At 42.6% G+C, this 144,179-nt stretch overlaps 4 protein-coding genes across 6 annotated transcripts in view; 1 reads left to right on the top strand and 3 right to left on the bottom strand.

The window, feature by feature from the left end:
- The window catches only part of snd1 (staphylococcal nuclease and tudor domain containing 1), a 143,941-nt gene extending 120,808 nt beyond the window's left edge, over window positions 1-23,133 (bottom strand). The window contains exons 1-10 of the mRNA XM_079184164.1: window positions 22,940-23,133; window positions 20,396-20,545; window positions 19,896-20,016; window positions 19,346-19,427; window positions 15,704-15,864; window positions 13,939-14,030; window positions 13,060-13,218; window positions 12,852-12,958; window positions 12,183-12,273; window positions 7,391-7,495 (exon numbers count right to left, since the gene is read on the bottom strand). Of these exons, the coding sequence (XP_079040290.1) occupies window positions 7,391-7,495; window positions 12,183-12,273; window positions 12,852-12,958; window positions 13,060-13,218; window positions 13,939-14,030; window positions 15,704-15,864; window positions 19,346-19,427; window positions 19,896-20,016; window positions 20,396-20,545; window positions 22,940-23,014 (1,143 nt within the window). The 5' untranslated portion in view covers window positions 23,015-23,133. The remainder of the gene's footprint in view (window positions 1-7,390; window positions 7,496-12,182; window positions 12,274-12,851; window positions 12,959-13,059; window positions 13,219-13,938; window positions 14,031-15,703; window positions 15,865-19,345; window positions 19,428-19,895; window positions 20,017-20,395; window positions 20,546-22,939) is intronic.
- A 5,068-nt stretch (window positions 23,134-28,201) lies between these two features.
- pax4 (paired box 4) lies at window positions 28,202-30,141 on the top strand (the record flags this gene model as incomplete). The annotated part of the gene is made up of 8 exons (XM_079183703.1): window positions 28,202-28,232; window positions 28,425-28,555; window positions 28,722-28,937; window positions 29,030-29,120; window positions 29,256-29,396; window positions 29,489-29,571; window positions 29,657-29,720; window positions 29,819-30,141. The coding sequence occupies 8 exons, from the start codon at window positions 28,202-28,204 to the stop codon at window positions 30,139-30,141; spliced, it is 1,080 nt and encodes a 359-aa protein (XP_079039829.1).
- Window positions 30,142-32,119: 1,978 nt separating this feature from the next.
- On the bottom strand, window positions 32,120-52,509 carry LOC306713794 (hepatocyte growth factor-like). 3 transcript variants are annotated; one of them, XM_079183623.1, is made up of 18 exons: window positions 52,282-52,509; window positions 48,094-48,253; window positions 47,839-47,951; window positions 47,066-47,180; window positions 43,553-43,695; window positions 43,328-43,448; window positions 43,031-43,149; window positions 40,866-41,037; window positions 40,531-40,682; window positions 39,519-39,612; window positions 38,197-38,336; window positions 36,932-36,964; window positions 36,579-36,687; window positions 36,412-36,486; window positions 35,561-35,698; window positions 35,233-35,339; window positions 34,982-35,115; window positions 32,120-34,804 (listed from the first exon to the last, which is right to left on the bottom strand). In XM_079183623.1, the coding sequence occupies exons 1-18, from the start codon at window positions 52,343-52,345 to the stop codon at window positions 34,628-34,630; spliced, it is 2,166 nt and encodes a 721-aa protein (XP_079039749.1). In that variant the 5' UTR covers window positions 52,346-52,509; the 3' UTR covers window positions 32,120-34,627. The 3 variants fall into 3 exon arrangements, with proteins under 3 accessions (XP_079039749.1, XP_079039750.1, XP_079039751.1); XM_079183624.1 differs by having other exon boundaries at window positions 40,531-40,664; XM_079183625.1 differs by having other exon boundaries at window positions 34,618-34,804; window positions 34,950-35,115.
- Window positions 52,510-65,368: 12,859 nt separating this feature from the next.
- LOC306713991 (voltage-dependent calcium channel subunit alpha-2/delta-1-like) lies at window positions 65,369-143,861 on the bottom strand. Its single transcript, XM_079183870.1, has 38 exons — window positions 143,668-143,861; window positions 129,144-129,225; window positions 127,253-127,369; window positions 112,751-112,810; window positions 108,659-108,694; window positions 107,774-107,909; window positions 100,391-100,522; window positions 99,654-99,723; window positions 98,886-98,936; window positions 97,106-97,205; window positions 93,296-93,454; window positions 92,631-92,735; window positions 92,459-92,537; window positions 92,123-92,172; window positions 91,854-91,943; window positions 91,191-91,253; window positions 90,382-90,465; window positions 90,183-90,257; window positions 89,424-89,495; window positions 89,262-89,333; window positions 89,101-89,162; window positions 88,507-88,583; window positions 84,590-84,650; window positions 84,311-84,417; window positions 82,531-82,615; window positions 82,224-82,286; window positions 80,795-80,904; window positions 80,621-80,701; window positions 80,108-80,175; window positions 79,972-80,010; window positions 79,803-79,874; window positions 77,845-77,997; window positions 76,668-76,720; window positions 76,300-76,355; window positions 75,599-75,725; window positions 74,793-74,905; window positions 74,100-74,182; window positions 65,369-71,276 (listed from the first exon to the last, which is right to left on the bottom strand). The coding sequence occupies exons 1-38, from the start codon at window positions 143,745-143,747 to the stop codon at window positions 71,154-71,156; spliced, it is 3,246 nt and encodes a 1,081-aa protein (XP_079039996.1). The 5' UTR covers window positions 143,748-143,861; the 3' UTR covers window positions 65,369-71,153.
- Between the last annotated feature and the right edge of the window lie 318 nt (window positions 143,862-144,179).

Raw genomic sequence — 144,179 nt, 5'->3', positions numbered from 1 at the left:
ACACACACACACACACCTTGTAGGGTCGGGAAGATGAAGAAAAAACATAATACAGCAAATGACAATGACACAGCGGGAAAATAAACGACAGGCGCCAACAGGAGGAGTAACGCTATGAATGACAATACCGGTGCGCTCGCCGTCCCGGCCCTTCCCACCCTCCTCCTTTGAATGCCATCATTATCCGTCATACAAACAGAAGGAACACTCTTCCGAATCAACACACAGGGTTGGATTAATTCCTCATTTCCTCTTCCCTTCAATGGTTTTCATTCATTTTTAATGCCTCTCAAGTTGTTCGGCGCTGCCAGGTGTGGCACACAGCTGGGCTGATGGATGTGGCGAGAACACATGGGGAGCGACGGGGGCTGCGAGCGTGCGTTTGTATGTTGGAGCGCGTGTGCTCGTGAGGACAAACCACCAGTAAAACGGAGAGATCTGCGCCATGTTTCAGTGACAATGCTTCTGCACAGAAGGCCGGTTGTATTGGCCCCGGTAGAGGAGCCAGCCAGCTCCTTTTAACCTTGGCAGAAATGTAATAACCTTTGAGTTTAATAGCTTGCCATCCTTCTTTTCTTACTCCCTCACTCGTGTCCTTCTCCTCTTTTCACTAGCGGAGTCAGCAGCCCCCACGTGGAACCTCAGAGGTGAGTTAATCTCACACATGGCCAGAGGAAATCCCCTTCCCCCTTTCTCCCCTCTCCCCCCACCACCCCCACAGGGCTCCGCCAAGAGCCGATGTCCTCCATTTTGTGTCAGTCGGGGCTTATTGTCGGGGTCTTTCATCCCTACAGAGTCAGTGGCGGTGGGATGATGACGGGGCCTTTAAGGAGCACTGCCAGCCAGGAATCCTGAGTTCTGTGCCTGAGCTGCGGGCTTAGCCGTCCACTGCTGCGGGATGAGGATAACTTTTACCGAGCTGGCGTCGCTCGGGTGAAATCCTTCTTTTGGACCAGACTTTTGTAATGTCATACATTAAGACAATTTCCCAGACACTGAATGACGGTGTTTGCATCCTGAAGGGCTATTACACACGGCAGCACTCAATTGTGGAGGCCTTTAGCATTGTGATAGAGTAAAGAATGAACCTAAGAGGAGAGGGAAAGACAAAGAATAGGGAGAAAAAAAATCATTTTTTAACTAATAAGCCGTTTCGCGGTAGAAATGGAGCCATGTCACTTAGGGCAACGAGTGTAAATGCCAGCACTCTATGCCAATTAGACACAAGGAGCGGAGAAGCAGACGACGAGGACAAAAGGGTACTTCATCTTTTAGAAGGTCTGCGAGGAAACTGAGCGAGGGCCGAGTCAAAGACAGCAAGGTGAAGGAGTCAGGAAACAAGAAAATGAGACAGAGAGAGGAAATGTTGGTCTCCTTTAAGCTCCAAAAGAGTCCACATTAGTCGCAGTCCTATTAAAAGAAAAAGGGACATTAAGCATTCCCCGCTATTCAAACTGTCGGAAAGAAATGTGCTGTTCCACCTTGATGAGCAGTGTGAAAACATGGATTGTGACAAGTCTAATTATTCGACAAAGGAGACGATTTCAACTGCAGTCTCTGGACCAAGACAAACTGACATTAGCGTCATTAAATACACTTCGTATTAGTACACTTCCTGAAGCAAAGAGCATGAAGGATGTCGCTGGTTGTGGTACTACGACACAAAATGCAATATATCTAATCTAATAACCATATATTCACAGCAGTATTGTCCATACGCCAGAATACAAAGAAGTGATTAAACTAAACTGACTTGAACTGATCCCCACACTCCACTCTAGAGAGACAACCTGGATTCCAGAATGAAATTACCTGCAGTACCGTAACAACTAACAGCCACTCAATTCATGATAAGCTGCTTCCAGGACGGGTGCAGGTGAATTTATTGGGACAGCTGTGACGGGTCGCAGCCCATGTTCCGATTGCACGGTCATAAATAAGGATGTCATACAATAAACAGCCAGCTGTAAGCAGCGAGAGAGAGGCGGCCGCACTATTCAACGTGTGCAGTGCTGTTCTGCTAAAAAAAAAAAAGACAAATATCCGATGTTGCTGAATATGTTCAACTGTCGAAAGCACTTAGCGGATTTTAATAGCTTTAGACTGGATAAGGTCGCACATATTCGCAAACACAAAGCCTCCCTTTGTAAACGGCCAATATCAAAACATAATTATATCCAAAAATGATTTGAGGTGGAACCTAAACTGTATCCCTCAAAAGCAACAGTCATATTATCCTACAATTGTAACCAACACAAACCAAGTGGCTTTATCAACAGTGTCAGATATCATCTTGTTGTATTACTGTAACGCAGTAGTTTGTTGTTTTTGCTTGGAATGGTGTCAGATGTATATTTGACAGCATTTGGATGATTTATTTATCTGCTGTCATTGTATTGGAGCATCATGCACTACAGTTGATCATTTTTTTATCTGCCATATTCTACCACATGTTTTTGACCTTGATGTCTTTGGCTGCAGTTGTAGCTGTGAAATAGAATTTAATAGCAAGTCACACACACGTAATAAAAACATAGCACTGTATGACAATTGTTCAAATAACAAAACGTGGGAAACAACAGCAGCCAGTGCGACGACAACAAACAAAAAAAAGATACGGAGTCGACACATTCCGATGCACTTCGTAGTTATGAAGATTGTCAAATCCTGCCCACAGACTATGCCAGACTTTTCAAACCTGCCGTATTCACAGAAATGCTAATAAGAGTGCGGCGTCGCGGTATAAAAATAAACCTAATAATGGGAACGTTAAAAAAAAAATAAGAAGGAGTCAGAAGAAGAGAGAGAGAGTGTGGGGGAAGAGAGGCAGAGAGACAGACAGGTGGTTTATGGGAGGCAGCGGCAGACAGGACTACAAAGTCAACACACACTGAAGGCGGACCGTAGAGAGCGTAGTCACTGTATTGGCTTATGCAAGGACAGGGAGTCGACCTCCCTCCCTATGTGCTCCATCAGCACCGTCCTTAACCCTACTTAAACCACGTAAGCACACAGATGCATTACAATGCATGAAGAGACACACAAACACTTGAGACATCGTCAAAGCAGATACACACACAGACACACAAACACGCCGATTGTGAGTGAGTGAGTGGGTGTAACAGTGAGTCACTGAGTGGCAGAGACATCTCTCCCCACTCTTGTTTACGCTGGGCTTGTCCTGCTGCACATGTGAGAGAAAAAGAGAAAGAGAGCACAAAAAAAAGAAAAGTCAGGGGAGAAGAGGAAAGAGGGAGGAGGAGAGAGAAGAAGAAGAAGAAAAAGCTGACTCCGACTCCTGAGCTCAAAATAACTCCCATCTGAAGATGTGCCACAGCAGTAACGCTGGGGAGGAGTGGAGTCAAACGAGAGGGAGAGCGAAAAAAAGTGAGGAAATTTGTGTCCTATGTTTCGCTGCAGCCAGACACCATTGGTCTACCCATCTGTCAGTCTGAGCACAATTAGTGCAGTCACGAGAGGGGGGAGGGGGGAGGGGAGGGGAGGGGGGGGGGGGGGGGGTGTTAGGCGACTAACGGGAACCAGAGGAGATTGGAGGAGGGGATGGGGATGGGGATGGCAGGAGCGGTCACAGTTCATCAGTCCACTGGTATGTCGCATCTGGCCTTGGTTCCCCTTGAACGGTACACACACCCGGACACACGCAGACATAAATGGCCTCGCTTGCAGAACGCACGGTCAAACAGTGCACAAACGCATCCGGACGGACAGGGATAGTAACGACAACTGGCACGAGAAAATCCCCACAGACCTCTAGAGAATGCAACACACACACACACACACACACACACAAAATTGTCAGAATACCAAATTCCTGAGTTTGTTTTTCTCTGGCGATGTCCTGGGTTCATAGATACTGCAATGGTAGCATGCACACATCTGGAGTGCCTCTATACACACACGCACCCATATATACGGCACATGTGTGTGTAATCCATGTTTGTGCACATGCTGACACCAATTTCCAAGATGTTTCCCGACATAGGCTAATGCAGCTTAACCAAGCATGTCACTGTGCGTTTGCGTGTGTCAGCCGCGCCGCAGAACCGTGACGGCGCCTTTGTGTCCGTCGGCCGCGTTGCGAGCAGGAAGCGAGCTCACTCGTGACGGTGTCGGCCGACAGCACGCGCGGAGCTGGAGGCTGAGAGATACCTGCTGTGACCTCGGAGGTAGCAGTGCTGCTTACGAGCTCGCAACAAAAAAAAATCTGTCACCGCATGTATGCTTCGTACATGCGCACTAACAGGATGTTTTTCTTTACGCATGATGGAGGGGGAATAAACAATCCTACCAACAGCTGTTAGTGACGGCTGGCAAGCGTCTCTCCTTTACAAATACTTTGGCAACTAGGGCCGGGCCATTCAGAGGAAATCTAATATCACAATATCGAGAGCTATAGATATATATATATATATAAAATACTATATCTGCATCTGTAGAGGAGTGTAGACAGGGCATGAAATTAAGTTCCCCTGCTCGCCTAAAGTAACGGCTCAATTGTTCTAATTTAGTGGTCAGACAGAAGCCCGGCCAGAAAATGAGAACGGACATAAAATGCTCCATTCCACGGATGAATGGGGCTGGAATGGTTCTGAAGCGTTAACTGTTAAGAACGATGGTCAATGAAACATTATTCAGCATTATTTTTGGTGTCCCTGCTGTACCGACTATCCCCAAAACTGAGGTCCAGACCGCATTCAGAGAACCGTTCCTCTGTCCGTCGTCTTGATTCTACCTCATGAGTCCGAGGGCTCTTCACAGCCTCAGCAAATCTATCACAACTCTGCATTGCTGCCATAGCGACAACACTCGGCTAGTTATTTCTGTCTGTGAGCTAAGGAGCTGCCCGTTTGTCCTGCTAACGAACAGCACCAGCAGCACCAGCAACAACCATTATCAAAACAACAAAAATGCAGTGTTTATGTAAGGCTAACCTCCAAAAAAAGACCGTCCTCCTGCAGTCAGTTCAAGATGATAAGATATAGAATCGTTAAAGGGCTCGTAACAGTCTATTTTTATCCAGGCTACCATACATTTCGCTCTACTAGCCCAGTGAGCTGGTACCCACAGACTGATTTTGGTAAGTTTGCAGGCTATTTACATGAAAAATTACAACCACACAGGCGCAATTAAATATGCATGAAGCGCAACACATAGCAATACAACACTGTGCCAATATAACACCAATCCAATACACACACAAACATTCACATCTGGGCTCCCTGTGACATACGATGGCGTAACAAAGCACAAAACACACAGTGATGAAGCATCTGGTGCAGGCAAAGACGGACAGAACAGACAGGCACTGAAAGACAGAAAGAGATGGAGGAGAGAGAGAGAGAGAGAGACATTAAGGATGAGGAACCTAGAGAAGGAAAGGAAGCAGCAGAAGTAGTAAAATCAATCAGGAACAGTAGCGTGGGAGAAGGAAAGAATCTCCAGAAGAACATGTAAGAAAAGAATAGAATATGGAACGCAAGGAACAGAAAAAAAAGGGCAGAGAGAGAAAATGGAGAGATGTTTTTTGCCCACGAGCTTATTACGACCACAGAGCGCTAAAGAGAATAAAACGCACACAAAGAGCAACGATGCAGGTCAACAATCTGATCACAGCGTGCACACCCGGAGGGGAAGGGAGAGGACAGGAGGAAGTGACTGTGGAGGAGAAGGAAGAGGAGGAGAGAACAGAGGGAGGGAGAGAGAGAGAGAGCAGTCTCTCAATGACGCAAGGCACTAACGACGCCGGAGAAGAGAAGGAGACGAGGATGGAGGGAGAGGATAAAAACTATAAAGTGGGGAAGATAAACCATAAAATGAAGGAGAGAGGAGTCAGTAAAACAAAAACAATCAAGACAGAAATAATAAAGGGCTGATGCAGACATTCCAACATATGACTTTTACAACTGCGTCCTAGACATGTCTCCTACCTCCTTGAACAGGGAAAATGAGACTCGCGACTCGCTCATAAACGGATGCTACGGTAAACAACGTGTTGGCTCGAGGAATGGTTGTCAGACATGTTAAATAAAGAGAGAGAAAGGTTTCGCTTCAAATAAGGAGCGCTCTTTGACAAAAAGAAGCATCTCTACCGTTGTGACACTAAAACTTTCTAATTAATGAGGGGGGGGGGGGGGGGGCATTTTCAGACATCTTGAGCCTGGTATTTAAAAAATGATAACATATAAGAGTCAGACACCAAGGATAATTGGGAAATGTAATTAGATCGGCTCTTTTTTCCATAAATAAAGACATGGCGTAGAAATGAAGTGTCTGGAGGCGATGCCGGTTTCAATTGTATAAGTGATGAAAAAGGCTTCATTACAACCACTAAATGTTTTTTTACAGACTGCATGTGTGGATGAATGCATGTCTCCGTCGGTGCGACTAGGTCTGTGGGTGTAAGCGTGTATCTGTGTATGTTTATGTTCTCACTTTATGTCTTGAAGTGGTTCTGGGGAAAAGAGGAAGGGGGAGAGTGTTGAGGGGAAAGAAAGAAAAAAAGAATCGATCTGCCTCCCTCTCTGCAGTGCTGCAACCACTGGGTGTGTGTGCAAGCGTCTCGCTGCGTTGGCATGTGCCCCAACTGCGGGGGCGCCACCAAGTGGTCAGAATTATTCCCACGGTCATTTAGAGAGAGAGAAAGAGAGCGAGAGCGAGAGGAGACTGATGCGTAAAGGGAAGAGGGCATGAGCGAGAGACAAGCACGGGGAGGTGGATCGATATTCAGGAATTTGTGGAGGGAGACGTAAACGGCTTGTGTTTGACTTTAAATGAAAACAAACAAACTCTGTCAAGACGCCGGAGACATCAGGGACACGAGTCGTCTCCGTGGAGCGTCTAATTAATTGGCCGACCACGCAAGGCCACAAGCCCTCCCACGTGAGACCACATTCAGTCACTTATTCATACACAAGCAGCCGTCTGTGCACTCTGTGCGAAGGCTGCGTACGCGTAGTAGAAATAGAACACGAGTAGAACTGACATTCCCATTTAAAATCAACATATAGCGGGATGGTCAGAGTGGTTTTCATTTTTATAGATGCTGTTGACGTCGCAAAGAAATCACGTGTAACACGTGTCTAGTGTGTGTGTGTGTGTTTGTGTGTAGTCCCGCCATGGTTGCCTCTTTTACACAGACGACGGCTGCGTCTCAATTCAGCGGCCCATTCGGCTCAGGGACTTCCTGCGCTGAAGGGCCTGGCGGCGGATCAACAGCATGTGTCACACTTTACGGCCCCTGTGACATGTGTTGTCACCATAAAAACTGACGACGGCGGCCAATTACTTTTGACGTAGTAAAACGACCGCGGTGAACTTCTATTCTATGGCAAACACACAGACGACAGCAGACGGACAGGTTTAGTTGTACCTCTCCCTCGATTCTAGGGGGCCGAATGCTGGACAGGTGGATGGTCTTGAGTTCTCCGGAGTTGAGCTTCACCACCATGGCGTCAGCGTTGACCACCTGCATCACCTAGGAGGGACAAGAGAAGAGAGGAATTGAGTCAAATAAATACAGAAGGACAAACATTGCTGGGTGAACAAAGCGCCAAAAGGAAGTCAAGAAACTAAATTGGAAATGAATCTAAGGGTACAAAAAACATGTAAATCCCTAAGAAAGAAAATCCCACCCCTGCAGGATGGAGGAGAGTGTGGCAGCGGAAAGACCGGCATTGCATTTTGGTGAGCGAGCGAGCGGATAGACTGAAAGAAAGATGGGAAGTGAAGGAGCAGGTAAAAGGATAAATGGAGGGGAAGAGATCTATTCAAAGGCGGAAGGAGAGTGACAGTGCAGATCGTGCGCTGTCACGAGTAGAAGGCACTGAGAGCGAGGTAAGAAAGAGTGATTCCTTGAGTGACTGAGTAAGTAAGCGAGCTAAGGCGTCCCAGCAGGCCCGGCAAGGTTTGGAGGACAGAGCGAGGACGCTTGGCTATCTGGGGGATTGGCACCGGGAGGAAGGGAGGGAGGGAGGGAGGGAAGGAGACAGAGTACAAGAGAAACAGCTTTAAAACACAAACATCCTGTTAAAGATAGACTGGTGGAGCATTAACGCAGCCCTCTGCCCAACAAAATGGCTGGCAGGCACTGTATTCTGGAGACCTTTACAAGTGTAACTAAAGCCACAGACTAATTTATGTTTGGCATTTAGATGTTATTTCTCTCCGTTCCCAAAAGGTAGCAACCTCAATTTATGGGTACGGGTGCAGAGGAATATGTGCGGATATTCAAAGCTACACCTGCAAAATTGCAGTTCACAGGAGTCTAGTATGAAGGAGAAAATGAAGAAAAGCTCCGGCGAATATTTGTAACTCAGCCCAATCTTGTGTGTCGCAGTCCTTCCAAGTACACTGACAGATTGGGGGTATAATGTGAGATGGAGGAGGCATCCAAACCCCAAGGCCTTTAAGTAGGCCGCTTGCGAGAGACTGAGAAATCAATCGCCCTACACATGTTGCCACCCACATGTGCATTAAATGGCCTCATCATCACTCCAGCCGTGGTTCATATGTAGGCTGTGCTCAAGCTGAAGTCCCCAAAGAGAGAGAGAGAGAGAGAGAGAGAGCTGTGTTTCAAGCACAATTTGGACTGTGTGGGTGTTTTGTGTGGCGGTTGTTTGTGTGGTGGAAAAACAAAATCACCAAAATAAAAAAAATCCTTTTGAGTTAGAGATAAAGTTGTTTTTTGAAAGTACGGCAGCCACAAATCCAGGTGTTTTAGGCTGTTAGGGGGACAAAAATCAGACTGACGTTGCATTTGTCACCAGAAAATAAATACAAAATAAATCAGACCGGCCCACGTGCTAAACAGGCTGCCCACCACAGCAGCCAAAATACATCATATACTAATCACCGAGCCGAGTGGGAGAGATACAGAGACATAGGGAGCGAGAGGGAGAGAGTAAGCGCGAGGGGGGTGGGGATGCATGCGCAAGGCGACGTGCACGCGGCCTCCACACGTTCGCACTGTAACAAGGTCATTTTGTGGCCTGCCCATGTAAATAAAGTGCAAGAGCGAGAGAGAGAGAGAGAGAGAGAGAATGTGGCAGGAGCAGAAGAAAACGGCTCGGCGTTTACCGGCTAATTATCTGCCGGAGGAGGCGAGATGTGAGAGGCGAAGGAAGGAAGGAAGGAGGACAGATCAACATGCCGAGACAGAGGCAACAGAAAAGATGGAGCGAGCCGGAGAGACGGAGTGTAATCTCTCGGCAAATATCACAAGAACAGAGGCGGAAGGAAAAAGATGGAGGAGAGATAGGGAAAATAGAGCTGAAAAAAAAGTCTTTGCAAAGTAGCTGCCACGAGGGTCGAGCGAGCAGGCAGAGAAGACAAATGGGCGGGCAGCGTGACTCACTGGGCTAATCCGACACTCCAGAGGTGGGGATCTACTGCCACCTTCTGCCCGCGGCCGACACCACATCTGCAGTGGCCAACATCAGTCACGGAGGAAAGGAGGATCTTGGCTACTGCCGGGGACTGTGTCGGGTTGTCAGTCCGATCCATTACGTTGGCTTTAACCACAGGGCCGGGACTTACTCATTACTCGTGTCAGAGCATCTCCCTCCAAAAAGAAAAAAAGGCAACACCTATGTGTCTTCCAGTGCTGCTGCCAGTGGAGATGATTTGTCACCCAAATTGCATGGTTTCAAGTTAACTACTGGTGTTTGTGATGCCGTCATTAACACCTTTAGCTGACATCTAGCCCCGGGGGGGCTGCTGATGAGCATGTAATACTTTGTGAGGACATTATCCGGGGACAGGTACCAGTAGAGACTTTCTGACCCGATCGCTTGGCTGATTTTTTAACTGGGGCACAAACCAATACACCCTTTTCTCATCATCTTCCCCCCAACGTGACTTTTTGATTTCTTAAAGAAGCCGTCTGACCTTGTAGCCATTCTGTCTGGCTTATCTTAAGTGGAGCATACAGTGTAGAGGCCCTTGTGCCATCTCTTTCCCTTTTAAAGTGTACTATTCTCTCTTCCCATCACAAATACACACTAGTGTTGCATTTTAACTTCCATATTCTTATGGATATGGACCGCCGAAGGCAACAGTGACCGTCTTCCTGACAAGCCGGTGATGAGCGGCTGGTAAAAAATGGGTTTTACACCACGTCACCTTTTATCCATCACCTCTCAGGTCGATGGCGACCCAGGGGAGAGGAGGGGAAGGGAAGAGGAGATGAGGGGAGAGGAAGCCTATTGGGGCATGGCCTACATCCACTTCACTGGTCCCAGCAGAGGTGGGAGGAGGGAGGGAGAGAGAGAGGGGCGAGACAGTCCAAAAAAAAAAAGAAAAAAGGGAAGATTCGTCAGCAGCATTGACTTGTGGGGATTGGACCCGCTCAGCCTCCTCCACTCTATCCATCACTCAGATAATAAGAAGTGAAAAGGAGAGTGGACGAGAAGAGGAGCGGAGTGCATGATGATGGGATTGATGGATAGATGTGTCCCTGGGAGAGTCGGAGCATTGCAGTATTAGGTGCCGACAAATGTCACAGGGACAGCATGGGAGGGGGGGGGGGGGTGCACTAAGAAACCTTAGCCTGTCCAATATGTACTCATCTTTGAAATGGCTCAAGCAGGGTCAGTGTGACGTTTTCCATCACGACTGTCTCACACTTTTAACAAAAAGTTTTGGGAGTGACATGGTCCTACCACAACTTTTTAAGCTACCTCAGATCATAAACGTGTTAAAAGGGGTCTAGATGTAATGTATGGTGCAGGAGCAAGACTCCTCTGTGGCTACTTTTGGGGGGAGCGCATGGGAAAGAGGATGGAGAAAATTCATCCAGAGACGTTTAAGGAGGGGGAGGGGGGAGGGCATCAGCTGTCTCATGTCTTTTCATCCTTCTTCCCTTAAGTCTCTCTAAACCTCTCCACCAAATAAAAAGAAGAAAAATCACACTTTCAATTTCTTCTTCAACCCTCTTCCTTTCAAAACACGTGCCGGACCTCCTCCTCCTCCCCCCACCCCCACATCCAAACCTCTTTCATTGGGGGGGGGTTCAGAGAGATCTGAAAGCAGCTCACACTGATAATATTAATGTTTTATCCTTTCTATAGCCTCTTCCTTCTGACTCAGGAAAAAATATATACATACACATAGTTTCTTTATTGCGCCTGCTTTATGGCGTGTGCAGTTTATCAGATTCATTCTGTAAGCAGATTTCCAAAGCAATACCTTTTATGTAACCCTCAGGCTACCCATGAATTTTTCAGGGTCTTAAAAGTTCAGGGTCTGGAGGGAGCAAACGCAGACAAAAGCCAAACTTTGGGAGGTATTAAAGTTTGGGGGTTTTTTCTCCCCCATTCCAAGAGAAAAAAAGAGATCAACTGAAGGGAAGGCTGCATGTCATCATCAACACACACACACAGAGAAGGGGAACAGAATTAAAGCGGATGTTTTAAGACCAGAGTTGCTTTACTATGTTAAAAGCCACAACTTGGACACTAGAATATGTCAGCTCGCGGTTAAACCGTGTTACCGTGATGTATCAAAGACTCCTGCTCACTTGATTTGAAGTAATGTGTGATGAAAACCGGGAGAGAGTGCACTCATGTGTACTTGATATTAAGGACACTTCTTTCCTCACGAGGCTCTGGCCAATAACCTCCGAAGCCAATATCTCTCTGTTCTCGGCTTTTGGGGATCGTTCGGCGCCTCTCCAGCGTACGCCAGCGATTTGGCCCTAATTTGACAGGGGAGTGCTTAAAGGTAGCTGTTAAGCATTCCTTCCTAGCGCCTTAAGTGAAGGATTTTTATTATTTTTATTCAGTGGGGTGGAGCAAATGTGACAGAGGTACACAATTTGTTGGAAGCATCAAAGTGGTTCTGCTTCTGCTGCAGCGCCCGGGAGAAAAGTGGAAACGCCGCAGCAGACTTCGAGTGGTGGGAGCGAGGGGAAACAAGCGGCTTCCCTCTTTTAGCTTTGAAGCTAAGTCTGATTCATGCTGGATAATGTCTGTGCGTCGTGCTGGAAGCGGTGTACCTGGCTTCCTCTGTGGTCCAAAAGATAAACGAGTGACTTTCAATGGAAAAGCAAGATGATCCAAATTGAAAATCATTACGTTAGAGGGGCCAAAGAAAAAGTGGCAATTAAGAGACGCACACCGTCACCTGGTGAGACGCAGCTTATAAAAGCCACTTCAGGACCTCACCTTGGCTACAAACTGCCTGTCCTTCAGGTCCAGGTTGGCTGTGGGTGCCACGTAGTCCTTCCAGATGCGGACCTTGCGCTCTTTGGCAGATCTGTCCAAAAACAAGGTCACACAATCATCATCAGTGTCAGTCCTCAACATCAGAACAGAAACACACAGGATATAAAAAAGGGCTGCTTCAAGTGAATAACAATTATTCATTTGGCTGGGGGGAAAAAAGCTCCAAAAGCTCATTATAGCGCAAACATTCCAAGATGATTGGCCCGTAGTCAGCGCTGCGGTGATTGATTGTAGGGAATGAATATCATTGCAGCGGAGAGAGTGAGCGTGTTCATCTCGAGGAGCGCTGGCACACATTTGCATAACGTTTAGCTCACGCAATTTATTTTATTATCTCAAGAATCTGCATGTAGTTTATTTATTTTGTCTTGTATCCAATCAGTGAATTTCCACAACCAATTATATTGTGCATTTTCAGCTGAATTTAATAATGTATGACATGACTTGTCTGTCATTGAATAAAATGCTTCGTGATGAGTTTATTTGGAATAAACTATTTAATAAGACTATTTAATAAAAACGCCCTAACTTTTCCAGCTCTTAGTATCTTCGAGACCTGAGCCCCATCGGACGGTTTTAAAACAGACGTAATGTGTAGTAGCGGCGTACCGTTCAGCAGCTCTGAGTTTCTCGGCTCCCTGGGTGTAGACAGCCATGGACCAGTCGACACAGCGGGCAAAGCCTTCCTTCAGCAGGAGTTCTGTTATGTTACCATTCTAAAAAGACAACGAGAAACGGGAACAGTCAAAAGAACGACTTAATGAGACAGAAAGCCTGAATCTTTTAACGGGCCACTTTCCACCGCCGGGTGCCTCACCGGGTGAAGGATGGTGCCCAGGATGATCTGGTTGGGGCAGCTCTCCAGGATGATCTGAACGTCTCTCTGCAGGAGACGGGACTCGGTGAAGAATTTGGCCTCTGCTGCGAACGCCTCGGGTGACTCTGTACCGTCCGCTTCTCGCTTGAACGTGGGACACTGGCGAGGAAGGAGAACACACACATCAAGACAATAATAATCACACCTCAATCAATAGGCATTGTGTGAGAAAGGTCCAATGCGATTAGATTGCATCGCTATTGGAAGAGAAGCCCGCATTGTGTCTGCTGAAATTCCCCAGCAGTCAACCGGCGCCTCTAGGAGTTTCATTTTATGTCCACATTCTGTTGATACAATCAGTTTTTTCCCTTTCTGTGAACGACTGTTATCCACTTTTAACCGGTGTCACCTTGCTGCACGCGCTATCTGTGTTCTCCTTAGAGCGTGGCAAAACACCAGATAAACAAAACACAACGGGAGCGACGGGCAGACAAGCCTTTGAACGACGAGACAAAGAGCACCTTGATACCGATGCAATATCTGTGAGTGTGAAAAAAAAGAATCGCTATCTCGAGTGGTCCATTTTCAATTCTGGGCTTTATGAAAGAGACTGATGGGGAAATTTAGGATAAGACACCGGTGGAACAAACACAGACAGACTTCTCTTGCTCATAATAAGACCGGTCTGTCTACCTTCAAACACTTTGGTAGTTCTTGTGACAGTGATGTGAAGAAAGAGGGTCTGTTTTTCAGCCATTTCTGCTGTTTGCCATTTATTAAGTTGCTTACTTGTAGTTATTTGGGAATGTAGTAGGTTAAGTCAGCTCTATAGTTACATTCCACCACATCGGTACGGTGCAGCAGGCGAGTGGCGGTTACCTTCACTCCAGAAAGCATGACCGTGACCAGGTAGTGGTCGGGGAGCAGCAAGGCACGAACAACGCTGCCGTCTCGCACGTGCTCGATGATGGCTGGAGGGAGGGAGGACGACAGAGTGTTAATGCGTTTGCCAAATTCAGGATTATTATGAATCAAAAACGAATACATTTGCGGTGAAAAATACCATCAGAAACTGAAACCAAAAAAGGAAGAAAAACAAAACAATATTCACTGGTTAAAAGAGTGTTTTTTTTTTAACTATGATGTATCACTACCAAAAAAGAAGAAGAGTGAATTTTCGTCTCTATATTTCATACTGAAAAATGTAGGGAGAGGGCTGAATCAGTTATTAGGCCTCCAGGGTGAAACCTAATATCTGATACTTCCATGTAAGCTGTCCCAAGGCTAGTCGGGCCAGACCAATACTTAAAAAAAGAAAAGAAAATAGAAATAGATTCATTAATATCAATCTTCCTTCACCCTGGGGAGACCGTCGAAGCATGTATTCTCTTTTTCCCCCGCAACCATGCCCTGCGTGACACTCGAACTCAAAACTCTAATACCTGTGATCTGCCCAAAATAACCCCCGTGTTTTACTGAGCAGCGGAATTGAGATGTCTCGCTGACGGATTGCTCTCCGGTACTTCTCAAAAAGGGGGGAGAAAGTTACGGCCTCCTTGGCAGACTGTGTGTGTGTGTGTGTGTGTGTGCACTTAAAAGCGATACTCCATCCAAGAGCTTCATGAAACACTCACCACTGCAGGTCTACAAAAGGTGGCTGGGGAAAAGAAAGCTCGACGGTCAGCTTGAATGAATTTGCATGACAGCTGGTGGAGTGTTCAGTATTTTCAAAACTATCATCCAGAAATATAGCCAACACACTCCTGGTCGGTTGCTATTGCGGTCAATACTCTGACAGCTGAGCTGTGTAAACTCAAGGTGACCACAGCCGAAGAAAACTACATATCTCTAGTACTTGTTTTTACAGCCACCGTTCGCGCCTACAGAGGGGAGTAAATACACACTTTTGGAGTATCACTTTAAAAGGTTTTACTGTGCTGTATGCAACATATCAAAGCTTCAATTTATTTGGAAAGCTTTTGAGGCATTACGTCGTATTTTTCGCCAAGATCATAACACTCAACTGTTGCTCCTGACCTCGGAGGTACTTTAAGAAATGGACAGGATGTGAGTGAAAGGCATTTCACGCATAAATGGTAGTCCAGTGATGGGTTCTCTCTCTACACACCTTCTTTCTGTGTATAGCTTGTGTGCTTGTATTCGTGTGTGTGTGTCCGCCTGAGACAGAAAGTGGTATTCCGTTTCACAGCAACTCGACGCACATTTAAAAGCGCTTCGGCTGAATTGTTGCTTCCAATTTAAAAAAAAAAACAACAACCCCGACAGCCTCTCATGAATAGTAAGAACTAGAAATGAAAGCTTTCCCCTGTTCATTTCACCATTCAATTAAAGTGTAGTGAAATGAGCTGAGTCGCCGCTAACGGCGGTCACCTGAAAATGAATGGAGTGGAACATTACACCTCCGGAAGGGTCAGAGAGGAGAGACGGGAGGAATGAGCCGGTGAAGGCTGATAAAGCGTTGTGCCATTAAATGCCCTGAAGCAGATATTAACAACAAAGAAGTCTTCAACCAAAACAACCCAACAAAAAAAAAAAAACATGGTTGATTTCTGACAAACACCTTTCTCCGAGTGTGTCAGTGTGGATGTTAGCATGCCCCCCCCCCCCACCCCGAACCCATTACCGTTGATAGGTTTCTGGTGCAAGGAGTCGACGAAGTTGCGTGGATTCTCTATGGTGTACTTGAGATCACGGATGGTGTGTGCGCCGCCGCCCTCGCTCCACATGCCCTTCTTGGAAGCTTTGGACTGGTCCTCCAAATCACAGAGTCTGGCCTGGTCTGGACTGCACACACACACACACACAAAAGGAAAGTTTAAGACACAATAAAAGGAACATCCGCAAAACACATCAAGCTCTGGGCGGCTGGTAAAGTGATAAAGTCAGTATGTTGCTTTACATGTAGTGTTAAAGTGTGTTCTCACAACATGATTGTTTGACTTTAATCACTGGCACTTTTAAAAATGACCTTCAGTGCGTAAAACCTAAATAAGATCTTTTATTAACTTTACTTCAATGGATTGGTTCAGTAGCATGAAACTTGGACTGCTCATGAAACTTGCAGCTGCGTGAAACAGATATTGAAACTCTCAGGTGGCTTCTCACCAGCTTTGAAAAATGAAAATGACGTTTCAGAACACTGCTGCTGCACCAACGCTTTGATAAGAGTTGCACTTCTCGCCATTACAAGAACTACAACGACTTGTAGCCAATGCAAAAGAATGCAAAACAATGTTTAGCTGCAACTAAACATTGGTTGTTAGCCTCAACATGTACAGGTGCACATTAAAGGCATAGGACTGCATGTGTCTGGTGAGGCGCCCGGAGAAAGTGCCGTTCCCGACAAGCTGCACTGCTGTTTTAGTGGCAACCAGCTGATGACCAGAACATAACCGCTCCAACAAAAAAATGGATCCAAGCATTTTGTGACGAGACAATAACAGTGTTTGACGGCTCCTTCAAATAGCGACCACGCAGCTGGCTACAAACGCCACAATTAATTCCACGCTGGCTCTCCAAATTGTGCAGCCTAATGCTTATTTTAGGGCCATTGTACAACTTTAATTATATTCATTACTTCAAATGGCCAACAGGGCTTTTGTTTAGAATCAAAGGACTGCCCGATTGATATGAGATAAGCACTGGTGACGAGAGCTTTTCTTTAAAAACTGATGTTTTCCCATCTTGCTGCCTAAAGACAATGTTCGCTTTGGAGAAGCAACCAAGTGGGTCACAATTAAAAAAACACCACACACAGCCCAAATAGCCCAAAATCACAAATTGGCCTCAGAGGGCTTCACAATCTGTACAACACACATGTAGCCTGATCTCTAGCTGCGTGTTCCTGATTGGGCTTTTGGACTCGTGCCCAAAAGCCGTCGTACAGTTCCCCTCGACATCGACCTCGACTTCGCCACAAACTTCAAAATTCAATCGAAACGGTTTCTTGCTGACTGAGCAACAATGGTGAAACTTTCTGTGAGGAGTCAATCGTGTTCAAGCTACTTAGAATTAAAGAGACTCAACGGGAACAGAGCGCTACAGAGATAGAGTGAGAAAAAGCAACAATGAAATCAAGGAGAGCAGATGTTGTTAAAGCCACGGAAATGAATGGAAAGCACAAAACAAGGTTAAGATATAGAAAGAACTGCCATGTGTGGAGGCAGACGATAGTGAACTGATCCTCGTCTCTGAATAAACCAAATTCTTTTTAGGTCAGCGACGCCTTCCAACCAATGCTTGAAATCAAAACGGATATTGATGGGTAAGAAAGTGCAACACTGAGCAAGGCTACTGGAGGAACGGCGGCCAAGAAAAATAAATAAAAAAAGAAACGTTTCAATTCCCTTATATTTGAACACACTGTAGGCCATGTCTTTCATCTCCATGTGGCTCCCTTGTGCAACCACAAATACTTTAAATAGATACAAAATGTTGAACTTAAGCGAGTGGTTTTACAGCTCCCTGTTGTCTCAGTGTTTGGAGAAGGTGTAGGATGTCTGGTTCCCTTGTGAACTGGACTGGAGGGGGTTCCAGTCCTTGTGAGCAGCGAGGCCCAAATGAGCACGGTTCATTCCCCTCAGACGGTTTACACCCGACAAACAGGCACTCCCACGGGGCTCCAGTTAACAAAAAAAAAAAAAAAAAAAGAGTAATGGAGGATTATAAAACATAGTTGATCTCCATGTTTATGTGGCAACCTTCTGCTCTGTCGGGTGGGCGTTAAATAAACCAATCAGTCAACCCCCCCCCCCCCCGCCTTCAGATGTCATTTTTCAAAAGGTAAGTGAGTGCCAAGGATTCTGACCAAATTTCCGGTTCTAGCCTCCTCCGTGAATGGATAAAGCATTTTTTTAAAAGAAAAGCAGTCTGACTGAGTGACTCAGACGGAGATGAAAGACTGAGCAGAGGAGATAGATGTGGCTCGCCAACCAAGGACAGCATCCATTTATGCCCTGATCAGGTTCAAGTGAAACTCCAGTCAGATGACGAAGCCTCCAACAGCAAACCAAAAACACAATCCATGTGATTTAAATGAACACATATCTGCCTGACACTGACAGACAGCACGAAGCTAAAGCTGACAGAGAAAAAACAACAACTGTGTGTGTGTGTGTGTGTGTGTGTCTGTGTGTGTCTGTGTGTGTCTGTGTGTGTGTGTGTGTGTCTGTGTGTGTGTGTGTTCTGGCGTGCTGCTGAGCACTCGCCCCAGCCCTTAAATATGAATCGGCCGACTGTTTTCCGAAGCCAAAGTCAACTTGTGAACACGTTTATCTGCAGTTATAATCACCTCCCCCCCCCCCATAATCATGATCACATCCTAGTTAGTGTGATCAACGTAGCCCGTCCCGACGGGTAATGGTATTGGAGGCCAGCGCACTGAGGGGAACAACAAAGGCCTTAAGTCCTCACTGAGTAATGGGCCTCCCCCCCTTTGGCCAAATGATGTCCGCTTACACTTAAAGCACCATATACATTAGCGCTCGTTCTGGGCCATTGCGCGGAGGGCTTGAAACGGGTCATTAGCGGCGGAATATTCACATCAACTCCGTTCATGTTGGAGGATACAAATGTAGCAGCATGAGTCAAATTGCTTGTAATGTGTGTAATGTGCAAATACTGCCACTGGGGGGGATACACAGTACTTTGTCATAGCGCTGGGTGTGCAAAGTTTATCTAGGGGATTACTGTGCGAGGGTTTCAGAGGGACATCGCTGTAGCAGCAGGGCAACACTGCCACCATCTGGGACACCACGGCTCCATCTCAATCCTCCACAGTCTGCTAGTTGACGACTTGTGCACAACTCCCCACAGATCTGCCCCGCGTTGCGCTGCTAAATGAAGCCATCGTGTGCCAAAAAAAGATTTACTTCTCATTCTGTGTGGAGTTGCAGACTGAAACCAGCTTTGAGGTCATTACTTCAGAACTACACCGAACGAGCAAACAGTTTTGGAGGGAAAGCATTTATGGGAGCAGTCTCTTGAATAAAGGCATCCTTTAGGTCAACATGATCACGGCATCACAGCAAATATAAGACACAGAATCTAATATGTAAGAATCAGATATGCTAAAGAGAAACTATGACATATGGCTTATATGACCACTGGACCACCTTTTTCAAATAGAAGTTTCAAAACAGTATTTAGCACTTGGAACCTTTCTCTGCGAGTGTCGTGCTATTCGGCCTGCATGTCAAACCATTCAAAACAAACAAACAAACAAACAAACAGGTAGCTACAGGTGGCGTAGAGGCAAACGTCTTACTTGTTCCCCCTGATTCCTTCCCTGCGGACTGTGGCCAGGCCCTCATTCACCAAAGTGTCAGCAAGGTTCTCGCCTGTCGTGTCTGAAATGAGAGGACAGAGAACAGAACTTGATTTGTTTTTAGCAGAGTGTTTGTTCGGAGACCGGTACAGCAGTTGGTTCCGGTCGGGTATTTCGTTTGGACCAGAGGCGATCGTGAGCGTTGACATTCAGGATAACGGGGACATTTAGCTTTACGAAATCGCTTTTTACAGCTGTGCCGATTAGATCGTACTTGCAGCTGATAAGCAAGCAGCAGGTACAACTTCCATTAGAAGTTTTGATAGCGCAATCATAACCCAGAATTTTGGGGAGATGCCCGAGTTGCAATTATAACTGTGTAACTGTTTGATTTCCACATCACATGTATGTCGAATGCACATGACTTTGTTTTATTCTTAAAAAAGTGAAGCTGCTTAAAAATAAAAAGAGAAAAGGAACATTTATGCAATGAGTATTTTTACTAATCTGGACATTGTTCAGACCAGTTTGTCCTTTTAGAACCACTCACCTCTCCCCAGGTAGACCATGCCGTACTCACGGCCCAAAGCCGTCTTGACTTCCACAGTGAAGCACACTTCTTTGCCGATTAGCTTCTTCCGCAGGAACTCTCTGGCTTGAAAGGACCACGGCTGCAACACAGACGGGAATGTTAAAGTACTCTTCCGCGGGGCGATCAAATCAAAAGTTAAATAAACAAAATTATGGCCTTTTCAAAAGGCGTGAAAAGGAAATTACACCAGTGGTATCTTTAAGTGTGATTGAGCATTGACATGTTGGCATCTCTCGGCTTCGTCGTCACTTACAATCAGGCCGATTCATACATAATTATAACCGCTCGATGGAAATGAGGAGAGCAAAGTCACGTGACGAATATTCCAAAGCAAAATCTTCTCCCCACAGTGAAAAACAAAGACCCCCAAATTGGAATATTATAGTGAGTGGTGCAGGACTGCCTTTGCCAAACACACAGATACATATAAACAAACACAGCGGGATAGGGCCGCTCACCTCATCGGGGGTGTCCTTGGATTCGGTCTGGCCCTGGGCGGCTCGACGGGCCATGGCCCCCGCTCGGATATTACTGAGATTAATCTGACGCTCCGGGGGAGGGCCACCTCGAGGCTGGCCCCGAACAATGATGGCGCAGCCTGACAAGACCTGGAGAGACAAAGAAATATATATTTATTTATTCGGCAAATGTAGATACCATCTTCAAATTCATCACAACTAAAAGACACAAACACCTGGAACAAATACCAGACCACAACACCTGTGTGGAAAGAAGAAACTAGTGGCAACTTTTAGTTTCTATTTCCTCTCAGACAAAATACACGCTCAGTAAACCCTTTTATTTGTATTTGCATTGTGTCAACCTAATAAGCCCTATGGACGGGTCATGAAGCATTCATTTGAAAACAGCGTAACATAAACGGGGTAGACAAATAAAGAAACCATACATTTTTGTGAATTAGATCTGGTTTCACATGTTCAGCACGCTGAGTGGATGTGCATCAATTTCCAATTCACAAATTCACAGTAGCTATAAAATAGCAAAAATCTTAAAAGACGTTGAAAGCTAATGTGGAGCTGGAAAGCAACGTCCCGTTGCACGTTGCCATGTAGACAGTCGGTCATTCAAGCGCAAGGGGAGATCACGGCATCTGATAACGTAGCTAAATACAAAAAAGATAACCTACTGTTGGGTTTGACAACCATGGCATGTACACGAATCTGAGCAAACACCTTTTATCTGTGGACTCTCCAGTGTGTCTGCAGGGAGCATCACTGGGGGCTGTTGATCTAAGATGTGGGTTAGATAAAGTCTTTCATCGAATCACCACCTTTCCCCACCGTCGGACCCGCTCGTTCCAAGTAAGAGGCGAAGCAGAAGAGGAGTTGTGATTGTTATACACTGACCAGGCATGGGGGGGAAAAAGGCACTACCCCCCCCCCCCCCCCGCCGCCCCCACCCTTCTGTTTACAAAAGGGACAAGTTCCACTTGGGATGCACCACACGGCTTTGCTCAACTCCTTGATGACTCCTTTCTCAAGACTGCATTAGATAAGGGCCATTCACGCAGGTCTTTCTATAAATGTAAATCATGTGCACCGCGTGCAAAAATAAATCAAAGACAGACCTGGTGGGAGTAAAAAATAGTTGAAATTCACTTCTAACCCATTTATATTAATCCAACCACTCAAGACTCTGGTGCACTAACAGACGGTTCACAAATCTCTCAATTCCTTTGGTAATAAACACACAAGAGTGTCACCGACTCACTCGTCCTTCTCAAGGGGAGTGCTTACTCGTTTACTGTAGTTACCACAGTTATAAAAAAAACGCCTGGAGACGAGTGCGTTAGTGTGTTGATTACGCTCTGTGATAAAGCAGCAGGACATGCAACTTCTCTTACTAATACTAACATCTAAAACTACAGACTGCAGCAGTCTGCTTCATGGCGGCCTACAGAAGACTGTGTGGGTCTGCTGGGCACCGACCTCAGACCTCAAACTACACAACTATGCAAGGCACTTATTAAAGAACATCTGTTAACTTTATCTACAAGGTTATCTTTTATCTGTTTGAAGATAGTGCCAACAAAAAAAAAAAATTAACGGTGAAGTAACACCAGACGAACAGAGATCATGCACGACCCGGATGAATGGGAGATTATAGGGGCAAAAAAGTTGTAGCTACGTGTCAGTTTCCAGTGGCTGGTTTGTTAACCAGCACACTGTGGAAATGCTCAGACTGTGACTTGAAGTGTCGCAACACATTAACCAGCGCGTGGAATCCTAGATTTCCTCACGTTAATAACGGGAACTTCAATCGCTGAAAGATGACTAATCAGCATTTAGGGGAAATGTTGTGAGGGACAATAGTGAGACGCTATTGGGGGGTTAGCTTACACGCTACTTGGCTAAGTACTATTTTACAAATGGGCAATAACATGAATGAACTCAACTCGCGTAAACGCTGTCAACAGCGTGGTCCAGTAGCAGTGCAGACCACCAACGTTGTTCATAAATCCACACTTGCTGGACAGTAAACGCTAATATCTAAAGGTTAGCTAGCCAATAGCTGGGAAGCTGAACATCTGTTAACGTGACAGATAATTTACAAAATGACAGATTTTTAAATGCAAGTTAAATCCACTTTGTCTCATTACAGTTGAGTTTTGACCACGCAATGTTTTGTCTATACACTTAACAATTCCACTTAAGTTGTTAAATGCAACTATAGCTAACTAGCAAGATAGCAAACATGTGCTAACGTCAGCTGGCTTCAGCTTATTAGCAGGCTAGCAAGTGGTGTAGCAAACCAGCTAATGTTAGCTGGCAGGCTGCCGCAGCTATGAGAGCTGGATGTTAGTGACAGTAGTCAGTGACACGTTGCCAACACTGGTATTTAACAGACGGTTGCATTTCTATCGTAAAAAAGTTAAATTTAAGTTGTATGGCAAGCGATAGTAAGTGACACATTAGCCATTGGCTCAGTTAGCACGCTAACTTAACTAGCTGTATTCCTAGGCTCACATATTCGCATCCTACCATTTTCACAATTCCTCTTTGCAGGGAAGCAGCCGGGGAAGGGGCTGACTGAGCTGGTGCCGAAACAGATGCCATGTCCACCGGTTAGAGATATAACGCCGTTAAAGGGGTGACCAGGTAAGGGAGCTGGGACTCTCAAGTGAGTGACTCTTCTACTGAAAGCCAAGAGAAAAAAGGCTGAACAACGATCAACACACACGTTATACCGGAAACACACTTTGCCATGCATACACACACGTCAAAATCGTTCCGGGTCTGAGGGGCACAATGAATGGGAGCGAATGGAGCCGCCTCTCGACCGCGTAGGCAAATTGAAATAAAGTCTTCCGGAGCAAGAGGTTCGACACGTCAGCATAGCGTTAACGCAGCTAATGCTGCCTTCGAGGTGCGTCGGACATTTGGGAATGGTTCGATCTCTACGAAATGACAAACGAAGCAGGCGACAGCTTAAATGTTGTAGCCCAACAGTTGTCAGAAAGAAACAGTCATTTGAGAGTAAAGAAGATATGTCAACAATCTCTGTTTAAAAAATGGTGTACTTTGCATGAAATGTTATTGTTTAATCTGTATTAAAAGAAACTGTTTTCACTCTTTGTTTAATTGTTTTTTGGTTTAATTTATTTCTGTTTTTGATAAATAGATTTACATCAAACTCCTGCATATCTTCTCTTCATTCTGGCCCCGCAGCTTTGTTCCACAAGATTTCAAGACTGAAATTAAATAAACCAAAAAAAGGTATTATAGTATAATAGTTATGCAATTCTTTTGATATCATTTCTGACTGAATTTAACGGGATGTCACACACACAAACACCAAACACACACATACGCTGGTATGCATGAGGTTTACAGGCCAAATATAATGAAATATTTAATTAAATAGAACAGGACAGTTCATTACCCTATGAACCCTTCTCACATCAGACATTTGGACTTTCACAGCAGGAAAAGCACAGGTAGAATTAATAACATTAACAGTTCCAGGGCCCTGATGTTGTGCATGCTCACTCATTGTTATGGTTTACTGGGACACTTAATTAATGGAATGGAGCCATTGTTAATGATAATGTTGTGGATTTTTTTTGGTCAATTTAACCTTTAAACTCTAATAAGGATTATTATGAAATAAGAATACATATGATTATGACAAAAAAAATGAGTAACGGATAGTGTCACCATCAATATTGTGGTGATATCATCACACTGGGGATAATCTTGCATTATATATATACATATATATTTTTTTTTTTTTTTCTGTTTTGCTGCAGCTCAGTTGTGCCAGGCAGCTCATAGATGTGATTGTGAGTAACTGTGAGTGGGAAGCAGAGCATTGCTGGAAAAGAACGTTACTACTCATGGGACCTACTCTAAATATTCACAGGCTAAATACCGTGAAATGTTTTAAAGATGCTTTTAATGCTCTGACATTAATTCCCAAAAGGAGTAACTTGTGACTATGAACTGTGTGTGACAGTGAGAGACAGACAGACAGAATGCTTCTTGGCATCGATTCTAACTCTCTCCAAAATATCTCTCGTTGGTGTTTAGATGGTTTTAGATTTAGAAAGTGTGAAGGCCACTGCATGCTTCACCTCAAGTTTCATATCCATCTATTTTTGTATACATCCAATCAATTGTTGTTGTTATAAATAGCCCCCTCTCCCCTTCCCCACTCAATTACCCCTGTCCATGCATATGTGTGCATACTGCAAATTATAGTGGCTTGTATACATTTACAATGAGTTGTAAGTAGTGTGTAAATGTGGCAATATGGCCTTATGAGTGTAGCATCACATGTCAACCGTGGCAGAGTTGTGTGACTTAGATATGGTGGCCATTTTGGCACAAGCATTTGTGATTATGCTTTTGAATGTCTGGATGTTCAGTCCAGTCAGTCAGTGGTAACGTTAAGTTGTTAACAACTGAACATTTTCAACCTAAAGTATTTTGATATTATCACAATTACCATGTTTGGGCAATTCAAGCCAGCGCATCTTCCATTTTTATTATTCAGTTTCCAGCCGACTCATATAAGTCATTTGTATTTCTATACATATAAAACATTCGTAATTTACATCAGTGTTTTATTTGCAACATACTTATTTCAGAAGCTGGCTTCATGATATTACCTGAGGAAAAAGAGGTGACACATGAAAAATGATGAATATACAAATACAGAATATAATGACATGTTTTTTATTTATTTAAAACATACTCACATTAGAAGTAATTGGGCACTGGTTCTCATATTTATAGATACATGTAGGAAAGGTTTACTCATAATGCAATATTAACATGAAGGATAGCAAACCATGAATATTGACATTAAAATGCATGCACCATACTAACCTCCATTGGATTGAGAGGGCCCACTGTGTTCCTGTTCAGATATCTGTCATTACTTTTGCGACTAAAAGCGTCTCTGCGTTATTGAACAGCAGGTAAAGATTAACTAGCTGCACATCTTTGGTGTAAGTTTTGCATACAACATTTACACTCTTTGGCTAATGCGCACTGAGAACCTCTTCATTGTAGGTTTAGAAAAAGCGTACTGGATGTTTTGTTTTCCAATGGGATGTTGTTATTCAGAAGACGCTTGTAGCCAACGGTTGGAGCGCATCGTTAATGTAGTTTATTCAAATAACATGCGGATTTTGTAATAGCGTGTTGCGCAAGGTTTGAAAAAAATAAATAAAAAATCTACACTTGACCAAATCTTCGTCACTAACAAATCTGACAATACTTTGTAAAAACAGGAATATTGCTGGTCTGTTTGGCATTTGATTTAATTTAGTTTGTCATCATATTTCTGCGTAACCGATTTGCACGACGCAACAAATACTATCCTCAAAGGAGTGACGCTAATTTTCAGTAAAAAAAAAAACAGCAACAACAGCAATGGTCTCCACCGTGGGCTTACTATTTCACCTGTTATATAAGGAGATTTGATGATGAATTATACGATTTTAAGACAATTTTACAATACAAAATAACGTATTTTCAATGTGTCTTCAAAAAAAAGATGTAATTAGTTCAAGGCAACGGTGGAAGATTTAGTAATGTGGAATATATAAAGTATTGTGAAGACAGGTTACATACAATGTATAACTAACACGGCATTTATCACATTTTGAGCCTTTAAATCTTTAGAAATAAAACAAGATTAAAATGTCTCCCAATAATCTTAAGGTCACATCATCCTGCTTGTTTAGAAAAGAAAGCATTTAAGACTCAGTTAAAATTGAATAGCATCTTACGATATATTTTTGTGTTGAAGCCTATACTGTTGAAAAACGGCACATTTGGCCACGGACATGGAACTTCATTAATAATGAAGGACTAAAACAAGCGTCTGCGTCCACAGGATGGAAAAAAAACATTCACCAAAGTAAGAATAAGAAAAACATGGAAAATACATAAAAGTAATAACAGGGTGAAGACAACTGCTGGACAAGCGACCAGGGAGGCAGCATCGTTGTGCACACGGCACCTTAGTGCGCTCTGGAGAGGTTTTGGTAACCTTTTTACGCAGATGAATAAACCACATTTCTCAACGCTTCAGGGCGCAGCAAAGCACCGATATAGATGTTTCATGCACTAGACAAACACCTGGGACGTGTTGGTAAAATGTATACGTATTTTGTGGCATGATTCAGACACTTAAACTCCCGCTCCCTTCTTTGGCGAGCCCAGATTAGAATTTACGCACCACGATTATGTGGCACTGTTTTAACAACACGACCTAAGTAGGCTACTTTAATCAACCTCGTTTGGCACACGCTGTACGTGCAATAAAGTACTATAAATCAATGACCACATCAAATCCCCGGTAATAAATAAAAAGGCTTGCCTTATTTGTCCTTTGTCTCCGTTGGCAAGGAGATGATGGTGTCCAAAAAAATGGCTGTCCTCTATCTAACCTGGCTGATTGTGCTAAGTATTATTGTCCTCTAACTCATGGTTAATGTATAATTTGGGCCATATGGCATTTTAAAATCTGAGCCTTTATTTCGGTGGCACTTCGATCTGTGTGGACCTAACTAATGATATTCAATTAGTCATTAAACAGGCCAAAAGACGAGCCTTGTGTGGGTTTTCACATAGGCTAATATTTGCTCGTCAAATATTTCCCTTTGAAACGTTTACAACGCATTTTTATCTGCTGGCTGCCCAACGAACATCTGTGAGGGTTATTTTAGCCTCCCTCTTCTGGATAAACGAGGTCCCCCAATTGGCCCTTTCCTTGCGCCCATATACGACTATATTTGTTCACGTTTCGAAAGAAAATGTAATAAAGAGAGACTGGGTGATGGATTTATGATTTATTAAAAGCACTTTACCATATGTTAGTCGTCATTGGCGTCAATGTTTGTTTTATGAAAAAAGACCAGAGATCCTTTTAATCTAGGCCACTTAAAAAGGATGCTCATGTCACGTGACTATATATCCTCCCCCCTGAAAGGATGGGAAACATGCCAGTGTTGATCGTTTAGCTTCTTTAAAAGATGGAATTTGTGCATTCATTTGTGTAGGATGACACGCACCGAAGCAGAAAGTTTAAAGACTAAATTGTGTTTCAGTGGAAAGTTGGTTTGTTTGATCGAGACTGTAGCAGCCACTGCGCAAAAGAAAAGCAGTCAAAAAGGCAGAAAATGTGTTCTTCACAGAGAATGAGCCGAGGCCAATGAGTCTGAGTAAAAAAAAATAAGTAATCGTATCATTTTTCTTTTGCTAAAAAATGAAAACGGGTCCCACAGACCCGAACACCATACAAGGGTTAAATAACAACTCGAAAGGCTCTTTGGAGGAATCTTCCTGAATCATGAATTTCTATGACTCAATCGCTCTACCTTCCTCTGCATATTGAATTAAATCAAACTACTGGACGGTTTTTTATTTTGGTAAAAAATACAAGTGGAATGAAAACCAGAATGTTGTGATATGTCACGTTTAAAGACCTACCAACCTAAAGCTCACTTCAAGCCCATAATGCCCACATTCACTTCCAGGCAATATTGACATTTCAGGTAACAGGCTCCACGTCATGTTGAGGTCAGCAGGCCTATAAATCTCTGCTGAAGGGCGTCATTCCCCTCATTGTCTTTCAGCAGAGATACGAGGAGTTACCCGGACAAGTTGATTTTCCTACAGGCGACGTGGTGTCGTTGCGCGTTTCATACCTTACGGTGTTTTTATTTCTGGGAACATTACGCATTTTGTTTGTGTGACCGGTTTCATCACTACGTCTGGGATCAAGCGGAGATGTGCGGAACAAACGATCTGCCGAATGAAGGTTCATTTTACAATTTTAATATACTGAAAAAAGGGGCTTTAATTCTATTCTAAGACATCTAAACACATGTTGAGAGTTTGCAGTACAACTAGGCATATAGTAAATGTGATATCAGATTGAATAAGCAATTTAAACCATTTAAATGCTATTCTAAAAGACAGATTTAAAAAGTACAGGCTGTGTTACAATAAGGTGGTGGAAGTGTCAACCAGCTGGGAGGGATGTTTCTCAACGGCAGACCTCTCCCAGAATCCAAGAGGAGGAAAATGATTGAACTGGCCACGGAGGGAGTCCGACCGAACCACATCTCCAGGATACTTCGGGTACGCAAAACAACAAGTTGCACAAATTACCACATTTAGTGGCTCAGATTTTGTTGAAAAGAAGTTGCGTATATTTTTCACACGCACAGGTCACGGTTAGGAAATGATGAGGAAGTTATGTACTATGTTCAGAATTGAAGAACGTTGAACCCTCTGCGTATTTCAGGTGTCCAGCGGGTGCGTCAGTAAGATCCTGAGTCGCTACCGCCGCACTGGTCTCCTGGAGCCCAAAACCATTGGAGGCAGCCGGCCTCGGCTTCTCACCCCCGGTGTCATCTCCACAATCATCCAGTGCAAAAGGGACAACCCAACCATTTTTGCTTGGGAAATCCGAAAGCGCCTAGCCGCAGCACGGATATGCAAAGCCTCCAAAGTTCCCAGCGTAAGTGAGCTTGAAATTATTTTTTAGTTTCACGAAACGTATAATGATCCACCATATGACATGGTGCCTTTTGGCACACTGTGTTCTACAAGGTGTCGTCCATAAATCGGATTCTCAGAAGGATTCACTTGGACCACGGGCCGATGTGCATGGAGATCAATGCGCACATCAGGACTGAGCAGGGTAGGTCACCTGTAACAGGTCACCAGAACAATGAAAACAGTCAGTGTGAGGATCACAGTCACTCGCAGTATACCCAACAAGGAGATATGGGTTATGATTTATAGCAAGCTGATGTAATATGTGTATATCCTGCAGATTTTGATTCTCTGATTCAAGAAGAAGTGAAAGAGAGAAGGATGCCTGAGACAGCATGTCGTATTGACCAGAAGCCTGAAGGCGTCCAGCACCGAAACCGCACCACCTTCACCCCGGAGCAGAGCACAGCACTCGAGCAAGGTGACTTAAGATCTTTAAATGTCCTCGCACGTCTCGAGCAATTTCCCCACTCAGAAGCTCAGTAGCATACACGTTTCTGTCTCCTGGATCAGAATTCTCTCACAGCCAGTATGCGGACATGTACACGAGGGAGAAACTGTCAGCTGAGATCAAACTTCCTGAGGACACCATCAAGGTAGAGTCGTCATTTTGAATCACCAGTGTGTCCATACTAGATCAAAAACCTCATATTTTCTTGTCTCTCTCTCTCTCTCTCTCAGGTCTGGTTTTCAAACAGAAGGGCTAAATTGAGGAGGGAAGCCAAACACAGGAGTGACACACAGAGTAAGTGTGTGTGATTTCACACACACCTGGTTTTGCAAAACCCCTTTGAAGTTTGAGAAAGTATTACAATTATTGATTTCCTTCGATGTGACATATAGGTATGAGCAGTTCTGCGAATCGGACATCCATCTCAGTCCAGCCCTCGTTCCTTCCTCATCAGCCTCATAACATGATGGCCCTGACCATGACAGACAGGAGTCCCCTGGATCACCACAGAGAAAGATTCACTTTCCCTTTGGTTCACCATCACACAGACGCGAGGACATCCCTCCCTCTGGCAACCGAGTCAATGAGAACAGAAGGCCCTGTGACTCAGTGCTGGAACCAGCAGGGGATTTCTTTTACCTGGGGCCAGCTTCAAACCGACAACAGGTTTGTATTTGCTCAGCAGCCCTGGGATGTGAATCCCTACCTGGACTAAACGTGTGGCCACGTTGCTAACATTTATGAGCACGTCTGTGTGATTAGAGTGCAGCTCAATTTCAGGACTGGAGGGACACAATCTAACCAGAAGGGGGCGACAGAGGACTGGAGCTCCAATCTTTTCCCTAATACTTTTCTTTTTTGTTTTTCAAACGCACTGCACATTCACTCATTACTTTTACTTCAATAAATAAGATCTAAACATAAAAATGATTATCTTAAGTATTATTCTAAATTCATTGGTTACGCCAGACAATCCGGACGGATCTTATTCCACTAAACTGACTTGTAAAGGAGACAAAGTTGAGACATGCAGTGCTGAATAAAGCTGGATAGAAAAGAGGGTGATGTTTCTTTTTAGAAGTGATGATTGGTTTCATTCATGCGAGTTTCCAGGAAATAAGGTAGGCTATCATAAGGAGGGATTAAGCCAATGCACACAGGTTCTGCTTGGAAGGGTGTGGATTTAAAAAGGGGTCCATTTACTGCTAATAGAGTATATCAAAACAGAAATGATATTTGGACATTTGAGCATAACCTTAACTGGATGCCCTACAGCGTTGTGACATAAATCATAACTCCATGGATCATTTAAGGTTAGCACTGGATAATGTGGATGTTATCTCTTTTATATAGTCTTGGGCTTGCTGTGTGTTTCTTTTGCAGGAGGAGGTAAAGGCTCTCATCCAAGATTTCCTTCCAGGGAAGGCCAGTGGGGAAAATCTATAAAAGCATAGCTTCAAAAAGTCTAAACATGACCTGATATCTGCTCCGCTCCGCATCAGCTTTTATGACTGCAACAGGGCAGAGGCATCGAGTTCCTTTCCTTTACTGCAGCAAAGAGACGGTGAGACTCTGAGTTCCTCCATAATTGGTCACCCGGGGAAAGGTTGAGATCAGAAGGCAAACAGCTTGGTCAGCAGCATGGAAGCGGCCTACTGGCAAAACACCGGCCCGTTGGATTTAACGCAATGAAGCCAGATAGGTAAATTACATCTCCACATGGCAGTGTGTGTTTGTATTGTGATTCAACACTGCAATGGTAAATTACCCACACGTCTTCTAAATAGATTTAGTTCAGCCATTGAAATGGAAACACGATTTTTCTATTTCAAACCCTCTAAAGTTGAGGCCAGTTTTAGTGTTGCCAACAATTTTCAGGTACTTTAGTATCGCTTCTCTGGATTTCTACTCCACAACCTTTCAGAGGCAAATATAGCATCATTTTTTACTTCACTACTACTTAACTGGACATCAACAGTTACTGCTTTATAGATTAAAATGTCACAACAAAAGAAATCATATGCTAAGATATTAACTTACTTATTTTGTGACCCTGAGTACAACCTGACTAAACTATAAAGTAACGAGTATCGACCAGCTCCAACAGCGAAACGCTGCTAAAGCATTGACGCACCAGTCTTCAAAATCTATTAGATGTTAATGTCAACACAGCAATGCCCATTGTATCCGCAGAAGAGCCCTTTTACTTTTGATACTTTAGTACAATTGCTTTTAATAGTTCTGTATTTAAGTTTCTTTAAATTCCGTAATATATCTGAGTTCCTCTTGAACCACAGTTTTAACCTCAATACAATATCTTGACACAAAGATTAATCTTACATTTCGAGCATTAACCATAATCTAATCTCACATTGAGCAACTCAAAGTTACAGAGCCGCTGAAAAGCTTATCCAAAAGTTCATTTGTATCTCACTGAAGTATGGGGCGTCCAAATGTGTAATCTCAACGTTCCTTCCGACACGTTATCATTCATCTCCTTCAGTGGCTGTATTGATGACCCTTGTTGCTTTCAGACACTTTGGAATATTTATCATGTGCTAGAATTTGCTGCTCTGAGGGATAGAGAGAGTAAACTGCCAAAACAGTAAGTGTGCGCTTCTGGCATATTCCTTTCAACGTATTGCACACGGGAGAAAGCCGAGAAGGGTACAGAATAAAGCGGAGAGTAATGTCAAGTCATTTATTAAAATAGTAATAATACAAAATGCTAGAAAATTCAGAAACGGTCATCGATATATAAAACAACTCACTAACACAAAATAGCAGCTGTTATATTTAAAGTTTACAGTATACAAACATATGAACAGAATGATCATGGAGTAAAAATAGTTAAGTATATCATTTACAAAAATTACAAAGTGTAATTTACAGAATGCACTGGGCTATTTACATTAAGGTAAATTAAATAACAGTTACAACGCCTGACAATCAATTTACAATACAATTATAAGATCCGTCGCATTGACCAAGAACATACATTTGGTTTCACTTATCTTAGTCCGTTGCCTTTAATCAAACGGTCTTCGTTTGAACTGGTACTTGATGGGCTTTCCCCTTGGTTTCAACCTGTGCAAGATGATTAAGGCCAGAGTTATAATTTAATTGTATACAGTTATGGTCTTTGAAACCAACAACGGCAAATGACTCAAAGGCTGATGGGAAAGCCCCTAATATTAATATGTGTTCCTTTATTGCTGTGTAACGTTTTCCATGTGATATTCAGAACATTCATCTTAGAGCTGACAATAATATACATTGTTGTTTTGTGTAGGAGCCACACAAACGTGAGTAAAATACACTGCTTTTAATACTAACTGAGCTGGCAATCATAGGGTCATTTGGGTTTAATTAAAGGGAATAAAGGACTACGGGCCAATCAGAAACGGTCATTGACGGAGACATTTTTTTTTGTCTCACTAACTAAACATCCCACGTATTAATATTAAGAAAGTTATAATGTACTCCTCTGCTATCACCTGCATTTATTCACTTAAATCGGCTTTATTTTGACGATGCTAATTGCAAGAAACTTCATGTAAGATCTTTGCGTTTTTTGTTTTGTATAAAACTTGCATTTCAATTTATTTTCTACATCTAATGCCTATAATCATTTGTGCATTAAACGTGGAACTACAACATTGTGCGATACGCATTGCGCACCGTGTATATAATGCACAGTAAATGCATGTTAAACTCTGGGCAGAACAATACAAATTTAGCCAACAAGCACCAATGAATTAAAATCTTTAACCAAATGAAGCACACAATGTAACCGAGCAAGTCATGTCATGTTTGTGTGGCTTCTACCTGTGAGTCAACAATGCCCCCGTTAGTCTGGGGGTCAGAATTACTCTCAGAACAAAGAAACTAATATCTCAACATCACACCAAAATCTGGATTCATTTCAAAAGATGACCTCTGCTTAGAAAAATAAATATACCTAAATACTACTTACAAGCTACCAGTCTCTTTAAATATCAAACACAATCAAAGGCAAGAAGAAGCCAATCTGACATTACTCAGTGAACCAATCATATTCCAGATCTATAAGACCTATAATATCTTACAGCACAGCAGAAAAACAGTAAATCTGCGCCTATGTACAACAACAACGACAAAATATAAGATATCCTACCACACACAGCCCACCAGGGGCCAAAGTTCCCTCCAAACCGGAGACCAAAGAGCCATGTTTTATTTGGCATGGCTCTTCGCTCTCTCATGCTACAAATATCAGCGCACGATTTTGGAGCAGTTCGCTCAGTCCTTCATAGACCCTCTCACAGGGAATCTAACAGTGACAGCTAACTGGGGGGGGGGGAAAGGTAGTCCAGCTACTGCACACAATTAGCGCTGCATGGTTTGCCAAGTGCTGCTGCAGTAAGCTTTTCAAGCAGCAATAGTGTATTTTACATACTTAACTACTGGGATACCTCAAGCCAGACGTTAACCTTTGCTGGACTTGGAGGCTTTTTTTCTTTGGGACTTTTACTGTACTACCTAACTTATAATATTATTTTCATGCTTATATTGTTCTCCCTTTTGGTATTACCATAGTATTTTGTTGGATTATTTCAGAAACCAAATATTTTTTCTGTGATATTATTAAGGAACACAACAATCCTCCACCACTCATTTGTGTTGGAAGTATTAAGATATGGTTTGCAGTCCAGCTTAACACATAAGAAAACAAGAAGTCCCCGTCACAGGAGGGTACTTCATGTGGTAACCTCCAGATAACGGGTCTTCTGTCCATATTCAAGTAAATTCCAGGTAGATAATATTAAGTCACGCGTGTCATTCTCATTGTCTTTGTTTGGGTCGCTTCAGAAAATCGGATTATGTTAAAGTACAATTAGTATGTCGTCCATGTGCTCGAGGCTTTGGTTGTAAGAAAGGATATTAATGCTAACAACCGGGATGTCTTGGAAGTGGAAGAACGGATGAAATTCCATTTCCTTCATCCGGTCTTCACTCACTAATCTGTCATCTCCGTAAAATGACAAATTCAGCCATTAAATCCCGAAATGACCACTTTTCCATAAGGTGTTCCCCTCCTCGTTTCTCCCCCGTGGTCCATGCTGGAGACGCCTTGGAGCTTATTGGCCCAAAGCCGCCCCTCCTCCTCTCACAGGCTGCGGTGAAGTCGTGCACGGGGGGTTGATTTTCACACCGCGCCATCAGTTCCTCTCCAGGCTGGGGTAAAGTTTGAACACCTTGTATATCCACTCAGAGTAGAAGGCGACGTTAACAAAAAGCGCAGGCTGTGACGAGGCACATTTTGTCCTTTGGATGCTCACGCCGACGATGACTTTGCGCTCGTGCTCCTGGCAAACCAACGGACCGCCGTTGTCTTTCTGCGAGAAACGGGAAGAGGACGACACTTCAGAGAGACAGCACGCTAACGAGGACACTATACAGCATTGTGTATATGTTCGATTCAGCTATCTAGACGTTGCCATGTTAATAAACTGAGATGACCATTTAAAAAAAAAAAAGTACTTTTCTTGCAATCTGGTTGTTTCTGTTCTTACATCACACACGCCCTCTCCTCTCTTGCCGCCGGCACATATTCTGCTTTCCCCGGCGTCCCCTTTGATTTGTGAGCACATGTCGTTGTTGACCATGGGCATGGTCAAAGCGTTCAGTGCCTCATCGTATCCGGTGTCTGAACAGAGAAAGACATGCAGCGTAATTGTTAAATGTTATGAAATGGCATTCGCTTTGTTTGAACGACGGTTAAAATGCAACGTGGCATGGAATATGGTTGGAAAGAAGGCAGTACTTTTGGTTTCCCCCCATCCATACATGGTGCAGTTGGTGCCCTCGGTGATGTGACACTCTTTCACTGGGAGATGAATAGTGGAGGCACCTTCAGACACGGGGGCGGGACTAGAACAAACACAGCAATAGTCATAAATCACGGTCAGAATAAAAACGCAACGTATGCACACAAATAAGAGGCATGTCTGGCAAATAAGTTATGTCATTTTGTTTTTAGATCAATAACAATCTATTCAGTAAAATTATGATACAAATAGATGAAATTGTTCAGTTGTGCTCAAACTTTAGGATCTTAAATTAGTGGAAGCCGTGAGTTGTTGAGGACTTACTCTTCTAGTTTCAGCATAACCAGGTTGGATCCTTCCGGGCCACAGATCAGGCGAGAGATGCGTAGTCTCGGGTGGCTTGAGGATTCATTGAGGTGGCGCAGACCAACCTGCACACTGTAATCCTTCAGATCTGGAACACTGATGACCACAAGGACCAGGATGTAAGTTGTAAACCTACGGCATTGTGACTCAAAGAGCCATTTCCACATCATTTTATATCATCTTGAATAGGTAAAGCAGCCATTTCAGGCTCCCTCGTGTGGCTTAAAGATGTACTGCAGATATAAATGGTGACTAAAAGACTAAAAGGAAGAAATTCGGCAATTTATTCGGCAACCCTAATAAAATCTCTGCTACCCACCTGTGGGTCCCAAGCCAGACTTTGGGAATGACTGCTTTACAGAAAAAATTACTTCTAATGTTAATTTTTGCAAAACGCGACAACATGACTAATATAATCAAGACAAAAACCAGAGTTTCAAAGCAGACCATGTTTTTCCACGACACACACGGGCCTCGATCAGCTGAAAGCTACTGCTGTACACCACATGCTATACGTACAGAACTGTACATAGCTACAGAGATAGGGACATTTTCTTTAAAGCCACTACTTCAGATGAAGAGATACTAGATGTACATGATTGGCTCCGACATAGACAACTGCAGGAGTTAAACAGATCTGCAGACCAAACCATTGCGTTCCATATCTCAGATCCAGCCTGTCTGGGAGCAACTGTCATCCTGCATCTACGCTTCAAACTATATTAAAAAGAAGGCAGCAAGAAAAGACGACTTCGAGAGACGGACTTGGTTAAAGCTTGTCAGACACAGATGAAAAGGTGGAGTATTACCAGGAGGTGAAGCACTGTTGGTCTGTCAAAATCCAATCCTCTCTGATCAACGAGCCCCCGCACAAATGAACCTTCCTGAGAAAGATTTAAGAAGAATATTTTCGCCATTACAAATGATAAACGGATTGATACATTTTGTAAAAACACACAGATGTAAAATGACTTACTCTCTTTGGATGCTGACGACCCAGCTGCCATCTGTGCCTCGCACTTGGTGTCCTCCTACAATTCTGGTGTTTATATGCACAAAGCAGGATATCTTGGGCCCAGTTAAAGCTAAAAGAGAAGACATGTTTTATGCTGCACGTTAGATGGCTGTATCATTTACATTTCAAAAATCGGAAAATGTTTTTTAAAACTTCAAAAAGGGAAACCATAAAATAGGATTTGTTTAGTCAGGCACATGACACAGACGGATTTGATATAAAGAGTAAAAAGGAAAAGGGACGAGATTAGAGATACGAGGAAGAGGAAGAGGACTAGACGGGGGAAAAGCCAGATAAGCCAAAGCGATACTCACTGTTCGGTTGAGGAGCCGCTGTAGCTGATTCACCTGATAGAGGTAAAGAAAAGCACAACAGTAAGGAGAGACCCCCACAGCAGCGGGAAATAATTCAGACCACTGACCACATATTGACACAAAAAGCATGAAACCTCATTGAAAAAGACACCCTTCTTTACTTTACAAAGACTTATCTCTGAATCGTTGTCGGAGGCTGTAACGGTCAGCGACGGCAGCAAAAGGAATTTGCTCAAGAACCTCAACAACTTCATGGAAGATATGTTTCACATTATGGAAATGATTCCGCAGCCAAGAGGCTCTTCGATGAGGCCATATTGAAACCAGGCCAAGAAAATGTTGTGTCCGGCCGCTTGAGTGCATGTTTTCTCCAATAAAAAGGATTGCAGCAGAGACCTGCATCTGTTTGATGTCTGTGCAACGTGTATTCACTGCCAATTTGAACAAAACCATGGCTAACAGATTGTGTAAACCACCAGCCAAGCTGTAGAAAAAGACAAGAAAGGCTGCAAAACTGAACCACTTGTGTGGAAACCCCCTTCATTGCAGTGCACCCATATAACAACACCGTCATCTTCCATATATCAAATGCCAATTAACACTCTTTCAGAAATACAGTCTGAAAGGCTCATGAGATACTCGTTTTTTGACAGGCTTTAGCCTCAAACCTTCTGCCATTGTGGTCGTCGTAGGTTCAGAGTCTGCTGCTGACCTTACCTCACATCTTAATATACTTCCCCCATTGCTCATGAGCTTCATGGCATGTTGCACACAAGTGGTCGTAATTTCTGAGGATGCACGCAAGAGACGGCACGCAGGACACGTGGTAGCCGTCATGTGCATACATATTTTAATAACAAGTATATCCCGAGCAAAGTGATGCTTTTAAATGAATGGATAGTGCTAGTTTTGGGAATTTCCAAATGCACTTGTACCAATACTTCCACTTTATCATTAACCTGCCTTTTCACTTTGACGTCAAGCTTCTAGCTCTAAATTCAAAAGGCAGCACTCTTTTTGCACAAGTCAACGACGCGACCATTTTTTTAGCTTAGCTTAGCACAGTGACTGGAAACAGGGGGGAAACAGCTAGCCTTGCTCCGTTCGAATGTAACACAGACATGAGATTGGTATTGATTTTCTTATCCAACTCTTGGTGAGAAAGTGAATCATATCAAACTCTATTAGGTGTCTGACATAACACAGATGTATCTACTGTTACAGAGACAGACTTTAGAAGCGACTGGGTTAATTATGTCACTCACAGTGCTTCATTTTGCAGTAGTCCCAGGCCAAACGGTTATTTGGATTGGTGTAACACCAGGGGCCATGTTTGTCCCGGTCCGGGTTCCGGCAGTAGTTCTTCTCCAGCCCTACATGGGACTCTGTAGAGTGAGAATCCCCACTGTAAAACAAACAAATAACAGATTCTCATATTCCATTTGTTATTACGCACACAGTGTATCAGAACTAACACTGGGCCTCATGAAGACTCATACGCACTCTCGCACTCTAAAAACACATGAGCACAAGCATGCATGGAGTAGCACACACACACACACACACACACACACCATCGTACACATACAGTACATTCACACTGTTGGTAACCATGTTATGCCAGGAAAGTTTGACTCTTTCATAGAGTGCAATGAATCCTCTGCATTTGCGCCACAGAGCCCGTAGAAGGAGACGCAGAGTTTTGTGAAGGGTACACATGGGAGTATGAAAGTATGCACTCTAAGCATTCGGCAGGGCTCAGACCAGCAGGAGCCGCGTCCTCTACGGAACGATTCATTCGGTCGTGCTCCCGATTTGTAGGAATTCACATTTAATTGCGAGTCTCTTTGCGACGTCCCACTTGGCTCTGAGAGAATTAAGCGTAATCTTCTCAGGAATCCCAACATATCACTAAAAAGTAATTACTCCGTAAGAATTTGGACACACGCACGCAGCAATAATACTAAGCGATGGGCGACAATTTGTCAGGAGGTGAAGATAATTCTACTTCCCAGGAGATTGTTAAACAAGCTGTGGCTTCTCAGCAGTTTTTCCTGGGACGACCCTTGACCTTGAGCGGGGCAGACTCGCTGGCTGCAGTCTATGTGAGGGAGCTGATTGGCTTTGATCTACTTTCCTCAGAAAGCACTTCCTGGGGTCAGGGGTCGCCTCTGGAACATGTCCATCTGTCTGTGCCGTTTTGGCTTTTAAAATTCCTGTAAATTAAGTAATTCCAACAGCCCTGACTTAAGCATGAAGCAACAACACACCGGAGTGGGCAACCTTTCCGTCAGGATGGGTCACTTGGAGAGCACCCCAGGGTTTCCTCTCGTCAGTTAGATGAATAATAATTGGGCCCGGTGTTGACCCCTGAGGAACCCCTGATTTCCTCTTGCCGTTTGTTTTCACTGCTGAGCTTCATTCATACGAGAGTGATTTTTCGTCATCAACAAATACTCATCAAGTGAGCTGAAAGGAATACCAGCCTCTCTAGGAAACATCTCCAATGTTTCCCCCACTACAGCTGGGAGTTAGAAGAAGGAGCAAAACAACACATTTACTAAAGCAGAATAAACAACTGTGTTACCTGTTAATGTGATGTGACCAGTCTGCACAGGGAATACCGGATCGAGTTACGGATAAAGTGCCCCGATATGTCTCTCCGTTGTCTTCAAAACACTCTGGAGGAAGAAACAGATATTATTGTTTCAGACCATCTTGTTAAATATTCCCAGGAGAGCATTGGATTACTCAGCCCAGCAGTTTCTCAAACACTTAAATGCAATCAGTGAGTGAGCAATACCCAAAGAACTACATATATGATTTGGGTGGTGGCTGACTTTCTCATTGATGCAAACATAACATAATTAAGTTCAGATTTTTTTACTTCTCTTTGTGGTTTCGATGAATTTAATGTCAATAGCCGCTGTTTTAGAAATCTTTAAACCTCACTGTGTCCTTTAGCAGAATCAAAAGAGGGGCTTTGGTAACTCAAAGACGAGCTGAAGTTTAACATGTGTGGCCATCTTTCTGTAAATGTAAAGCAGAGAAACATGGGAAAGGACAGAGAACACTATTGCCAAAGTTGGGCGTGTTTGTTCTGCCATGAAATGGAACTAATTGGGCAGCACGCTGCCAAGTGGCCCAGTCCTATGGGAGCAAGAGTCTGTGTAACTCCACTTTGCAAAAACATGATACGGCTTTAGAAGCATTTGTTGTTCTATGTGTCAATCATATTATTCGATATAATAATATTGATGTATAAGATCATTAGACTAGATATTTGCTATTCTTTCGATATCATCTTATATGAATAGTTTAACGTTTGGGGAAATTAGATGAAAAAAATCATTACCACTCTTATATCTGTATGGGAAATATGTTGCTACAGCCACCAGTTAGCTTAGCTTAGCATGAAGACCGGGAACAGGGGGTAACAGCTAGCCCAGTTCTGCCTAAAAGGTAACGTAATCTGTCAACCAGCACCTCTGAAGCTCATTAATGAACACGTTATATATTGTCAGGACAAAAATGGAAATAAAAAGATTTCCCCAGATGTTGAAGTGTTCCTTTAAAATTGAAATTGTACAGCAATTTACCTATTTTTTGTGTGGCCTCAGCATCACACCTGGGGATGTGGGTGCAGTTGGCTATCCTTTGATTAGGGTCTGTAGTGAAGCACCATGGGTAATCTGCACCGTCAGGGTTACGGCAGTAGTTCTCTCTGAGGTCTCTATAACACATACACAAACTACAATTTAAATGATGGTGCTGATGTATTTTTTTTACAGCAAAGCTATCATTTTACGTTTCATGCGCATTACTTTTTGGCATTTCAACAGTCAAATGCACAAAATGAACAAATAAACCTCCTTGACACAGCAGGGATAATTGAATGCAAGCTGCCAGGGGCCACGAGACACACTTTACTCACTTCCATTTGAAGTTCTGAGGAAGAAAGGAGTGGTTATGGGGCGACTGGGAGTCCCATCGCTGACATGTCACACCCTCTGGAGTGACGTTCATTATGCCTCGGTAATCCGTGCCCTTTCCCTGGACACAGGATGTTGTTACATTGACATCTGCGCCCTCACACGAGTCGGAATCTAGCAAAAGAAAGAAAAAGACGTAGAAATTGTAATCGTGAGTATTGGCACGAGAAAGACGTTCGCTAAAGTGAATGAGATTTAGGAGGGAGGGAAGGAGGGAGACATTAATCCCCAGAAGAATGTGTGATGTTTAACCTGGAGAAAGATGATCAAAAACAGTAGCACCCCCCCCCCCTTTGCCCTCAACTGCGATAGGAAACTTTCTGTGTATTCATAACACCGGTGCACCACATTCTTGCACGTAGGGACATCCACAATAATATGCAGTTATTTAACCTGCTGACGGCACACAATGTCACAGGTTGTTTTAATAAAAACCCGGACCCTTATGATACTAAGGAATACATCTTCGCCTAAACATAAACATAACAATTCTGTTCCTGTTTATTGCAGCCCAACCAAAGATATCACATCCAACCCGGTCTGGCCGGGGCAACTTTATCCACCCGAGAACTATTCCAAACATCTTCAGATGGAATTCTGCTTTTCAGCAGTGCAGGGATAGCGGCGCATGGGGAGCAACTTCTCCCCTCTGGATTTCTGTCTCTGTTTCTTTAGCCTTTGACAAATGAGATGGGAGAAACGGAGGAGGAAAGGGAATGTTTTGAGGCAGAAACGAGAAGGCGGATGGAAAAGAGAGATTCCTTGGCTTGATGTAATGCATGCCAGTGTCTGTGTGCACTGCGTCGTACAGGTCAGTGGTTTTTATCTTTCTGAGGGCAGGCATTGAGGGATGCGCACATCTGGACAAATGCAGATCCCCGCCCTCGCTGTAAATCTTAACATGTACTGTAGAGTACATGTGTGTATGTGTCTGACAGAGACAAAGAGAGACGCGCCGCGTGTTTATGCATGTGGGGATATTTCATTGTGCTTTCAAAGACAAATAATATTAATAAATTCTCCAATGGTGTAACCTCTTTTTGGCATCCATTCTTTATCTTTTCCCTCTGTCTTTTGACAGATGAAGGCAAAAGTTATCTAAACTACGACTCTGTCAAACTCTGCCAAATGTCATATGACTCAAGTGAGGTTATGCTGTTAATCTCTCCAACATATTTGTCTAAAAGGTTTTTACATACAGTACCATATCAAAAACAGGGGTGCAGTTAGTGATCTTTTTTTTACGATTAACCTTTAAGTTTTTCTTTTGTCTAAAACAGTGTGATTGGATTGAGGTCTGGCCTCAATATATGATTCACATCATTGTCAAAGGGTACTAATCAAACCATTCAGTGACCTTTAGTGTCCGGTATGACAGCATCTGTATCGTTCCTCCACTCCACTTTTCCTTTATTGTGTACAATTTTTGTATACATCCTGATTTGCATACCACTAAAACAACTATTAGGTCTTCTGATGGCCATGTGTTGCATCTCTGTATAAGAGCCTCTATTGTAACACTCCATTTTAGTGGCCCTTGTCATCTGTGAGTGGTCTCAGCAAAGCACGTCTGACTCTCTGAAGTCAGGCCCTCCTCTGTACAAACAACCTATTTACTCTTGCTTGTTGAGGTAAAAGGATTCGAAGCCAAGCACCACATGAAACACCTAGCCGGGTAAACAAAAAGCCTTATGATGCTCTGGGAGGGCAGAAAAGGAACTTTCGTGCTCTGTTCACCGCAACCACCAAAGTCCTGTATGCAACAACCCCCCCGGAGCCCTCAAACCACTACAGCTGGCAGTACCGAACCGGAGTCTGTCTGTCCAAAAACCCAAGCAAGAGACCCTGAAACCGTTACTGAGAAATGTCGTTCACGAGAATGGGACCTACGTGAGGTCACAGTGACCCTTGACCACCAAAATCTAATCCAGGTGGATGTTTGTGCCAAATTTAAAGAACCTCCCTGCAGCCGACTCTGCGGCCACGGCTGTCGCTGGAGCATTATAATCAGTAAAACAATAATTTAGTTTTAAGCTACTCTTCTGAAGACTTTGTCCACAAAACCCAAGCCCCAGACTAGGAGTCTGTACAGCACATAGACCCTTACCACACACGGTGATGTTGCAATACTCCCACGGAGTTGTGGGGTCCATGGTGAAGCACCAGGGACGAAGACGATTATCTAGGTTACGACAGTAGTTGTCCCTTAAATCTTTGTGCCGATACCTGAGAGAGGAGAGAGAGAGGAAAGAAAACATTTGAAGGGATGGAAGCAAGTCATAACAACCGGTTAGGTCTACCTCTCCTGAGTATTAGCGTTAGTTATCTAAGCATCTGTCATGGGTGTGTGCAGCATTGTCCGCGGGAAAGGTTAGCGCGTGATTATATCAGCTTCGCGGCTTACTTTTTGGGCTGGAAGTGGTGTTTGTTAGGCCTGGTTGAGTCCCACCTCTGGCACTCCTTGCCACTCTCCGTATGGTCAAGTTTGCCCCGGTAATCTTCCCCATTGCACGTCATACAGACTTCTGTCAACAAGAACACAGCATTCATCGAGAATTCTTTCCTCTAGTAATCAGAGCAAACCAAACGTACGACTTCAAGGAAACAAAGTGACGCTTGTTTGTCTTACCCTCTGAACACTGTGGTATGCCACACTCCTCGGCTCGTACATTGGGGTCTGTGGTGTAGCACCACGGACCACCAGGATCGTTGTTGGGATTCCGACAGAAGTTCTCCCTCAGGTCTTGCGTTGGGTACCTATCGGGAGAAAACCTACAGGGGAGCAGGCAGACATTATTAAAAGTGTGAACCGATACTGTAAGCTGTGTAAATACATTTTTAGGGAGTACTTGCACACTCGGCTGCTCCAGTGGCGTATACAGCACCGTGCCTACCTGCTAAGCGCTCTCGGGAACAAACCAAATAAAAGGCATTTACATTCTGTTCATTCTGAGAAATGCTAGTGCCGACAGTGTTGCCAGCTGGTATTTCAAATCCTTAAGTAACCCAGTCACCTAAATCACATGCAAAGTGAGTCATCAATATCTCTTCGGGTTTGCACCTTTTGCATGATCGCCTTACCGATTTCTACCTTATCCCAGCTCCCTCATGTGTGAAGCAGCCAGACGCTGTCACAGCACAGTAACCTCCAACAGCACAGAACAATGCTACGAACCACTTGGAGCAGCCCAAGCAGGTCTTTTGCTGGCAGCCTTTGTAACACGTTTAAACCTAATCCTTCTCTGTCATCTGCGACCTCACCTCGGTCTGAACAAGCGACTGTAAGTAAAAGAACCTGGCTAGTCCAAACATATGGGATGTAACAATGACGAGCGCCATGGGACCCCCGTACTAAATGAACAGTGTGTGAAATTCGTCTTCTGTCAGGGCAGGATGATGAAAAGCTGGCATGTCAGCACCCCCTGATCCATGCCGACCACATTCCCCCTCCCACCAAGAGAGACAGAGAGGGAAGACAGGAGGAAAAGTTGTGGTCGTAGGAGAAAGGTGAAAAGTACTTAATTAAAAAGGAAAAAGTGAGCAAAAAGTCGAGAGCTTGGTGGATAGTTGATGATGTAAAAACAAACATCATGTGCAGGTAGAGAAATAAAAAATAATAAAAAGACCAATCCACCCTCCCTTCAGCAGCTTGTCTGAACACACTACCCCAGACGATGACTCTTTTCTCGGGGGAGTCTGCTCTGCTCTCCCCTCCGTGCCCTGGGGCTCACGCAAGGCTTCTACACTAATGCACAACATCATTCAACCCAGAACTACAAGAAATTTCAGGCATGCAAAAGAAAAAAGGGAGAAAGAAGAGGAAGGTCCTAAGCTTCAGACGACAGTCCCAGCTAAATAAAAATATGACAGGGTTAAGTCCAACAGCGGCATTTCGCGTGTGCTTGTAACTTCAACAAAACACTTGTTCCCCTTTGTTGCAGCAGTCTGCCGAGAGCCAAATCTCACATCTGTTGCGTGTAACCCATAAACACAATATATTGCTATCATAATACAGTATTCTTAATTTATAAATGGGATTACAAGGACCCTCACTTCACAAGAAAAAAACAGTTTGCACCTGGTGAGAGTCCGTAAAAGCCACTGCATGGGAGCAAGTTAGCCATAATGATGTTGCACTAACAGATGTTAGCCAGTTATTCATCTCCTTGCCAAAGTCTGTTCCCATCGGAGCACAGACACACATGCTCTGCTCCCCGGGCCGCCTAAACTTGGCGAGATTTTGAATATCACTAAAGATGAAATCTAGACCCGAAGTAACTGCTGCAAATTGTCTCATGCAGCTGGAACAAAAGCAGTCATGCTTCAATGCAACAGCTTTTAAAAGGAACAAAGTGTTTAGAGATTAGAGCAAGCAAGCGTTTTTAAGACATAGATAATGATTTTGGAAGCAGGGTCCGTACGACAGCAGACATTTGACAACAATTAGAAATTTGGGGAAAGTCACTAATTCCCTTTCTTGCTTCGTGTCAGATCAGAAGGTCAGTAGCACTCTCATTTCGGTCTGTTAAATATGAAGCTACAGCCAGGAGACGGTTAGCCTAGCTTAGCTCAGCTCAGTGTAAAGACTGGAAACAGCTAGCCTGGCTCTGTCCAAAGGTTTGCACAAATCTGCTTACTTACTGCTCTCTAATTCACCAAGTTACCATCGGATGAGCAATGCCAGCTGTGTTTTCAGTCTCTCTGCTAAACTGAGCCAACGGGCCTTTGGTGGCCACATTCACCGTCGTCCACAGACACGAGAGTGGTTCGTCCAACTCTCGGCAAGAAGCTGTGTGTTTCTGTAGCTGAGCTTTCTGACTGCCCTCCCAGAGGAAACGTGTAGAAAAATAAAAGAAAGTCCCCCTGGGAATAAATAAAATGATTGCAATGTTATCCATTGTTATTAATATGAACAGGAATTTTCCATTCCATTCCTCTCTCCATGCATGGCTGGGCATCAATTCACACTTTTTTTTTTTCCAGAGCCTTGGTTCAAAAACTAAATATAGACAACAGGTGGAAGTCCCTTTCCTGGAAGGGAACCTCCTGAGAAATCACCCCTGGCCCACGGCGACCGGTCAAGCATGAAAATAATAGTTACCTGAAGCTCAAATGGTGCGTGGTTCATTACGGTGGTAATTCTCAAACAGCAGGACAGTCCCATGTTAGGTAACCCACAGTGGCACTAAATCTCCCTTAAGTAAAGCTCCCTTTGACCCTGTGAAAGTTAAAGGTTGCTGACAAGCCGGGGCGAGGTTACATTTGCCATCTGGGACGAGGACTGGAACCGTGTGTCAAATAAACAATGACAAAGGATTCCTAATGTGAAGAGCTGCTTCTGGAGAGGGAATGGAGGAGTAAAGGAGCGCATAGGGATCAACGCTGTAGTGTGTTTTAATTATGGGGGATCACTGAACTTTTATTTCTCTCAGAACGTCTGTGGCTTTGTGAGCTCAGCTGCACAACAGACAAAAACATGACTTCAGTCTATAAATCTCCGCGTTTCTTTCATTCTGCCTCCTTTGTGTCTACTTTTCACTCTGCCCTTTTTCAAACTCTTATTACCCTGTGTCTCCAAACCCCCTCCCTGCCGCAGTTAAAATATCTTGTGACTAATAAGCCCCGCTAACGAGATGCTGGCACAGAACCATCGTCAAAAAATTCACAGATCTCGCCTGGCTCGTAGCCGAGGGAAAACATCTTTGGGACACACCTGATGGCCTGCAGCGCAGTGGAAAAACAAGCTCGATGGAGTGGACATCCCTGCATGTGTTGAAAGAAATCCGACTTATTTCTGGCTAAACGTTCACCCGTCTCCGAGCCTCCGCCTTCCCTTAACCCCTGAGGTGCAAGGGGATGATCCGAGCATCTATAAATCAGCTGCAGAGGCCTGTTCAATATCAGACACAGAGAAATAGAGAAGGAGCATCCACGAAGGTTGCGGAAGCCTCAAGATTAGAGAAGCAGACTTTGAAGGGAGGGGAGGGGGGGGGATGATTAACACCTTCCACTTCTTGTCATCAAGCAAGGCATTGCAGCCTCTAGGTAACATGTCTGTGACCTCTCACGGGTAGCCCCAATTCCCAACAAAAATGTGCTTTTTCGTTCTCTTTCTTGGTGAAAAAAAAACGAGAGGACTTACGTGTGTTCATTGATGTTATTATCGGACCAAGCTTGGCAAGTGATGTTTGACTTCGTCCAAGACCTCCTCCCTCTGTAGTTGTCCTTGGTGCCGACGATACACTCCCTTATATAATCTAAGTAAGGGCAAAGGCATAAAAAAAAAAAAAAAAAAGCATTTGAAAGCATCCATTCATGTTCTCACTTCTACAAGTTGTCTTCTGTGTACCAGTTTATACACCGTTTAGTCAATTAAAGGTTGATTTGCATCCCCTGCCTTGACCACCTGGAATATATATTTCCCCATGTATGGTCAATTAGACCTTTTTACAGCGAGTGTTTTAGTACGTCCCAGCTTGTGTGTTATTCCCAAAACAGACAACTCCCTGAAGTTCATTAAATGTCACCGGGGGGGGGGTTTCCGTAAATTTTGCAGTAAATTCTAAAGTGCTAGATTCCACAGCCTGCACCGGAGAAAGCCTTTGCGTACCGACTGTAAACAATGAATTTTGTTGTTTACACTTCAGTCTGCTACATGTTTATGCGTGCGACTCTCCCCACTGGCGTGACTAAACAGCAGGGGGGGGTAAGGAAGGGTTGGCTGCTTTTATTGTGTCAACAAGAAAAAAAACCCAAAGACCTTATAACGACGGGGAGCCGACGCAAGAAGCACAACCTGCAATCAGCAGCAAACAATCCGCCTGTGTACATCAGTCTGCACCTGAATGTTCTCATGAGAAAAAACACCCGAGCGCGTACACGCTCGGCCTCGAGTGTAAATATGACGACGTTTACCTTTCTTTTCATACACGGTAAAGTTGACGTTGGCCTGCTTCTGCACACCGTGGGTGAAGCGGTCAAAGGGAAGCAAGTGGCATTTCCTGTTGTGCCGTTGAAAGTTGAAAGCCCTGTAGAAACACGCGGGAAGTAGTTGAGAGATGAACAGGCGATAAACAACAAAAATATGTAAATACTGTGTCAACACGAGAGGAGAGGAGGAGCGAGGAGGGAAAACGGCCACGTTTTGGCGAAATACAGAGAGTAACTGACCTGCAGTTGAAGTTTTTCTTGACCTTCTTGCACTTGCGGGCGCAGTGTTCCTGCGATCGGCTTTTCCCTACCAAAGGAGGCTGAGGGCAGTCTGTGCAAACCAGCATGTGACTTTCACTCTTTTCATACTTCTGTAACGACTGATGGGCCCTACAAAATCCTGCAAGAACACAAGGACACATGTTAAATGTGTGTTCTGGTGCAGTTATTAGATTGGCTGCACGGCTGGAAGGAGATAGGACCTGCTAATGCCAGGTCCATCTCATATGGGAGTAACTGCTTCTTATAAATTCCATTCACATGAACATCAACGTTGTGAGCATGGCTGGGAAACTCGGTAAATGGAATTGACTAGAACGGAACTGGCAAACAAAAATCGATGACCCAATTTTCATTCATGTGGTGATTTACTGTCAAGGAATTGATTTAATCCTTGATATGACCAGATTGTCAATGATACAACTATCTACAGTCGTGAAAAGACGTCTTTGGTTTCTACCCCGTCTCGAGCATTTCATCCCGTATGGTGTGAACGCTGCATAAGTGCTGCTACAAGGAGTGAGACAGCCAGTGGCCAGCTCTGTGAGCCGAGGACCACTAAAGGTACGTTTTTATATTCTCAGGATGCTTTTAAAAACAAGATCTTTTTTGCCCGCTAAATCAAATTGTTTACAGGATAATTCAACATTAGAAGGCATTTCTCCCTCTAAATATTTGACTTTTTTTCTTGAGCACGTGCACCTTTGAGTGTGCCCGTCTGCGTATAGACAAGTACAAACAAGGTTTAAGGTGGCATGACTCCAGTTCTCACTCCACCCAGAGAACAGGTTGTGAGTTATCACACGTCTCCATTGTACTTTGTATTTTCTGATTGATCTGCCCAGTTTTTCTTAATTATTTTCCTTACAGTTTACTCCTTCTCCTCCCTTGTTTACTGTGTGTATCTACATGCGTCAATGCAGCAAACATTACTCAAACACTGGGAGACATGGCCAAACATTTCCCTGCCGTCAAGGCGCCGGGGTGGAGGAGAAGAAGAACTTGTCAAAATGAGAGCATTTCCTTGAGTTGCTTCACGGTGGTTTGACTATATGAACAACAGGAGGCATGAACACCGGTTCCAGAGTCTTGGCATGGAAGAAGTGGAGCAAAGATGAAATGATTTCACCGTCATATATATTTCACTGGGCGGCCGGGAGTCCATGAAAGCGTCCTTCAACTACAGTTTGCTTACAGCCCCCATGCTTGTTATGAGCATCCGCCACTGCATCACACTGACACATCATTGTTCAACTCCTAAACCCGTGAAAACCTTTTCTTTAGAAGGTGCTTCAGCTGTGCTGGGCAAACCCGAGGTAGCGGACTAGTTCACGTGTCGGGGAAATTAGGAAAGAAGCGCGTCCAGGATAAAAAAAAAATAAAATCAGCTCCAAATGCTCCCAGGCACTCCTGCTTCAAACCGGGGCAGCTGCAGAATGAACTGTGAAGACACCCAAGAGAACCGGATGATGTCCATCCAACGAGCTGACGCGCTCCAGTGTCTCGTTTGGAGATTTAACACCCATGAAAGCATAGCTCACGTTTAACTGCTTTTAGAAACAGCCACACATCTCAAAACACGTGTTATGCTACAGTTTAAAAGGTAAATCAGGGCTGGGCAATATATTGATATAATATCGATATAGGGATATGAGACACAATATTGTCTGAGATTTGGATATCTTAATAATTATCCTCATGTGGCATAAGTGTTGTCTTTTCCTGGTTTTAAAGGCTGCATTACAGTAAAGCGGAAAAATTGCCTATCATGTCAATATTTAGCGAAACGGTCATCCCGTTGCAATATCGATATGGAGGCAAAAATAACATGATATATGAAAGTCTCATTAGGCCTCCTGCTGTTTAACGTAATGTGACATAATTAATTAATTTTGAGTAACAAAGGTGACGTTTAATTTATAGGCAATAAAACAGGATGCGGCCAGAAATCCCCTCTTCCCAGGAGAGCTCTGATGTCACGCACTAATTAAGTTTTATGTGTACATTTTGTCTCAGTTATTGGCATCAAACACGTACTAGACAGCTTACAGTATGTGGAGAAGTGGGAAACTGTCACAGTCGGATAAAGAACACAATGAATTATTTTTCATTTCTCTTATAGGCCTTTGTTGAGAGCCATTTCTTTGGGAAGAAGCACATTAAAAGAGAATTATATCACTGCAGAGACATGCACGTGGGTTCAAAAGCGGGACAAAACCATATTTTAAGTCCAAATCCTCTGCGATACAAATCATACACTTCTACCTATATTGGAAAAAGAGTCAAGAGCCCATCCTTCAGGAGAACGCAGCTCTACTGTAAATGCTGCTTCTCCGGGCCACAGCAGCATCGTTAAATGCATTATGTGTTTAGTTACAATAGTTTGCCGTTTATAATTTGGGGCAAGTGCGATATAAATCACAGAGGAAAATCTCATGCTACCGAGTTACAGCTACGTGCTCCTGTGCCAACATCCGTCACAAGGCGCTGTGTGTGTACTTAGGATATTGTAAACTGTGTAGCGTTTAGAGGCTCCTCGTGGCTGAAAATGGTTTTTTGGGGAGGACTTGTTATTAATGTTTGGGCTCCACTGGACCACATCTGGCACTCATCACAGTGTTGTTACAGCCCTGATGTCTGGCCAGGCTGCTCAATTAGATTTCACTTAGTCTCTTCCTCTGCTCGCGGTCGGACTCCTGCTATCTCCAGATCCCAAACATTTTGCAGAAGTCGGAGATTATAATAAAAAACGTGCTCAATGGGCGAGAGTGAGAGAGGCGAGATTTAATGAGAAGAGGCAGCCGTATAGCTTACAGGGACGAGTTTTGAGTCTCCAGTTTAGCTCGGAAAATGTAGATGGGAGAGGTGAATGACCGACACTCAGAAAACTTCCACTTAGGTGCCCTTGAGCAAAGAAAGCTGGATACGATTTTTAGTCATGATGTAAAAATATCAAGGCAGCGTTGACGAAAAACTCAATGACATGAACAACAGGAAAGTGGCAGGTTAAAGGTGTGCCTCTGTCTGGGAATTAAGCAGACATTACATCTGCTGCAGAACGCGCACAATGTGGAACTGGCTCAGCAGCCAGATGTTAACCCCCCCCTCCCACCCCTCACACCCTTACACACACCCCATGCACACACACCCCCTTTTCTATCTCTCTACAGTCAGGGGCGCGCAATTTACTTTCCCCAAACTGAACGGCGGTCAGAGGTCAGGGTTGGCACCCCTGGAGGTGGCAACTATGGATTCAGTGCTTTACTTCTAGAGACATGTCAACGGGGCGGATGTACACCGGGACAGCATCAGTCACCACCAGATAGTCTGCGCTCCACGAAAGGAGCGGCACTTTCGGACGCGTTTCATGCGTGCGCTCCGGGCTGTGACGCAATATCACACGAAGACATTGAGCGCCTATTAGCGCAATGGGCAGAGCCGATACTAAACGTTTAAGAACAAAGCAGTGACATCAGAAGATGTGCTTCAACCAAACGCTTTTTGGCATGGTCGTCCTTAATCTGGAGGAGGAAACGTTCTGATTACCAAATATGATTGCACTAAACAGTTTAAATGCATGGATGATAATGGACTTTAGATCGATTTGTAAATTAGACCCAATTGGAGAATTGAAGTAATGGGAGCTCAGAGGCAGCAATTGATTTATCAAAGGAGGAGCAGTTTGATAAGCTGCCAAATTGTTTCATTCAAAGTTTTGTTGTTGTTACATGTTTGGAGATATACTCAGTAAATGACAAGCCGGCGTAATTAATCAAAGGGCGTGTTGAATCAACAGTGCATGACGGGGCTTGTGATCAAGTTCAAGCAACGTCACTCAACTGTATTATCTATAATTAAAATAAATATGACACCGAAAGAACAACATGCAAATTTGAAAAAGACAAGTGCTGACTGGCAAACAAAGTACGACAATGACAAATGGCAGCCAAACTCTATTTTTGCAAACTTTTTTTCTTTTTAATCTATATATGTTTGACATTTTCTCATGTGCGTTTCTCATTTTGATGCATGGACAAAGTGCAGAAAATAAGGAATCAAATTATATTTTGGTATTGAGATCAAAATGAACTACAAGCAGACATTGCCCATGCATGCAATAATTCCGCAGCTCACAGGCACAGCTCTTACCTGTATTTAATATAGTGACCACAACACACACCACAGCTTGGTAAATCCATACGTTTGTCCTCATGGTTAGGAAGTTGAGAGCAGGTTAGAATCCGGATTTGTTCCGCGACAGACTCGGTGGCTGAATAAAGTCCAGAGAGGCTGAGGACCAGCACGAGACTTGCCTTCCTCACGCAGTTGCCACTTTTCCAAGAAACCGCACGTCCTCGGTTCAACCCCCTTATACTTGGGTTTGTGCTCCTCTCTATCAGCGTGTCTCCACACCAGTGTCAAATCCTGTAGAATAAATGGTACAACTTCCGGTTGTTATTTTCAAAGTAAAATCGGATCACAAGCCAAAGGTTCTGGGAGTTAAAGTTTTGATGATATTTCAAATTTTTCATATCGTTGTCAAAATACTCCCAGAAACGAAACCGATAAATATTGTCTGTGCAGCCCAAGATAGCCAATGTAGTTTATTAACTTACTTTAAGTCCAGCCCACATACATTCAGAATCAGTTGCCATAAATACTTACTGGGGCACTGAGGGTGTATTGTATAGTTCCCAACTGACTTTTTACTAAAAACTAGAGTCAATCTTTTTTTGACCCATTTTTAGAGCTTATAAGGAGCGCCAGCCTTATTATTTCATATTTAACGGTACTGAGAGATAATCTGTAGTCAACGAAAACACAAATTGGCTTTATTTTAAATTCTACCAGTTATCAAAAGCATTTTTAGCATACTTCTAACAGCATGCAGGATTAAGCGAGATTTCATTAATCAAACCAGTCAGCCAGAATAAGCCAACATCGATAGAATAATGGTTTGGTTGTTCTGTACAACCCCCCTGAATGTGTGCAGCTTTAAAATCATCTAAAATAATGAAGTGATTTGCTTTTATTTTGAAAGTAATAAGTCACACAGTTTTTTGTCTAAATAGACTGGACTGAAGAGGACTTTATATATACCACACATGGTACCACTTTCTAGTAAGGCATGCTTTATAAAATGTTGCAAATAATGGCTTATGAGAAGTAATAAGAACACACTATAGGTTGCCAGGTTTTGAAAACTCTCTCTGACTGGTGTTTATCCTCTTGAGTTATCTTTTCAGCTTTTAATTTGACCCCTCTGATGACCTATCTGGTTAACATTTATAATGAAATACTTGACAGCTTGTTGTGACCTGCACACTTTTGGTGTTGGCTTATTTGCACTTGTGAAACCTGTGACCACAACCATTAAGTTAATGACCTAACATTTAAAAACGGCATGTTTGATTGCTTATTAGAAACGCTTTACTAATGACTTGACTTTTAATGACTCCCTAGCCCGACACGTTTTCCACAACATGGCAACCCAAAAGTTGTTTTAATTAATGGTTTTCAACCTTTCAATGAAGCATTACATGATTTGATAATCATTAATGAGGTAATTAATTACAACTAATAGTCTCTTTCACACATTCACAGCACAAATAATAATTAACTGATGGGAAGAAGTGGTGGCGAAACAAATATTTGATGAACCTTGCGTTGGGGTTGGTGGTCATCAAACAGGATCTTTTTCACAAGACCCGTCTCTCCTCACTTACGTCACTTTGGCTCAACTGGAAAGGCAGATGGGATTCTTTACATGGTGCACCAAAAGAACACTGCACAAAGCAGTGATTGCGTCCCCCAAGGATTAGGCAGTTGCAAAATGTCTAATACTGTACCAGACAAAGTGCACAAGCATGACACAAACAGGGTGCCCTGGCAGCTCCCTCGATAGAGTCCATGCCGTGGCGGCCCGAGGGCCCTTTGCTGCATGTCATCCTCATGTCCTGCAGGTTTCTCTCTCTATCAAAACAAATCAGAAATTCCAACAAAAAAAAAAACTGTTTAAAAACATACGAAAGGGTCTACTGAGGTGTCCTTAGGCAATTCACTGACACGGCACTAAATCCTGTTCACATTGAACTCTGGCCAACTGGACCCACTGACATGACCAGGGTGTGAATAGTGCTTCATTCAATCAAACCTGTTGACTGAGCTGTATGCATGTCAGGACAACATTTGAATATTCTCAGAGTGTGTCACAACTTAAGCTGACACTTATGATGTGATCAATGAGCTCAATAAAGCCTCGAGACTGAATTGCACCCTGCCCGATGTCGTAAAGCAATGCCACATCATGAGACAGCATCACGAGGTCTGCTGTCCTCATGAGGGTCACATCATGACGAAGAAGAAATATATCTATCAGGGACTGAGAAAATATTTGTCCCGCCGTTCAAACAATTCCCTCAAGAGAAAGAGGTATGGGGGGGGGGGAAACACAGTTAAAGAGTCTATTCAAGGCTTAATCTAGTGCCACATTTAAGACTGACCTTGCTCTGCCCCCATAAAGAACGATTGTGTTTATATTATGAGGATACTAATGGACAGAGCACAGTACAGTAATCAACTTTATTATGTCTTATATCTTTATTACATTGATTATTGGGGTTTAAAAATACCATAGGTATTATCACAAGGTACAATAAGGTCACTATAAAGACAGAATTGAGCACCACAGACAGTTTAAATCCCTATAGGGACATTATAAGACATGACGTGTGTGTGTGTGAGTGTCTGTGTTTAGGTGAGGCAGCTGGAAGTAATCCCATTTAGGTACCAGCGTACAGGACTTTTGTTGGGCCCTAACCCTTATTTGACAGGAAATCCACACTTCAGCCGTTAACGGGCGGCGGACTTAAAGCCCTCCAGAGAGAGCAGCAGGGGGAAGAAATGGTTTGAGGTAAATGCCAGACGCCCGGCCCTCCCTCATTAAGACGCGTGCAGCTCATTTAATTTTTCTTTGGTCCCTTTTTCTCCCTTTGGTCTGTGTGTGTGTGTGTGCAGGAACGTACCAGCAGGTGTAGAGGTGTGTGTGTGTGCTCAGCGGTTCTAGGCTTTGGCAGCAGGCACGGAGGTGCACAGCGCACCCTACACACATCACACCCGCAACGTCAATCAGTGTCAGTGCAAAGAAGGAATCCAGACGCTCAGAAAATCTGTCTTGGAGCAAATTTTTGTACCCTTTGAACTACAGCTAGCCCCCTTGTGCCTCGCAAGCATCAGGTAAATAAGTTACGGCTTGACAGCTGATTATGCATCGGGGGAGAAGAGGTTGGAAGTGGGAGTGCTCTTTCATAACTGAACAAAGCAATGGGGATATTAACTTCCATGATTTATTTTTTCATTCAAAGCCCCAGGCGTATTCCTGAGGATTCCAAAAATATTATTAATAATTCCGCAGAATGACTGAGAGCATGGAAAGTATAGTGTAGATATAGATATATAGATATACAACACTTTATTTCACTAGCTTAAGACGCAGATGCAGAAGTGTCTTAAACGTATTCTTTCTAATGGCCAGCAGGGGGCGACTCTTTTGGTTGCAAAAAGAAGTCAGATTGTATAAAGTTATTTAAACATTTCAAACATGACTTTATGGTCTCACTTGCGAATTTATAGTCTTCAATCCAGCACGATGTTCAGTTCGTAAATGATGGTACCATTTAGAGTAAAAGAGACAATAAAGCTGGGTACACTTGAGCGTTGTCACTTTGTGATTGACAGGTCGCTACCATGGCATTGTTTGGTCTGGGAGTTGTGCACGTGTTTGTCGCAGAACTCCAAACACTTTTACATTGTGTTTTCAGTTCATAAATGTTAATTGTAACTTTAAAAAAACCAAGATGGAGGCAGCCGAAATGCCGAACTCAAGGTTTAGTCCAAAAGACAATGAGTGACGTCCCGTTGACTACCTCCACTTCCTACATACAGTCTATGTTTGGAAAGTGTGTCCATTTGGAGCGGCCAACGGAAGTGCTGTAAAGGTCCGCCGCGGACGACATGCTCCACTCCAATGAGCCCCGAAGACCCATTGATATTGAACAAGTAGCATGCCCAAACTGCAAAAACTTCGACGGTGCACGTCATATGATCTCAAGGAAAACTCTCGCCAAGAGTAAAGTAGAACGGATGAAAAGTTCTTGAGATATGCAAAGGACACACAGACACAGATTCTGTGCTCTACAGATAGATGCCCACATAAAAGCATACCTATTTCATGGCCTGCTGAGCTACATAAACAGGTGTGGACAGGGGAAGTGAGGAAGCAGAGGAGGGAGACCCAGATATGAGCAGTGTTCATCATAGGGGAGAGCTGGGAGGTTTTGGAGTGTGTCACCTCCCAAGGCCAGAACAGCACTATGCCAACATGTGTAATTCTAAGATGAACTCGTAGCATTCAAAGTTTGAGTTCTCTTCTTTTTTGGACAATTCTTGATTTTGAGAGATTTTATGGGTGTTACCTGGACTTACCTTATCAGGGTCCAGATGTCCATGCCTTGACCTGGGGCAATATCTCTAACAATGCCGGCCATCCCACGTGAATGATTTTTACCCCAATCTCTCTAATTACTTTACACCCCAGCTGCCCAACAAACACTCCCTGTCCCCGCTTCCCTCCATTCCTGCAGATGAAGGAGGCTAATCACCGGTGTGATCTCCCCCTTTTCACCTATGACCCCCCCGACACTAGAATAACAACCTCCATACCAGCCCCCCAAACCCTCGACGCCCCCCACCCCCCAATTAGGAGGGTGCTTTTTCCTTTGCAGATGACAGATGAGGGGTCAGAGGGTTGTCAGACCCCCTTGCTAGTTTCTCCTCGTGCCCGCCGAGGGATGAAACAGGAGGACATCCTTGCCTTGGGGAGTGACAAGGAAAAAAGGTTTAGCGATGGAAGTTGTATTGACATAGATGAATGACTGTCTGACAACTGGGCACAGGAGCATAAAGAGTGGGGAAGTTGGGGTGGGAAGCAGATGGGAAGTTAGACCTGTTGGACGGAGTTTAAGTTAAAGAAGAAAAAGGTATTCAAGGAAAAGAGAGGCCGTGAACAACTGCTGCGGCAAGACTGAAAAATGTGACATTAAAGTAAAAAGAATCAGAGGTCAGACAAAGAGAGTGTGAGTATATTGAAGGATTGAATGACCGGAGTAAAAACGAATGAAATTGAGAACAGGGGAGGAAAAAGACAGGGAGAGATAAGGCATCGCTTGCTGTGCTGAAACGCTACAGCGAGCCGCTGCAATAAAAGCAGAGCTGCAGTCCAATGAATCAAGGCGTCGGGGGCTTTCCTCTCTCTGTTGTGTGTTATGTCCACTGCTAATGGTCAGCAGATGTGGAGGTATTTCACAAGTGCGGCTTTGGAAAACATTCCCGCACATAAATCCAATTAGGTCGGACCCTGCACACGAGCTAGCTAGCCAGCAGTCGAGTGCGCTCGCGACCGCCCAAATGCTCCACAGACACAGTTGACTTAAATAATCTGATTTTTCACAGCAGGTAGAGAAAGATGTAGACTTAGTATTTCTTAAATAACTTTTTAAGTTTAAGTAAACCAATGTTCTAATTCGGGATTTTGGCTATTTAACTTTTGTCTGGTAGTGATTTTGTGGTGGGTGATCAGCTTTCTTTTTTTGTATAGGTGGTCCAACAAAACATATTGGAAAGAGGGGATTCTTGTGACAACGTCACAGATTGCATTTCAGGCCAAAGTTGTATCATCTATTGGAAATGCTCCTTGTCCTCAGATCACCCCTGGTATCAAAACACGCCGATTAAAAAACTGTGTACGAACTCTGTGCCAAGCTAATATACCTCCAGGCCGCAACAACATAATCATGGTTGCTCTGGGAGTCATCCAACGAAAAACATCCCTTTCTCTAAATCAGTTATTTGTTCCTGACAGTACAAAGCCTTCCTTTTCACAAGAGACTTGTATCCAGATGACCTCGCTTATATTTGTTGTTCCAATATGAATTTCATTTCATGGGGTGAGGTCATCAGGCCATCAGTATTCGACAAAATGATGAAATCACAGATGTGCTAACGTTACATGTTGGTCATTAAGTCCTCAAATTACAAAGCTGGTTCACAAATGTGGATCATTCACTGTGATATGTCAAGCATAAATAGCTTATTTGCATGGGACAGGGCAGGAAGTCACTGATCCATCAGAATGGACCTTTCCTATTGCCTGATTGAACAGGCCGTTGGCTCAGCCCATTGCGTTGGAAGCATCCCCCTGGTCATTCCTATGAAAGTTGAAAAGTGGCGCATTGCGCAAGAAAAGATAGATTTTCGAGTATAAAATTCAGATAAAATGGACCCCGTGGCATTATGTTACGGATCCAAGAAATTGTAATTCCACCGTTTGGCCTACATGTGAAATTTGCTTCAAAGCCTGGAGCTCTACCTTAAATACAATGCTTTATTTGCAAGCTTTGGAAGTTGAGTGTGCACAAAATTTTCTTTTTTTATCTTATCTTAAGGCATATTTTCCTTTACTGGACAAATAAAGAGTGTAGTAGCAGACAGGAAAGGGGGAGAGAGAGAGATTGGCATGATGTGCAACAAAGATCCCACGGTTGAAATCGAACCAGGGACGTTGTGGTTAAACGGCACTCCACACAAGCTTTTCTTATCTTATCCTTTCGACACCTGTCAATTAAAACAGCTTGCCAAGTAACCACACCATCCGCGGTTCGATTTCAACCACACAAGACAGCTTTTGACACAAAGCCTGCAAATAAAAGGAATACAAAAATAATCTGTTTGGCATGGCGAGCTTGGAACATTGCCTGAACTTCTCTATTTTCCTCAGGATGCGTTATGTGAAGTACAGTTATTATGCAAATGCAGTTTAGGCCGAGCCATAAAAGAGAGCTGACATGTTTTGTCCTCATTTGGGCTTGAACTAAATAAAACGGCAAACTGACCACAGTTAACAAAACCCGGACACTAACATCATCTAAGCAATTACAGCAGTACATATGATCTGACCTAGAGTCAGCGCTCAGCAGTGACTGCAGCCTACTGTGTCTGGATCATAAGCTATTGTTTCTCGTGTGGCAGCTGCTGCAGGCTTGTCTGGCACCTCATTCGCCGCTAACTGGCTCCACGTGTGTATAAGGACAGGTCCACATACATTTCACGTACATTCTGCACACACATGAGGTCCACACAGACAGGCGTAAATACACACCTCGCCACACGCCACAGACAGACACACGTGCACACACGCACGCTCACTAATCCCCTGGCTTTAGCGGCACAGCGGGTGTGTGGTGGTCTTGTGTGGCTTTATTAACTGGGGTGGGGCAGGGAGAGGTGAGATGGCAGAGCGAGGGATGGAAGGAGGGAGGGAGTGGGAGGACAGGATAGGGGGACGGGGGGGAGTCCCACCAGGTGCTAATAGATTTCCTGCAGCTTTGAAACATTTGCTTGCGCTGGTCTCCTGGAATGGAGTCGGGTTTCATCTGAGGCAAATTACCCAGACCGAGGATTGACCTCCCTTCAACACACACCCCAGACACACGCCAGCGACACACATCCTGACACACACTTACCAAGCGGGACAGACGTATGCACACACCCACAGTTATAGCCACATAGCACTAACATGCATCCTCGGTGGTGAAATGCCTTCACAAACTCACATCATATTTTCTGTCATGAAAGGAATAGTTCTGCATTTTTTTTGTTAACACGCTTGTTTTTGTTTTTGTTCTGAAAGTTAGATGTGAGTATTGATGTCCATCTCATGTCTGGAGCTGGGATTACAACTATTTAAGAATACAGACTGGAAGCAGGGAGAAACAGTTCAAATACACGCCCAACAACGTTGTATTTCTTTTGATTAAGTCGATCAAAAAGAGTTGTCGGGTCATTTTTTGTACTTTAGTTTCTGTGCTGTGCAAACAAGATGTAATGTATTCATTATATGTGAGTTTAGAGGTGTCGGTAGGTGAGTTTTGTTCCTTTCGGACAGAGATAGAGGAGCAATTTCTCAGCAAACAATTCCTGTTTCTATTCTTTATGCTAACCTAAGCTAATCCGATGCAGCTTCATACTGTATATCCTCCTAGACATTCGAATGGGGTGTCAACCTTCTTATATAGCCCTGGGCAAAAAAGTGAAGTTGATTAATTTCCAAACTGTCACACTGTTATGTTGGGAAACATGCCCTGACTACAAGCGATTGAGATTGATATTAACATTCTTAACTTTGAGAGAAAGAAAAAGGGCGTGTATCCCAAAGTGTTCTTTTAACTATCGTACATTTTTACAAGACATTTGCACTTATCCAGCATCTAATTCTCCCCGAGTGCCACACACATGCAGGTTTGCCACACGCCAGTTGCCTTTGATATACTTGTGGTGGGAGAGGTGCTGCACTTGTTTGCATGCTTGTAATTCCCACTTCTCTGCATGTGTGTGTGGGTATGTGTGTGTGTGTGTGTGTGTGCAGGTGCTGAATGTTTATACATTCGGCCTGAAAATTGAGGTGTGGATTTATGTAGCGGGGTGAGTGTATGTGTGGGGGTGTAATGGTTTACAAGTTTGTTTATCTGTTGTGTGGCCATGTTTTTGTATCCATATATGTGTGTGTGTGTGTGGCCTTGTAAGCATGTGCACATCTGCATCTTGCTCCAGTTGTTAGATGCAGCTGTAGGTTAATTTAGCCACAGTAAATGGGGCTTGGCGTGTCAGAGGATCTTTAAGAGAGTAGACTTTCCGTGTGGACCAGACGGTGCTTAATCACACACATTATTACTAAACAAGGTTGAAATGCTGACTTGCTGTCCTGATCAGACACCCGTGGCTCGCAGCAGAGGAAATAACTCACTCGACCAGAATAAAAGCTGCCTGACTTGTGCCTGTTATGTAATTGGCTTGGCTCTGATCTATCTGATCTGTCTCTGTAACATACATCATAGCTGTTTGCCTGGCGGTGTTAGTCATCGTTTGTGACTCTGAGCATGAATGCATGCGTTTGATCCTATGATCAGTCAAGCAGTCAGCCAATCAGTCAGTTAAAAATCTGTCTGCCAGAAGGAACAATGGTCATAGCAGGGGCCAGATGCTGGACAAATCTTTGACAATCTAATTTGCTTTTACCATTTTCTCAATTTGCATGAGTGATTCATTCCGTTTCACTGCTTTGTCAACAGATTACTGTTACCAATGTTCATTTCCTTTAAAGTGTCAGCTCACCCACTTTACTTTAGTGGGGTCTAACCATGCAGTTCTGGTGTTATTTGCCCTGGCTTTAAGATAATCACCATTGAGATACAGTATCTGCCCCTGTCCAAATGCAATAGAGGTGAATGGCATTTTGTCTGGGGTTTTAATAATCTTGATCTTAATCTTAATTTGCAACTTGTACAAGAAAGACAAGAAAACCTGAGCTATGTTGCGTGCCGTACTTGCCTCAAATTTTGGAATGTCCATGTAGATTGACTTCCTGGAGTCTTTGCTGATTACATGGCAATCATTCAGTGATGTCAAGACTTTACATCTCGCCGTTTTTGTTTGGATTAAACAAATGTGATATAAAATGTTAATTAGTGAGTGTTAGGGTGGTAGACAGCAAGAACGTGAATAAACTCCTTTCGCAAAATGTTGAACTACTCCTTTAAACTCTTGTGAAGACAGGTTTCCAAATTACATATTTGATTTGCAGAATCAATAAAAGTCACTCGTAAGATTCATGTAGCTGAATCTTTGCCATCACTTTCCATGGGTAGCTCAACATTTTTTCCCTTTCCTGTTCGGGACGCCATCGTTTGAAGACATCTTTTTTTTTACCTCGGGCCGGTCTGCAGATCTATGTAAGTGCTCCTCTGTTTTCTCTTTTCCTCTGCTCTCCTCTCCCTTGAGATAAGGACCACTCATATTTCCAGTCAAGGAGAGCTGATACAAAACCGTGGGTGATGTTGAGGATTCTAAAACAGCATCAAAACCTCCGGTACTGATCACTGCAGTGCTCTGGGTATTTTTCTGTATACCCACAGCTGGAGCCTCCACTTTCTCTGTGGCCAAAAAACATGAAAGGAACATGAAAAGCCAGACTGCAGCAATTACAAAAAAGTGAGTACACAAATGACCAGCAGATGAGTCACAAAGTCAGAGCTCCCAACAGGGATCCAAAGTGGTGCAGGGACCAGGGAGCAGGTGAAGGAAATTTAGAATTCAAGCTGTTTTGGAAGGAGGAGAAAAGGCTTTTACTTGGCCATTCCAATTGTATAAACGTTCGGTTTTCATCAAGCTTTTTTTCTGAGCTTTCGGGTGGTTGCTAAGGGCTGTGTAAATAACATCTTTTGAGACTTTAAGAATTGCATCATTGTTTGGACATGCTAGAATTATTCTGAATTTGTAATAATACACATCATCGATATGCCATCACTTTAATCATGCCAACCACATTTGTAGCACCGTTAGCTGCTAGCCCGCTGGCTCAACCGTCTCCATGTTGATAGTGGTGTGGAGGCAATACCTCAATCATCTCAGATATGCTCCGAATTCCATGTTGAGCACCTTACAATAATGATCAAGAATTCATAATACAGTTCCATGTGGTTATCATTGTGATGATAAAAGCACAACTGATAAACAGGGATTGGTGTTTGACATAAACTGCGCTGAGAGCAAAGATATTTTCATGTACAGATAAGTTTTCCTGAAACTACAGGCTACTTGGAGCTGCATACCGCCAGTATGCATGATGAAAGAATACCATACTTTTACTGTAATCGCCTTCATCGTAATCTAATATCTAAAACACTGCAATGTAAAGAGTTGCATGCAGTTGACTGCTGACCCTCAGGGTACAGACTCTCTGATCCATTCATCCACCCAAAAGCTATACCGGCTGGAGCCAATCCCTGATTACATTGGGTACACACTGGACAGGTCACTAGTCTGTACACATAGAGACAGACTACCAATTGCTAATTAACTGTGTGGTAGGAAAACAGAGCACTCGGAGAAAACCCAAGCAGACGGGGAGTACGAGCAAACGTCGCACAGAAAGGCCCTAGGGGTCCGGCCGGCAGGAGTACAATATGCTAAACACATCAATCTCAGCTTCCCTGAAATTAGATCCCATTGTGCCTTTTAGGTATCACAACATATCTATTACAGCAGTTGTGATTGGGTTTTGAGCCAGGGCCAAAAAACGCCTTTATGAGGTGTTTGAAATTTAAATGAAGGGGTACAAACTTCATTTGGGATTCGGGGTGGTTACAGATGTCCCCCCTGAGCACAAAGTCAAAGTAACGACCTTTAAAATTACACTAAAGAGACAGGAGATGTCTAGACAAACCAAAACTTCAACAATGCCTTGGTGGTCCTATTCTCACTCTTTGTTGTTGGTTGAGGTTCTGAACATTGTTTTCCCCAACCACAACCCTCAAAGTTGTTCTTTCTTCCCAATAAACATGTGCCTACTGAATCCTTTGTGGCCTGCATCTGTGCAAAACAAAAAGGTTCTCAGTGGTGGTCAGCTGGTTTTTGCTCGTGGGCATAATCGGGACAATTACTTCTCAGTAATCCAAAACTGTCCTTGCTGAAGGATCGCTTCCAACGGAATAGGAAGGGAGAATGCAGAAACCATATCTTCTTCATCTCACACGGTCAGGAATGCAAGCGCAAGCATTATCTGAGAGGAGGGGGAGAGGGGGTTTTGAGAGCAGAACACGCATATAAATGAAGTAGTGAGCTTTAGTGTGTAACCGTTCCTAGTCCAGCACATTGGATCCCATTTTATAAAGTACTTAAAGGTTACCTCTGGTGCACAAACGAAATGTGACACCATCTCCATACTCCTTGGAAAGCCCATTTTATAAAAACAAATCTGTCAGTGTAATGAGGGAACTGTTAATACTACCAAATGTAATGACTTATACCATAAACTTTTCATACTCACTCTAGAGGCCGAAGTATCGTTTACGGTACTTCAGGCCAGATATCAATCAGTGACAGAGGGACACAAGCACAGGGACTTAGGATAACAATCAAAAACACAACAAGAGTGACCTCTCAGTGTAAACCGACTGGGTCATCTTGTTGCCAGACGTGAAATCCAAGGCCCCTGGCAGGAAATCCAGCGTGTGCTGTTGACATCGCAACTCATCCGTGACGGACAAGGAATAACACTTGTGGAGAGGAAGAGTTTCAGGAAAAAAAAAAGAAAAGTGAAATCCAAGAGAGACAGGGTGCTGTCACTGGAAAACGTTTAGTTTGAGCATGACAATAAATCTTTCATACAAGGAAAGGTAATGCATTAAAAACAGATTACAGATAGTGAAAAATATGCTATGGTTACAAAATACAACAAAATCCAAGAGGGTTGAATAAATGTACTGTCACTACAATGTTGATAAATTACATTTTGAATTGGTATTCAGTTTCTTCACTGATTGCAGAGTCCCTCAAATCATACCTATTTAAAATGTCCCATAGTCTTAGTTGATGCTGTTGTAATCAATTTCTGTCACCTTTGTAAAATATGTAATTTCATATTATTGGTCTCTTTATAGTCATTCACCAGCTGTACTACCAACAATAAAGGCCATTTTTTACTAGAAATAAATAGTAAAGATATTGTAATTGGTCACAGTTAAAATGTCCCCAAGCACCTAAAGGATTATAGTTTTTCTAGCAGTGTACCATGCAGAACTAGGGTTGGTTTTTAACGTCCATTATAAAGAGTAAAATGAGCCTGTAGTTTGTCTTCGGGGGGCAGTGAGGAATAGCGGCTCAAAGAATCTGGGCTTGAGCACAGCTGGTTTCAGGTTCAAGTGTAAAGCGGACTGCGCTAACGACAAAGTCACTTACCATTTGATCAACGTGCAAAAGGGAAAACAGGAATTACTTTAAATTTATGACCAGAGAACATTACGGGTCGTTGTTAATGGACGTGTCCTTCAGCCAAATTCAATGTTGTAGAGAGATGTGGCTGAACCTACACCTCCAATCCTTTCTTTTCCAGGACATTGTTGATTTTGGCTGGACGTCAGTTTCTGATGTTGGCTAGACACTGGGAGAGCTGACTCAGGGTGCTTCCTTCTCATTTTCACACACATTTGGATGGGAAATGTGTGTTGGCAATGTGACAGAAGTTAGCAACAGAAATCTGATCCACTGTGGAAAACACTGAGATATTTTGAAAGAAAAAGGACACGATCCAGAACTCGAAACACAATGCAACAGATAGTAATCATAAACTTTTATTCTGAATGTACCTTATTTGCACATGAATAAACACGTTTTTTCCTCCCCATGATTATAAACATTGTTCTTTTTTCTTTTTGTTGAGAACAACATCAGTTTTGTACAAATGTTTACATGACCGATTCTGGAGAATCAAGTTCCACTAAAGTGTAACATGTTAAAGCACAATCAAGGGAGACTGACAAAGAGGCCCACCAAGACCCTCCCAAAGATTCTGGCGAGGGGGCGACTTGATGGACGCCTCCATCAAGAGCCTGCCTTAAAACCGAAGGCAGAGAAAGATTGACTGACAGGCCCGTCAATCGTCTGCCAAAGAGTGGCAGCAAGGTAACATACACAAAAAAACACACATTAAGCAATCCTCAAGATTCCAGAAATAAAAAGGCCAACCCACACAATCCATACAGACAGCACCAACAGAGAGTCAAAAACACTTCATATCACATCGAGAGTATATTATTCCTGAAGTGACAGCATCTGATTTTAGCACTTAAGAGAGTAGAATGAATCTGGACAACTATATGGAGCTCATGTTCATTCTCCAATGTTTTCTGTGCATCTCTAAAAGTAGCCAGTTGGGGCATTTTAGGTGGTGTGTATTATTTTGTGACTTAAAAGACCATACCAGTATTTTTGCAAGTTTAACCACGACACGTTACAATAGTCTTAACTACAATTAATGTATATTTAGCCTATTACTACTGACCATATCCACTTTTTTCCCACATTTGAAGGTATTTTCTTACATTTCAGGCAGACATTTGTTTCTATTAATTTCTGTACAGCTCTCTGTACAACTTTATTAAGGCTCTTAAAACTTGAATGAGAAGCTTCTAGCGTGAATGGAAGCGCATAAAATGTAGTAGGAAATAAACAAGACTAGAGCACCTATTTTGTGTGTAATCAGCTGATTGAATCGGCATTATCAATAGTTATCACAACCATTCTAATGCTTCATATGGCCAAACTGCACAGCAAGTTAACGATGTGAATTCACTCTTCACGGAGCCCACACCGTCACTAAATGCACTCCCTGAATATATATATGATGTAATTCTTGTAAAAACAAAAAAGCAGACTGAAGGGTCTACAGCAGGGGTGGCCAACCCGCGGCTCCCGAGCCGCATGCGGCTCTTTGCCCGGTTTCATGCGGCTCTTACGTTCATATCGAAGTTTGTATTTGTGTTTTTTTAATGTGCGTGTTCGCTTCGCTTGAGTTAAATACGGTATTTTCGTCAAACGCGCATGTGCGGCCACAGATTACGTTCCTCGTCGACCCATTTAACGCCGAGACGGACTGTTTGAAAGCCCCGCTAGTCACAGATGAGGATGCGGCTGAGTTAGAGATGATCGATCTTTGTGAGGAGTACCAACTCAAACCTGCTTTAAGGGAAGGGACCATTGAGTTCTGGAAAAGTGTGCCAATGAAAAAATACCCCAATGTCAAACGGGCTGCGCTTAAGATACTGTCAATGTTTGGGTCAACATACGTCTGCGAGTCTGTGTTTTCTACCCTGAAACACGTGAAATCAAAGCATCGATCTGTTCTGACTGACACCCATGTGAAAGAATTGCTTCGAGTGGCAACAACGGAATACAAGCCAGATTTGAAGAGGATTGTTCAAGGCAAGGAATGCCAGAAGTCCCACTAAGTAACATGCATAGTAAAAGAAAAACACTATTGTAAATTATTATATTTTTGTTTGTGGACTTGGTTGAACTGAGAGTTTGTCTGTGTGAGACAGTGCACACAATGTTCATTGTTGAAAATGACTGGCCTGTGGTCTTAGGAGTCAATTTCTGTCATTATCATGTTGGTGTGTAACATTTACAATAAATCTGGCTGAGCAAAGGTATGTGTGTGTGTGAGGAAGGGATAGGGTGATGTTCATGTGTGCCCATGTGTATGATGTGGCTCTTTGCGGTAACACAGTAAAAAATGTGGCTCTTGGTCTCTGACTGGTTGGCCACCCCTGGTCTACAGTATGTGTTTGAAGGAAAACAGGTTAAAAAGATAAAGATAGAAGCTAACAAAAGTCTATAGATCACCTGGCGATCAAGACGGAAGACGATGAACACTGTTCTTGTATAGCCGGGAAGGTCTTTATTCACTGTTGCACCATTAAAAAGCTAATTAGCATGTGTATACACTTAGTATACCTTCAGTAGCTTCAGTGCAACAGTAAGTTATTGATGTGCTGACTTAGCGAAGGGTCAATTGAAACAAAACATTTATAGGTTCAGACAAAACTGCTTGGTTAGGTCTAGGAAAATCATGATAACATTTACGGGTAACTAGAGTCTACACAGCCATGCTAGCAGCTGTGTTGGGCTAGTGGTGCTTGAGCTAAATGCTCATCGGCAGCACTAACATCTGCATATTTTCAGTAATGTTCACTTCTTTTTACTTTTATAGCACTAAACAGCTGAGGCTGATGGGAATGTCGTTGGTTTTTAAGGTATCAAATCAAATTATTGAACAATTTGAACTTTTGTCTTGATGATGGCGCGAGATTAAAAGTCCAGGGATCACAGTATTGATTACAATTCATACAAATTTAATGGCAATGAATCAAATAGCTGTTGAGACGTTTCGCTCAATGCCACAACCTGAGACGAGGTAATGGTGGCGATAAAGATTCATCCGGAATTGGTCAAACAAAGCGGTAGACCAACTAGAGCCGCACCGCTAGCTTAACTGAAAATCGGACACATTAGCAGACAGTATTCACGATTTGCAGTGATTGGTCTAAAACTTGCTAAACCACCGGTATGGTCCTGAAACAATAGTGATTCATAAATGGCCTGAACCAATCCGACAGATTGAGTAGTGCATTCAAACATCACGCTGGCCAATCGGATTCTCTTTCCCCAGCTGACTCAGAGCAGGGCGGAGCCAAATGCTGTCCCCCCAAGAGCAAGGCAGTAATTGTAGCTGATCATACTTCATCACATCATGAACAAATGCCTGACACGCAGAATATTATGCTTCCCAACATTACACACTAAAGCAGGAGCACACCGGATATGGTTTTTTTAATTAAACTGTAAGCCACTACCATGCAGCACAGGGAAACGATTTATGAGACTTACATGTTGCCTTGGTAAATTGCATAAATGTTATATTACGATAATAGGTTTCTCCACAAGAGAATAAGAGAGTCCCATATGGCACTTGATATTCTTGAGTATGTTAGTAAATGAAGAGCATTAATACCATAGTTAGTATAACCACATTGATTTTGTTGGATGGTTACAGTGTAAGATAGAGAAGAGGAGAAGAGTAAAAAGTGCACTCAGACCACTTTGAAGTTGAAAGTCTGAAAATGATGATGATGGTGGTGTTGGAGCTTTGCCATAAAAGAAAATGGACAAACCAGCACTCCTTGATCTGACTTGGAGGAATGCGTACACACACAGCTTAATTTATGGTTTTCACTAAATTAAGTAGTCTTTTACAAACATGCTCCAGTGTTAAACACTACACAAAGTTGCACTCCTTGGTTTTCTTTTAGTAGTATATGAGGCATTCCACAAATCCCCAAATTAGTTACTCTGTTGATGTTTTGATTCTGAAAAACAATTGAAATCGTTATTTTTTTTATGATATTTAGGGTGATTTTATGATTTGGGGTTGCTAGTAGGCAGTAAAACCATAAATTGTATCCTAACATATCTGATATCACTAAACAGGTGTACAAGTTTACTGTTGTAACCTGCGATTGTCAATTCTTACCTGGAACCAACAGACACCTAAACAACGATCGAATTGTGTGATTACTCATTGACAGCAGCGCCAAACAAACCATCGACTGCAGCTGGTTCAAGTAAAAATCACATTTTTATAGTCAGGATTTAAAGCTTGATGTCTACAACAATCCCATCTGCCTGATATATTGAATTAAACACAAAAATGCCTGTAATTTTCTACATATTGCAACATCAGCATGGATTTATATTTTCATCCTGCAATTAATGAAGTTATTTTCTCTTATCCTCTTTGACGTTATTTGTACTGCATTGGCGTTTAGCTGCTTTAAGATTCCTGATTTGGTCCTGTGAAATGATTTGATTTTTATTATTTTGTCAGATTTCCTTTGCTCTGCAGCAGTGGTTTGGCTGATTAATAAATCTAACTGCTCTCTGGCAAACAAGATGACACTATTTCAACAAAAGGATCTACAGTAAATCATCTGTAATTTCTCACTGTATGTTTTATATAAGTAACCAATGGAAAACAAGGCACACATAATGAAACAAGATGTCCCTATATTGGAGAAAACAAAACAAAATACAGCAGAAAATAGGACCACAAGCATGGACTGACTGCAGTGATTTCTCTGGGGTGATAGAACACCACAGTATAATAGGTTGCAAGAGGAAACCTCACTACTACATAGAGATAAAGGTTGTTCTCCAGTAAGGATCAAATTGTAAAGAGAAAATAACAGCTGCACTTTGAATTGCAGTGCAGATAGTAGTCATTTGATTTAAAAAGTGACAGCAGTGAATACAAACATACCTTTTTCCTTTTTTTGTTGTTGACCAAAATGTCAAATACAAACTCTCACATCCCCTTCATTCATCTTCTTTAGTGGTGGCAATAAAAGAAAAAGTAGCATGCTGTCCCGACGCTTCATTTAAATAAAAATTAAAACAAATAAATACTACCAGTCTTTTTTCCACTCAGTAGCCACAGTCGACAAAGCTGAAGGGATCATCTGAGTCACACAGTCCACATGGCACTAGAGATTTTGTCCACTGAGCATGCATAGGACACCAGCCAGGCTCACCCCGATTGGTTAATGCGCACTATGGCAACACATCGAATACCACCAAGGCGGCAAATCCAGATTCCAGTTTCCTACTCTCGATCAGGGCTGATGGACTAAATGCTCAGCTACAACGTTAAGATCCGTACACTTAGAAGCAGGCCCTGTGGCAGTTGAAGGGTTGGTTTCTGTGCATGAACATAACAATGAACAATGATATCCACACTGCAAATACAGTATCTACATGAAAGAACACGGAGGGGAAAGCAAAGACGATGCATCTTTCGATACCCTCAGGGACACTGTGAAAATGTTCTGCGTAGTCTATCTAAAAAAAAAATCAGTCGAAGACGACGTTATTTTCAGGGCACGAGGTTGTGATGTAAAGATTTGGCATCTCTTTCTGCAATTTGGCCGAATTCTCAATCACAAAACAATAAATACCTAATAACTAGTCACTGCAAATTGATTCAAAATAAATTACACGCTTGCAAAAAGCAGCGCTGATCCTGAACTGCTCAACATCTTTCAGAAACAGTCAGACCCCCCCCCCCCATCATGATTTAAAACCCTCTGATAATATAAGGCAGTCTGATTTCTATCATCAATGACATTAATCCAGAGAAAGTTCAGAAGTCGCCAATCAAAATGAATCTCTGGATTCCTCTAATCTCAGCTGGCGGGGACTATTGAAGACGGCCGGCAGAGGTTGAGGTCTTTCTTGTCTTTCAAAGTTATATCTTCCAATTAACATTTCTTTCAACACTGCACCTGGTGAAATCACTTTGAGAAACCCCTGAAAATGAAGGTATCAAAAGGAGGAACTGACAAGATGTGGGGCTCACAGGTTTTCGTTTGTTTGTCAGTGTTTGTAAGTGCTTCTCATCGGGTGTTCCTCATTTTGGTGGCAGCGTTGCATGCTGGTTGCCATTTTGGAGGTATCAGAGGGAGAGAGAGAGAGAGAGATAAAGAGAGGGGGGGTGTGATGAGGATTTTCAGAGGTCATGACGGGATGTTATGGGGTCTGGAGCCAGTCAAAACCCAGAGCAGAACCAGCTGAAGGGCCACCATCAGCCAAAGTGAGGGGCTCAGGCCGGACGCCCCGCCACAGTCAGGGTCCTGCTCCTGGAACCGAGCGGAGAGAAAAAGAAGTGAAGTTACTGATTGTTAAAGCCAACACACGAAAGAGTTTACAATTGACCGTTCACCAAACCCCTTCCCTCGAATGCAGATCGTCTATTCTTAGTTTAGCAACCGCAAGGCACGTCAATCAGTCAAGCTTTGGATTTCTTTGCATACAGTGGTGTGCATGGAGCTGTAATAAGAGCGATACTCTGCATTTAATACGTTTGGACAGTAGTGTCTTTTTTTCCTTTTCCTTTCAAAATGCCAAAACATTCGCTACATTAGATTGAGGGGTTAAAGGTCACATCAAAATAAGCCCCATTCATGACTAGCATCCATATACTATTGACTGTTCAGGATGAAGATCATCAAGTGGATATATACGTAAGACCCTTCTGCAGGATTTTAAAGGTTAGCTGGAAACATAAAAAAATTGACCAGTTGACCAGTTTTGACCAGTTCTTGGAGCTAAAGTCCTATAAAAGGTGCCAGTGCCAGTTGCGATTGCTGATTTTTCCGGCTAAAGATTGTTTGCATCTACTTCTGTCTGAAATCAAGGATCCATTGTTTAAAAAATGACTTGGATTATAATTTTGACAAGTTAATCTGCCACATTCATCATTGTAAACTGCATATGTGCCGGGAGACAACGGAAAGCCTGACAGGTGTAGCATTAATAAACTAATTAAGGGGGGGAGGGGGGGGGGGGGGGGGGGGGGGGGGGGTGAAGCTTTGCAAACGGTCAGAGGTCAGAAAATAACATAAAAGCTTTGAAATGTCTCTTTTGAACTTGACTGGAAAACTTTGAGCCATCATGTCTGACCAAAACTGATTGGAGACTCCCACTCTGTATGTTTAGCATCTGGTGAGGTACAAGGGAAAGAATGTCTTCCCTTGATATGTTTTTTTGGAGAGGAAAGGAGCTGAGAATCATTAAAGGAGACACACAAACGTCCGGATGCAAATGAGAAGTGAGTGGCCTGATTTAGCTAGCGTCTGGCAACATCAGCAATCGGATGTCAACAGATATAGACACAGGAGTCGATTGCCGGAGACTGACAATGATAGATGGGGAAAGATACAAAAAGCATGGCTTAAAGTTCAAAGTCAGGTGAGATGGAGAAAATGTTGGCGCGAGACAGAAAGAGACTGGGAGGTAAGTTTAGGGGGAGGTGAAGACAGATGGTGGTAGAACATAAGAGAGAGTGACAGGTGAGGAAGATAAGGGTGGGAAAACAATAGAAAAAGACACACAGACAAAGCAGAAACAGTCGGATATGTAAAAAAAAAAAAAAAGAGATATGGTGAAGAAAAAAAACTGAGAATAGAAACACCAGGAGAAAGAGTGTAAAAGTTAAGAGCCAAAGGCAGTTAGATTGCGTGTCAGATAATGATAAAAAAATAACAATGAAAGAGAAAGTTAGCAGTATGGGACTGACCCGAGCCAGCACATGATCAGTGGCAGCAGTAACATGAGCAGAGAGGAAGCCAATGGGGAGCCTGCGCTCCTTCGGCACAGGGCCTCATCCTAACCATCAACAGCCAATCACAGAACAGGAAACAGAGAAAACAGAGAGAGAGAGAATCATGCAGCAAAAAGGTCCACACAGTTAGCAAGAAGTTAGAAAGCAAACATGAGCAGAGAAGGCATGGAACTTAGTTTAGACAATAGTAGTACACGACATATATATTGTGGGTGTGGGGGGACGTTTTAGTGTGTATGTGAGTGAGCAAGACAGTGCAGGCATTAGAGTTAATTCACAGGGCTGACACATTTTGACACTGTAAAAAAAAGATAGAGTGAAAACAAACAAGCGCAGAGGTTTCACAAGCAGAGATTGTGTGCTGCTCATGAAAATGTTTGTTCAGCTTAGTTATTCAAAGTCGAGCAACAACCAACTGTTGTTGCAAATCTTCGCGTGGGAAATCTGCGCACAAACAGCTTTGGAGGGATTGCAACAAAACAAAAAAAGGAAACAACATGCACCCATGTAAAGATATTAGTGATGGAAAGGTGCCATGGGTAGAATTTCTTCGCTGAAATATTGTTTCCATATCAGGAGCGCAGCTTAGGGATTTAGGGCTCTGGGCCAGTGAGATTCAGAGCTTAGATTTTTTTTTTTTTTTTTTAAAAAGACTGGCTGAAATCCTTCCGTCCTCTTTTTATTGGTCCCTAATATATTGCGGTTTCTACCCCTTATCTTCAAGGTGAAATGTCCTCCCCCAGTAACTCTGGGCGTAGGGTTGGATGTTATAAACTAACACTTGTACTTAATACCTTGATTAAACATCGAATGTAATGATAACATTTGTTAATAATTCCGTTGGCTAATTTCCAATTGTTTGACCTGATTTTTTTTAGTCCGGCCAGTTAAATCTTAGCTGTCTTTCGTTGTTAAGTATATTCTCTTTTTAAAGCTGTTGTAATCAGTAGTGTAATCACTATGTATGATGTGAAAAGGGTCGAGCGAAGTGAGGAACCACAGAGAATAGTTTCATAGTTCTGTCTAGAAGTACTGACTGAAGCTCTGTCCTGTAAGCTGGAACCAAACCTAGATTTTTCTTGGCGATGAACTCAAATGATTTTAGCAGTGAAACCCAAAAACGGTAGCCTCGGGGCACACACATTAATTTTAAAGGCTTTTCCCATTTCAGGCTGGATTTCCTGCAAAACTTCTTTAATTCTTGGGAGACTAATAAAGCAGCAACAGTCTCACAGTTTAGCAGCTTGAAACCCTACACACACACGGAGCACAATTTGCAACTGTACCGTTCAAATTGGTCTCAACCAGAAGCCGTCCACGTCTGACGCAAGCAACTTACGTGTTCGTTGTTATCAAAACAGACTGCGGGCCCTTTCCTGTACCGAGGGTTCTGAGCCAGTTCACAGGGATCAGGACCATTAGCTGGATGAGTAACGTCAGGAACATAACCATCAGTCCTTTTTGTTTTCAGGAGACAATCGGATTACCCGACAGAAAATGATCATACATAAGATTTTGATCAATGTGGGAAATCACTAGGATATATCATATTACTGTCCGGATCAAACGGAACCAGTACAATTAAAATGAGTCCTTTTGGAACTCAAGAACATTGCTCAATACATCAGTGATGCAGTCATTTTGGAGCATTGTGTTTTCCAAGAAGCTTAATCTGTAATTGACCACAGCCCTGTGTGTTTGAGAGAGCATACTAGATTTGTTTGTAAGCTATGCAGCAGAAGCATCCCATCTGCTTGACAGACACAGCAGAGAGACACCCAGCGCATGCGCAGAGCCACATCTGTTGTTCCGGGAAACATTCTAAACATCAATTATTGGGGAAATGCTCATTATTACGGCTGTGGGATTTCGTGGACGCAGAGGAGGGTTGTAGTGAGTAGAGAGAATTACAGATGATCAGCGTCTATTCATGATTATCTTGTCTAAAACACAAACTTCTTCAAACATCTGTTCACTGCATCAAATGTCCATGTTCTCTGCCAGATGATGGCTGCGTTGGGTAAAAGGATACACTGCTGTTCATCCTGTATTAATGGCTTGGTGTCACAGGACGAGCAGGTGACTTTTGCATCAGCGATGATGAAGACCAGGTTCGTCTTGGGCAGCTTTTCAGCATGGTAGAGTCTAGAGAGGAGCAGACACATTGGCTTGAGTCCAGGAAAGATGGAGATAACATTTCGCTGTGCAACGTTTAACCAGAAAGTAATGAAAGGAAGACACTAATCTTGGACCTGCTGCTTTAAAGTAGACTTACTGACTAAGCAACACTCAAGAGACCATGTAATCTTTACCACAATGAAAAGCGCACTGTGGATCGCTCAATGAAGTCTCCAAACTGCTTTCATTCCTAAGGGAACACAGACCTGCTGTGCCACCCTGCCGTCCTCCAGGACCTTTACCGAAACCCACATGTCGCTGGTGCACAAATTATTTTCTCTGCTTTGTTTTTATGGCGGTCGTTAAAGAGAAACTTATGTGCGGCTAATGTGCAGGAACGCCGCGCGGCATGCGGGCAGGCACTCCATTAGTCGGCACGAGGGGGCCTTAAAAATGTGGTACATACACACACACACACACACACACACATGTACACAACCACACAGTGGAACATGACCAAGAAGGTGGTCCACACTAGTGACTTGACTTCACCTTCATGGCATGTGACTTTTTACAGCCCTTTCTTAGTGCCACCTCTGGGGACTTCATTTGTGTCTCATGGATGCAAACATATCAGTTTAGGGCAGGGAGTGTGTTTGGAGCTTAACTATACTCTCAGTGTGTAGATACACTCAGGTGTGTAGCTTTTTTTTTTTTTACCTGGTGCAGTTTTCACAGTCGATTGTGCCTCTGAAAGACAGGTTGTTGGTCTCAAAGTAATATTGAGTTTGCTCTGTGATGCAGACCTCTTTGAGCATGGCATCTGACACTTCATCATCCATCTCGGCTGTGGAGGTACACGCAAACACATTCATGTTCATTCATGTAAGCGGGGTCTTCACTCTGACACATAAAAACGTTAAAGTGGAATATTGTTGAAACATAACTTGCCGTAAAACAAAAACAAAAAGCTGAAAGACACTAAAACGCCCAGTGAAGCTGAGGGGAACGAACTATGACCCTGTGGTGCTTAAAAAACACATATTGCAAATCCATAAATCCAGAAAGTGCAATGGGAAATAACAAACAAACTGATGAACAAACCAATGAACATATTGCACACTTTAACTCCTCTGAGGAAAAATGAGTTTTCAAGTGTTCCTATGAACTATGTTGTCCTTAACTAGGCTACATATTCTTGGCATGTGTTGAGAATTTCACCAGAATTCAAGATGAAGAAAGAGTTTGAAAATAATGTGTTCAATATCTTTTAAGGCCTTGTCAAAGTGAAAATGAACACCCATTTCTTCATTTCCATAATGAGACCATTGAAGCGGGCCTAGAGCTTGCTCAATATTTAAAAAAAAAAGGAACAACCTCAAAGCTCAATTCTTTTCTGTGTCAAATTGACGAGAACTCACCTGCGTCCAGGAAATTGGGAAATGTGATGCTGACCAGTAACTGTTGCAGTATTGACCTATGAGCAAAAACCCAGGGATGAAAAATGTCTGGATTCATTGGAACATAATCCACAATAAATCATTGGTGTAAATGCAAATGCAACTATAAATCAAGGGAAGATGTTGTGGTATGCCGACTGTCCTGGGAACAATTCAGCTATTAAACAGATGCTATATGTCTATTGTGGAGAAACAAATCCTTTGCCTGCTTTCCATTAGGATCTGAGTTTAAATACTGGCTTTTATAGTGTATATTTTTGTTATCAATCATTTGGGGGAAAAATGGGCTGACACTAATGCCAACCACCGTAGAAAAGGTTCAGACTCACCAGGCTGCAGCTGTCGCAAACCATCCTAAATTCAAAATATCTGCAATTGTGGGCTGAGGGGGACAAAAAAAACGAGGATTAATGTCAGAAAAAAAAGACAAAATCAAGTCTATAATCTTGAGACAAATCATTTTTAAACTGGCTGAGGCAGTATGAACATCCTGCTTGTGTTTACAGTGACTGCACCGTCTAGTTTTGCCAGGCACAAAGACGAAAAGGCCAGGCAGACGTTCCATTTTCTTCCCTCTCCAGAGGAAATTAGACAACAATCCTCCTCAACAGATGAGAGCATAAATATGTAAACAAAAAGCTAGTGAGAAAACAAAGTAGCACACGCTTTGAATAAAAGGGCCAACATGCTGCTTTGATTAGTGTTAGCATGCAAGGGCCTTGAATGAGTGTTGCATCCTTTCTCTTGAAAGGTGATGGCGTGTTGAGTCATCAAGGAGTCCTAACCAACTATGTTGGAGGCATCGCCGGCTGCCGACGGTGTCTTTGATCAGCAAATAACTGCAACTTTCATCTCACTTTGGTCACATTAGCGTGTGTACACATTTGTGTTGCGAGTCGGGAAATCATATGGTTGCACTTGTTAGCAAGGGGAGTTCTTGCATCTGTAAATACCGAATACTTTAATGTCCCACTTAGGTATCAGCTTGTTACCACTATCTGGAATGGCCGTTCAGCATCTAAGAGAAATTCATCAGCACCACTGATGTCTGCAGACAGTTTGCATCATTTCATTGAAAGCTGTGCGATTTGTAAGTGATGAAAAACAGCGCCTCTTTCTACATCACTTGGTGTGTTAGCCAAGCACGCTAGACCACCTAATCCTGTTACTGTTCCTGCAAAACTCCCACTCTAACGCTTTCACCATACCCTCTGCTTCCCTTCTCATCGGCTCTATCCAGATTTATGGCTCCCTGGTGAGTAAACGTTTGTGTGTGTGTGTGTGTGTGTGTGTGTGTGTGTGTGTGAGATCATTTGGAAGTGAGTGAGCAGGCAGGTATGGCTACAAATGTCTGTATGTGTACTTGTAGGGTAACTGAGTAAATGTAAATGTGTGGCTATCAAAATGTGTGAACATGTAAAGTGTGGGTGTGCACACGTGGGTGGCTTTGTGTGTGTGTGTGTGTGTGTTTGTGTGTGTGAATGGTCTCTGGCTTATGTAACTCACCACGTAGACGGATCGCAGGCCTGCAGCCGCCTTGCTCTCTTTCTCAGGGTCACAGAGCGACTGGTAGTCGAAAGTCTTCTTAAAGGTGAACAGGGACGAGTTGACCAGGTTCACCATGAGGATCGGGTCGATACCACCAAAGAAACGCCCAATCTGAGAGACGGGGGAGGATAATCAAAATGTTTACTCGAAAGCAATTTTGTAGCATGGGTCATAGATTGAAGAAATGGATGAAAACATTTAAATAACACACCATATGCTGTACACATGGCTGCATTTTTGCTCTTGGTGCCCCAGGACTGCTGGGTCACTTTTAGCCCTCTTTTCTTGCACTGCACATTGATTCTGTACACTACTACTATATTTCTGTTTAGGAGTATGATGCATGCAAGTACAGCATCACCTAGAATAATGACGATCTGAGGCATTATGTCATTATAATGTTGAGCTCAAAATGTTAAAATATTGCTTCAAAGAAGAGATTCTTTAAATTCCAAAATGCCAAAAGCACTGTGATTTTTAGTCTCTATCTGAAACAATGCTCACAATTGGCTAGAAGTTCTGACCTAAAGTAATTAAAATAAAAAAGTAAACGGTATACTATATCTCTTATTCCTTAATACAGTCAAGTAGACACAGATACAGATACCAGACTTCATGAACAGATATTTATGTACACCAGCACTTTAACATTTAATGTACAAGACTATAGTGTGTAACTAACTTCACAATTTCACAGCGGAAATTGTTTCAGTAATAAAAGGTCAAAGAAACCTTTGAACCCTCTGTGTGTGAGTTTTCTTTTTTAAATGTTAATGACTGAGGTTTTCCTCAATACTTTAGATTTACAGAGCACTTAAACACGTTCATAGGTTCAACCCACGATATGTAAAACACATGCACAAAAACAATTAAGAATGTGAATACATGTGCAGACAATGTTCACAGTGAATTAACAGACACACGCACAAACTCAGTAAATCACATTCAAACCAGGATGATGGACTTCAGAATAATCTGATTAACACAATCCACCAGGCAGCCATAAATTTCCACGAAGAGGAAGTAGTTTGTCTCGGCACGTGTGACACGACCGTGTGCACGGGAGTGTTTAAGTACTTGTGTCCAGGAGGGAGTTTGTACAGTAAGTAGTACTCATCTACGTGTGTGTGTGTGTGTGTGTGTGCGCCGAAAGGCGTGCATGCGTGTGCGCATGAGGAAATGCAAACTATCCCTTTCCTTCCACTTTGTAAGGTCACCGTTAACAAGCCGTCCTCCACATATCCATTCCTCTTTAGTCTTAACAGCCAAAGGATATATAAATCTTCGAATCTATAAGGTAAAGGGAGCCTTCTCTCCTTTCCCTGTGCAGTAAAACAAATAACGAATTAACAGTCACAGCCCTGTTGGCTGCAGACTCCCCGAGGGTTTTCGGAGAAAGAAAAGGAACGAAAGACATAAAATGGGAGAGAAAAGCGGGAAGCTTACAGAGAGAGAAACTCCTGCTCCTGTAGGAAATATGATTGAGGGCACACAGCCTTCTCCAAACAAGGCCTCAGGTCCCTGCCTGGGTTTAAGTGCTGCTGCCAAACTTCAGAGGGCCACTGATTTATCCGGCGCACACCCAGGCCTGATTAAGAAGGAGCCGAGGCCGCATGAAAAAACATTCACTCAGACGACAGCAGGGACCCGCTATTAGCATTTAGCATAGGATCAGGTTAGCGGAGAAAAATGGTACGATTACTGTACGTGTGTTTGTGTCTGTAAAGATGACGATTATGAGCCTGAAAGGTCATTGTTAGTAATTGCAAAAACAACACAAAAAAAACGTGAATGTTGGCTTTATGAATCATTGATAAAACCCATTCGTAACCATTATCAACCCTTCATAAAGCACGCCTTATTTGAAAGTTTTTGCTCTTTAGTTTTGTGAGTGAGAGTAAAATGCCGAAGCCCACCTTATCAATATGTTCATCTCGATTGGACATCACCAGGAAGCCCCCATCATCCAGAATGACACAGTCTACATACTGGAATCACATAGAGATTAAACCAATGTTGCATGCTCAAAAAAAAAATCTAAAAACAATAGCTGGAAACTTGTAATATGCAATCAAACCCTCTTACCATATCATTACGCTGACAGCCACAGATCTCATCATTGCACTGAAAATACAGTAGAGCAGAAAAAGTAATAAGAAGTCTGATCGATAATCTGTTTGTATCCTTGTGCGGACGCGTCATGCAGACAGAGTCCACTCACATTGATCTTCTGTGTGGTGTTGATGAAGCTCGCCATCCAGGCACCGATGTCCAGCTTCACACCGACCACTGGGATCAAACACAAAAGCCAGACATCCTAGATCATGTTGGACCTCTGTGTCAACTTTACTCTCTGAACTTTTCGAAAATGCAAACTTGGCCAGGGATCACAGGAGACCAGACAATTTGATGTGGGGTTTTGTGTGTGTGTGTGTGTGTGTGTGTTTGTGTGTATATGACAGAGGGAGAGGGAGAATGGACAAATGAGGAATAGGGGTCTCTGTGTGTGTGTGTGTCAGAACATTTACAGTAAAAGGCATTATTAGGGTTGAGACTATAGGGTTGCAGATATAGGCGTGTAAATAAAGCATACAGCTGTAAGTGTGAATGTGTTTGTACATAGGTGGCAGAACGAGAGAGACAACTTGAGAAATGAGGAGGTATAAATGTGTAAATACACTTCTGTGTGTGTGTGTGTGTGTGTGTGTGTGTGTGTGTGTGTGTGTGTCCTTACCAGCGGGTTTCAGTATGATATCATCAATGTTAAGGTTTACTGCTCTGCTCACCAGAACTGAGTCCTCACTTTCCTCACTTGCTGTAAGATGAAGAATAACACTGTATATGTGTGCGTACACATTGAGTCCCAGGAAAACACACCTGACACACATTCATGTTGGCTTTTACTCACTGTTCGAGCGGTAGGGTGTTGGAGTGAAGATGTACAGATCATTGTCCAAACTTCTCTTATAAAAACTCGACTCGTAAGTCTCAGCTTGTTCGTCCCAGTACAGACCAGCACTGTCAAACACATTTATGTTGTTTGTTAGCTTGATGGATTGTAAATAGCAGAGGCTGTGACAGCGTAAGTAGTTGGTAAACATACAATAATATCAGGGTGGGATTTTTATGTAGATAGTGGAAGGAAGCTTCAAGATCCGGATTAGAGCCAAAAACTGCATACTCTACCATGTTTGCCGTCAAAACCGTCATTATGTTTATGCAAACCCTCTCTCTTTGTACTGATATGCGTTGGTATTTGCGTATTAGACAGCGATTGGCTTTCACACTTGTGACATGCCAAATCTAACTTTCCCCGGGTACGTTTGAATCTCAGATTTTAGGGAAGGGCACAAGTTGCACAATCTGGTGATTGCTGTCCTACATTACTCCTCATAGTCCAGATTGATCCGTGCATTGCCTTCAAAACCACAGACCACGATATCCTTTCGGATCACCTAGAAACTAAATTTGCATCTGCATTAATGTATTGCTGTGGTTCAAGTCATCTTCACGTCATAGAATACAGTGAGTAATGTTCAATAATAGCAACTTTGACTGTCATTATCTCTCCTCTGGGGTACCTCAAGGACCTGTATTGGGTCCACTGCAGTTTCCCTTTGAACGCTTCCACTTTGAGAATATGATGCTGACATATATTATCTTTTATGCAGATGAAACCTTAAATTAAATGTCTGTCTCTCAAGTTGACCCTGCTCTATTCTCTGATCGTGAACACATGTTATATGCTGGTAATTCATGCCTAGCTTCCTGCTCCTAAACACAAATAACTAAAATATTGTCGCTCTCAAGGTATATGTATCTATACGTTGTCAAATGTTGCCTTCTCCCTTGATGTCTGCAATACATTCCAAAACTCAGAACTTTGATTCCTCTTCTACTTTCAAAAAACATTCATGACATGTAATATGTAACTGTAACATACTGAAAACCTTATCCTGAATAGATTGCAGTGTCCTGTTCTCAGACCTACTACACCACTGGTCACTACATTGAACTGTGTCATTCAGAAGAGGGATGCAAGCATGATAATGAGACTTTCAATTTACCAGTTAATCTACATTCCAACCCTCATCTATAGTCAGTCTTTGGGTGGTCACTGGCCTGCTTTACTTCACCAGATACCATCATGACTCAGACTCAAACAAATGAGAATGGATGGAGGAATGAATGTTCAAAATGACATCTATAGAATATAAAGCACTTCATGGGTAAACTGCAGGTTTCTTAGCAGACCACACATCATAATTTGTTATCAGATAACCCTGAACACATTATGCTTCCCTTACTCCCCTCCTTCCCATGAGCTTGACAAGTACCTTTTGGGGTAGACCCGCGTGATCCCTCCATCGGTGGCAACAAATCTGGCCAAGACACCATGCCTGACAAGCAGAGAAGATAAGGCAATAAAACATACAATTACAAAAACTGGAATGTGCTTTATGCTTGCATGACATTTACTGGTGATGCTGAAATACTTGAACCATCTGTATTCAATTTTCACTTGGCCATTCATTACCAAATGCCAAATAACAAAAAAAAATGTATGCCACATTTCCATATGTTTTCCTGGATCATGAAAAAAGCATTGATGGTAAAGATGCAAAATGTCTGTTCTTCACTTACTGTATTTCGGTTGCTTTCCAATGCTTGATCAGGGACGAGGTGATGCCAGCATCCAGGAGCAATCGGTTCACCAGCTCTACATTACCTAAACAGCAAAACATCACTTGAGCCTAAACTTTATGTGACTGTATCTTTCAATACCATTTGTGAGTCTGTTGACCGTCAAGAAAGTAAATGATTAACTGTCTTTAAAGTGTCTCATCTTTATAAGATGTTTACATATTGCTAGACTTACAAGCACCTAAAAGGTCCCTATGCAATCTAAGTTTAAGGGAACATAAGAGGACCAATTTGACCAAGGGATAATTTTATTTATTTATTTATTTTTTTGACAGAATGTCCGTGAATAAAAGGTTGTATCTCAGACACAATCTTATAGTGGAGCTTGAGCAATTAAATATGTATTTAAAGTCACAAAAAGTATTGCCGAATGCGCCAAATGCTGCTAAGGTGTCGGTGGTGGGTTGGAATAGGTTTAACAAATTGATTTTTCAAGACGTCGGACAAGACCACACGACAAAAATAACAAGCGATAAAAGCCGCTCGCCCATTTTTTGGCACTGCCAGCCACTTTGAACTCTGCGACGACCCGCTTCAGTCCATTAACATCGAGGCTCGTCGCCGTACCCCCACCCTAGTCAAACCTTTATGACACACCACACACATCAGAGAAAACAGCTGGTGTAACACTTTATTTCCCCCCGACTCCACCTTCCCTCCTCGTGCAGTGGTTTTCATTAGGGATCCTTTATTGAAGGCAGCCCAGGAATTCCTAATGTACTTCCAACTTCTTCGCCACTGCAGTGGCTTAACCAAGTAAAGCGTGTAACGATACTCAGACCGCCAATAGTCCACATGGGCCATACTCTCTCTCCCTCTGAACTCCCTATGGAGTCCATTAAACTAGCAGCTAATAATGGTTTCAATTGGGTGAAAAGTTTTATTGGATTGATCATGTTGAGATGCTCGAAATTAACTTCTCCGACTGAACTCGTCAAATCAAAATTAAAGCAGATCTTTTATAAATATCTGGGGACCTTCTGTTTAACTCAACGGGCAACAAAACGTGAGCGATGCATATCAATGAGTGTACAAGAAATGGCAAGGATGTTAATGCGTTGGTCAGATGTTTAGGAGAAGGTCCACTGGCCCCTGATTTGTGTTTTATTGCTCCTCTCGTGCTCCTGGCTTGACGTGTCCTGCTCTTTCTCACAAACACATGGTAATTGGATGAGGTCGAGCGGCTATAGGTGGGGTGTGGAAGGCATATTACTGGTGAATATTGTGTGTGTGTGTGTGTGAGAGCGTGTGTGTGTCACATCTAAGCCGACGTGCCTCACACATGTGCACTCAGGCGTGTGATGGTCAGACTTTTAGAGTTAGCATCAAATGGGTAACACGAACACAGGGGTTCCACATCACAAAGCTTTGCCCGGTCATGCACACCAAACCATCAAGCCAGACTTGTATTTCACTGGAAAGAGGGACCTTTGGGAATAGGTTTCTGTTGGCGCTCTTCCATTAAATGTTCAATGCACACCTTAATGTCAAGCCAGATGGCTAAGATTCATTCACATATCCATACTACAGCAAATACTGTAAAGCTTAGCGGCTCTTTTGAGATGTAAATACTGCAGGAGCCTGTAGCGAGAATGAGGTCCAAGTGTACTGCAGAGTCCAATAACATCCAGTGTAAAAGCTTTTAATCTCAAGATAAACGCCTTCGGTGCCAGGAGCATGTAAGGTGGAAAGAAGTATTTCTTCATTTTCTGATACTCACACATGGGGTTGTTTGGAGTCTTTGTGTCAATGTAATCGTTGAACTCCATGAGGAACTCCGTGTTGTTTTTGTTCTTGTCAGGTGGCTTTAAGTCCTTGCAGTACATCCTGCGGGAAACAAAAGCATTCTCTTAGCGAAAGCAGAAAAAAACAAGTGATCCACAAGGTTGAAATGTGCCTCTATACCATGTCATGGTCGTCATGTTAGAAGTTTAAAGAAAAAACATCTTTTTCTAATGGTTAGGAAAATGTAATCAGAATAAACTACGTGCCGGCTTACCTCGGTGCGATAAATGTATAGCCATATTCATCAAACTTGTCCGCCATCAGGCTTTCAGAAACTGGTGAGAGGTATAAAGTATTATTGATCTTCCTCCCATGCAGGATAATATTAAGCTTACATTAAGCCGAAATAATCATTGTATGCAGCTGAGATAGTGCTCCACAGGGTGGAATGTAACACCTGTTGAATGTATGTAACAGTGCATCAATAAGAGGAACCTCCTACGGGCACCAAAAACTGAAATGAGATTCCGTCTCTGAGCGGTAAAACATTAGCACCATAGCTCCATATATATTCAACATGGCCACATGCCTTCAATTTCACTCCTATGCTTAAGGTCCTGAGTCAAAATGCAAGGTAGAATTGTAAAGTTTCGGTACCCACAAAGAGGAATAGGAAAAACCAAAAGCTATATTTACCACATAAATCATAAAAATGACTAACCGAAGCAAAAGTTTCGGACAGTTTTACACTGCACATAGATGAAACACTGTAAAGAATACAGTCTTACACAAACAGTTATCAATAAAATAGGACCAGAATAGGTTTGGCCAGACTTACTGGGCCAACAAGGCTCACAAACAAGAGGAAAGACATGAAAGGAAAAAGGAAAAAAATACTTGCCATCTTTCCCTGGAGTGGAAAAAAATCCCAGCAGAGAGAAAGTGAGCGAACAAGAGAATCATCCCCCGGGGAGGTAAAGACGAGAGGGAAAAGAATGGGGGGAAAAAAAAGACAGGGTAAAACCACAGGGGTCAAAGGTGACACAATATTTTATTCAGAGAGCGAGTCCTGAATAGAAATATTGCACTCCAAACAAACGGTTTTAGGCCTTTGGATGTAAATGGAGACAGTGCTGATGGAGAACACAAAGAGTGGGCTTAACATGTGGTCAGACATCTTTAACGTTATGATGTAGACGTGTTTTTAGCATTAGTATTTCCATGCTTTTTGGTGGAGCGATACAGCAAATCTGCGGAGTTACTGCACTTGACTGACTGTATTTGCATTACAATGCTGCACAAAGGAGAAAATTAACCACAGCTCATAACCTTAACGTTCCTTTGACATTCTCCAAAGCATGTCGCGTCGACAGTTGATTATACTGTACAGCTAAATTTCTCATGACGACATGGGCTACTCCTTGTCCTCTTTGGTGGTCATGATTGGGAAATAATTGCACCCATGTGTGTTTTTTTCTTTAGATATTCGGTCACCACGTACTAATCCAACATTGTATTTAGTAATGATGGATAGCAGGGAGATCTGGGGAGTGACGACTGCTTATATTTTCTGCACTCTCTCATGCCTTTTCACACCGGCGATGACGTTCCTGCCACTTTTGTTAACATTTCGTGAATAACTGAAATCGGTTCAATATCTAAGACATGCAGCTACAATCCGTCTAAAGGGGAATGGATTTCAGCATGAATCAATCTCACGCACAGAAACGTTGACGTCGATGACCTGCATCGACTTCACAAATCCATGTGGGGATAAGGACATGAGATGTTTTCAGTTCACTTGAGTGACATCTTTTGTTCGCCCTTTGGAAATAGTATAAAGCAGACAGAAATTGGGCTTCAGTTTCAGTTAAACCCCGGAGCTTAAAACGTGTTCTGTGGAGAGTTTTGATTCATTGACCACAAACAAGACAGGACTGATGACAAAGCACACAGAAGGACGTACAGAAGAGATGGAGCTCAGTGTGTTAAGAGGGATCCTGTCTTTCATTAGGACTTATTTAACAAGGTTGTAAAACTCAGAGTGAGTCAAGGAGAGAAAACTAAAGAAAACACACCGACTCATGTTTTTGTGGTGCAGACTCACAGCTTTCTCCTTTATGGCTTCACCTTTAAATAATGCAAACACCCTGTCCTCTGTTCTTCCTGCAACAGTTTAGTGCCAAAACCACATCTGAGGGACCGTTGGAACAGGTGGGGGTCAAATACATGCATTGCGCAGACAGACACACGCACACGCACACACACACACACACACACACCATCTGCGACACGCTGTGTGGGCGCGCATTGCATGCGAAGCGCTGCTTCTGAGAGCAGACGCCAGCCTGATTCAGTGTAACGGGGGTTGTCATTATTAATCAGAAGCCACTAAATGAAGAAAAACAGAGAACAAAGTGCTTCTGTGCTCATGCGTCCGCGACACCACATATGATGAACCGACTGGAAGAAAAGTTACATCCAAAGTCTGCTGGTCGAGTGAGAGAAAGAAGATGGGGGTTAGGAGGTAAAGCACAGGAGGAGAATACTTGCCCAAAAACGCTGCAGGGGGGTTCCAACACACCAGGAATGGTCAAGAGTTGAGGAGGGCAGGAGAACAGGAGGAGGGAGGAGGATAAGAAGATGAGGAGAGGAACGAGGGATTTGGAAAAGAGAGCAGTAAAGGAAATAAGCCAACAGGGTCACCCACAATATTTTATTCAAATGAGTTTTGAATAAGAATATTGTATACAAAAGTACAAAACACTTGGAGTTTAAGAAGGTTGAGATGTACTGTGTGTGTGTGTGTGTGTGTATATAAATGATGAGGTAGTGGAGAAAAAAAACCATGTAGTTCATGTAGTCACAAAAAGTGTCTTAACTAGATTATCCATTGTACTTGGTTTTAGAGTTGGGTTTTCATGGCTACAGATAAGGTAAGGCTCCTGCAATTGAATGACAATGACGCCTGTGTGCACAGCGCCTTCATAATATAAAAAGGACCTAATCACTGGGCTTCCATGCTTTAGCATTAATTACAACTATTGTACACTCTACAGATTACATATTTTTTCCCAACTATTTAAGCAGCCATTGTATGCTATTTGTCTGCAAACCGACAACCAGTTCTCAGCAGAAATTATATAATTTGTCTCATTTTTCATTTTGTCTCTATCAGCTGCCGAGCCAACAAAAGCACCTCAGACATTTGAACATGCTTAAGGCATCAACAAATAGAAACTGGTCCCTGCTCACAAACGCACTTACTTAACATCGGCTAGCAAAAATGTAAGGCGATGAAATGTTCACTGTGATGGATTACCAATGTCATGCAAGCTTCACGTCTCTGCCGGTTGACTTTCCCAGCATTCTGGAATAAAGAGTGGCCAATTGCTGAAGGTGGGGAATTATACTTCTAATGTATGATATACTTCAGGAAAGTTCATTGAACGCTGTCACCAAAAAACGATCTTTAAAGCCCACTTTTGGCTAACGAGTGCAGCCAGGCAGACCAGAAAAACATACGGACAGAGGGACAGACTCTAAAACGGGGATGGCTCCATCTGCAGTTAACACACACACACTCATATACACACTATAAAACTGTCCTTTGTGTAACACTATGAGTCGATGACATCTTTTACTAGTGGGAACAGACAGGACTCGAGAGACATCAGACGACAGCGCCACACATATGGAACCTCTGATCTACTGTATGGTGTCCAATAGGCTTGATCATGAACACATACATACAGCCACTTGTAGACACACAGACACACACACACACACACACACACACACACACACAGAGTGAGTTATTTAGCTGTAAATGAATTGATCATGTGTGAAAGGGGACACTGGAGCCACTCGTCCCGCTGTCTGGCAACAAAAAAAAACTTTGAACAGCACCACAAAAGAGGGCGCGCGTTGCCATACAAGAGGCGAGGGCATGCAGGGGGTAGTATGTGTATAATGTATGTGCATGGGGCACTATACGTGATGGATAGGAACCATAAGCTGAGGCACAAGTGTTTCTCTCACACGGAGAGCAATAATGTCACTGGAGAACATTAGCGATCATTTTCCAACCAGCAACATATGTCTACTGTCTGTATTAATGAACGGTAAATGTTACTGAGTGGAAAAACGAAGAGTGGAACAGGCGACTAAACTGCTTGAGGTGGCACTTACATTTTGCCTGGGTGATCGTGTCAGCGATGTTGGCCCGGATGTAATGCATACTGTAGTCAGGAAGGACCAGAGCCAGGCTGAGAGAAGACACACACACGCATACAAAAACACAAAATATCATAACAATATGTATTTTTTATTATTACATTATTTGCAACTATTTGCGATTTTACTAAAGATTTTTGTAAATCTCTGTTTCTGTTTCACTGCAATGCTGACTCAAGTACGCATTTCATTGTCTGAGGCAATAACTTCATGAACATAACAACATTGCGTGATCCCCTCTTTGTTTTGGGAAGAAAATTATCACAGCATATCTTTCAGTAAGTTCTGCGAAGCATTTTTTAACAGAAGGCTGAATTTCCGCCCCTCGTGTCTTCACTAGATCACTCTGAAGCGTGCCTGGACATTGTCCTGAACTTAAGACCAACAGTCTAGCGCCAGTGTTAAAGAGAACAAAATGGTTTTGTGCAATTACGACGAACACTTTGCAAACTGCGTCTGGAGTTCCTCTATTTGTAGTCTGAAGTTTGTTAAACAGTGCTCAACACATGCATCGGATTTATCACTTGATACTTAACACATGATATTTACCTGTAATCTGTCCCCTTCACTGGCGCAAAGGTGTACGTCCTCTGACCTACGTCAATGTAGCGCTTTGAGAGCAACAGTTTGGTCAGTACACATTACACAGTTCCTCAGCAAAGAGTTAATAACCGTCATGGACTCCCGACGTGGTTTCAAAATAAAATTACCTCATCTTGGGATTTCACCAATCCAGGTATTGTGTAATCCCCTGTTAGACCGTCGATCATTTTTTTTCTCATCTGTTGACCAAATAACGCAAATCAATTAAAAAAGTATTTCTGATATGAGCTCATGGAATCAGAAGAGTTTGAGTAATGTATTTTCCAAACCTCCACTTTGATCGCATTCTCCAGCTCTGCATCCAGGAAGTCCAGCGTTACAGGTTCCTGAAACTTGGGAGTCTAAATGGAAATGCAAGTAATTACTATAATTTATAATCAGTGGGCTGTGACTTTAAAGGAGAAACAAATTAAGCAGTAAACATCGGTTATTCATATTGTCTCCAAAACAGATTCTGATAATTACATTTTTGTAACAGGGAACCAATCATGGAGAAATGTAAATATTGACACGGACTCTTGAAAGTTGTAAACATCTGTGACCAATGTGTGCATGCGTGATTTACAAGAAGAGCCCATGTCTCAAAAGTCAATGAGAAACATCTTGCTATGTCTCAACAAACATCATGCTGGACCCATATGACAGGGACGGTTTAGAAAAAGAACTGAAAAGTCAGCCAAGTGACTCAAACAAAACCCAGTGTGGTAATTCAGGCCACCATTGTATCTGCAGCAGAGCTGCTGTGCTGCGTCATTGTAATGCTGAAATCATATTTAAAAAGGTACATTCTGCAAAATGTAACTGTGGGTTGGTAAAAGGAATTCCTCGTGGGCCGCAAAGGACAAGAATCTTGACGTATTCTCGGTCTGAAAAGCCCGTTGACTGTCAGGAATGTCATGCTTAACTTGCCAGTTTGACCAATATTAATGTGCAACTAATGGGTTTTTAGCAAAGTCACCAGACAGGACCGTCTCTCGAAAAATAAAACGTCTGATTGCTCTGAATTATAGTTGAGTGATTTGTCTTACCATTGGCTGGAGGTTAGGATGGAGCAGCACATATCCATTGGGGTCAATGGCAAAGTAGTAGCCATTTGGTCCAAACTACAGGAAAAAGGGAAATATACAGAGAACGTAATGATGGAGGAACCCGGGAACCAACTATGTTATCTACTGTGTAAATAGGCTGGTTTCTCTATGTGTTTATTTATGTGGTGTGTGCTTTTACAGTAAACCGAGGCGTCAGTCTCTTGATGTCTTCCAGGGAGACATCAATAGCCATAACCCCCAAGATGAGCTGGTTTTGAGATTTCTGAAAGGGAACCATAGAGAAAACAAAGAAGAGGAAGTCAGGGGTAGAAAGAGTCACTGTTCGACCCACTTAGGAGTCCTGTTGTTCTTTCTGGATGAGTCAAGTCCCTCTGTGCACTCTGAATGATTTCACGGAAATGGGGTGCAATAGAAATCTGGACAGCCTCATTCCCAAAAGCTTTACATGCCGCCATGAGTCACTGACAAGGCATTTCCAGGCTTCGTCTTCAGGCATAGCGGAGGTAACCCCCGAGTCCTTCGAGGTAGACATGTAACCGCATCTTGAAGCACTTAGCTACCGGATCATTTGTCTCTCGGATCTGCAGGTTTGATCTCTTTTTTGATATTTTGCTTCATGGCATGCTAGAACGTCTTCCTGTGGAGGCACGTGGGAGAGCTCTGAGGGACCTCAGCGTCAACAAAGGATACAAGGAAGAGCCACAAGAAAGAGAAGGATGAAAGTCAAGGATGAGACGATGATTGAGTAGTATTCATGGTAGAGCGTGTCACAAAACCGCAGACTTGAATTCTCCCAGGGGGTCAAAGGGTCAGATGTACAGTAAATGTAAGATTCAATTGAGTGAGTGAATAAAGAAACACTCCGGAAATTAGCATGTTTAATATAAAAAAAATGTAAGAACTTACAATGAATGTGTTGAATGTAAATTGGTTCATTTGAATCGACATAAATTGAGCAACATGAGATTCCCAAAGTCTTTTGTTTACCTTTGAGCCCGTGTTGGTCTTGTTGAAGACGGGCAGAGTGCCAGTGATCACCAGACCGAGCTCCTGGAAGACAACGCAACATATTGAATAGTTATTAGCAATGTAGGTCAATCAATCACACTCATGATATGAATTCACAGCATACTTCGTGGTGTGTTTACATTTTTAAATGATTCCTCTGATTAATAAAAAACACTAAGCAGCTGCAGCTTGAAAATGAGCTGTTTACCGTTACAAAAGGCAGAGACGTTTCTGGTGCCGGCCAGGTCAACACAGTCACTAACGTTGACAGCTTCTTATCAGTAGAACGAATGACAACACCCGAACCATTTGGCTCAGTTTACCAGACTGGTTTTTATCTACGCTGTCGCCTAAAAGTTCATCTTGACAGAAGCACCACAAAAAAACTTGTGAATGCAGCATTTATTTATTTTTTTTAAAAATAATGTCCTTTCACAAACACTGCTTGAACAGAGTTGAAGTTGAGTTTACCGGGACGACAAACAGAAAATGTTGAAGACTTATTTGGAATTCTTAATCTGACAAAAAACAGATTGTTTTCTTATTCTTGCAGAGCTCTACATTTGACGACCAATTTCTTTTTCCCACGAACTGTGTTCTGTATTTACATGCAACGTGTGTCTGTTATTACACATGACGTACCAGAGCATCCAGGTACACGTTGGTCCACTGAACCTGCTTGGCCCTTCTGTCAGCCTTAACCATAGGCCTGCCCAAAACATCCAGGTATTCCTGCAAAGAAGAACGATGTCTTTATTTATCACATGCATGTCGGTCATTCCACCACAAGAGGGCACAATACACAACTGGTAAAGTATGCCAGGGAGAGGGCTGGAGTGACAGACGAGTAAAGTAGCAACCATTCATAGATAAATCAGAGTAATTACGGTAGTGTCGTAATTTGAGTTTACCTGAGTGTTGATCCTGATGGCACCTATAGATGGGATCTCATAATAGTACCCTGAGACAAAGATACAAGCTTATTATAGCATTCATTGTGAGACTTCATTTAGATGGCATTACCCCATCAAATAGCTCAAATGGCCGAATAAGTAATATTCTAATGTTGTCGCATTATGTTTGTAGCATTTACTTGACATCGAGTTGTTGTCTGCGTTAGTGCATTCAACATTATTTTGTTTACATTTAGATCTCAGTTGGGCCCTTTATATTATTTTCTTCATCTTCATCTTCATCGTACTGAAGAATACACATCAGATATGTGGCGTCTAATGCAAACCTCGTACCTTTATTAGCGCAGGCCATCCACTGTATTGGTCCTTTGTCGTAGTTGTGCTGACCTACTGAAAATGTAAAGATGCGCACCTGTGAGGAGGAGAAGAGTAACACAATTGGATACGGTGCAAACCAAAGGCTGCTGTAGTGTACTCTCTGAACATCTTGTGTTTACAGTCCTACCGCTTGCTTCGGGTTGTACTTTTCAAAGATCTCCTCTGCCCTCTCTTCTCCTCCGTCAGTGAAGAGCATGATAATCTTGTTACAGTTGGCCCTTGACACATTCATCTAGGGGACACAAAGTTTGTATTTCAACCCACTATTTAACTTATGGAAACAATAGAACAACACATTCTTATTGCTGTTAGGAACAGGTTGAAAGAAGCGGCTGCAAAAATAACTCAAGGGTGTTGTAATGCCTGTTTATGTAGTTACAGAAGATGGCAAGGGAAACATGAGCTCTTCTACAAAAATCTGCAATGTCCGAAGAAAACCACAAGAGTACGCCATATACTCACTCTTAAATTAGGACACTGGGATTGAGTTGTCAGTGAGTCCTTTGTTCCGCCATTATTTTCATAATTGAATGAAAATCATAAATTAAATTGACACAACTTATATCAGACGGTCAAGTAGATTTCACAGGGTTTCATCAAGCCTCTGGGTTGGTGTGCACATTCCAAGAGCCATTGTCGGATAGAATAATCAAACAACAGCAGCTTGACAGCAACGTCCTGAACATTACCATCCCTACCATTACCCACGACTACACACAAGACTCCTACGCCCTTATGTTCTTCAGATACCACACAAATATTCCACCACGCACGCCCACGCTGACACTTTACCTGCGCGAGCTGCTCAAAGGCCAGCTCGAAGCCGCCTCTGTAGTTGGTGATACCCTTGGCTGTGATGTTCTGCACAGCGTCTTTCAGCATCCTTTTGTTGCGGACGTTGGCCTGCACCAGGTTCTGAAAGCACGCCGCGTGCGTGGCCTTGTCATTGAACTGGAGGGAAGAGGGAAGGAGGGATGATGGGAAGTGGAGGGAAGGCACTTGCACATATTTTCTGTTAAATATGCGGCCTGTTTTCTCTCTGTCACGGAGTCGTGCGGTGTCCCCTAAACATATTGGCTTGGCTTAAGATAAGGTATTTGAAGACAGAGATTAAATTGATTCCATTTTACATCAAATAATAATTTTTGGCAAAATGTGATAACTTGAATGACTTTAACTTCTTGGCTTTGCTGAAAATTTGTCATGTGTGAAATGAAATCAGTCTAAATCAAAATCTGCACAGACCGAAGGGAGCTATAGGAGCAGAAGGAAGGATTGGCAGGAGAGCAGGTAGGGATGTGAAAACAGTGACATAAGGAGGTAAAAAAACAAAACAAAGAGCTTGATTATGGAGGGATTATGCCGTAGAGACAGACAATACTCTGACTGGTTACATTACAATCATACAGCTCTACATGTAAAGCAGATTCATATTGGAGAATAGTTCATGTGGAGGCACAGACGGAACCCTATCAATTCATGCGCACACACACACACACAAATATAAACCTATACACAAACACACACACACACACACACACACAGCACCTATGGAAGACAGGGAGATGGCTCATTAATACCCAACATCTGTTTTAGCCCAGACTGCAGCTTTGCAATCATGATCATGTGGAAAAACAAACGCACTTAACACACACTCTCTCTCAAACAAGCGCACAAACACAAGGTCCACAAACACACACTTTTGCTTCAGTCTTCCTTATCATCGAAAAAGTCTAGGTGGAATTCTATTACATAAAAAAGATTACATAAAAGCACAACAAAAAAATGTTACATAAAATGTCAAATACGAATGACAAGATAGTGCCGATTAGACTTTAAAGAGACTTAAACTCTGTGATCATAGAGTACAATGACAAGGGTAGCTACAAAGTCAAGTCATTCTCACTTTTAAGTGAGTTGCCAAAGCAACAGTTGGTATAATAGAGGCAAAGTAGCCCAAATATTAAAAAGGGGCATTGGTTACAACAGAAGAAGCAAAGTTATTCTCAGAAGCATAAAGAAATGTTTCAGAGGTCATCGAAACACATGCAAAAACTAAGAGAAACAAGGACCATAACAGCCAGGATCCACAAGCAACGGACAAACGTTCACCATCATCATCTCTTTGCTGTTTCTTTCTTTTATTCACATGGGGTTACGTTTTCAGAATGCCGAAGGATGCTGCAGCTCACAATGACTGTTTCCACCTATTCAATGTTGCTATTCGTGTTGGCAGAAGTGCACTGCCAAGACATTTGTCCTTGAAAAAGATTCACGCCACACACACACACACACACACACACACACACACACACACACACACACACACACACACACAACAATATGAAGCAGTGTGCGTTAGAACTTCTGACTTATAGAATACATCTTAAAATATCTCAGACACCGTAATACAAGCTCAGTAGAACATACTGTAGGAGGGCATGTTCTTTAAATACGTTTGTGTATATAAAAAAATAAAGTATCACAGGTTTACTGTATTCAAGTTCAGGTAATTAAGGTTTAGTTATCTTCACTCTCTCTGGTTGAAAAGTTGTGTGTTTACGTATGTGTGAGTGAGACACCTCGGAGTAGTCACAGCACATCATACTATTGCAAAAGGAAGCATAAAGGATCATCAAACAGAGATATGATTGGACACAGAACACGTTTTGCTTCATCCAGAAATACATGAATAGATGTACTACACTACTCTATTATGAAAGCTTGTAACAGATTGTAGCCTACCTTAAAAAAAAATCTTCAAAATGCTTATGAAGGTCTACGAACTGAGCTGGATGCCGTCAATATGCTTACGACACAGCTGCCTTATTTAATTAACATCAAAAGCCCTTTCACTTAGCTGATTGGAAATTTCCAAACAAAAACATAAACCATTGCTTTATTAAGGGAAGTGAAAGAAAATGTAATTAATGGTTTATTTGGAAAGCAAACTATGAAAATCATTCATTTGCCCTCCCATTAGAAGGACAAAGAGGAGGCAAATAAGGATTAAGAAGGAGATTTTAGATAGAGGGCAGGCACATCAACGTGCATGATGTATGCAAGTCACTGGAGCGAGACATTTTTTAAATGTGCATCTTTAGTAACTTTGGAAAAAAGAGCAAAGTGGGCATTAATAGGGGGAGGGTTGAGGATTGCAGCCAGACAGACCACATGTATGCTGGAGGGTGAACTAATGCCTTCTAAAAAAAATAGCACTGGTGATTCATGCCCCGTTCGTTCATTAAAAACATATGTAAATGTCGCCTTGTTATGTTACATTCTGCAAGAGCAGAGAAAATAGTTCATCAGATCGGGAAAAAGACAAGACAGTGGCTTAAAGCAGTATGCAAATGAGTAATGTGTCGAAGCTAAGCTAGTTAACCAGCTGCTAGCTGCAGCCTTATCTTACAAACAGACACAAGAGTGGTGTCGATCATCTCATCGAGCTACTGGCAAGAAAGAGAGTCAGCATGTGTCCCAGAATCTTAAACTGCTGCTTTTAGTCGATCTTATTCTTTTTTTTTTTTATAAAGAAGAAAATGTTGCAGAAAGAGGATCTTCTTTTGTTTTATTCAACGTAAAGAATGGTAGTGTTTAATTCTCTTCACTCTTTTTTATACCTATTAAAGTGTTATGTGGAAAGCTAACAACATTAGCGCTCATTAAGTGAAGGACACCGGTGTCATAGTTGCTTGGCAACAATATACAAAGGGGTAGATTTGAGCAGTGCTTCTAACGGCCTCAAAATCAAAAATCAAGTATTTTAGTCCTGCAGTTCATTTCCAGTGTGACTGCCCATAGAACATCTTCGAGACCGCTCACAAATTCCTCCAATAGAAGGAAATAACCACCGTAACCACTTAAAAGCGTTTCTTCTTTTCTTCACACACAACTAATAGTGCCAGGAAGCATGAATCTGACTTATGGAGCTTCAAATGATGATGGATGAATATTTCCCCAATCCCCTTGTCAGTAAATCTTTTGTGCCTGAGATTTCTACAGAATGTCAAACAGGCTGGATAGCTTTCTCTCTCACATATATTCTCGATTCAAAGCATGGGTCATAAATACAGCACGCGTTCATTTGTCAAACTTATCTTGTGGCATTTCAGGGTTTGCTCAGGCTGTGTCATGCGTTCGCTCTATTAGGCACACATACTTGGACTCAGCGCTGATGCTCTTGAGACATGTCACTCATATACACACACACACACACACACACACACACACACCTACAGAGTATATATAAATATATGCACACGCACGGATTCTTTGAGTCAGACAAATGATCACACGAGCATGCCTGCATCCATGCACATCTGCAGCCATATATAAGATCCATCCATGTGCGGTACATTAAGTCACTCAAAAAAGGACACTGCCATGTTTAAACCAATGACTCAAACCAAACAACTAAGCCATAATGTCCACATTAACGTTCAGCAATGTGTGCACCTGGAGGTTCAACACACGCACAGAGTCATAAGAACTTCATGGACAGGATTTTGTAACGCGAAGAGATATAAAGTGAAGTATTTTCAAAGTAAATATTAGTATGAGCCACGTATATATCAAAGTATTAGCTGCGGGAATACTCACGTAGACCACGTTCACGTAGTCATCGTCAGAGAGGGTCTCCAGCATCTTGCTGACCGACGTGCGGATGAGTTTGAGGGTGAGACCCGAAACGCTGCCACTCCTGCAGTTTGGCACAGAGATGTTTTGTTTTTCACAAAATGAGTCAATAACATACATCACATTCGTACGCATATATCTAAAAAATATGTCTGTGCTCCTTTGTGTTCTTATGCCACCACAGTCAAATAAGAAAATGTATATAGATGTGAAACTAAACCTGAGGTTTGTCTCAATTTGTCTTTTGATATTCTGGGTACAAGAAAACCTTTTCCTGATCAGGGGGTCTCTAAAACACGATCATGCATGAACAGATTCTGTAGCAATGTGGCTAGTTGCCAAGACATCTTACTATGCCCGAATAAGTTGAACAGACTCAACAACTGACATTACCATCTGTAAAGCCTTCTGCCTACACACTAGCTTATTCCACAGTATTATCTATGCCATTTACAAAATGCTATAATTAGTACTCTTATGACATGAGTTAAGTGCCATCACCATTTCTCTCCGCTAATATCTCACACACACAAACTGTGAATGTTAGCGTTAGACATTAATAATTAAATATCTGTGTTCACATTTACGTCTTTGCTAAAACAGGATGGGGACCCTGCGCCGATGGAACTATAAATACAGCGCTTAATTGGTTCACTGCAGGTAAAAAGAGGAGTTCCTCTCATGATTCTTTCACCCAAGCATAACATAGGCAGCTTTTAATGTCGAACAAGCCTCATCAATCCTCTCTGTGCCATTACCAGAGCTGTGTTAACCGATTTAGATTTTCATTAATATTATTGTGTTGTCATTTAGCCCCGGTGCTCTGCCACGAGTGCCCATTTGTAATGAAACTCCACCCGAGCACAGAAATTCAAACAAATCACTTTGGGCAAAAAAATGATACCACTAACAATCACATGTTCTTGCATGCAGCACGCTTTTCTTGTTCCATTGGTTGTGGTATATAAGGAAGTTAAAAAAAGGTAAGACAGCTGGGCACCGTAGGTTTTAGCAGACATTACTGAAACAGGAGTGAATTTGTTTGGGACTATTTTACTGTACAGCCGCGGATTAACACACATTGAGTGTAAATTATTTGTTGGATTGGTTTAAAATAAACTACAGTAGCCATGTTCATGGAAATTAAGGAACATGTCACCCGGTGCAACAGTGTCCCTCATTGGTCCGTTTTTAGGCTTCGGATATGCAGGCAACACATGTTGATGATATCAATCATTGTTGGTTTCTTATGCACACAGTAACCTATAAAGTCTATACTATAATGTAAACAATCAACTTGTGGACCAATATTTAATCAGTTAGTTTTGCAGTTCTATATAACCTAAATTGGTTTCAGCTGTTTGACATTGGTAAATACGGAAAATAAACCTCCTTAACTCTTAAAAAAAAGTCAAAATTGTGTGTTTCTTCAAAGTGATCCGTAGTTCTATAATTTGATCGAAAAGACTGAACTGCTGTCGTGACGGATAATGCTGCAGAATCCTCTCTGAACATCTTGGCTATTCTAAACCTGCACTTTTAAGGCATACATCACTCATCGCAGGAAGAAACAACTGGACTGTAAATGATGAAGTCGCAAGATACACTGACTGCCATTTGTTCGTCAGTGTCACATGCGGAGGCAGCCGTGAGCACAGCGCAGTCAGAGAGTTAGCAACAGGGCCTCCTGGCGCACACAATAAAATAAAATCAGACTGTAATGAATCATTAGGTCGTCACTCACGCGTCCACCAGGATCAGCATGTCCTTGGGTGACGCTGCCCCCTGAATGTACCTGGTGAGTAATAACAGACACACACACACGAAGGTCGTGAATACTGAGCTCACATAGGGAATAATTATAATTCAGAAATTATTTTTAAAACCATTTTCTTAGGAAATCTGCTAAACACAAACTTCAGCACATGAGAGACCTTACATTTTGCAGTTCCATCACTCTTATCTCTCTTTGAGCAACTCGTTAAATATCCCTCTCTACCATTTGCATTTGAAATCAATCAGAACTTCTCATTCTTTAATTCTCTTCTCCCATTTCTTTAACAGTTGTGTGTCTTTGTTCAGAGCTCAAGTGTTCAGAAGCCAAAACAGCTTTTGAGGCTACTGAAATGCAACAACATGGTTAAAAGAGCATTGATGGCTTCCAGTCAGATTTGAATCATTTTTAGGAGACAGATGAAGCGTTTGTATTGGTACCCTTTGATCTAAAGTGGATTAACCATCATAGTGCTCTGATGTGTTCGTTTGAGTGGGTTTGGATTTGATTGTTTTAAACTCTTGTGTGTTTACCGATGTCCTTATGTGTCATCAGTATATGCAACATGGAAGAAGAGTTTTGGCTAATGAGTGTTTAATATGACAATTAGATTTACACAGGTAAGATTGAATGAGCCATGTGTCTGCCCTTGACAAACACGAGAGAAATGACTGAAGGTGAGATGATTAGAGACACAGAAACAAAACAGCACTTTCCATAATGAGTGTCTACACTCACCACGGCCGCCTGCGAACATCATAGAGGTCGATCTTATTGGCTAAATTGCTCGAGTCGACCCAAGGGGATGCTGTGATTTGGCAGAAGGATGAAATGGGGAAAGGAAAGTTTAAGATTGGGTTTAAGGTACTCAAATATGTCAAGTTAGTGGCTTAAAACATGTCTTACATCTATCAGCTTAAATATTATCTTAATATATTTTATATTAAAAGAATACTTGGACTTTTTGAGGAATCTACTTTATTTGCTTTCTTACTGGTGAGAAGATTGACACTGCTCTGATTGCTGTGTATGCAAACCGTGCCAGGAGGCTATTAGCTTAGCATGAATACTGGAAGTAGGGGGAAGCTAGCCTGACTCCAAAGTTCAATAATTGTTGTATCTCCTTTGTTTAATTTGTATAAACTCAAAAAGACTTTGAACTTTGGACAAAGCCAGACTTGGCATTCCCCCATGCAGTCAGTCCTTGTGCTAAGCTAAGCTAAGCTATACAATCATGGGTTTCTCCAAAAAGTCAAACTATTCCTTTAATGCAATCTTTGAGCTATAGAGGACAATTCAAAAGTAATCTCCTGACTTTTTGACATTTGTGGTGATAAAGAACTTTATGAGAGATGCTCAAAGTAATTCATGACTTGTATGCCTTTTGCTCAGCCAGTCAACAGCACATCTTTGTCCCCGAATATAGGAGGGTCAGTGGTGGTTGGAGTAACCCCATTGGCTACTGAGCGGCTCACCTGGGAAGTATCGAGCCAATCCAGAGGCCGAGCCAAACACCTGCCAGAGGATTGAGGGATCTTCCTCTTTGTTTTTCCGGAAAACATCCTCCAAGGCCTCTGTCCAATTTAGCTCATTCAAAATGATGGTTGCTGGAACACACACACACACACACACACACACACATTCCTACATTACCAACAGTGGACAGTCATGCTACTCTAATCCAGTGTGGACGTCTGTTTCTGGTAAATTTGAACGAACAAAAATGGAAAAGGACATACAAACACACACACATAAAGATGAAGTGAGTCATATTTGTAAAGAAGTACAAAATCATAGAAATCACTCAAGCACAAAACGTCAAGGCTTTTCAAAAAACATTTATTTTGAATAACAATTCTGTAGGAGAAACCAGCCCGAAAGCCTCACAAACACACAAACACACACACACACACACACACACACACACACACACACACACACACACACACACACACACACACACACACACACACACATTTGCCAGTATTAGGCTACTGACATTGACGGCCGAGTAGAAGCCTCCTCACAGATATTGAAACTGACATCAATCTGCTATGATGAGATATTTCCATTTCTATGACTTTTTTTGCTCTCAAAACACACACACCAAAATCTACAGCAGTGCGAAGTGAGCAAAGGAGAGGAGAGAGGGAGGCAAAAACTGAATGATTCAATTAAATAAAACAAAAATCATCTTCCGCGTACTCAGGGGACAGACATACAGTAAACAATTTATTTACCTGTTTGTCTGCAGGAGCTCTTACTGGCTTAATGCTCCAACAATCTAGTTTGATCAAAAAAGGCAGCGCTCTGCCTGGGAGAGTGGGCTGCATGACTCATACGTGTGTGTGTGTGTGTGTGTGTGTGTGTGTGTGTGTGTGTGTGTGTTTCTGTGATAGCAACTGGATTAATGAAAAAACTAAAACAAAAAAAAGAGACATCAGGACGAGACAGGGGACAGCTGGGAGGTAAGAGGTTTTGCTGAGGCAGACTCATATGGGACAGACAACTAGAAGCTATGTGGTTAAAAGTGAGTTATGGAGAGTACTCTAAACTCAGGTAGAGAATTATATTTACAATTCAGCAAGAAGAGGCACAGTGTACAAGTGGTTACTAGTTTGTTTGGCTAAAAGCCACCAAGAAAAACTCAGTGCACTCTTTTAACTAAGTAAATAAGCAATGCCCAGCCTAGAAAAATATTGCTTTTTCTGTCACCCTCCCACTTCTCCCTCGTCCCGTGGCTCTCACGCTCCCTCTGGCTCCTCACTCCTTCCCCCTCCCCACTACCACCTCAATTTGAAAAGGCTCTATTTCCATGCTACGTGAAATAAAGACAGAGTTTAGTCCTAGCCTTAAATTGCTCCCTGCGGTATTGTAGAGCAAAGCGTGTCCCAGTGATAAGTGGTGACAATTTGTTCAGGCCTCATCTCTCGTCTCCCAGAGGATGGCTTTTAATGGATTAGTCCTGCTGGTTTCTGTGACATCAGTAACAAGAAGTCTCAGGGTACGAGACCTCATAGAGGACACAAAGGTATTTCCCCCGATGCTGCACATACTGAACTGTTAACTAACAAGGAAAGATCACATTCAGTATTTCATCTGCCCACCAGCTGCCACTGCAGGAAGTCAAAGGTAGAGTCCAACCCGAGATAAATAATGAGAAACAGAGACAACAGAGATGCAAGGTGTGTCCTGATTCACGGTGTCTGTTTTATGTTTCCCCTGTGTAGAATTGACATTTCCATTATAGTCTCCACAGGAATTTTGATCCAGACACACATCACAAACATGACCGACCCCCCCCCCCCCCCCCCCCCCCCGGATGGGCAGGTCAGGCACCACTGATGAGCCCTCAGCAACAATATCAAAGGCGTGGCAAAGCAGTGTCCTCTCATCTCAGCCAAATACTGGAACAAATCACATTTTCAGTGCAAACAGATCCATCTCTGTGGCAATGTGTTTGTTGCTTGCTCGAGGTCACCGTGATGAAAAGAAATGAGAAGTGCGGTCGGCTCTATTTGTCAGGCGTGGCGTCAGGGCCTGAGGGACAATTGGGGGATAGGGCGCATGTGTTTGTGTGTCTGTATACGCAGAGCATCAAACATTTATATTACCAGTGACTAGATTGAATTTCCGTATACGTTTTTTCTTCAGGGTTGGAATAAAACTAAGCAATGATTTATTTGTAATGTTCAACAAATGCATATTCTGCATCAAGATTCTGATTTCACTCTGGTGAAATTAGAGAAATGACACCATAATGAGTGAATCGATGGCCAGCCGTGGCAGCTTCCTAAATTAAACTATTCAAATATCACTTGAAATTTAATGATTCATGGGGCGAAAAGACAAGGGAACTAAATATGGAAACAAAGACTCTAAACATTCCCTGTGAGGCATGTAGATGCTTCCAGAAACAAATCAAACAGGATTCTGGCAGTAACGATGACGGTGAGGACGGTGGGAGGAGGTGAGGACGGAGAGCTGCGTGGTGCCATGCCAAGCCATGCCCCGTCATCAGCGAGCTGGTGGCTGAAACTGCCTGTGCATTTAAAAGTAATTACTCGGTGGGGGCCGAAGTGATGAGAACCTGTAATCATAGTATCATAAGGGGGCCTGTACTCGATGATACTTGGACAATCACTACTAATTTTTACTTGAGCTCCAACGCATCCTTCCTCCAGGCATTCACACAGCGCTGACGTAGAAAGTGCTACAAAGACTATAGACACTTGCACAAAGTGTATTTGTTACCACCAAAACACAGATTTCTTTTGTATTGACAGTCAGGAAGGCGTACATATTTTAACGATTGAGCGAATATAGAGGACACACACACACACACACACACACACACTGGAAAACCAGTATTTGCGGCAACACATACCAGTGGCACAACACACGTCTCTCTCTCTTACATCCCAATGTCAACACATGTCAACTCACCAGAAAATAAAATAAATGGAATCACATGTTGCAATATGTGTGTTGCCCTTCAGAGTTGCATTGTTAAGCACCAAAGAATACAAATTCTCACCATTCATTCATCAAACCTCTGCGTAATGCTCATAATAATATGCACTACAGAGCGGTAAACTTTGGGTGACATGCTGGATGGAGATGTGGGCAGCAGGAACAGTAAACTCTGGAGGTGAGAGGAAGAGTGAGGTGACTGGTTCTGACTGGTATAGATTCAATCCAACACATCATCGTCCGTAGATATGACGAAAAAGAGGGGGAAAAAATCTATTCCAGTAATGTTCATCATTTGGTAATGCCACATGGAGTAAAGGCTTGAGTGTAGTTATCATGAGTATGTGTGAAAACCACCCAAGGCCATATGAGAGATGTAGACACACACTCATAGCGGCTAAGGCCAAGGGGAAGGCAGGTATGACACCAGCACACACACACACACACGTACTGTACGTGACCATATTTGTTTCTGTAGCATGACAAAGCTGTCGAGTCGTGAAGGTGACCCATTTAAGTAATCTCAACTGGCTTGAGATCAAGGGCAATTGTTCCCAGTCGAGCCTTTTTCAACCTCACTTGGAGCAGGAGGTTGCAAAGTTTCCACCTGTAGATGTTGGTTACCATTACCTGGAATTAATTCAACAATACAGAATGTGACATGACAGAAATGTCTTTCACTACTGTCATAAACAGTTTGATGGATAGGTAGGATAGGATTACAAGGAAAAAAAACGTTCTCAGGTAACATTTTAGGCATGGAGTGGAATCCCAATCAGCCCATGACAACATCCTGGGAGGGCATCCAACCTGTCGCAAGGACACAGGTAGACACAATGACAGCGAGAGGGGGGAAGAGGAAGGAAGGAAGGAAGGAAGGAAGGAAGGATGAGGAGACAAAGATTGAGATGAATAAAACTCAGAGTTTGGCAGCCAGCTCCGTCAACGTTTATCAAGTGGCACGAGAGTGCAGAAAAAAAATAATTAAATTCTATTTCTATGCCGTGAGCTTTGCCACAGGGGCCGCAACTTCGATACAAACACGCTCACATACACAGTGTCACAGAATCTCAGCACGTCACAGTATGCGCGTGTCTCGGGCCGACAGGTGCCACACAGCGTTGATCAAGCGGGCATCAGACGAGCCTCGGATCTCCTGCCAAGGCCGCAGCGCTCTCCTCTCAGCGCATGCACGCCAATCCGCCTAATGAGCAAGGAGACACGCAGCCGCAGCCATGAGATCCATAGGTGCAGGCGATGTGACACACACACATGCCAACTCTCACACCCGAAGTGTTTCTTCCACCCCCCCTTTCTCTCTCTCTCTCTCTCTCAACACATTCACACACACACACAGACAAACTCTGATTCATCGCCAGTGTGCATGCACACACACACACACACATAAACACAATAATGAATCCCAGTCTGACCACCCACACTGGATCAGCAGGGAGAATGGATTCCAATCAGCAGGACTGATGCGGGGGAGAAAACAGTAGCACATTTGTCTCCGCACAACCTCCTATTAATATGCTTAATAAAGTGGAGCAAGGGATGAGGGGAGGGTGGTGTGAAGGGGTTGTCAAGGATAAAGACGGCAAGGAAGAAGAGAGAAAGGCGGCGAGGATAAAAAAAATAAAATAAAAGCAAACATGACAATATAAGTAAGGAAGAAGGCTGGGCAAAGGAACTAAAAAACAAACCAAGGGAATGAGAAAAAGGGGAAGAAGGGAAGAATGAAACAAGGTTAAGGTTGCAGAGAAAGTCTACCGCAATCAAAGAAGAGTTTGAGGATGACACATCTCTCCTTCAGCATCAGTAAAAGCCTCAAGGACGCCAGCCCTGTCTAGACAAAGTCCCTAATCAAGTTACCAGTCGTTCCTCCACACAACAAGATAGAAAAGCAGGGCGTGTCCAAGTGTGTTTGTCTCCTTCTATGCACACACACAGACACACACACAAACACACACAGTCGGATACACATTGCCATGGCAACGCCGACGGTGTTGACCATCCGGAGTGGCATCAATGTGGAAGCCCGTCCTTGGAGATGGAGAGAGAGAGAGGGAGAGCACCAACACAAGCCTAGCTTTGCCACTTTGCTATGTAACTACAACTACAGCCAGACCCCACTTGGCTTTTAAACTTCACATCAACTATTCAACGAATTGCAGTGTAGGACAGAGGTTGGGGGACCACGTAACTAACAAATTGTGTCCATCTTGACACCCATCCAATGAGATCTTGCAAACAGAATTCTGCAAAGGAAAGCCTTAAACAAAGCATGCACTCCATGGAGCAAAAGACATAAGACGAAGAAAGGAGAGAAAGAAAGAAAGGCTACATTAAATTATAGAACGAGAGTAAAAGACAGACTAATAAATCACACAAGGAACATACCCCTCCTCCAACACCCAAACCCACCCTTTCATCGTTAGAACTGTTGCTTATAAAAATAACTGAGCGCATTTGGCAATGACAAACATGTCTGCACAGTCAAGAGGCCTCAGAGGCCTGTCACTCTGCACATTTATAGTCCAACTTATGTGGAGTGACTCGCTGTGTAAGGACATTAGAATCATGTGACCGAGTCCCATGCATTTAGCAAACCCAGTGTGACGATCATTAATGAAATTGATATTGAATGCTCAATCAATGCCAAGGAGGCTATTAGCTCATGCCTGGGTATAAAGGAATCGTTTAACTGTTTGATGCCCGCTGCATTTGTGTGTTGCTAAATGTATTGTGTAACTAGTGTTGCTATACTACATAATCTTTTCAGATCACATGTCAATTCTCATTTAAAATTCACTCGATTGTCTTATCACAAGCGTCCCATTGTGTTATTTCCATTTAGCGCTGTCTGTGTCCTCTTACTGCTACTATATAGTGTGTGCATGTTTGGTATGAGAGTGTGTTTGCTGGTAAGGACATGACCTGTACGCTTCTGAGTGTATCAAGACATGTCTGCATCCTTTTGTCCGTGCGTGTCCTTGCATTGTAATCATTAGTGTCCTAGAAGAGTCTAAGAGGCTAACTAATAGTCGTCCACCCATACATTAGTGAAAGTATCTCTTCCGAAGAAGCCTGTCTGTTTAACATTGTGCTGTTTTCAAATCACTGGCAAAAAGAAAAGAAAAAAATCTGTGAGTAAAAAATACCAATCCCATTTAGATTGGTATCATTGCTGTTTGAAGCCATTACCTGATGCTAACATTCATTTTACAGTAACGTCTGTTTTCACATTTGTGTTCACAATTATTCGGATCCTGATGACTCAATTTCGTCTGAAAGAGTTTAAGGCTGGCCACATTCGGTAAGCATTCTTTATTACACCAGATTGAATTACTGTAAGCCAAATCGAGTTTGACTTGTGGCCTGTCGGGTGTGTTTTCCTGCTTATGTTGAATGCTGGGAGAGGCTCCAGAAGGGAGAGATGGACCATCTCCATGAAGCTATAGCCCTGTTGGGTATTCACTTTTGATCAGCTTGATGCGAAGTGTGGTCATACAAATACAAACAGTGCCAGCAGTAAGGGTAGCAAGGGGAGTAGCAAAAAGAAATAATCGGATCGGATATTAGTTTTGCAGGTTTTGTCTTCGTTAAGTGAAGATTTTAACTTATTGGTGGCAGTAGATGAAAAGTCAGGGAATCACTAAAGCTATTATGGATTATATTATCCTCTGGGCACCATGGATATCTGTAGAGATTTTCATTGCAATCCTTGAGTCTGGACCAAAGCAGTAGACCGACCAACAGACCAACAATGCCATCCTTGTAGCCATGCCGCAAATATGGCTAAAATAAAAAAAAATTAAACTATGCACAACACTATGTTTATACGATGAAAACAATGACCAAGACACTTTCGTAAGTTAAGAAAGTGAGAGAAATAGTGACAAAAAAAAAAAAAAAAGCTTCAATGCAAGTGTGTGAAAGCCAAAATAACAGATAAACTGAATGCAAGTGCAAAGCACCCAGAAAAAAGACCTCTCATTGGCCGAGGTAAAACGTTGTTGTTCATCTGTCAAGGTCAGCGGGGTTAGCCGCAAACGGGAGGGAAGGGAGCAGCTGGTGACCAGGGTAAAGAGGGGGCGAGAGTGTGCTGGCCATTGGTTTGTTGGCATCTGGGCTATATATAGACTAGAATGGCCTAGCCTTGGTGGGGAACCGTCTACACTACAGACAGCGCTGGGGGGGCTGAGCTCTGCATCATGGGAATGTACTGTAGATACTGGACATAGTGACGACAGGGATAAAGAGAGAGAGGTGTGAGGTGGTGGTTGCTATGTATTACCATTTTTTTAAAGAAGGATGTGTGGACAATATGAGAAATATAATGCATTTTTCTACAACGCACGCAACTTTGTGTTTCAACTTACAGCCTTCGTATATATCCGTAGGGATGTGGACGGCGGTGGTGTTGTACGAGACGAGTCGCTTGAAGTCGGGGTCTATCTCGAAATCATCTGGAAGATATCGGTTCTTCCTTCCCTTTGCGTCCTCTGTCTGATTAAGCTGCACAAAATGGGAAAAAAAACAACAGAACCTGGAGTTTCAGTACCATCCTGTAAAGGATTATACGGCTTATTAAGCGGGGTCTGTGTATGTGTGTGCACCCTTGGTTTGTAAACATACTGTATATGCAGTTTCTTGTTACTGTGAATGACAAGGTGTCAATGTTAATACTCACTGAAATGTCACTACTGACAGATAAATATTGAGAAACTGAAAAGTTTTAGGCAGTGAAACATAAACCCAGGCATCCAGAGAGGAAGAGAGCGCGGTGGAGAGGGGTTGTCAGTCAAACACAGAGTGACATTAGTGTGCTGCGGGTGTGTGGTTCTTTCCCACTGGGATAGTGGAGGGGGAATTAGATGCTGATCCCTGTTTATGAGAGCAGACAGATGACGTCTGAGGCCGGGGGAGGCATTCAATCTCTCACGCATACTCATGTGGTTGTGAGTGTGGGGCCCAAAACATGTACTGGTCCTTATAGATGAAACAAAAAATCTGATTAAACATGCATGCATACCAGAGTTGACTATGGATGTAACATCAGTCATTCCTACACATACACACACACATACAGTGACTTCTTTTCACAGATTCTTGCGGGCTATCAATAAAGTCTGCTATCAATTTTGTTGCCATGGTAATGCTCTCTGGAGGGCTGCATACGGGTTGCTTGTGGTGTTTTATTTGATCATTTGCATCTCTAATTACACGGACAGACTTTAAAAGTAGCGGGATCAAGTTGAACTTACGTCATCTTTGGCATTGTAGTAAACCATTTTGTCGATCTGTGAAGAAATTGAAAGACAAACAAGAAAAGATTAGCAATGAATCACAACATACACTTTGATTAATGACTTAAATCCAGGGTGAAAAACAGCATTTTACTGTCCTCTCCAGGCTGACAGTTTCAATGTTTTACCTCTGTAAACCTCAAACAACATCAGTGGGGTTGGGTGCCTTGTTGCACCCAAGACGCAACCTCCGATACTGAGATAGGAAACCAATATGGAAGTGCCTCAAATGGCCACTTGAGGCAGGGCTTAACATACGAGTCAATCCTTGGTCTCTATATCCGATCATGATGATCGTAATTGCGTAATTGAGGGCGTAGCTGCTTTGAGTGACAGGTGGGCGCCGGTCACAGGGTGCTCAGTGGTAGCTGTCTGCTCCACCAACGATCCACCTCTCGGTCCCTTCTTGGAATAGCCAGGAGGCTGTGTCTGTACTGCCAAGATGGCGACAGCCAGAGTCACCCACTTTGAGCCTCACAATGGCACCCATAGGTGACGTCATGGAGACTACGTCCATATTTTCTACAGTATGGTTGCACAGTGTACGCTGGAGTACATCACTGCCGCAAGGTGAAAAGCAAAAACAAGATTTCTAGCCGCTAGTAATTTGCTCTTAAAATCGACAACTAAGTGTACAAGTCTCCAAATTGGTGGCAAAATGTGTCCACCCTGATCGGAAGTTGTTCTGTGTCTGCTATACTTACTATCCCTTGGTACTTCCTTGTTGTGAATAAATGGAGACTAAAATACCCTCTAGAAGCCGCTCCAAATTTGCCCAAAAGATTGAATTTGTGGAAAGGCTAGGCAAAGACATTGCACTTTGTCTAGGATGAAAAAAAATCAAATGGAATGAAACTGATGGCCAGACTAACTGACTGTTACAGATTCTGAAGATGCGCCTTTAGAAATGTCTGTAATCTAATCTTAAAAGATGCCATGAAGTAAGTAAAGCTATCATACTTGTCTTTTTTTGTTTCAGTTACAACTGGGGACAGAATTTAAATCCTGCTCCATTTCCTTGCAAGGCAGCCGTGTGTGTTTGACACTGAGGATCAGTGAAGTAAGTGGTGTTGTTTTGCTCTCACACTGCCGGGCTTCCTGTCAGTGCACAGGCTAGCAGGGCGCCAACGTGCTAACCTATAGCTCCTGCTGACATAAGAATGCCCTCGAGCCACAGAGCTGGTTCAATTTCCATTTCCATTTTATTTATATAATGCCAAACCATACCACAAGTTATCTCAGGGCACCTCTCATATAGAACAGGTCTAGACAGTACTCTCTTTTACGATTGACTGACTCCCAGCACCCGCAAAGGGATCTGTGACTACTACCTTAGTTTAAACTGCATGCAATTAGCGCACAACAAGCGATTAGACTGTGTAAACTGTGCCAAACGCTATAGCATCTGCTCTCTGTTTCGACCCTTAGTTAGTTATATCAGGAGTTAAACGAGCACCGATATGCACATGCGAGAAACAATATACACACTGATAACAACAGACCGTCCCATGATGTTCTCTGTCAGCTCATGTTACTGCAGACAATGTGCACCTCAAGAGGTGACACCGACACTAAGGTCACACCACCAACCGCACCCCTCGGGGGAGGCCATTGCGCGCAAGACCACTTCATGTGTGAGAGATGGTGAAAGGCGAAAGGGAAGAGTTGAGATGTAAATAGATGTTTTTTACACTATTACTTATGTGGCATGTTGTGGTGGGTGTGATGTGTACTGCCAAATTGTGTGTGATCTGTATTCTATCTGGACAAGGAGACGCTTGTTAACGTATTGCGATCCACTGCCAGGTGTAACTGCAGTTCATGCCTAAAAGACTCATTCAATATGCCAGGCACTCACTGAAAACGGTTATGGTGCTTTCCCCTCGCATTCACAGCAGCTGCAAACAATATTGTGTCAATGGAGTCGTAAAAGACGACCTTCTTTTCCCTCAAACAAAAGTTAATGCGAATTGTAAAGCATCACATTTAATGATCTGCAATTTGTTTTCGACAGTGCCACCTCCAAACCCACTCTTGCATCAAATGAGATCAAAATGCAAGAACCGCAAAGAACTAATACAAAGACAGAATTAAACATAATGTAATCAAATTGACCTGTTTAGAGAAGCTGGATACCGCTGGTATTTTAACGACAACTGTAAATAGGGCCAAAGTCATCACATTAGTGAACAGACACACACCAGTCACAGCTTTTAAGTGTTTAACGTCAGCAGGGAGAGGTGCCCAGTAGTATTGGCCCAGTTATCAGAGGTGACAGAAAACAGACGCATGCGCATGAACACACACACACACACACACACGCTCCACTTGGTATTTCAAACACTCCTGATTCCCTATGATACAAATCCATACATTGTGTAGGCCTACTTTGTGTATCAAACTGTGGTTGTTATATTTCAAGTAATTTATTAGCTTTATATATTGTATTCTATGTGAAAAGGAAAATGAAATAAACGTTTCTAGCACGTATTATTGTAATTTACCTTTTCTTTCAGATGCATGTTCAAAATGAGTCAAAGCCAAGGTAGCTTCAGAATTTTCCATAATGTACGTTGTGGAAGCTCGCATTGCACACTGAATATGTGGCTTCACCTTTTAGAAAATATAAAATCCCACAGAGGATGCCCACATCCCCTGTTCAAAGAACTTACTGGAATATATTGGCCAGCATTAAAACAAGGCAGCCTGTGTGATTTGCAAAAAAACAAACAAACGAGCAGAGCGTCCAAAAGGCTGAAATATAAAGTGGACAAAAAGACACACATGCTCTGTGTTCAATGAAGGCACACAGAGGTTCATGCGAGGCGAAGCCGAGCAGAAGAAACTATTCTGAGGCAGACACAGCACTGTGTGAAGTTATAATAAAGCTGATATAAAAACAACAAAGCTAGAGTTGTGCAGTGATGAGATTTTTATCCATCAACCGTAGAGGCATCAGACATTGCAAAAGCTCTTATCGCAATCAAAATAATACAAATCTCTGCCACAAGAGGCCTCAGTTCATATTATTCAGTCACAACAGTAACAGGTTCATACAGAGGACACGTCAGTATGAATTCCCTACATTTGTGCAAAGCTCTGAGCTCAACAACCTATTTGGGGAATTTCTATATCAAAACTACACAGATACTGAGATATTCAAATCGGTTGAAGTATGGCAGAAATCCCCATAACATGTTTTTTATTATTATTATTACGTTCGCTAGCCAAGACAAAGGAATATCAAACTCAGTGATTGTAAAACAGCAGATCAATTAATCAATTTCCTTCCTGTTTTACGCAACACAGCGTGGAAGAAGTTGAATAATGGGGAACTTATAATGGAAAAGAATCATTAAGGATTGGCAAACAACACTGAAGAGTTGTTGTTTTTTTTTTAAAGTTAACAGGCTAAATGGCAAAGTGGAATTCCTTTGAAGTTCTTCCGCCACAGTATTTTCACTCAATATCATTTGTCATTTGTTAAATGGCTGCCAAGAGCGTGAGGCTTTTCTCATTGCAAAGCAGGGCCAGGAAATTTGCAATTTGCATCTATTATGAAACGGCCGTAACTAAAACCCGACATCCCCGGCAGCGAGTAGCCGAGAGAGCCGCACTGTAATTCCAGGCTGGCATTGTGGAATGGGGCACTGCATTCACTGGGCCAGCAATTGGTCAAAGTAATTCAATGAGTAAATGAATAGTGTGTTCATATTATTTGCTGTACATTTCCTTCTAATGTATTCTTAATAGTATGATTAATGGACAATATCAGAGAGTGTGCAGCGTCCGTGTGTGCATGTGCTCATCATATGCATAGTTGTTTCTGCCCATTATGTGAAATAATGAAATGTAATCTTGTATTAAGTCACAACAGCACTACTGACATTGTAATGAGATTTGCCATCCAATTATTACAATCATATTGGATCATGAATAACACGTCCCTCCCCCAGCTCCTCTTATGGAGTTCGAGGCACCGCTTGATCTGTGTCGTAATGCAGCCAGTGTTAACGAACATAGTGGATCGGGCTCCAGCCGCTCACTCACCTCACTGTCGGCTCTCCACTCGTGCTCCATTTGGAACTTTTCTGCTTCTGTTGCCAGCCTCTGAGAGAAGAGAGAGGGAGGAGGAGGAGGAGGAGGAGGAGGAGGAGGAGGAGGAGGAGGAGGAGGAGGAGGAGGAGGAGGAGGAGGAGGAGGAGAGAGTAGGAGGCGAGAGAAATACAGTTATTCTCGTAAAAAAGCAAAGCGTTTTTTTGGCTCTAAGGCAACATTACTGTCAACATCATGATAATGACATTGGCCCCAACTTACTTAGCCGGGCAGCTAGAGAAAATCCCTACACCCTGTGTGTTCTAAAAAAATATATATAAATATGAATAATTAAATATCAGAGCTCCATATGAAGTCATGACATCTAACCCTGCTGCTGATGCACGTGACAGTGAGTTTAAGGGATATACTTGCAAATACCTCTTCTCTCCTCTCTGCACCTGTAGGTATGAATTAGGACTAGCTGTGACACAGTGTTGCGCTAAAATTAGACACCCACATATTCCATCTTTTCCCAGATCTGGTCCTAATGACTGGGTTAATGGGTTTATAATGGGCCCAGCTTTTAATCTGTACCTTGTCCAGAAATGCACTGTACTATTAATTTCCCCTGGGAAATATAAAATCCGGCTCTTCCTGCGTATGTGAACGGGCACTGCGGGTTTCAAGTCACGCAGAGGGAACAGAGACTTGATGGGGGGCAAAGCAGTAAATTAATTTATGAAATGAGAGGAGGAGGGGGTTGAAAAAATGAATTATTGAATTAATTCTGCGGTGAAATTAAACAAGACAGTCCCAAGAATCAGAGAGGCAGAGCAAGGTCTGATTGTGAATCTCATACTGGGATATTAGTGGCAGCGTTTGGGAGCCAAGTCAGACCTTACACATGATATCCATTGTACATTTGTCTTCGTTTGCCATTTTGAAATCACTCATCCAAAAGCAATTCAGATCTGAAACCACTTGATATCATTGTACACCTCACACAAAGACAAATTCTACCAAATTCAAGTGATTAACTCAGCAAGACAACAGCCTGATGGCTGAGAGAATAGAAAAAATAAATACCGTCAATCTTCTTGATTGACTTCAAACATCTTGCGTCCATAAAATACAGAAACAGACATTTTTTAGCCTCTTGTTCCTGCACTGCTCCTTCTTTCTTTCTTTCCTTCTCAAGGTAAGCCCCCCTTACTGAATAATCAATTGGCACGAGGCCACATATTCATAATGAAATCTACCTCCTGCAGATCACTCGCTGTGCCTGGACGCCACGCCGTCCCATAATGCATGCCGGGGCCTGACACTCTTGTGGTCTGAAACACGGTTACCTCGACAGCCTCTCAGTCGTGTCTCGTTAGGGGAGAGATTTAGCAGCAGCTGTCAGAGACGGTGGGACCTCGTGGCTAGCAAAGGAGCAAATGTGAAATAGAGATATGTGGGTGTGTGGTTAAGCTTTACATGTTAAACATCTCTCGGTGACTAAATGCAGTGGTCACTTAAAGGAAAAAAATAATTGTACATCTGAATTATATTTGTAGTATACATCCTGTAAGTTGGTCATCCACCCTTCTATCACTATGTTAGATTTGTATGTTTGTGAATCTCCATGCATCCACACACAAGAAGGAATATGGCTCTCGGCAGCCAGTTATGGTGGTCTTTATACTTCACAAGACAGACACAATGTGCAAATACAAGCCTCTGCAGATTTAGTTGCCAATGGCTCTACAGCTGCCTTGACTTAATGGGAATATACTGTCTGTTTCCAGTCAGGTCATTATTGGCTCAAAGACAGATTGGGGGGGTGTGTTTAAATCTAATAAACTACTAAACTGATGCTGTGGTCACAACCCGACCGCTGGTTGTTTTCTCTGGAATCACTCCTCCTGTATTCAAGCTCAAAGCATCAGAACATAAATAAGAGGCCAGTAAGTCTTTATGTATTTCTAAATACAAAAATCATCTTCTCGCATTCCTATATATTGCTTGCAAAGTGCTTGACTAAAAAATAGCATGCAAGTAGCTTTCTACGTGAAGTCTTTATCATTCCCTAAATTTAAATATATAGGTTAAGTCAAATTCAAAGTTTCAGTTTCAGAAGACTGCAGAATTCATACAGACAAGTTCCTCTTCTGACTTGAATGTGTAATGAATGTACAAGTTTCCAAAGAAACATGATCAGATCATTAGCTGTATATACCGTAGTATATTAGAATTCCCAGCATGCATTGTTTGAGTGGTCGTTTTAATTTGCTATTTAACTTGAAGTAACTTTTTGAGTTTTGGACATCAGTGTTTCAAACTATTTCAGACTTACTTAAACACCAAATCGAGCAAAATCCTTTGAGTGCCATATCATTTTTGACATTGCTCCAGACAGGACTTGCCAAAAGCAAAAGTGAACTTGTTGGCTGTTGCTTCTTCACTGGCTTCACGGGCTATTTTACTTAAGTGGAAGGATTCTGCAACTCCTTCCCACTCACACTGGATTAAAATACATCATGTCCTGTATGAATCTAGAGAAAATCCATTATACCACCTAGGAAATCATTAATGAGGATCTCCACAGCAGACCAAGAGGTTATAGAGCCAAAAGTCAGCAGCTGCTGCAGTTCTCCCCCTTGTCTGCTCTTTCATGTTAAAGCCACTGCCTCACAGCATGGTCTTGCCAAAACTTAAAGTGGTGTTGCATTTACATTGTTTAACAGGTTTAACCCCTTTCATGAGCCTTCACATCCCCCATTCACACTGGATGATGTACGACAGCAGCTGGGCAGGTGCAAGCCCAGATAGCGTCCCAGCTCGGGTGCTCAAACTCTGCGCCATGGAGCTCGCTCCCCGTCCACCACTTCATCTTCTGGGAATCCTACAGGACAGCATCAATACCCACCCTCCAGAAAACATCCACCATCATAACAATACCCCCCCGTAAAAAAAAAAACTCAGAACCTAACCACTGCCGACGGGTCACACATGAAATGCCTGGATAAAGTGATCATGACCGCCATCCTGACAGCCGTCTGACCACAGCTGGACCCCCATCAGTTTGCCTATAGGACCAAACGGAGGACAGAGGACGCTGTGGCCTGTCTCCTCCACTCCCTCTAAGCAACAGACCATATGCTGTTAGGCACAGTAAGATCATCAACAACAACAACAACAACAACAAAAGCCCCTCTGGTTTGTGTCCTCAGTCCCTTCCTATGCACCCTCTACTACACTAATGACTGTACCATCACCACATACTTCAAATACTCTGATGACACTGCCATACCTGGACTACACAATGACAATAACTCTGTTACAGCCTATCAAAACGCCATTTTTCACTTCACCCAAGGGTGCACCATCTGCTACCTGCAGCGAAATGTGAAGAAGACAAAAGAACTGGGTAATAGCACATTAAACACACCTCACACTGGACTGAAGCCCACTTACATCCGCGGCAAGACAGATGAGCATCTTCGTGCTGTACTGTCCCCGTTGTCAGAGCCAGCAAATGACACTGATCACCCCTTAAACCATCACTTCACACATCTGGTCAGAGAGACAGAACACTTGAAGGAGAGCTCGCTTCAGCAGGAGCTTTATTCCTTCTGCAATAACAGCCCTGCACACTGCTGTAAGCTAGGATGAATGAGTGCAAACATGAAGATGTTGTATACTGTTTATATACTCTGGGACGAATCAATCTTAAACCTGGAAGTGCCACGTGAACACATGTCAGATTATAAATCAGAGATACTGGGATGCAACTAAAATCCACAAAGTTGTGATTTACTCCAAACTTTGAAAAACTACAGCCTATCAATAGAAAGTGCCGCAAGTAATGAGAATGAATAAGCATGACAAAAATATGGACTTGCTAATGAGCTGGCTTGAATTTTATGGTATCAGCAAGCTGCTGTAGAAAGACTAATGAGAGCATATTGCGGAGTTACAGAACAGATAATGAAGATGATGTATGCCTGGTTCACGCTGTGTAACTCGATGCCTAAGAATAAAGAGTGCGCCTGTGGATTTAGTTCTTGTGTGGAGAACATGGACACATCTAAATGTTTTAAGTTGCTGGTGGGGGCGAACCTTCTGTTTCCTCAATTGGCAAATGAGGTAACTATATACGTTTACTGTTCATGCACTAACAATATTAAGTATTAGAAATGAAATGAGATGCATTGAAAGAAAACTGTGCTGTATTACAAACGATGAGCAAATGGAGAAAAAAAAGAAAAGTTTATAAAGCTGCAAGGGACCGTTTCATAGCGTAAGCCCCATAAATCCACTTTATGCTCAGGCATAGAACAAGTGTATGCATATGTGTGTGTTTGTCTTCTTTTTGGAGAAAAGGAATCACATCCACTGTAATGCCTTAAATCTCCTACATGGAGATCCAAATGGAATGATTTTTGCTCCAAAAGAATGTTTTCTGAGGAGCTTTTCATATGAAATGAGTCAGTAAAGTGAAATCAAATATGAACCACATTACTGTATCGATCAAATTGAGCCAAACAAAAACACTGGTAGTCAAGACACAAAGATAATTGTATCAGTATGTATGATGTTTTACTTTCTTTTTTTTGGTCATCCACCATGAACATGAACATTTGGAGACAAATACACCCTGCTCTCAGCACCAGCAGCTGTTGTTGAACACAGCTTTTCCAGTGATCAATCACAGCTCTTACTTGAGTTATTATGGGGAGCAGATTTGCCTTATTTAGAGGAGTCTTCATGTCTAAATACACGAGGAGCGTTTGAAGGGATATAGAAAGGGAGGGCGAAAAGCAATGACACATTAGATCGACTGGCTTTGTCACACACCTACGTGCACAATACACAAATCACCCTCAGCTGTTCAAAAGCATCCTTTGTGTCTGCAATCTAAGAACGCTGGGTACAAAAACATTGGGCTCTGCAACCCCTCTAATTTTGCATCTTGTAAGCAACACACAGAGATGTACTGTGTAAACATGCACACTTGCTTTTCTGACACACATTCCTGGCAGTCTGATTAGAGCATCAAGTCCTGCCAGGACGGAACACGCACATATATATACACACACACACACACACATGGACAAACGCACACACCTGCCATCTCACTGATGTGCAGGGAGGCACGGGAGAGCTGAGGAAACATGAGCATCTGCTGTTGTGACTGGCAGCACTTTAGTCAGATCTATCCTGCTCAGCCTGGAGGGAGTCAGGACGAGAGTGGTAAGAGAGAAAAGGGGAGAGAGAGAGATGTACATTTGCACTCTCACACACACACACACACACACACGCACACACACACGCTCAGGCAGACTGGCACAGGAAAGAAAACAACTGCACAGTACAGTAAAGTACATGCAAGTTGACAAGTTAACCCTACTTACTACACCACAACCCAGGTCTTTGAGACAAGAAACAGTGCTCATCAACTTCGCAGGAAGTGACTTGTCAGAGACTGGTGCTAGTCTCACTATCCACTACTGTGTGCTGGTTTGACAGCTCATCTCTCCTCCAGCAAACACTCCCAGCTGAGCACGTTCTCTGTGTGCCAGCTGGCTGCAAACAACTCCCAATTACAGCTGTACCCAGCTGCAATGTTGACATGGCGGTTCTGCACATGCACACACACACACACACACACACATTTACACCCAACACACAGATTTACTGTGTCACCATGTCTTGAGGTATACCCCTCTTTAATAATCAGAAGATTGTTGGAGGGGGGGCAGACAGACAGACACAGAAATAATGAGCTGGACACATCAAATGTATACTCCCTCTCTGTATGCAAATACTGTCTGATAAGTTTCATGTAGGAAAAAAAAGAGATGACAAACACAGAGCTGGAGCCGTGGACACACACAGAGAGTGTGCGACAGCTGGGCTGACAAAGGCAGCCAGACAAACAATGCACACACTTCAGGAAGTGGTGAATAATGAGTCACTGGTGGCCAATATCAGACACACCCACGCCATCTCGATCTCATTGATTCAACGTTTTCTGCAACATTATAGATATCAAATATTAATAGTTTTTGGAGAAAGGGGCAGAACTATGTTTACACAACATTGCATCACACCAAACAAAGGATTCCTATAAAATCCTTGTGTTTTTCACAGGTCAAAATTGCAATAAGTTTGTCATTTTTAAATATATTTTATGCTCCACTGACACGCAACTGTAGAGCAGCAACTTTGGCTCTAAGCTCGACGACCTGAGCAAATATAGGAGCTAAATTCAAGGATTTATGATTTTGACAGCCATTGCAGACCACAGCATAATTCAAAATGTGACAGCACCACTCAGCATTTAAGTGCTCAGAATGATTATACAAGATACGATAAATCCCCGTGTGGGTAAGTCACAAGTTAAAACAGCACAGAGACTGGCTAACCGGAAAGAAAACAGAAAAAGATGATGGTATCAATAAAAATATATAGAGAAACTATACATTAATACATCTATAGAAAATATATGTCATATACTGTACATATAAAAAAAACTAGAACACAATTCCATAACATGTATAATAGAAATAGAGAATATAATGAAATAATATAATACACTAACAATACATGTAGTATGATTATATAGTGATTTAAGTAATATATTGGAAAGTTAAATAAATGTATGGCACATGTTTTCCTTCTGCGTGTGTTCCATAAATACTTCCCAATCCCATAATTGATTATGAGCTCCAACAGCAGTGCCTTTCAGTCTCCCCCTTCACTACGCAGTTTGACTGAAGAAGGGAACACTTCAACGTCTCAAGATTACTCCCAATAATAATCATATAGATTATAGAAGGTAGTCACTCTGAGAGGCCCGCTGTAGACTAGGATGCCATCAGCATAACTACCTGGCAATAATAAGCCTATGGCGTGTGACACGATTGGAGAATTTATGTTGTTTATTCAGCAATTTGGACATAATAAATTTCCCCAGCATATTCTTGGAAACGATATCATTATTTAAAGTGACCGATTGCATAATGTGCTCTCTTCAGAACGCCATCGGAAACGGCACATAAGTCATTATGACATATGATCTTTTGAGTGCAAGTGGATATGCACTCATGGGGAATTGCACGAGCGTAACAATTTTCACTTCAATGTGCGACTTAATAAAATAACGTGTGAGTGAAGAGCCTCATGAGCTTGTGTGTGTGTGTATGTGTCACTGTGTGCCTACTCTGTGATTAGGGCTTCAACAGCAGTGTCTAATGACTCACAGCATGTCATCCAGTGCCGGTTTAATAACGCACTTCCAGACACTGGAGATCAGCGACTCCTCTGTAATTACGCACAACTACATAACACAACACTTAAAAAGGGCTCTATTCAAAAGCTCATGCTCTTGCTTTCATCCTTCTTAGACAATCTAATGAACACGAATGCTACTAGAGAGAGAACTCTGTGGATTGGGGTGAATGAGGATACTTGAATGAAAGTTTTCCTCATTTTGATAGTCCAGTGTTGAGAGTAAAGAAGGGTGAGAAAGACAGAGAGAGAGAAAGAGAGAATGAGAAGTGATTCATGTCGGGAGTGAGGAATCCGTTTGTGATGCCCACGTTGCTTAGAGACCAGGGTGTCATGGTAACCTGCCGCATCTGTGGTCCATGCACTGTGGAGAGGCGAAAGCTCCTGTGCAACGGCTACACAAGAGACTCGCAACATTTTGTTCATTATCTTCCCATTGTGGAGCAGGCCATCTTCCTCCTCAGCAATTAAGACTCAAAGCTGCCTCTCCGCGCCAACGCCAAAGACCCACTCACGGTTAAGTTGGTTTACGCCAGCGATGGAGGTGATTCAAACCAACGCAAGAAGCCAAGTTTGGAAAACAACTGTTGTTTTTGTTTCCAAAATGGCCACCAATTACGACTCGAGACTCCGATGGGCAGCCGAAGCCTTTTTTGATCTGCTGCCAAAGCGCTAATGCATTCCCAGGCCTGAAATAACCTCGCCGATCGATATTCAAATAGCACAGTCCCCAGCTGTCTGTTCTGTAGTCCTTACTCTTACGCTGTCCCTTTGTCTCTTGGGTGGTCACCGTCTTTCTTGGTTTCTTTTACTTCACTCCAAAAAAAATGCGTATCTCTTATTCCCTTTCACTGTTTGATTCTTTTAATTGTTAATCACAACATCTTCTCCGCAGATCGGTCCACTCTTTTGTGCAGGCAGTCTGTCTGGAGGACGTGTCTTGGCAGGCTGCCATGTCCCCCAATGCAGGTGTTTTTGACAACAAGCATCCATCAGGCTGGGTACAAAGCATCAGAGGGACTTTCTTCAAGGCACCTCCACTGAATAACCTTTCCCTTGTCCCAACAAGTCAGTCCTCTCTCTCCAGTTTTGAGACAAGCCATTGGCAAGTGTAATCCTCCTCGGCTTTTTAATGTGTTGTGCTAACATATAAATAAAACTCGAGCACAGACTTCTTCCATCAATCAATACATTTTTTTTGTCACATGAAATTGTACAAGGTTAGGTTACAACTCCAGTGAAATATTGTTGATTACTGATGTAAATACGTTGAATAGCTAATTGCAGAATAATTATGACCATAAATGGTATCAAATATAGGGTTTAATTTCATGACAATGTTTAATGATTATAACTTTAGGATCTAATTCAGGCAACAACAAACTAATTATTTGAAAACTGTGAGATCAGTGCTCAACCTTCTCTCGTTCATTTGAAAATGTTTTTAAAAGAAGACACAAAATGTAGTATCGAGGTGTAAGGTTATTATTAGATACCATTTTTAGATACAAATTTAGAGACAATCATTTTCCTGTAGCTAGAAACAAGTGCAAATACCTCAACTCACACACTCTTTAATTTTTGTGATAAATGAACATATCTGGAAATCTCTGCCGGTGTCACTGTGGGAGGAGAAATGACCTATTCCACAGGGGGAGGTTAACCACAGGTCCATCAGATGAATGGTTAAGAGCAACGGTTCAATAATTAATGAGAACAGAGTCAGAGGATTCAGAGCTGGCTCGGATATCGGAGAGATCTACCGTTAAGGAGCGCAGTACAGTGGCCGAGGATCTGAGTCATTGACACACAAAGAAACAGAAACTGAGTAAGAGCCTATTGATGAGGCTCAGGCGGCTGTGGTGCTGTCCAGTGCTGATTCCAGCATTGACAGTCTGCTTCAGCATTGATTGGTGTTCAGCTGATTGAGGATTGTTGTTAGCCCATCCGGTGCTGTTATTCAAGGACTATCAAAATTCTCTCATGTCTAAATTTGATGAGTGTTTTCTGCAATTGCCCAAGCAACTGGATGGATGGACTGTATTCTCAGTGATTTACATGAAATAATACTAGTACTACTGTGTCTCACTGTCACACCTGACACCTGTTTTACCAAATGAAAATATCTGCTTATTGTATCATAATCTGTTTTGTACCTATACACTTTTAAAAAACAGGAAACATGCATTTCCCTTTTATTTCAAACACAATCATGTCAGTTGTACAATTTTAAAGTGAAACATTTCCTTACTTTCAGAAGAATTTATCATCCATATTCAAACTGTGCCACACACACACACACACACACACACACACACACACACACACACACACACACACACACAGACACACACACACACACACACACACACACACACACACACACACACACAGACACGCACACACACACACACACACGGACACAGACGCATACATCCAAAAAGGGAAGAAATGTGAAAGGACAGAAAGGGAGAAAAGAGGAACACAGGGCAAGGCAAAAATGGGAAAATGGGAATGAAGAGTGACAGAGAACCGGGATGAAGTTATGGAAAAGGAAGTTAAGAGGGAGTCATGAGAAATGAGGATGGAAGGACAAGGTTGGAGGGTGGAATGGAAAAGACACAGAACAGGAGTAATAAAACACCATATGTGACAAGAAGAAAGGAGAGGGAGGATTTTAGGGATGTGGACAAAGGCTCAGAAGGGCTAAAAAGGTAGGAAAGGTGATTGCACTTGCATGTGTGGGTATACGGATCTCCAGTTTGGCTACAAGTGAAGCCTGGTCTCTAAAGGTTCAGCAACTACACACATTGATATCTCCATCTAAAATGCTAAAATACTCAGCTACAATACATCACAGATAACAAGACTTTGAGGGGTTTTGTCTGAGGTAAGTCTCTGTGCTGCGGTGATTTCTTTCCTGTTGGGAACCCCAGTTTCACTCGACATCTTTCTAAGGACAACGCACACTGAATGCAGAATATCGTGGTGCAACATGAAAGAGGCAAGTTCTTTGATCGCCCATGAGTGGCTTGGAAACTAAATTATTTCCCCAGTCAGATCACCAACGCTTTGGGAACATTAGCTTGAAATGGTTGACACAGACGAGTGAGGACTGACGTTTCAAACAGTGAATAAAGTAGAGGGAGAGCTATACATTTGCAGCCTTTTCAGGGATTTAGATGAAAACTGAATAAGGAAGGAAGACAACAGATTGTCTAAGAACTACCAATGAAACTGTACCACACCCCAAACTCATCATAGAATTAAGACGCATAATGTCCTTCAGGATATCGGCTACCAGTGCAGCCTCGACCTCGACCTCGACATATTTAATTTCATTGAAGTAAATAGGGAATATATTCACCTTCATATTGAGTCATACTAGAAGTGTTGCTTGTACACTATACTGTAGATTGACTTCCTGTTTTGGCTCCTGACTTTTCCCGGGAAGCGAGCATTTTCCTCTCTCGGATTACGTTCTTAGCTTTTTCTGTACATGTGATCTTATGATACTTTAAACAAGTGCTAAGGAAATGTATTGATCTTTGTTTTCGAACGTCATTACCATGCATACATGGTGCATGGGAAGAGTTTAATTATGCATGTGTGTGTGGCAAGGCTGCTGTAGTGGATGCTTGTCTGTACTTTTTTTTTTACAGATAGAGTTGTAAGAATTGTGAGTGAATGAGACCTAAAGATAGTCTTCCTGATAGAGCTTAAGCTTAATTTGCCATTGCTTACACCTTGCAATAAACTGCTGAAATACAGTCTTGAATATGTATGATTCTTGTCTTGTCCCAAGACAGAGTTAGACCCACTACGAGTATAAACATGATTTTTTTTTTTTTTGCAGTGATGAAAGATCTGTCTCCCTCTAAACAGCCAGAGCTGCCAGCATTTGAGAGATTGCATGTCAAGGAGCACTGACGTCAAACGCATCGACTGAATTGAGGTGACAGGATGGGCAGATGTCAGATTGACAGACAGCAAATCCAAGCAGGCCCCTGATTAAGTTAATGACAGCAGCCATCATTCTAATGGGGTTGTGTTCCTTGACAATTACTGGCAACCTAGACACACAAACAAACAAACAAACAAACGTGCAAAGTATAGCCAGAGGAGACAAGCTGCCCTAGTGTAAAGAGAAATGCCAACAGTCAGTGAGGCGGCGTTTATCCTGCTTATTTCAAGCACAACAAAGCCTGAACTGTACTGCTGCAGGGGGGTGGAAAATTGCAATACAGACAATTTCAGAGGGTCGTAAAGCACTAAGACGTGATGTCTTACTGTAATCATCCAATCTTATTCCTGTAGATATATACGGTTGAAGATGCAAATGAAAAGGGGAAGAAATAAAGAGCAGCCGCTATAGTTTGTGCACATTGGTTTGCATTTTGACCAAGGGGTGTGATCGACTGGAGATATTGGTCTCACTATCTATACACAATAGAATGGTGGAAATGCATTTGGCACAAGCAGGGCAAGTCATTATATTATGTTTTTATATATATATATATATATATATAACAGTTTGTGCTTCTTGGTTCAAATGACATGATACTCTGATGCCAGGTCCATGACTCACGCTGCTTGTCTAGGATATGAAAAGTGAACATGGGTTACTGTAAAACCATAGGGTTACTATACATTAGTTCATTATGATGAAGCCCCCTAAGGCAAAACTTGTGATATTGGACTGTATAAATAAAATGGACTTGACTTCCTGAACAATACCCATCTTGGTTAAAGTACTTGTCCGGAGTTGCTACAATAAACTGGGGAACCATGATGCTCCAAAACTCAGAAAAAAAAAAGTCTTCCAGCTTTAGCTTTTCATTGTGGATTGTAAAATCAATGTATTATTATAGTCCAGGGGCAGGTTCAGGAAAATGGAATCTACCAAAAATGCCTTTAATAGTTGTTAATCACTAAATAGCTAGAATTCAGTGTCCAATAGTATCTGAGGGTGGAAACTTGATTGTATGTAGCACACAGCACATAGCGGTGAGAGTGCTGCCTGTTGAATTGTGTACTAAAAGGCCCAAATCCTAATGGAAGGGAGGTCTGTAATAGGCTTCTAGTCTTTTGTATGCTACCTCATGGGAGGTGTGACTTAGTGCACTCATGGACTTCCTACCACTCTCTCTCTACTTATCATTTCTCTCTCATACACATTCAATTTCCCTCGGACAAATAGCTACAACCTATGGACACAATCCCTCGCTTACATGGTCACTTCATGTTGTCTGTAATCAGCCCTTCCAAATGGGGGAAAAAAAAAAGTTGGACAGAGAAAAGAGAGGGATGAAAGGAAACAAAAGTACTGAAGATGTTGAGTCAAAGGGAGAAATTCTTTAAAGCATAGATTGAAACCTGTGCAGAGATATATTAGATTAGTGTAGGTAAGACATTACAGATGCTGCAGTCGTATTCATGGTCCCTTTCACAAATTGATGGCCATGAAGCTGGATCAACTCCATTATACACCATTATAGAGAACACCATTTACAGTAGTAACCACACCACCATGGGCCATCTCTTCAATGCTAATGCAGTGACAAGTAAACATCATTTTTGAGAGAACAAAAGCATATGGTGTGTAGCTTAAAAAAAGAAAAAGAAAATCATCCCTGCCTCCCTCGCTATTTCCATATTTCTAGCATAGAGCTAAACATCTGGCATTAACTTGCACAGGTGAAATACACAGCGGACGGTGTGAGCCTGTAGTTAAACATCTCTACTGCGCTGCCGTCAAGTCACTGAGCAGTTGTGTTTCTCTTCCAAGGTGCGACACGACAGCATCAGAAACAAATTGTCCCTCATCCCCCACCCCCGGCAATTATTGAGATGTGAGCAAAACAAAATGGTTGGCTGGATTGATGGGGTAATCAATGAGAATGTAACTATGGCAACAGGCTGTCAAGCATTAACTGGGTATTTCTCGAGCCGGATTGATCGCGACCAGGAGCGCCCGGAGATCCTTATTTAGTTGGCCAAATACTGTTGTGTTTAAAACTAAGGAGCAGTGAAAGGTTGTACAGGTTAATTTAGCTTGTTGTGCTTTGTAACTACATGCAAGCAAGACTAAGACATGCTGATGTTTAGCAAGTCATTTTTACCAACAAACCATGTTGTTGCATTTTATTTGAAATGACAAAGATGAAGCCTATTGTGGTGCAAGCGGACTAGTCAAGGCTTCCTGTAAGGATAAATCCTTTGGGAACCATAGAAGTCTGCATAGAATCTTGTGCCAATTCATGTTCAATTCAAGTACATGTTGAGATATTTCACTGGACAAGTCTCCTGCAGATGGGGTTCAACAAAGTCACAAGGATTCATCTTCTGGACACCATGTTTTTTTTAGCAATCCACCCAATAGTTATCAAGACATTTCACGAAAAAACTAAAATGGTAACCTGCTGTTGGTGCTAGAGGTAAAGTGAAGCTATGAAGATAGCATGGACACAATGTTACATTGTAGATAACGTGTTCTATAGTTTGTCAAAAGGTTGTGCAGTACAAAGTGATTTAACTATAGATGAAGAAACCAAATCCGACACAAACTCACAGCTCTGAATCGTCTGGTCAGCCACTCAAAAAGGAAGAGTTCAGCCACTTGGGTGAACTCTGTCAGAAACTCTTAACTACAAAATGAAAGCATTTGCCGAGCGTAGCCCTTTTAGTATTTTCCTTCTGTTCCGTTCAGACAAATGACCACGAAAGCAGCATGCATGGATTCAGTACGAGGGCAGACTAGTCCTCAAGGATTCTTAAAATTAAAGCTAAACAGGGTCATCTGCAACATTATCCTTTTTCAGCAAAAAGTAGTACAACAGATATACACAATGAAATTGTATTTGTTTTTTTTTAGCATGTTGCAACCCAGACTGGTAACTTTGAATTAAGTCATCTAGCTGGAGGATGTCTGCTCATATTGGATCAGTGCAGGGCCTGAAGCAGTGGCTATGTTCCAGGGTCTGTTCTGACATGAATTGAGGAGGAGCAGATTGTTTCTGTGTTTCCTTGGGCTCTGGGCGCTGCGCTAGGAGAGATCTACGGACTGGATCTGGTCTCACAAACAGGATAGAATTTTAATTTAAATGTTCCCATCTCAAACAAAAAAAATTAATACTTTTATGTTGATAGAAAGAAGAAGCAAAAACCAAAACTGCTCGACTCCACCAAGAAGCAGTGTTGCCACAAGATCGTTTTGTGTCCGGAGATCACACTTACCTTTAGGGCTTGGGAGCGGTTAGCCAGCAGTTTCTCTATATTCCCAGCAGCTGTCGCCACCAGTTGCCTTGGATTGTTGGACTCGACGCTGAAGTGAGGTCTGTGTTTATGATATATCTGAGACAATCAGCGGAAGAGAGCAGAGGTCAGAGCAGAACTTCAACTGAAAGACCCATATATCTTTGATAAGTCTTAATCATCAGGCAGGCATTCAGGCTGAACACTAGTTGCATTTAAAAAAGGCCACAGGCTGTGCTGGTGGGGGATTTGGTTTTCCAGGGACCGATGAGGCAATGTAACACAACCCAGGAAGGCCAATATGAGTAACAGAGTCAAACATTGAGCTAGATTTAACTTTTTTGTCGGATGACCCTGCATAGGCCATCGCAGCAGTCCAGAGCTGCGTGATGCTGACAGGTGGACGGGGAAAAGGGAAATGGTCAAACGGGCTGTAGCGGAAAAGAGAGAGGGTGTGGTGACGTGCCTAATGCTTACAGGTCTCCATCCCCAAAATGATGATTTTAACCACTAGTTTGCTTTACAACAACAACATTTTTACATAAAGTTCTAAAAAGGAAACATGTTGCACAAAATTATCCGTGACATACAAAATGATCTCTCTCAAGTCCTCTCAGTCTTAAAATGTTACTCTGCATCAGTGGTCATCTTCTTTTATTACTTCTTCTTCTTGGGACTGCAATGACCAAAGCACATTGACTTCTAAAATGAAGCTACATGTCCACTGATTAAATTGCAATGTCAGGTTATGTAACAAGACCACTTACTCTGCTATGGAATATGCTCCAGCAAAAGAAATAAGAAACACAAATGCCAAACAGCCAATTATTTAGCAGCCTAGAGGGATTTCACTGTCCGACATTCAAACCACAGAACGAGAGGCGCGTGCATGTATTTGTCTTCAACCTCCAGGCGTCGGATGGATATGCTTTAGTGCAAGAGCAATATTTAAGAGTAATACGCCTGACTTTTAGATGTGGATTAAGTTATTACAAAGTATCAAGGAGGATCTTAGTGGAATTTCTATTTTTAATCTGAATGTTGGAACTGAAAGTAACCCTTTGTGTGGATTTGGGGAGTCTTAGTTGAAAACTAATATAATTCCCGACACAAAAACTGTGAGCATAAAAGTCTAGAAATAATGCCGACCATTAACACTGTTAGAAAGTATTCCAGTTGTAACTGCACAAGCAATTTCTCCACATGTATTCATACTTGCAAGCTTCATTACACTTCCTTTGAAATTCTGCACGCCGTGTGCACTACGTTACGTTTAAATAAGGCCATCCCCAAAAGCATCAGCTTCTGTTACAGCAACAGCTTGAGAGGGTTCAGTTACACAAAACATTGCCAGATATGTTTAATTCTCATTTTTGCTGAAAAGTCACACCACAAATAGAATACAAACGTGTTTTGCAATGATTTCTGCGATGCTTTGAAGCTGACTGATTATATTCTCGAAGGGAGCAGAGAGCGAAAGTGCCAGATGCATTATGTCAATCAATGTTGATTTAAAAGGTTTCTTCTCCTTTTGTCAGATGTGGGTTTGTGTGTGGTTGTGTGTGGAAGGACCTTCACTGTATAGTCATGACGCTGATCTTATCTGAGCGTATACATCGGGCTGGCAGAGAAAAGATGTATGCAGCGTTATGTCTAATGAGAAGCTACTATATATAGCCTGGTGATGTTTTGTGACAGCTGAGATCGTGCAAGGAGCGTTAGTGAGACGGAGAAAAGTAATGACTTGAAGTACACGCAATCATTCCTGTCAATACTGAACCCACGCAATGGGTTTTTATTTAACTAAATGAAGCTAAGAAATCAGTACACTGTTCGTCTATGTGTTCGATTTTGAGCAGAAATTCATGCTTACCTGTATTAGGTTGTCCATACCACTGGCTGTGTCTGTTAATGTGATCAGCTCTTTTTGCATCTGATCCACCCACTCCTTTACCCTGAGAACACAAAGAACAATCAATTAGCCAAACAATACTCATTTAAATGGCATGCTTCCGATTGGCCCGCACAGTTGAATCTAATTTGTAGAGCTGCTCCAATCTCGTTCATTTTGATTACAGCCCACGAGATCACACAACCTAAGCTGAGCTTTATTGCTTACTATGACAATATGCAAAAAAAAAAAGCTGTATAGATTCAGGGAAGGAAAGCATGGAATAATAATCTTTAGCCAAGTGGATACATTCCTTTACTCCATACGAGCTGTGCATTAAAGCGAGAGCTATTCTTAGTTGTCAGCATGAGAGTGTCACATCCTCGGGGGTGAGATGCTGGTTAATGTATTCTTCTGATGAGAAGGAGGACAGAAAGGGAAAAAGGAAAGAGCAAGAGAGACACAAGTGTTCATTTATTAGAGTTAAGACTTTTCTTTATACCTTTTTAATCATACTTCAGTAGAGATTGTTGCTGCATTGCAAAAAAACCAAGTATCAAGCATCAGTACAACAAGTAGTATTCTATGACCCCCTAAGTGAATATCTGTGTGCTCATGAACGAATCTAAACTGTAATTACCGGCGTGTCTGAACTGTTCCGAATCAACTTCATGGCCTGTAACTTAGCCATGAGGTTTCTAGGGACACCAGTGCTTGTACGGAATCCCTGACATTCAGTTCAGTTCAGGTTACTGTATGTGAGGGTGTACATGTGGAACCATACACCATAGCTTTACTGTCTACAAATCTCTTTACTTGGCAGGGGAAAGATGACCCCACTGTACAAAGTTATGTACGTTTATTTCCTAAATGTACAAGCCGTACAAAAAACAAAGTGTAAAGATGAAACAAAAGTGTTGTTTTTACATTTTGTGTTAGGCTAGCTGTTTCCAGTGTTTGAGCTCGGTTTTGTTAAACTAACAGATTCCTGAGAGTGGCTTCATAGATAGCCATGAGAGGGGTATCAATCTCATCTCAGCAAGAAAGTGAATAAGCATATTTTCCTAAATATTCCTTTAAATTGACTGAAATCATTGACATTTTTGCATTTCCCGGCCTTTTTTTGCTCGTTCGAGAACTTTTTGCAAGTGCTAATGTAGAATTCTTTTGTAAAAGTAATTTCCACAGGTAATGAATTCCTATTGAAACCACAACACTTTTGTCGACCTCCCGTCGCTCAACTCCCATAACATATTCTGAACGCTCTCACACGGTACTACAAACCCCTCCCCCCAGTTCCTTTCTGACAGCCAATAAAAGATACATGACATAATCCATAAAGAAAATGACCCGTTCTCCCCCACAGTGTGAAGTAACCGCTCCACATTCCACACTGCTGAGGGGCCTTTGATAAATGAACCCCGTCTATGTTATCTTATTCAAAAAATACAGTGTAATGTGAGCACGGCTAGCCCACACTGGACATGTGTATCTGCTACATTTAGCCGTCTCAGAGACAGCTGCTAGTGGCTGAGAGCAGATTTAGGATGGGCGTACTGTACTGTCAGCACATAGCCCTTTCAAACCCCACCCATCAAAATCATGTGCACGTGTATCCACACACATACAGGTTAATGGGAAAAAAAGAGGGTATAATCTCCTATAAACAAAGTGGATTTCCATTGATAGTTGTTATGTCTGCTGACTACTGTACATGGAGCCAACTCCAGGGTTGAGATAAGGTCCACTGGCCATAGCGAGCAGGTGTGTATTAGGGTTGTTATGCATGTGACCTTGTCAAATAAGCCCAGTTGGCCTTAAGCAAGAAGGGAGGGCCATTACAACAGGTGTCAAATACAAAAATGGTGAGTGTGTGTGTGTGTGGTTGGTTATGCTCCATCAAAGAAGAGATGTTCAATTCCACAAGCCATCAATAATTCATTAATTAAATGACATATTTATGATTTTTTTGGAGTGTGTATTATCATTACATCTACTGTAAGTGCGGGGCTATGTGGTTGCAGGACACACATCAGTTCCTGATCCAAGTTAAGTTCGATATATAGACAGCTCTGGTCATGAACTATCTGACACTAATCCTGTTTAAAGAGCTTCTTTGTAGGAACATCATTATGAGAGGAGTAGACTTACAACGAAACATGATCCAGGGTAAGTACCTAACTAGTTGTGGTAATAAGTAATTTGTTCCCTCACTTGTCTGCAGCTGAGGTTTCTACATGAGGTCAGCTTGTAACACAACTCACTGCTAACAGCTAATTCAACTCACTTTGTGCTCGAGTTTTGAAATGTCTCTGATCTTGGTTAAATAAAATCTCTTGGGTACAATCAGAAAGGCGAGGCAACGTTCTGATTAGCCACTTCCACAAATAATTATCTTCCTCTTCCTCCAGTAAAAGAGCAAACATCCCCTGCATAACATCCGGATGTGTGGCTTTCTCAAAACAGAGTTATCTCGGTATGTTTCTACATTAATAGAAGGCTTAGGAAATCGTCTTTTATCGAAGAAAACAAATATATATATATTTCATTAAAGGATGGAAACTTTGAGCAGGACATGGAAATATGAGATACCATCATTGTCCCCTCCCATGCTCAGCTCCTATGCCGTCCCCTCTGATGCTATCGCTCCCTCTCCTTGGGGCAATTGGAGAGGGGGGGAATATGGAAAGGAAGGAAGCCTCCAAAAAGGCCTGGTGAGCCATGTTCAGTCACTCAGCTATAAAGCGGACTGCAGGGCTATAGTTGAGAAAAGCCATGTGAAACTCAGCCAAGTGTGAGACCTGCTGGCCTTAAAAGCCTCTTTTTTTCTCACATGTGTCATTACTAATACCCACTTATGAAGCAGACTGTTTTTTGACAGGCAATTGTTCTTCTTTTGTTTGCCAGTTGTGGTCACTCACTCATATATTTGCTTACTTGACAGACTTTTATATATATATATATATATATATATATATATATATATATATATAATATGTAAAACTATGAAAATGCACAAACATCCAATGAGCTTTCTGCATTTGAACTATCCATGATTAGACAATTTAGCCCAATAAGGTATTGCATAAGAAAAGACCTCACAATCACTGAGTTGTTTTCTGTAATTTAGTTAATTGATGCCCCTTAATAAATTCAATCATCAAAGAAGCAGAAGTCCAGTATTTGTTAGTAACAACTCATGTTCCGTAATACTTTGTTGGCACAAGATTACAAAATTCCTGAAGGATTAAAAGTCTAAACTGCAGGGCCTCTGAAGTCTCAGTCTCACACTCCCTTGGCCATTTTTTATTCTAGCCTTGAAGTTGGGACCATAACCGTTGTTATAAAGTCAATACATGAAATGATCCTCTTCTTAGTCCTTCCAGTGATACAAGTGACTACTAGTGCTTGCTGGGAGTCTTAAGGGATTCCCACATGTTGCAGCAGCTTGTGTTTGACTAGTTGGCATCTAGCTCTGCAAACACCACTCTGATAGTTCCAGCCAGCAGTGGTTCTCTCAGGACGAAATACAAACAAACAAACTTTTAGGTGAGGTAGGTCATTCTGACAGGTGGGAAATATCCGATTAAAAGCTTCGATACCTGTCTACTTCAGCATGTTCGCGATAGCAAAATGCAATACGAGGTGCATGCGGTAAAGATCCTCGCGGGTTAACTGACTTTAGAGAGTTGGGGACACACTTGGTTGGAGTTTAGACAAACAGATCTGATATGAAGGCTCCGAACTCTGAAGAGATGACATTCAAATTTCATCAAGCTCTTTCCATGTCCTCAGTCACAAGCAAATGTGAGTGAATGCCAGTGAGTTAAACGGTGTGAAATTAGATGAGGTGCTGTGAGCGGTATCAATATTACCCCAGATAGTGTCACACCACATCTCTGCGGACCAGCGCAGAAAAACAGCCTCACAAGACAAAATACAGTCAACATGTCAGAAGGTAGAGACTTTCTTAGTGCCAAATGAGCTCATTTCTTGACTAGACCCGTGAGCATGTATCTTAATTTGTGCTTGACCCATGTGTGGTTGAGGGATAGCCAAACTAGCCCCTCCCCCTTCCCTACGTGTAACCGGGGCAGTGGGTCTTTCAAAAGGGCAGTGGGGGTTAAAGGCCCAGGGTTAAAGGTCACCAGGACAGGTGCACCTCTTAGTGTAATGAGGTGAGTGTAACCTATTTGTGCAAGTGTCTTAACAATTTCGAGTATGAACACACAGCAGAGACTTCAAAGCTTAAAGGGATAGTTTGGGTGTTTTGAAGTGGGGTCGTGTGAGCTAATCCAAAATCGGTGTATTACTTACAGTAGATTACGGTCATTATGCCCCCAGTTTGAAGAAACAGACAGGAGTACCAATAGGGGAGCAAAGCATTGTACTGCTGTGGGGGCAGGGTTACGCATTTTAGCCAGCTACAAATGAATCAAAATCAGTGAATATGTACACTTTATTTGGAATATTTGCTGTTTTTATCATTTTGCTGTTTTCCCCCATCCACGGCAGTACATGTTTTTTGGTGCTCCAGTTTCTCCAAATTGGGGGCATGCAAACTCAAAACTACTGTAAGTACTACACAGACAATGGATAAGTACCTCATACACCCCCACTTCAAAACATACAAACTATCCCTTTAAAGCAACACAGATCAATATTTGTCATAATGTCCAGCAGTAACAGGCAGCTGTGATGAACCCACTGTGCGTACCAGCACCAAACAGCAGACACACTAAGTCATCAACTACTAGTTAACATAGAGGAGCATTTATCGGCCAGAGCAACATATTTCCTCAAAAAGTGATACAAAACAGGGATGAAAAGGAAAACACGTATTGGACTTGCATTCATCAAGTGGCCAAACACATTCCAGGACAGGTTGATGCTGACTTTGCTGGATGTGGAAATTGGGAAATCCCATACCAACTTTAACATGAGCATATGTCATCGATATGTTTACAGCTTGTTGTGCTGCCCGAAAGCAGGCAGAAAAGTGACATACAACCTACCTTTTTGCAAGGTAATAATGTTGAGAATGTTATGAGGAGTAGCACTAAGGTAGTGTAATACTGGTTTGTGATGCACACACAACTTTGTCTGCAATCATTTCAACAGGAAAGAGGTGAATGACACAAGAATAAAAGAAAGATGTGTCTCAAACACATGAGGGCATACAGTGCTACCTTTATAAGAGATGTTCTTAGCATTATTTGCCCCCTTAAGAGAGGTGAACACAAAGAAAATATACCAGAGGAACACCCTGACTCACCATTAGAAGAAAAACAAATAGCTTCACTTTGCCAATTACGTAGGTGCAGTCCAATCTGAGGGGTGAACACAGGGAAGTGGACACAGGCCCAGAATAGAGAGCATGACTCAGCATTAAAGCACTGCTGGCTTATCTCTGACCACATTTACCCCTCCAGCCGAGATGTGTGGGTTGTGTTGCCCCTCTCCCTCTGTTTCTACACTTCAAAACCACAGCATCTGGCCTTTAGCTGTTGTGCTGCCGTTTAATTCACTTTAACACAATCGTTTCAGGAAGTGAATATGCTTCAACATTCAAAAACTATAAATATCAAAGTCTCTTAGGGTCCCATTTATTAGGAAACCATTTAGATTGAAGGACATTTCAGGATTGGAAAAGGAAGAGCAGCTAAAACTCACATTGTGGATTGAATTATAAAGAAAATTCTGGTTACAATTTGGGTCTTACTTTCATTGTTTTGGCCATGATGACTAGTCCATCTATAAAATAAAGGGCAAGAGAGAGTTTCTCTAAAAAACAAACTAAACAAACTCTTTTTTAGTCCCAACCTTTTTTAGCCAACATGCAGAATAAGTCTTTTAAGGTGCAATATATACGAGATTGGGAGCATTTCGATTGCCTCAACAGCCTTCAACATGTCAACAGCGGAAAGCAGCTCATAGCTAACAGTGCAAACTGCTCAGGTAGATATTACTCCACTATATCCTTACATAGCAAATAGTTGTTGCCATAATAATGTTAATAATGTCAAAAACAGTTGGATGTTAGACTGACCTCGAACTCTCCTTGACTAATACTTTTCTACTTTTGTCTCCATTGATTGTCTGGATAAAAAGCTCACAGTTGGGCTGTTACAAGGGATTTGCAAGAGTTTGTTATCCAACTTTAAAAGGAGGGTTCCCAGATGGAGTTCATGGAGAGAAGATTGGGAAGATTTTACCTTCAAGCTTTTTCTTCAGAGTCCTGTCTATACCCTCATACCAAACTTATTTCTACGTTTCTTTTTTGACAAAGAAAGCAGCGAGTTAACTTTGAATAAATACCCTGAAGACTGTACTCGTATGCTTTGGGCTGTCAAAGTATTGGAACAGTTTGTCATAAAGCACTAGTAGCTAAAGGTAGTCCTCGCATCTCAATTGAAACTCGCGGTATTAACAGTCGAATGTCATGGTGCGTGCATGCCATATCCTTCACAGGGGAAAAGAAAGCAGTACGTCTAGGGAGAAGCACATTCATATTTTTCACCACCAACGACCTTACACCGTCATTCAGCTGCAGAGGTTTTCATGTTTCCTTGTGTTTTAGGGATAAGCCTGATGGAACCATGGAAACACCCCATGCCACGTGAAAGTCCAGAAAATTGATCCAGCAATATTGAACGCTACATCACTCCGACTGAAACACTGAAAAGGTGGGCATCACGCCGGCTCCGAGGCCCGGCCCGTCTGTGTGCCATGCAGAGCCACGAGAATCCAGGGCTCAATATCCAATCTCGGATTTTCCACTCCAGCACCCTCTCTTCTTGTAAACATCCTCATGTTTTTATTCTCAGAACCAAGTCTGCGGATCCACATTTGATCTCTTAATGCCATCGAACCCGTCACGGATGAAGCATCCGAAGGCAAACACTCTTTGCTTTATTTTTTTATCCCCACCCCGTGGTTTCCAGCACTGGGAGACAGCTCGAAACCTTAAATCCTCCTCTGATAGTAGTAATTTGGGCTTCTAATCTGTTCTTAGAGAGAGACAAGGCTGACACCATTACAGGAAGCAGAGATGCAAAAAAAAAAAAAAAAGACGGGGATGTTTGAGGATGGCAGCTTGGATGTAATTGAGCCACTGGGGGGATAGCTAATAAGAGCCCTGACAATGAAGCTAGGCATCTAATAAGCAGCGAGCTTTGACAGAGCTTTGTGGAAGACGTCACTTTCTACCACTCCTTCCTCACACGTTTATCCTTTTTGTTTAAATTCATCACCTATTGCCTAGTTAATTTATCTTCCTTTGATTGTTCGAGTACTTCTTTTCATCTCTGTTAATCCTTTTATCTTCCCTCTTTCCTTCCACCTCTCTTACTCGACTATCCGTTGTTTATTGTAGCTTACATTTTCATCCTACAAACTCCACATGATTAATAGCCTTATTTGCTGCCTAACATGTCCCATTTTCTCTCTAAATGAACTCATAATGCTGAAAATGTCTTTCCTCTGTCCTCCTCCCCTCTCACATGTATCATCACGGAGCACAAAGGAGACAAGTGATGATATCTCCTTCTTTATTGAGGTCAATAACACCATGATTGCAGGCTTTGTAAATGTCCCGCGGCCTCATTATCTTCTAAGGCAAGACATTATTGATATTTCTGCCTCTCTTCCACCATTTTCCTCGAACCAAGTCAGTCAGAGCCTTTACCGCGGCCCCCTGCTTATCTAAAGAGTTCAAGTGAAGCCTTGAGAAAAGTATTTTCTGCGCTCTATCGAGCACTTAACGTGTATTACAGGTGTGGAAGAGCTGACACGACATTGTATGAGATCATTACCAAATGATGGGGTGATCCTGGTGGGCAATCATGCACTGACAAGTCAACTGTGCAGATGTTAACGGTAGCTGTAGCTAGCTAGCAGTCTACGTACCAGCTGTGTGTGTGTAGTGTGTGTGTGTGTCGCAGCTCAGACCCTGACATCGGAAACTTTCACATATTTACGAGGCATCCAAATGAGGCAACATGCTATTAGAACTTATTCTTACAGTGTCACAATGAAGAGAGAGACCGGCCTAGAGCCTGGGTGAACTTCTGACCTCATGTAGACGAGGCCAAAAGAAAATGAGCTTATTTACTGAAATAAGGGCATAACATACTGTGGATCAGTCTCTCATTAAAAAGGAGTTTTTTTTTAAATGGAGGAAGGTAACAACAGTAAGTTATTAATGAAATTCTATTTGAGCCATGTTTTGATGTGGATGCTTTTCGCAGTTTGAAATGATGTAATTTGTTTTTTTAAGATTACATTGTTAAAACATGAAACAAATATCTATTCAATCACAATCATTTCCATTCAAAGAAGTGTCTTAAAGTCAGACCAGGCCAATCGGTTATCTTCTGTCCACCGGCAACATGAGACTGCCACATAGAGCCGGGGGTCAGACTCATTTCCTACCCTTGCCCACGTTTGACCTCACACTCTGGACCACGGCTAGCTGGGACTGACTCGCCGTCCCCCCAGCGCCAAGTCTGCCTCGTCCACACCCTCCATGTCAAAAGGCATATACATCCTGACAGAACTAACAGCTCCCATTGTATCACCTCTCCCAGCAGGTGTCTGGACATATTACATTGGCAGAAACAGAATTGTTGTGACACCTGGAAGTGTTTGTACTCACTGCAGAACAATCACACCTGCTGGTGAGATTCTAGCACGATGCTAGATTAGAGAAAGGCCAACAGGGACTACATTTAATATTATGCCTCCTGTGAGCGCACATGAATGTGGGTCAAGTTGGTGACTATTTCCTTGCAGAAATGTCAAGGACAGAGAAGTAATGAGTGATTTGCTGACAGGAAATGGATTAAAGCAACAATCTCTAAAGTAGAGCTTGTAAAAATCCAATGAGGACATGGCAGCCAACATAGAATTATATATAATAGGGATTGTATTTGCAGAGTAAGATTTTTCTTCACCCTGTAATATCTAAAATCGTATATATTGTCTTTTAAATCCCTTAGCCTTCTAAATTATTAAAAAAATAATAAAATGTTATTCTATTTCACAATTTTGACTGTTTTTCCCCCACTCTCTCTCTCTCAACATCACCCCTCCAGCTGACTTTCTCTCGGCTACTTGTTATTTTGAACTCTGTTCAAATGACTAAACCTCCACATCCCTGTCACCTTCACACTTTATGAACAACCTCTCTACCCATCCATCCCTACATCAACTCTACCCTTTTGCCTCACTACACACACACACACACACAATTCTCGGACGATGTGGATAAAGAGAGAGATTAGAAAATGTCCAATTAATGTCAATCTAGACGCCTCCAAGAGCAGACTACTGTTAGTGCTGAACTGAGTACCAGTCTCCCTGATGGCTACGCACACTGTCCAGCGTACTGTAGTAGTGTAGTGTAGTCTGGCATTAACAGCTCTTATGCACCAATATAACTCCCTTAAGGGGCTCGAGGGATGCCATCATGGGTCCACTTTTCTCTGCGTCTCTCAAAATATAACACATCAGATGGGCTTGTGTGAGATATCTTGAGCACGTAAAGCTGGGGTAGGCCTTTGGAAAAGGCAAAATAAATGTCAGAATTTGAAAATGCATCCCTTCTCCTGCAGTTCTCCCCTTAAGTCCTAAGCCCCTCCCACCAGCTGAGGAAGGGCAAATGCACATGCTTCCTACAGTAACCTGTGAGAGTACTAGTCTTTCATATTAAACACCATCCCCATCGTGAAATAACCAGAAAATCGGTAAAGCCACAAAAACAGGCGAGGCAAGCCACAGGGTTTGCTTTTCAACTTTTAGTCATACAACCTCTCTCTTCCAACTTTCTCTACTTTTCTCTTCTGTATCTTGTGCTCCGTTTTGCCTCCCTGTGTTTTACATTGTTGTTCTTTATCGACTATTGATTAGTTTGGTAGGTTCTTACTTAATGTCCTTTAAGAAATACAAAAGGCTTATGAATAAATAAACAATGTATATTAAAATAAGGAAGGAACGACACATGCCTGATTTACAACACAGCCTTAAAAACTACACTCCTCCTGCTTTATACTACAGATGTGCTTCCTGTACAGGAGTGGGCTCGCGACCAAACAGCTGTTAGCTATTCTCTAGGTTTCCTGGGCAACGCTGCAATGGAAAATTCTTGGAAACTTCCATGTGGCAAAGGATTCTGGGAAAGTAATACAGCACCAGGGTTGCTTCGTTAGTCCCAAAGTTTCTTTTCACACACAGTACACGGCAGGGGGACATGACTATTTCCCCCAAAAATAATTAATTAATGAGAAACTTTAACCAGTACACTACAGCAACACCCGGAGGCCACACATAAACAAAGTGTCCACAAAATATCAGAGGGGGGAAATTTATGGGAAGCCCCCTGCCACCCTACACCCCTCTGTGCCTAAATATAGTCTGGGTTGAGATGTGGGGGTGTCATAGGGTGTGAATGAGGGAGCGAAAGAGTGAAAATGACAGAGATAAAGTGGAAAAAGTTTAAGAAAAGGGCAACGATAAAAACTGTGAATGAGCAGGGTGGGAAAAAGAGAGCCAGCATTTCTCCATGGGTACAGATTTTGCACCCTTGCACGTGTGTGTGTAACAGATATAACCCGCCAGCTGCTTGACTCAAGGCATGCCTCCTGAAATATACCTGCAACCACCAACTCTCTTGTGGCCGAGAGGCGCAAATCTCAGCGAAGGAAATCCTATACAAGCCTGAGCTGATCCTTTCCATCTGCTCATTACATTTTCAGACTCACCCTCTTCAAAACTCTTTAAATCCCCGTATTATCAGTGTCATAATCCAAGTTGGATTTGACACTGGAATCAAAGTCAAAGGACATTTTTATTCATCAACGGTTTTCTTTTTCAATCCTTGATTATATTAGATGAGACATTTTAAATCTCTCTCTGCCTCTCCCAAAGCAAGACCTATGATCAAGGCTCTCTGATTCAATCAAGACTCAAGGCCTGGAGCTTTTTCCATTGACACAAATAAAACACAATTTGAAAAAACACAATAAAATACCAACTTGTTGGACGCTACGAGTCTAGCCAGTATGATTTTCCAGTGATATAGGCACATTTTCTGGTTCAAATCTTCGAGCACTACAATGATGCATTAACACGATTTCATAGCTGCAAGCCAACGTTTTACATCACGACCTCAGTATTTGTCTGATCCCAGCATTGCAGATTATAGTCGTGATTATCTCATTTTTTCTCCATCGTTTTTATTGTTGCAATATACATTAATGGCCAAGCTGTTCAGCAGCGCATCCAAGCATCTGGGGGCCCAGAGGAAGTTTGGCCATGAAATAAGATGCATATGGGTGGCCTCAAGCGGGAACTGAGCCATATTCATTACTGGCCACTGTCAGTGTCAGGGCTACTGGGATGTAGCAAGAGTCATCGTGTAAGATAATGTGAGGCTGAAAACTACCATCAAGGAAATTACACCCGATTAATCAAATCCTCAAAGAAACCATTGAGAACTGAGGTAGCTTGACTTTGATTCTCACTAGTTTTAAGAAAAAAAAATGTGAAGCAATATGCTTATTCACTTTCTTGCCGAGAGTTAGAGGAGATAATCAACACCACTCCTGACCTTGTTTGCTTAGAATTCACACCTAAGGAACCTTCTCTATATTTGTATATGTACACTCTCTCCGCTCACAGCTGCCCATGCTGCTCTCTGTTCGGATGAAGTGCCTCCTCGCATTATGCCCACTGATTGCCAGAGACGAGGAGAACACGAGAAGCATGGCTCTTTAGCTGGTTGAGCATGAAATCCAGTTAGCTTTTTTTTTTTCTTTAAACAAGCAAGTGAGAGTGGGAGAAATGGAGCAGAGGGTGACAGAAACTGTGGAAAAAGGGAGGATGGAAACAAAGTCGGTTGGTGACTAAAGCCAAAGCCAGAAAGTAGCATATGATCACGTCTTGGCCTGGATGGCTGAATTCAGTACAATGCGTTGGCACACAACGATTTGGAAATGTCTTGTGTTTCTGGCTGTGAGGGTGGTAAGTACACATGCAGAATGCATGAAGCAAAATGTCCGTACACAATAGACATATGGGATCAAAAAGGCCAAGTAATCTAGATTTCCTTGTCCTCTCTTTTTTTTTGCTCTGTCTCCATCTTTTCTTTTTTTTTATCTCTCCTGATCTCTCAATGTGCTAGCTGGCGCCGAGATCTCTGGGGGCTCAAGTCTATGACATCAGACTTTGCATTTCAGATCCGATGATGTTAATCATCGGCCTTCAGGCAACAAAGAAAAGAGATAAAGAGATACACGGGGAGCCAGACGGAAAGTAAGATGGACAAGGGACGAACATGACGGAAAGGGAGAGCGATGAGGAAGATTGTGAGAAGGGAGGGAGGAAGGGCTGAGAGAAAGAGAAGGGACATGAAGATGTGAAGCTGACAGATGCTGGCATGTGAGGTTAGAGATGGAGCCGAGAGAGGCAGTCACACTTCAAGCCATGAGACAGTGGGGGTGAGGGAGAAAGAAAGGACATGGCAAAGCCAGTGTGCACGTACTGTGTGTAAATGTCTGGTTTTAGTCACACAAACAGTGAGCTACTTAAAACCTTTGCTTATCCACATTTCTGAATTCCCTGGAGGAAAATACACTGGGTCAGTCTCTCCGTCTCTGCCCTTCTAGTTTCTCCGCTTCTCTTTGGGACTTTCACTCCGAGTCAACATGAAGCTTGTCACTCAAAATCACCATCACCACAAGAGTACACCAAGAGCAAGACACAGGGACAATGTGAGGATGGGAGATTTTTTTTTCTTCGTTTGCATGATTTTGCATTGAACCTTTCCTCCGCAGCAAGAAGTTGACATTACTACTGATGGCCAAGAAGCAGATGTCAAAATGCAGACTCTGCGAGATGACTGGGCGTTTTCTAGTTTGATTCTGGCATCCTCCTCTCTTCTAAATGAATTTTTCCTAATTCAAACAAAGAGCTCCTGCCAATCTCGTTGTGAATTTTATTATTTTTATTTATTTCTTTTGTTTCCGCGGCACGGATGGCCAATTCCACTCAGTAAGTCAACTATGTCACTGAAAGTTGGTCTGCAGCTCGCCAAGCCTGTGTGAATATCATGTACACAACCCACAGATCAATCCACTTAGTGCCCATGAAATATAGGGAGCGGGCAGGCCACTCTGCTAGTCTGACATCACTGTACTCGGCCATTAGGCTGAGTGCCATCATGGCTCCCCATCTCGGGACTACTTGGGCTGCATTCAAAACCATACGCTGTATAGTCCAGCCTCCGTCCGAACCATCTGGAACACCTTAAACCTGTTGATTAAGCGTGAGAAGCAGCATGGTAGATGAAACCGGCTCACACGCCTACACGTTTGTTTGATTTAGAAACTACGGATATATTTTCTGTTACATCTATTAATGTTGCGCTACACATATAGAGGTTGTGAGTCAGATTTAGACAGAGAGTGGTACCTCTACTTTATCTCGAGTTCATAACCCATCTGGCAGGGCTAGGAGGGAGCTTTCAGCCCATAGTTGGAGGCCAAAGTACTGGGATGAATAAAATAGCAAAGCTGAAAAACTATTATCCTGTTGGACTCGATATGTACTTATACATATAGAGGTGGATTAAGAAGTATTTGTGTCCAAGTGACAAACTGAACAGATACACTTTACTGTAAATTGGAGGAAAACTGCACCTACTAAGGAACCAGTATAAGGCCTGAGAGTGGTACTATAAAACATTAGTTTATTAAGTGAATTCTGCCCTCAAGTCTCACAAGCTGCCCACAGGGTCTGAAGAAAAATGATAGTGCGAGAATCTTTTTGATCGATCAATTCATGGTTTGGTATATAAAATGTCAAAATATTGAAAAAAGGTCCGTCACAAGTTCCCAGAGTCCAAGGTGACTTCTTCATATTGCTTGTTTTGTCTGACCCAACAGGTCAAAATCCAAAGATATTTAATTTACTATCAAAGCAGACAGAGAAAAACTACCACACACTCCCATTTCAGAAGCTGAAACCAGTGAATGTTTTGGCGTTGTTGCTTGAAAAACAACGGCATAAAACTATGAAAAGTGAATCAAATACATCCACACACATAAACATGTTTGTGCGTGGAGATGCTACAGCAAAAGTTTGAGAACATCTGAGCGACATTCACACCTCAGTCCACCTTCCTGGCATGATTCATTTGACAGCAAAGCCACATGTCCCCCTTTCTGCAAGCTGGCAACACATGGACAGTGGCTGTATATATCATGTTTCACAGGGTGAAGTTGTATCCGAAGTAATGTGCAATCATCATCACTTGGCAAGAAGGAAACACTTTCTGCTTCTGCTTCGAGGATAATGTTCCACCAACTGCAATTTACAGAGTTTAAATTGAAGGTGTCTTTTCAACATCGACTGTGAACATTTAAAGTCAGGCTGTCATTTCTGCCACACCGCATATTATCCGAGACTTTTCAAAAAGCCAACAGGCTGTTATGAAGCTGGTACTCACATCTGCGCTGTTGGGAATTGTCCGGTCGACACAGATGAAATGGTTGACAGCAGTAAAAGTAAACAGACTGAGTAATCCATGGCTTTGTTTAGTTCCCCGCAACCAGGATACGGACAGGAAGAAGATGCACATAAAAGGTTTCACAAATCCACAAACGCCGTGCGTATACTTCTCAGCCAAACGCCTCACACCGCCATCGGTGCGCGTTTGGAAACAAATCTCATCCGTTATCTATGTCCCTCCCACCGGTGGAGTTGAGGCGTGAGCTTTTTTTGGCTCGGCGGTGTGTGTATGTGACTGTTAAGTGAGTGTCTCAAACTGCGATAGGCTATTAGAGCAGATCTACGGCGTGTGTCAAAAAATAAAAGGAGAAAAGGGGAGGGCGCATTTGGATCTTCAGTTTGGCCGGCAGAGCGGTGCCTCTCCGCACGCTGCAAAAAATATCATCCCGTCATTTAGCAGTGAGGTATTACCGTTACACACATGGGAAAGTGTGTTAAAGTTGGTGAGAT

Source organism: Pholis gunnellus (assembly GCF_910591455.1).
Source record: "Pholis gunnellus genome assembly, chromosome: 22".
NCBI lineage: Eukaryota > Metazoa > Chordata > Actinopteri > Perciformes > Pholidae > Pholis > Pholis gunnellus.
This window is presented reverse-complemented; position numbering and strand designations above follow the sequence as displayed.

Excerpts from the sequence above, each read along its gene's own strand:
- LOC306713794 (XM_079183623.1), bottom strand. The coding sequence starts at position 52,345 with ATGAGGACAAACGTATGGATTTACCAAGCTGTGGTGTGTGTTGTGGTC. Across the intron at positions 47,181-47,838 it reads TACCGTGTATGAAAAGAAAG|ATTATATAAGGGAGTGTATC; the intron begins GTAAACGTCGTC and ends GCCCTTACTTAG. Across the intron at positions 36,965-38,196 it reads CTACTGCAAAATGAAGCACT|GTGAATCAGCTACAGCGGCT; the intron begins GTGAGTGACATA and ends TACCTCTATCAG.
- LOC306713991 (XM_079183870.1), bottom strand. The coding sequence starts at position 143,747 with ATGGATTACTCAGTCTGTTTACTTTTACTGCTGTCAACCATTTCATCT. Across the intron at positions 91,944-92,122 it reads CCATCAGGATCAACACTCAG|GAATACCTGGATGTTTTGGG; the intron begins GTAAACTCAAAT and ends TCTTCTTTGCAG. Across the intron at positions 76,356-76,667 it reads TTTGCGACAGCTGCAGCCTG|GTCAATACTGCAACAGTTAC; the intron begins GTGAGTCTGAAC and ends TTTTGCTCATAG.